The 144,179-nt window shown below is 44.1% G+C and overlaps 1 long non-coding RNA gene across 2 annotated transcripts; it reads right to left on the bottom strand.

The window, feature by feature from the left end:
- Nucleotides 1-50,547: 50,547 nt before the first annotated feature.
- Nucleotides 50,548-102,962, bottom strand: LOC137333376 (uncharacterized). Of its 2 annotated transcripts, none has more exons than XR_010965884.1 (4): nucleotides 102,859-102,962; nucleotides 57,967-58,085; nucleotides 52,145-52,323; nucleotides 50,548-51,063 (listed from the first exon to the last, which is right to left on the bottom strand). It is a non-coding gene; the product is annotated as an uncharacterized lncRNA (long non-coding RNA). The 2 variants fall into 2 exon arrangements; XR_010965883.1 differs by lacking the exon at nucleotides 102,859-102,962 and adding an exon at nucleotides 78,248-78,404.
- Nucleotides 102,963-144,179: the final 41,217 nt, after the last annotated feature.

Genomic DNA, 144,179 nt, shown 5'->3' with positions numbered 1-144,179 from the left:
CGAACGAGATCACCTTCTCCAATGAACTTCATGGTGTATTCCTTGTAGCCTCACATAACAGAATGAATGGAAGGTTTTCGGAGTAGATTTAGTGAGTCCCTGCCCGTTTGCAGGGTATCTGGTCCACTGGATCAGAATACCATAAGCACACTGCCCACAACTTTATGATCCATGCCCACAATGGGCCAGGTAGATCACCACAGGTGAGGGATAGGAAAATCTACCCTTCACTGTCATTTGGAGTTTATTATTCTACACATCAGACTTCCAGATTATACCTGAAACCTGCTCAGGATATCCATTATTCTATATATTAACCATGTAAACCCATGAATTGGATTCTAGCCTGTAACTCATTCCTAGGTATCCAATATCCTGCACACAAACCATTGTAGATATCAGTCCATAACTGGTGCCCATTATTTTATATATAAAAAGCCTCAAACTCTCAATCCGATTACTGCCTATAATTCACTTGAGAATGTTGTCAGGACTGGAGAATTTTAGCTGTGAGGAAAGATTGGATAGGCTGGGGTTGTTTTCATTGGCACAGAGGAGGCTGAGGGGTGATTTAATTGAGGTGTATAAAATTATGAGGGGCCTAGATAAAGTGGATGGGGAGGACCTATTTCCCTTAGCATAGGGGTCGGTGACCAGGAGGCATAGATTTTAAGTAATTGGTAGAATGATTAGAGGGGAGCTGAGGAGAATATTTTTCACCCAGAGGGTGGTGGGGGTCCAGAACTCACCACCTCAAAGGGTGGTAGAGGCAGAAACCCTCAACTCATTTAAAAAGTACTTGGATGTGCACTTGAAGTGCCGTAAACTACAGGGCTATGGAACAAGTGCTGGAAATTGGGATTAAGATGGACAGTTCTTTTTCGGCCGGCATGGACAAGATGGGCCGAATGGCCTCCTTATTATTATAATATTAAAATAAATAACTGCCGGCACCGAGCGCCTGAATCATTGAAAATGCCCGAAACATTCCAAGCCATCTATCTTAATTATTCTTCTGATGAATGATGAGAAGGTTTTGAAAATGAATCTTCAAGTTTTGGATTCAACATCAAATCCTTTCGGTCTCCAAGTCACTATGGAAACAAGGAACAATCTCCTTGAAGGTGTCGACACTATGATCTCCCATTGCTGCGTAGAATTCCCCCTATCACTGCTAAACGATATTTCTGATTTTCCAGAGTAAAATAACAATCTTTTAATTATAGAGAATCTATGTGAAGGGCCAAGGCCCATAGTGCAGGATACCGCCAAGGTTGAAAAGTGTAGAAGGGAAGACGAGGCAAGTCAAAAAGTTGTGATTACTTGGCAACAAAAATGGGTTTTAAGAGCATGAAGGAAATAGGAGGAAGGGAAGATAGAGGAAGTTAAAGCACGTGTTAAATTGGGAGGCAATGTAGTATAATGGGCCGGAAATTGCTTTCAAAATAATGGTGAGCCCGACAGCGCTCACCGTTATTCGTGGCGAAATCGAAGAGCAAGTTCCAGCGACCGCACATATGCGGTGAAACGCAGAAATCCAGAACTTGCTCTTCCTGGGTAACTGGCGATCTGTCAGCTTCACCTTAAAGGGATATCGCTGGCTGCAATCAACAGACCAGCGGCAACTTGCTCTCCTGCCCACCTTGAAACTAACAAATATTGCCACAAGACAGGTACACTTAGTTTTTTTAAGTCTAAACTAAGTTTTAACTGCGTGGTATGTCTTAATGACTGCCAAACAATTTCACTGGCAATAAAAATTAACTTTTAAAAACGTGGAGTCTCAATACTCCTGATTTTAATAGTTTTTGGACATTTGAAAAATAATTTTAAAATGTTTTTTTACTTTTTTCTTCTGTCGCTTTAATCTGAATCTTTTCATCTGATCCTTCCTTTATTTTACTTTCTCTCTGTCATTTTGTAATACCTTATCAGGCACATCAGGGTTTTTAGTTTGCGCGATTTGTGAATGAACTGTTTCGCACATCGTGGCTTGCTTCAAGCTGATTGGCTGAGGGGCCTTCGAGATCCTTTCACCGCTCACACAGCCCAGGAATGAACGCCGATGTTATTTGAACTTGTAGTTCAAGGAAGTTGCCGCCAAGAAGAACGCGGTAACTTAGTGGGTGAATTTAAATCTAATGAGCGGTGAACGCTGCTGGTTCTCAATTTACAGCCCAGTGAGCCATGATAAGGATGCAGAAGGAAGGAGAGAAAGTGGGATGGCATATTTACAGTTTAGGAGGACCAAGAGGTCCTGAAATATGTGTTGTGGCTGATAGTGGATGGAGTGCCATATTGACAACAGGTTCGTACTGAAATGTTGATTTAGTTCCTACTTTGCCAACTCAGTAAATATTTGTGAACATGGCGCTGCGTTTTACTAATGTAATGAGGTGCTAATTGGGTTGCCTGTTTGCTTTCAGGAAGCTTCACTGCACCGTAACAATGCAATGCTGCCTGCCCTGCCAAGAGTGGAAACACTTGAGTGAAGAAGTTTTGTGGGGAGGTTTGGCTTGGTGCATCAGTGGACTCCTATCCGGGTGAAACTGCTGGCATGAATCAATGTAGAAAGTGGGGCACAAGGTGTCTACGTCACTTCACAGCTTCACTCAAAATCTCTGATCAGTCATGAATAATCTCTTGTACACGATCATATACGTACATTTTGCTCCTCCGCTTCACACACACGTACCCTTTTCAGAACATAGAATCATAGAATCGTAGAAGTTTACAACATGGAAACAGGCCCTTCGACCCAACATGTCCATGTCGCCCAGTTTATACCACTAAGCTAGTCCCAATTGCCTGCACTTGGCCCATATCCCTCTATACCCATCTTACCCATGTAACTGTCCAAATGCTTTTTAAAAGACAAAATTGTACCCGCCTCTACTACTGCCTCTGGCAGCTCGTTCCAGACACTCACCACCCTTTGAGTGAAAAAATTGCCCCTCTGGACCCTTTTGTATCTCTCCCCTCTCACCTTAAATCTATGCCCCCTCATTATAGACTTCCCGACGTTTGGGAAAAGATTTTGACTATCTACCTTGTCTATGCCCCTCATTATTTTATAGACTTCTATAAGATCACCCCTTAACCTCCTACTCTCCAGGTAAAAAAGTCTCAGTCTATCCAACCTCTCCCTGTAAGTCAAACCATCAAGTCCCGGTAGCATCCTAGTAAATCTTTTCTGCACTCTTTCTAGTTTAATAATATCCTTTCTATAATAGGGTGACCAGAACTGTACACAGTATTCCAAGTGTGGCCTTACTAATGTCTTGTACAACTTCAACAAGACATCCCAACTCCTGTATTCAATGTTCTGACCAATGAAACCAAGCATGCTGAATGCCTTCTTCACCACCCTATCCACCTGTGACTCCACTTTCAAGGAGCTATGAACCTGTACTCCTAGATCTCTTTGTTCTATAACTCTTCCCAACGACCTACCATTAACGGAGTAGGTCCTGGCCCGATTCGATCTACCAAAATGCATCACCTCACATTTATCTAAATTAAACTCCATCTGCCATTCATCGGCCCACTGGCCCAATTTATCAAGATCCCGTTGCAATCCTAGATAACCTTCTTCACTGTCCACAATGCCACCAATCTTGGTTTCATCTGCAAACTTACTAACCGTGCCTCCTAAATTCTCATCCAAATCATAAATATAAATAACAAATAACAGCGGACCCAGCACCGATCCCTGAGGCACACCGCTGGTCACAGGCCTCCAGTTTGAAAAACAACCCTCTACAACCACCCTCTGTCTTCTGTCGTCAAGCCAATTTTGTATCCAATTGGCTACCTCACCTTGGATCCCGTGAGATTTAACCTTATGTAACAACCTACCACGCGGTACCTTGTCAAAGGCTTTGCTGAAGTCCATGTAGACCACGTCTACTGCACAGCCCTCATCTATCTTCTTGGTTACCCCTTCAAAAAACTCAATCAAATTCGTGAGACATGATTTTCCTCTCACAAAACCATGCTGACTGTTCCTAATTAGTCCCTGCCTCTCCAAATGCCTGTAGATCCTGTCTCTCAGAATGCCCTCTAACAACTTACCCACTACAGATGTCAGGCTCACCGGTCTGTAGTTCCCACGCTTTTCCCTGCCGCCCTTCTTAAACAAAGGCACAACATTTGCTACCCTCCAATCTTCAGGCACCTCACCTGTAGCTGTCGATGATTCAAATATCTCTGCTAGGGGACCCGCAATTTCCTCCCTAACCTCCCATAACGTCCTGGGATACATTTCATCAGGTCCTGGAGATTTATCTACCTTGATGCGCGTTAAGACTTCCAGCACCTCCCTCTCTGTAATATGTACACTCCTCAAGACATCACTATTTATTTCCCCAAGTTCCCTAACATCCATGCCTTTCTCAACCGTAAATACCGATGCGAAATATTCATTTAGGATCTCACCCATCTCTTGTGGTTCCGCACATAGATGACCTTGTTGATCCTTAAGAGGCCCTACTCTCTCCCTAGTTACTCTTTTGCCCTTTATGTATTTGTAGAAGCTCTTTGGATTCTCCTTTGCCTTATCTGCCAAAGCAATCTCATGTCCCCTTTTTGCCCTCCTGATTTCCCTCTTAACTCTACTCCGGCAATCTCTATACTCTTCAAGGGATCCACTTGATCCCAGCTGTCTATGCATGTCATATGCCTCCTTCTTCTTTTTGACTAGGGCCTCAATCTCCCGAGTCATCCAAGGTTCCCTACTTCTACCAGCCTTGCCCTTCACTTTATAAGGAATGTGCTTACCCTGAACCCTGGTTAACACACTTTTGAAAGCCTCCCACTTACCAGACGTCCCTTTACCTGCCAACAGACTCTCCCAATCAACTTCTGAATGTCCCTGTCTAATACCATCAAAATTGGCCTTTCCCCAATTTAGAATTTTAACTTTTGGGCCAGACTTATCATTCTCCATAGCTATCTTAAAACTAATGGAATTATGATCACTGGTCCCAAAGTGATCCCTCACCAACACTTCTGTCACCTGCCCTTCCTTATTTCCCAAGAGGAGGTCAAGTTTTGCCCCCTCTCTAGTCGGGCCATCCACATACTGAATGAGAAACTCCTCCTGAATACACTCAACAAATTTCTCTCCATCCAAGCCCCTAGTGCTATGGCTGTCCCAGTCAATGTTGGGAAAGTTAAAGTCCCCTACTATTACCACCCTATTTTTCTTGCAGCTGTCTGTAATCTCCTTACATATTTGCTCCTCAATTTCCCGTTGACTATTTGGGGGTCTGTAGTACAATCCTATCAAAGTGATCTCTCCCTTCTTATTTTTCAGTTCTACCCATATAGACTCAGTGGGCGAACCCTCGGATATATCCCCTCTCACTACTGCCGTGATGTTCTCCCCAATCAAGAACGCAACTCCCCCTCCTCTCTTACCTCCTGCTCTATCTTTCCTATAGCATCTGTACCCTGGAACATTGAGCTGCCAGTCCTGCCCCTCCCTTAGCCATGTTTCAGTAATAGCTATAACACAAGTCATCAACACAAGTTCATCAGTATGCAAATCTGAGACATGCAAAATCCACTTCTGTCAATCGAATCATAGAATCAAACAGCACAGGAGGAGGCCATTCGGCCCATCGTGCCTGTGCCGGCTCTTTGAAAGAGCTGTCCAATTAGTCCCTGCTCTTTCCCCATAGCGCTGCAAATGTTTCCTGTTCAAGTATTTATCCAATTCCCTTTGAAAGTTACTGTTGAATCTGCTTCCACCACCCTTTCAAGCAGTGCATTCCAGATCATCATAACTCTCTGCGTTAAAAAAAATTCTCCTCATCACCCCTCTGTTTCTTTTGCCGATTATCTTAAAACGGCCCAGAATTTCCGGCAGCAGCGACTTTGACGACAGACGCCATAAGTTAGTCCATGGGGAACCTCGATCTTCCAGTGGCGAATTGATGCCAAATTCGACGGGAAAACTGATTTGAATATGCCACTGCGAGGATCGTGGTGAATCAGAAGCAGCGCAGCCACTGGCCAGTAAAGGGATATGGTTTAACGGAGGAGAACTGATAACTGCCATCTTTATTTTTCTTCTTATGGACTTGATTTTTAAAAAGTCATATATGCAGAATTATACTGAGGCAGAACCAGAATCTACAGGTTTACATTGGAATTTGAATGAATTGATTGACAGGTTCATTCGGTTTTTTAAAAAAGTTACTTTGGGTTGTAATTCTCATTAAGCTGTTTTACAATTATAGAAGGAAATCTTAAAATGTCGGAACATTGAGAGGCGCTAGTGCTACTTTTAATCAATTTGGTTTAATTTCATCGAGTAATTGCGGGTCGCAATTGAGCTGTAAGGTCTATTGAAATCTCAATTTTAAAAAAATAGCCAGCTTATACAGAAAGGCCATTACATGATGTTTTCTAAAGCTGGTTTTAGTTTGGACTCTAAAAGGGGCTGATAAACGTACGCTGGTTGGGAAACTGGCTCTCTGTTGCTTTATGGATGTTTATTTTTACCCAGAACAACACAGTCTCATTGTTTGAGCTTCAGGTATTTTGCTGAAACATCTTTCGTTGCTGTTTCTTTGGCTCAGAGATCGTCGTTAATTGTCCTCTGAAAGGAAATGAATTCTTTCAGGAGCTCAAAATTGTTTTCAGCATCATTTGAAAGTAAAAGTTCAAAAGTCAATATCACGCCACTTCCAGGTCACCAGCGCCAAGTGGCGGTGTCAGGATATCAATGGGGGCGGAGCTATGATAATGACCTTCTCACTGTTTTCGGTGAGATTAACGGCAGATTGGCATGAAAGACCCAGGAAAATATGGAGTGGCGTAATTAATGGCGTAAGTCACTTACTCCATAATTTCCTCTTTCTTTTGCGCAATTCAAGGGTACTTACACTGTCGATGCGCCATTCGTAAATCCCCAGGAAAATAAGGGCCATTGTTTTTGTAAAAACCCCTGACTTTCCTCTGTTTGATCTGGTGCAAGAATATCAGGAAATTGTCATATTATGTTACAAGTGCCAAGATTGAAATATAGTCATTCAATGATGTAATGCTCAGTATATTGGTAATGTTGTTTTAAGAATGTTCGGGGATTGTTGGACGCTATCTGACTGCTGCATAGGTAATCAACGTGCTTTACCTCAATACACAACCTGGGAGAATAAGTTACAACCGCTGCAGAGCCACGAAAACAAAGAGTAAAAAATCCAACCTCCATAATAAGTTGTAGCCTCTTCTGTATTAAGGTGTCTCTGTAAAAGACACACAAGCACACACATACACACGCACACGCACATGCACACACGTACACAGACACACAACGAGTGATACCCAATCAGCATTGAAAAATTGATGTATTTGTGTGCGTGACAGGTCATCTGCATTTTGAAGAGGGAAACAGCCCAAAAGAATCACATGTTATCATCTCCCTCATGACATGTGCAATGCAAAGCAACAACATTTTCATGAGCCAACGACATTTTCTCAGATGAATGCCATCACCAGGAATATCATTATTCTTCACATGTACACAAGCAATTCTTCCAGTGAATCCAATGTTCCTTTAAAAGAACAATGCGTACAGCTGGGGGGGTCAGTGAAGCGCTGTAACAGGCCTAGATTTTGCAGTCACCGATGCTAGCCCATTTGTTTGAAACAGTTTAACACCGATATTAAAATAAAACAGATAAGAAATTCCAAGCCAAAGCATCAAAAAGAAGCGACATGGCTCGAAGAGATTGGAGATGGTGAGATAGTCACGCTGATAATATTCACAAACTGCCAAGCCGCGTTATTTTTCATCTCGCTCGATCTCGACAGCGACTCATTCCTCCCCTCGCCGTTCCCCCCAGCCCAACCCCAACCCCTGGTTGGCCGGTGGAGTTTCTGGCCCTGTTTCTGTTCATACACAAGTCAAATGCACAGAGTAAGTTTAATAGGTCGTCACAGGACTAGAACTTCAAAAGGAGTCGTGTTCAAATCCAGGCCCACATCTCAGTGCTGCACATACACAAAAGATAAAGTCACACTGTTTCAAAGCTTTTGAATGATTAATCAGTCACAGATCATTTTTAAGTTGGTTTCATATTTAAACAGACTTTGGGGTTTCAGTGCCTCTTCTGCCTTTAAATGAAAATTTTGATATGCGCAAGTTATCTTTTCCACCTTACACATTTATAGATAAGAGAGCTGTTAACATGCTGTTGGCCCCTTTAACCTTCTGCTCTTCAGATAGTCGTGGTCGGCAGGCCTCCAGCAGAATCTTCAGTCTCAGTTTGATTGGAAGGAACGTTGAAGTTGGGGGTACAGGAGTGTGGTGGTTCTGTTACTGGGCTAATAATCCAGAGAACGTGAGTTCAAGTCCCAGCAGGGCAGCTTGAGAATTTGAATTTTCAAGAGGATAGAGACAGGCTGATGGCATGGGCAGACACGAAGAACGAGGAGAGACAATATAAACTAGAGGGCACAATTCTAAAATGGGTACAAGGGGTGGCATAGTGGTTATGTTATTGGACGAGTAATCCAGCGGTCTGGACTAATAATCTGGAGTCATGAGTTCAAATCCCGCCATGGCAGCTGGGGAATTTAAATTTAATTAATTAAATAAGATCTGGAATTAAAAAACTAGTATCAGTAATGGTGGCCATAAAACTACTAGATTGTTATAAAAACCCATCTGGTTCACGAATGTCCTTTAGGGAAGGAAACCTGCCGTCCTTACCTGGTCTGGCCTAGATGTGACTCCAGACCCACAGCAATGTGCTTGATTCTTAACTGCCCTCATGAAATGGCCCAGCAAGCCACTCAGCTGTACAATCTCGCCAAAAAAAGTCATAATAAGAATAAAACCGGACAGACCACCCGGCATCTGACCACTTGGCACCGGACACGACAACGGCAAACCAAGCCCAGTCGACCCTGCAAAATCCTCCTCACGAACATCTGGGGACTTGTGCCAAAATTGGGAGAGCTGTCCCACAGACTAGTCAAGCAACAGCCTGACATAGCCACACTCACAGAATCATAACGTCCCAGACTCTTCCATCACCATCCCTGGGTATGTCCTGTCCCACCGGCAGGACAGACCGACCAGAGGTGGCAGTACAGTGATATACAGTCAGGAGGGAGTGGCCCTGGGAGTCCTCAACATTGACTCTGGACCCCATGAAATCTCATGGCATCAGGTCGAAACGTGGGCAAGGAAACCTCCTGCTGATTACCACCTACCATCCTCCCTCAGCTGATGGATCAGTCCTCCTCCACTTGGAGGAAGCACTGAGGGTAGCAAGAGGCACAGAATGTACTCTGGGTGGGGGACTTCAATGTCCATCACCAAGAGTGGCTCGGTAGCACCACTACTGACCGAGCTGGCCGAGTCCGAAAGGACATAGCTGCCAAACTGAGCCTGCGGCAGGTGGTGAGCGAACCAACACGAGGGAAAAACTTACTTGGCCTCGTCCTCACCAATCTACCTGTCGCAAATGCACCTGTCCATGACAGTATTGGTAGGAGTGACCACCGCACAGTCCTCATAGAGACGAAGTCCTGTCCTCGCACTGAGGAAATCATCCAACGTGTTGTGTGGCACTATCACTGTGCCATATGGAATAGATTCAGAACAGATCTAGCAGCTCAAAACTGGGCATCCATGAGGTGCTGTGGGCCATCAGCAGCAGCAGAATTGTATTCCAGCACAATCTGTAACCTCACCGCCTGGCATTTTTTTATTCGTTCATGGGATGTGGGCATCGCTGGCGAGGCCGGCATTTATTGCCCATCCCTAATTGCCCTTGAGAAGGTGGTGGTGAGCCGCCTTCTTGAACCGCTGCAGTCCGATTAGTGACGGTTCTCCCACAGTGCTGTTAGGAAGGGAGTTCCAGGATTTTGTCCCAGCGATGATGAAGGAACGGCGATATATTTCCAAGTCAGGATGGTGTGTGAATTGGAGGGGAACGTGCAGGTGGTGTTGTTCCCATGTACCTGCTGCCCTTGCCCTTCTAGGTGGTAGAGGTCACGGGTTTGGAAGGTGCTGTCGAAGAAGCCTTGGCGAGTTGCTGCAGTGCATCCTGTGGTGGGTACACACTGCAGCCACTGTGCGCCGGTGGTGAAGGGAATGAATGTTTAGGTTGGTGGATGGGGCGCCAATCAAGCGGGCTGCTTTGTCCTTGATGGTGTCGAGCTTCTTGAGTGTTGTTGGAGCTGCACTCATCCAGGCAAGTGGAGAGTATTCCATCACACTCCTGACTTGTGCCTTGTAGATGGTGGAAAGGCTTTGGGGAGTCAGGAGGAGAATCACTTACCTCAGAATACCCAGCCTCTGACCTGCTCTTGTAGCCACAGTATTTATATGGCTGGTCCAGTTAAGTTTCTGGTCAATGGTGACCCCCAGGATGTTGATGGTGGGGGATTCAGTGATGATAATGCCGTTGAATGTCAAGGGGACGTGGTTAGACTCTCTCTCGTTGGAGATGGTCATTGCCTGGCACTTGTCTGGCGTGAATGTTACTTGCCACTTATGAGCCCAAGCCTGGATGTTGTCCGGGTCTTGCTGCATATGGGCTCGGGCTGCTTCATTATTTGACGGGTTGTGAATGGAACTGAACACAGTGCAATCATCAGCGAACAGCCCCATTTCTGACCTTATGATGGAGGGAAGGTCATTGATGAAGCAGCTGAAGATGGTTGGGCCAAGGACACTGCCCTGAGGAACTCCTGCAGCAATGTCCTGGGGCTGAGATGATTGGCCTCCAACAACCACGACCATCTTCCTTTGTGTTAGGTATGGCTCCAGCCACTGGAGAGTTTTCCCCCTGATTCCCATTGACTTCAATTTTACTAGGGCTCCTTGGTGCCACACTCGGTCAAATGCTGCCTTGATGTCAAGGGCAGTCACTATCACCTCACCTCTGGAATTCAGCTCTTTTGTCCATGTTTGGACCAAGGCTGTAATGAGGTCTGGAGCCGAGTGGTCCTGGCGGAACCCAAACTGAGCATCGGTGAGCAGGTCATTGGTGAGTAAGTGCCGCTTGATAGCACTGTCGACGACACCTTCCATCACTTTGCTGATGATTGAGAGTGGACTGATGGGGCGGTATTTGGCCAGACTGGATTTGTCCTGCTTTTTGTGGACAGGACATACCTGGGCAATTTTCCATATTGTTGGGCAGATGCCAGTGTTGTAGCTGTCGTGGAACAACTTGGCTAGAAGCGCAGCTAGTTCTGGAGCACAAGTCATAGAGTTATACAGCACGGATAGAGGCCCTTCGGCCCATCGTGTCCGCGCCGGCAAAGTCTTCAGCACTACAGCCGGGATGTTGTCAGGGCCCATAGCCTTTGCTGTATCCAGTGCACTCAGCCGTTTCTTGATATCACATGGAGTGAATCGAATTGGCTGAAGACTGGCTTCTGTGATGGTGGGGATATCGGGAGGAGGCCGAGTTGGATCATCCACTTGGCGCTTCTGGCTGAAGATGGTTGCAAATGCTTCAGCCTTGTCTTCTGCACTCACGTGCTGGACTCCGCCATCGTTGAGGATGGGGATGTTTAGAGAGCCTCCTCCTCCCGTTAGTTGTTTAATTGTCCACCACTATTCATGATTGGAAATGGCAGGACTGCAGAGCTTTCATCTGTTCCATTGGTTGTGGTTGGCATATTCCTCACTCTGCCGTTACCAACAAGCCAGTGGATCAACCCTGGTTCAATGAGGAGCATGCCAAGAGCAGCACCAGACATACCTAAAAATGAGGTGCCAACCTGGTGAAGCAACAACTCAGGACTACATGCATGCTAAACAACGGAAGCAACATTCTATGGACAGAGCAAAGTGATTCTACAACCAATGGATCAGATTAAAGCTGTGCAGTCCTGCCACATCCAGTCGTGAATGGTGGTGGACAATTAAACAACTAACAGGAGGAGGAGGCTCTCAAAACATCCCCATCCTCAACGATGGCAGAGTCCAGCACGTGAGTGCAAAAGACAAGGATGAAGCATTTGCAACCATTTTCAGTCAGAAGTGCCGAGTGGATGATCCATCTCGGCCTCCTCTCGATATCCTCACCATCACAGAAGCCAGTCTTCTGCCAATTCGATTCGCTCCACGTGATATCAAGAAACGGCTGAGTGCACTGGATACAGCAAAGGCTATGGGCCCCGACAACATCCCAGCTGTAGTGCTGAAGGCTTGTGCTCCAGAACTAGCCGCGCCTCTAGCCAAGCTGTTCCAGTACAGCTACAACACTGGCATCTACCCGACAATGTGGAAAATTGCCCCGGTATGTCCTGTCCACAAAAAGCAGGACAAATCCAATCCGGCCAATTACCGCCCCATCAGTCTACTCTCAATCATCAGCAAAGTGATGGAAGGTGTCGTCGACAGTGCTATCAAGCGGCACTTACTCACCAATAACCTGCTCACCGATGCTCAGTTTGGGTTCCGACAGGACCACTCGGCTCCAGACCTCATTGCAGCCTTGGTCCAAATAAGGACAAAAAAGCTGAATTCCAGAGGTGAGGGGAGAGTGACTGCCCTTGACATCAAGGCAGCATTTGACCGAGTGTGGCACCAAGGAGCCCTTGTAAAATTGAAGTCAATGAGAATCAGGGGGAAAACTCTCCAGTGGCTGGAGTTATACCTAGCACAAAGGAAGATGGTAGTGGTTGTTGGAGGCCAATCATCTCAGCCCCAGGACATTGCTGCAGGAGTTCCTCAGGGCAGTGTCCTAGGCCCAACCATCTTCAGCTGCTTCATCAATGACCTTCCCTCCATCATAAGGTCAGAAATGGGGATGTTCGCTGATGATTGCACAGCATTCAGTTCCATTCGCAACCCCTCAAATAATGAAGCAGTCCGAGCCTGCATGCAGCAAGACCTGGACCACATCCAGGCTTGGGCTCATAAGTGGCAAGTAACATTTGCGCCAGACAAGTGCCAGGCAATGACTATCTCCAACAAGAGAGAGTCTAACCACCTCCCCTTGACATTTAACGGCATCACCATCACCAAATCCCCCATCATCAACATCCTGGGGGTCACCATTGACCAGAAACTTAACTGGACCAGCCATATAAATACTGCGGCCACTAGAGCAGGTCAGAGGCTGGGTATTCTGCGGCGAGTGACTCACCTCCTGATTCCCCAAAGCCTTTCCACCATCTACAAGGCACAAGTCAGGAGTGTGATGGAATACTCTCCACTTGCCTGGATAAGTGCAGCTCCAACAACACTCAAGAAGCTCGACACCATCCAGGACAAAGCAGCCCGCTTGATTGGCACCCCATCCACCACCCTGAACATTCACTCCCTTCACCACCGGCGCACAGTGGCTGCAGTGTGTACCATCCACAGGATGCACTGCAGCAACTTGCCAAGGCTTCTTCGACAGCACCTCCCAAACCCGTGACCTCTACCACCTAGAAGGACAAGAGCAGCAGGCACATGGGAACAACACCACCTGCACGTTCCCCTCCAAGTCACACACCATCCCGACTTGAAATATATCGACGTTCCTTCATCGTCGCTGAGTCAAAATCCTGGAACTCCCTTCCTAACAGCAGTGTGGGAGAACCGTCACCACACGGACTGCAGCGGTTCGAGAAGGTGGCTGACCACCATCTTCTCAAGGGCAATTAGGGATGGGCAATAAATGCTGGCCTCGCCAGCGATGCCCACATCCCATGAACGAATTTTTAAAAAGAACAGAGAGATCTGGGGGTAAATGTGCACAAATCGTTAACGGTGGCTGGGCGAGTTGAGAAAGCGGTTGAAAAAGCATTATGAGATCCTGGGCTTTATAAATAGAGGCATAGAGTACAAAAGTAAGGAAGTCATGATGAACCTTAATAAAACACTGGTTCAGCCACAACTGGAGTATTGTGTCCAGTTCTGGGCACCGCACTTCAGGAAAGATGTGAAGGCCTTAGAAATGGTGCAGAAGAGATTTACTCGAATGATTCCAGGGATGAGGGACTTTAGTTATGTGGATGGACTGGAGAAACTGGGGTTATTCTCTTTGGAACAGAGAAGGTTGCAAGGAGATCTGATAGAGGTATTCAAAATCATGAAGGTTCTCGGCAGAGTAGATGGAGAGAAACTGTTCCCATTGGCGGAAGGGTCAAGAACCAGAGGACATAGACTTAAGGTGATTGGCAAAAGAACCAAAGGAGACATGAGGAAAAACTTTTTTACACAGCGAGTGGTTAGGATCTGGAATGCACTGCCAGAGGGGATGGTGGAGGCAGATTCAATCATGGCCTTCAAAAGGGAACTGAATAAGTACTTGAAAGGCAAAAATTTGCAGGGCTATGGGGATAAGACGGGGGAGTGGGACTAGCTGGATTGCTCTTGCATAGAGCCGACGCGGACTCGATGAGCCGAATGGCCTCCTTCCTTGCTGTAGCCTTTCCATGATTCTATGATTCTATGAAGTAGGCCTGTATATATGAACCAAAGCTTGGGGGTGACTTACTTTCCAACTTTAGCAAGACTGATGAGCGATGCAACGTAAGATTCTTTCCCCCCCCCCTCCCCCGATTTGACCCAACACTATTTGGAGAAATGTAAAGAGGGTGCAGCTAAGAGCAGGCATGTCGGCAGTCTATTTGGTGCTGTATAAAGAGTTTTTCCTCCCATCACCTCTCCCCGCCCCCTTTCCCGGCAGCTCGAACATTTTTTGCTCTGCACTTTTGCTCTGCCTGTCGTAACCTTGTAACTGACTGGGAGGAACTGCAGAAGAGAACCAATTTGAGGCCTTCTGGTCTCCATTTTGCATTCATAGATGCATTTAAGGGGAAGCTACATAAGTACATGAGGGAAAAGGAATAGAAAGATATGTTGATCGGGTGAGATGAAGAGGGGTGGGTGGAGGCTCATGTGGAGCATAAACACCAGCACAGGCCAGTTGGGCCGAATGGCCTGTTTCTGTGCTGTAATTTCTATGTAATTCTATGTAAAGATTGGTGTGGCTTTCCCTCCATTCCCCCATCCTTTATCATCTCCTTCGATGCATGTGTACCATTAGATTCTTGGTGGGCTTGGACGCAGCTCTTCTATGTCCACCTGATTGGAGGTTTATCTACAGGAAATCTTAATCTAAATCATTTTTAATAAACATTTCCTCTCATGATAAAAATGTTAAACTTATAAAAATTATGTCGATTAACTTACAGGCACTGATAGTTCACCTGAGTCCAACCTGCCCCAGATAGATAAGACTGAAAGAAAGAAAGAACTTGCATTGATATAGCGCCTTTCACATCCTCAGAACATTTCAAAATGCTTCACAACCAATTAAGTACTTTTGAAGTGTAATCACTGTTGTTATGTCGGAAAAGCAGGAAACCAATTTGCTCACAGCAAGGTCCCACAAACAGCAATGAAATAAATAACCAGATAATCTATTTTAAGTGTTAGTTAAAGGATAAATGTTGGCGAGGACCCCAGGGAGAACTCCCCTGCTCTTCTTCGAATAGTGCCGTGGGATCTTTAACGTCCACCTGAGAGGGCAGACGGACCCTCAGTTTAACGTCTTATCCAAAAGAGGGCACCTTCGACAGTGCAGCACTCCCTCAGTACTGCACTGAAGTGTCAGCCTGGATTACGTGCTCAAGTCACTGGAGTGGGACTTGAAGCCACAGCCTTATGACTCAGAGGCGAGAGTGCTACCAACTGAGCCACAGCTAACACCATGATATAGAATGAAAGTCTCTTCTGTCTGTGGGCTGTAAGATTCTGCGAGAAATAAATCTGGATAGTTTCTGATGGCAGTCGACCCACAGTGCAAAAACAGCCCTGAATTTGGCAATAATAATCGAAATTTCATTCAGGCGGGCCACAGGATGCCTGGTGTGGAAAAGGGGGGAACAAAATGTAGGAGGTACTTCTTGAGGGTTGAGGCTGAGGCACAAGGTTGGGAGTAGAGGAGAGGCAGCTTTATTCTGAATCCAACCGTGCCACACCTGACCAGGGAGTGCTTGATGCAGAAATTGGGTGCCTGCAGTGAGAAAGCATTCAATTTTCCAGCAGTAACACCCCTCAGCTTGATGAGAAGCGAATTCACAGAAAGATTTTTTTTTGAAAAGAAACACCCATCTCTGCAGTGATGCCAAGGACTCCCGTTACAATCACCCTTCTTCCTGAAGGAAATTGGTAGTACGAGAAGGTTTGAAGGAGGAAACGGAGGAGAAGTGGGGCTGGACCGGTAAGGAAAGTAGGGAGATTGAGAGGGATTTTTTTTTTATTTTTGTTTTAATGCTTTATATATCCTTGCTTCCAGAGAGAAGGAATCGTATTTAAAAGCGGCTGCAGGCACGAGGGTACAATGAGCTGTCAGTCACCGCTCATGCTCGTTTTCAATGAACACAATATATCTGTTTGATCCGGAGGAGTTTTCCAACAGCAGGTTGACCTTGAAGGCAGTGCATTGATTTCTGGTATCACATCATGAGCTGGGAGTGGGTGGGGGGGTCATTAGTGAGTCATCCTGCAGGAGGTGTGATGGGGAGCAGTTCTCGGATATTCCGATACAGTGCCACCTGCCTCCAATGATGGATCATCTTACCGTATCCCATCAATCCTCACCTGGCTGGGAAAAAGAATGTGACACCTGTATGAAATTAATCATCATGTATGACATTAACCCATCAAAGCCTTACAGCGAGGGACTGCTAATAATGCTCACTGAGTTTTACAGTGGCAAGCATCATAGTCTTTAACAGAGCATTCATTCTTTGCCAAGGTGTAGAGCTCCCAATGCCACTTGATAATAGATTTCTGAAGGAATACTGATGTCATGTAGTTCAACCCTTCAAAACGAAGGCATTATTTGGCTCCAAAATAAAAATGGATTTTAAGAAAACCCCACAAGGTTACAACTCCATCGCTTTATATTATTGGGAACACATAATCTGAGCTGCTATATGTTCCTGTAATTCTGCTTGGACACTGCTAGTATCACAAGTGTGCAGAGAATCACTGATGCAGTTGTAAGATATTGTACATTGGGAAATGACAACAAGAGGGCATTCAGAACGCGAAGGGTTACTTCAACTTGATCCATGTTCACAGGACGATTTTCATTGATGTTTTGGAACCATGTGATAATAAGGAAATGTTGCAGGTCACTGTCAGACCAAGTCAAATCAGTTATAGTTTGTTGGGAAGGACTAACAATGAAGTGGATTGGAAGGAATTTTTTTTCTGGGGTGGGTGGGCGGAAGGGTCATTGGGGTGGAAGGGAAAGATGTGCAAAATCTTAAAGAGACAGCGTGGTCATATTACAGTGTTTTACTGGAGATTATTACTTTTCTCAGCAGAGGAGTATATGATGAGATCAGTCGTGTCCTTATGTCACAGTATTGGGCTGCTAACAATTCATCACTTGCGTCAGTTAATGTGCCCTTTTTCTGGGACGGTTTTTGAAGCATACTTTTCTCTAAACAGAGACTGCCTGAAAACTCCCAACAAAGCACAATGCCTATAAAGAGGACGCTGCTTTTGGAGTGGGGAGTTGTTCAGGAAAGTTACGGTTTGGGGACAGACGAAGACATAAAATTGTGCGGGATGTTTACCATATGGGCAAGCTTCGACTCTAACATCAGTTATATCTTCAGCAATGAGAACCTTTCCAAAGCTTTCTATCTTTCCCCCTCTCTTTGGGCTACATTTGTCGGGCCAAACGCGATTGAATGGCAATTGAGTCATGTGTTGCACATCCTCGATGCGTGCACCCTAAGCTAGAGCATGTTGAGATATTTCGTGAGACACATTCGCCGGAAATTTCGTTGGGCCTTTTCCTGCTGCGCCATTATAACCTTGCAGGAAGTTCGGTGGAGGCAGGGTTTCCCCAATGGTGGAGCAGGAGAGGTCCTGAGGAAATTCCCAGCAATTTTCAAACAATGGTATTCCTTTAATTGCCTCCAATTCCCTTGTTGTTACCCCATGCAGGGCAATAGGTTTATTGGCTGGGTAATTACAATTTGGTGGATTCTTGATTCACACCATCCAGTTTGGGTCTCTCAAGGCACAAGAGAGATAAGTCAAGCAGAGCAGAGAAGAGCCATGAGATTGCAATTAAAGGGCAGATTCAGCAATTTTTTTAAATATTTGCTCTTGGGATACGGGTGTCGCCAGCAAGGCCAGCATTTATTGACCATCTCTAGATGCCTTTGAGAAGGTGGTGGTGGGCCTTTTTCTTGAACCGCTGCAGTCCATGCGTTGAAGGTACTGCCACATTGCTGATCGGCAGGGAGCTCCAGGATTTTGACCCAGTGACGATGAAGGAACGGTGATATATGTCCAAATCAGATGGTGTGTGACTTGGCAATGAACTTGGAAGTGAGGGAGTTCCCATGCACCTGCTGCCATTGTCCGTCTAGGCGGTGGAGGTAATGGAAGAAGCCTTGGTGAGTTGCTGCAATGCATCCTGTAGATAGTACACACTGCAGCCACGATGCGCCGGTGGTGGAGGGAGTAAATGTTTAAGGTGGTGATTGGGCTGCTGAACAAGCGGACTGATTTGGCCTGAATGATGTCGAGCTTGTTGAGTGTTGCTGCTGCTGCACCCATCCAGGCCAATGGACAGTATTCCATCACACTCCTGATTTGTGCCTTGTAGCGCTCCCAGTGCAGAACCTCGCTTGGCGGGTGCACGGGTCACAGTATCGACCCTATAATGTTAAGGGCCTTAATCCCCAACCTGTGCTTCTTTTCAGTAAGGCTCTGTGTCAGGAGCCCATAGTGTCAAAGGATTTAGTTATAAGGAGTGAGTGGAAAAAATTGGACTCTTCAGCCTTGAAAGAGGTTTACTGTGAGGGGACCTCACTGAATTTTTCTTTATTTGTTCATGGGATGTGGGCGTCGCTGGCGAGGCCAGCATTTATTGCCCATACCTAATTGCCCTTGAGAAGGTGGTGGTGAGCCGCCGCCTTGAACCGCTGCGGTCCATGTGGTATTAGGAAGGGAGTTCCAGGATTTCGACCCAGCGACGATGAAGGAACGGCGATATATTTCCAAGTCGGGATGGTGTGTGACTTGGAGGTAAACGTGCTTGTGGTGTTGTTCCAATGTACCTGCTGCTCTTGTCCTTCTAGGTGGTAGAGGTCGCGGGTTTGGGAGGTGCTGTCGAAGAAACCTTGGCGAGTTGCTGCAGTGCATCCTGTGGATGGTACACACTGCAGCCACTGTGCGCCGGTGGTGAAGGGAGTGAATGTTCAAGTGGTGGATGGAGTGCCAATCAAGCGGGCTGCTTTGTCCTGGATGGTGTCGAGCTTTTTGAGTGTTGTTGGAGCTGCACTCATCCAGGCAAGTGGAGAGTATTCCATCACACTCCCGACTTGTGCCTTGTAGATGGTGGAAAGGCTTTGGGGAATCAGGAGGTGAGTCACTCGCCTCAGAATACCCAGCCTCTGACCTGCTCTTGTAGCCACAGTATTTATATGGCTGGTCCAGTTGAGTTTCTGGTCAATGGTGACCCCCAGGATGTTGATGGTGGGGGATTCGGCGATGGTAATGCCGTTGAATGTCAAGAGGAGGTGGTTGGACTCTCTCTCGTTGGAGATGGTCATTGCCTGGCACTTGTCTGGCGCAAATGTTACTTGCCACTTATCAGCCCAAGACTGGATATTGTCCAGGACTTGCTGCATGCGGGCTCGGACTGCTTCATTATTTGAGGGGTTGCGAATGGAACTGAACGCTGTGCAATCATCAGCGAACATCCCCATTTCTGACCTTATGATGGAGGGAAGGTCATTGATGAAGCAGCTGAAGATGGTTGGGCCTAGGACACTGCCTTGCAGCAATGCCCTGGGGCTGAGATGATTGGCCTCCAACAACCACTACCATCTTCCTTTGTGCTAGGTATGACTCCAGCTACTGGAGAGTTTTCCCCCTGATTCCCATTGACTTGAATTTTACTAGGGCTCCTTGGTGCCACACTCGGTCAAATGCTGCCTTGATGTCAAGGGCAGTCACTCTCACCTCACCTCTGGAATTCAGCTCCACTTTGTCCATGTTTGGACCAAGGCTGTAATGAGGTCTGGAGCTGAGTGGTCCTGGCGGAACCCAAACTGAGCATCGATGAGCAGGTTATTGGTGAGTAAGTGCCGCTTGATGGCACTGTCGACGACACCTTCCATCACTTTGCTGATGATTGAGAGTAGACTGATGGGGCGGTAATTGGCTGGATTGGTTTTGTCCTGCTTTTTGTGGACAGGACATACCGGGGCAATTTTCCACATTGTTGGGTAGATGCCAGTGTTGTAGCTGTACTGGAACAGCTTGGCTAGAAGCGCAGCTGGTTCTGGAGCATAAGTCTTCAGCACTACAGCCGGAATGTTGTCGGGGCCCATAGCCTTTGCTGTATCCAGTGCACTCAGCCGTTTCTTGATATCACGTGGAGTGAACCGAATTGGCTGAAGACTGGCTTCTGTGATATCGGGAGGAGGCCGAGATGGATCATCCACTCGGCACTTCTGGCTGAAGGTGGTTGCAAACGCTTTAGCCTTGTCTTTTGCACTCACGTGCTGGACTCTGCCATCATTGAGGATGGGGATGTTTAGAGAGCCTCCTCCTCCCGTTAGTTGTTTAATTGTCCACCACCATTCACGACTGGATGTGACAGGACTGCAGAGCTTTGATCTGATCCGTTGGTTGTGGAATTGCTTAGCTCTGTCTTTAGCATGTTGCTTCTGCTGTTTAGCATGCATGTAGTCCTGAGTTGTAGCTTCACCAGGTTGGCACCTCATGTTTAGGTATGCCTGGTGCTGCTCCTGCATGCTCTTCTACACTCCTCATTGAACTAGGGTTGATCCCCTGGCTTGTTGGTAATGGTAGAGTGAGGAATATAGCATAAAGAAAATCTGGAGCCCTATTTTAAGATAACTTTTGATAAGGCTCAAACTGGCAAAAGCAAATTTAGGGCATTCTACCAGGAGATTTTTTTTTCCATACGTGGGATGATCAATACATGGGATGGATTTGCAAAAAAGGTAGTCGTGGCAAAACTTTGGGGTTACTTAAGAGTCAGTTGCATGCTGTGACTGAGGAGGTTGGAGGGGGTCTGTGGGTTATTCTGGATGAGCTTGGACGAGCCAAATGATCACTGTCACCTATACTTATCTTGTGATCTTCTGCAAACATTACGACCACATTGCACAATGAGTCCCTGAGCCTCCCAGCCCCACCCACCGTGACTCGATGGGTAAGTGCACCATATGGCATGATTCTGAGCCGTAAGCCCAGGAAGATGTGAGCTTCAATTCTGGGTTTGTGCTGAGTTAGCTAACCTTTACCAGGAGGTGGTGGTGAGAAGACTACATTTGGCATCTGTGATAATTCCTTAAATTAAGGTGGGTTAAATCAGCTCATTCCTGGAAATTACCCAATTGCTCCTTCTAGAGGTGCATGCTTATGGACATCAGGAGAAGGCAGGATTGGTCCCCACAGTTTCAATACCCAACCAGGGTCGCCATAAATGGCTAATTCAGTGAGATACAAAGGGGTGGCTGCTACTGTCGCACAAACAGGAAAGGGGGAACGGAGAGAAAATAATTCCAGGTGAAATTAAAGGAGTAAAGTTAATAAGTCCAGTAAGGGAGATGCATTTTAAAGGAGCTTTATGCTTCAATTTTGGTTGAACTATTTCATGGGCTAAACTGGATATTTGAAGTGTGTTGACACAGGGAACCTGAAATAGGATTGTGCCAATTAGATACATGAGCCTAGATATTCAAGCGCACTGAGAAGCAGAATTGATGCAATGTTGGAATTCAAGGTGGTACCTTAATCTGCAGGTTTCTACCTCATCCATCTTACAGGAAACCCGGCTGATGCTTTGCCTCCTTAGCCCAACAACACTGAGGCCAATTATAACAGGTCTGCTGCTGCCTAACTGAGATCAATTAATTCCACATAGGCCTGGGGTCTAACCTGGGAGGTTCCTGGTCCGTAGAACTCAGGGTGCATTTATCAGCAGAGCCATTTGGGGAGTCAGAATTACATTTGATAGGGCTTAGGGTGGTGCTGAGGCTTACTCGAGAGGGAGAGGGAGAAGGAGAGGGGAGGAGAGGAGAGGAGAGGGACAGGCATTGAGTCAAGGGTATTTCAGCTCAGCAGAGGTCACAGGGCAGCCTGTTTCATCCTCATTGCTCAGTAACTGCAATTCACTGTGCTATTTTATAATAGTATTTCGTTGCTATATTATTTCTGAGCTTCATAGATCAATTTTTCTGTTGTAGATTGGAGATATTTCAATGGAGCGCCTTCCCATTAATCTACTCACTGGTCAGGATAGCGATTTTTCTTTTAAAAATAGTCCAGCTCCTAAAATAAATCTTGGTATAAATAAATAAAAATAACTCTATCCACGGATATGGCCCAAGCCATTTTATCTGGATTGTATGAAATTCAAGTTCATTCTCGACAGATATATCTTCTTTTTCCAAACTGTGGGTAGGTAGGGTCAGGGAAACCAGATATTAATGTCGTCTGGCTGTGTAATGGATCATTTTGCTACAACGAGCTGCTGATTTTTTTTTTCCTTTTACTCCAGAACATGTTTCTGAACCACAACATCATCCAACAAAGATTGAGAATGAGAAGAATGCACAGTGGGAAAATAAATCAATTTAAAGATTGCGATTCATGCAATCTGATTCTTCCAACCCTGTAAAAAGCTTTTTACTGTCTATTACCGGGTTTCCTTTTTTGGATCGCAACTCTCAAGGTAGAAATGACATATGTATAAAAAGAAAAAACTCCTGACAGCAGTCTGCGACCTCGTGTGTACGTTGCCTGATGCAGTCTGACACTGCTGCCATTCAGCCGAGCTGGCAGTATGATATCAGTCCAAGCTTTCTTTCTTTGAAAAAAAAAATGAAGTGCTCCTGTCAGTCACACGTTGCCCACACGTGCAGTCAGATTCTATATCCTGAGCGAGGGCCAAGCCTGAGGTAACTTGCATGCAGCAGTCTGAGGAAAGCTCCGCAATACTGTTGGACGTCGTACAGAAATTGATTTCTCAGGTGGCGAGTAATGATAATGGCCGAGGTCAGTTCACCTCTCCCCCTCTCTCTCTCTCTCGCGTGCGTGCACACATATGGATATTTTGCAGACAATAAACAGCTGAGAACCACAAGCCTGTGGTTGGGGATGGGAGGAAGCCTTTGCGGGGGGCCGGGGAAGGACATCACCAAATAGCCCACCGATTTTCACTGTGGTGTGCACGTGAGGTACTAGAGGGCCACCAAAGCCGAGGCAACTGTACCCCAGCGTGAGTTACCAGCTTCGGGAGGGGAGGAATAAGCAAAGAAAATTGGAGGGAAGAAATAAAAGAAAGACTTGCATTTATACAGCGCCTTTCATGACCTCAGGATGTCCCAAAGCACTTAACAGCCAATTAAGTATTTTTTAAAGTGTAATGTGGGGAAACACAGCAGCCAAATTGCACGCAGCAAGGTCCCACAAACAGCAATGTGATAATGACCAGATAATCTGTTTTAGTTGTGCTGGTTGAGGGATAAATGTTGGCCAGGACACCAGGGATAACTCTCCTGCTGTTTTTCGAAATAGCGCCATGGAAACTTTTGCGTCCACCTGAAGATCACAAAATTCAGCAAATCATTTGTTTGATTTTATACACTAAAGCCCTAATTAGATAGGTACATTAGGATCAGGAATAGGTCATTCAGCCCCTCGTGAATGCTGCATCATTCAATTAAATCATTAAGGCCTGTTGTTTATGGTTTCCTCATCAATGGGAAAATTGCATAAAACATGACTTATAATATCTGGAAGTCAGATGGATTACAAATCTGAATTTGTATTTGAAACATTACTTTTCAAATACCCAAACCCAAAGTTTTGAGTTTGAAATTGTCAGCACTGTGGATTGAGCTGCTGTCCATCGCAACGTCCACCTCTGCTCACGGGATAATCAAGTATGGTTGGCTGAAGAAGTCCTCTTCGATTTGATCTCGCCCTTCCAGAAAAACCAACCCTATCATCTCCCCATCACAGCATCCAGATATTTCTTAAATCAGTCATGTGTCCTGAGCTCAACTACCAGTCTGGCAACTTGTTGTTCACTTTCTGCATACCTGGCACTTGTGCTAAATTGCCTCCACAGCCCTGAACTGGTGCCATCTTGTGCTCCTGCCTCAGCATATCTGAAAATATTGTTCTAGGTTTACCTTATCTATCTTGAAAGCCTCAGTTCGGTCCCCCACCCCGAGATGTCATCCTTCCGGGACCATAAAGCCGCAGTTTATCTAGGCATTCCTTGTAACTCATCTCTATAAAAGCACAGATCGGCCTTGATGTGCCTTGGGATGTTTTACATGCCTTGGGACATTTTACTACGGTAAAGGCACTGTATAAATGCTAGTTGTTGTTGTTGTTGCCTCTCCTGTACATCACTTGTGAGGTCTGGATAGCTCCTTTATGTCAGGATGACCAGATCCAACCCAATAGTCTAGGTGTGACCTGAGCACCGCACTGTTCAGTTTGAGCATGATTTCTGGGGATTTGGACCCATTGAATTGGCAATGCAACTCAGTATCCTGTTCACTTGTTGTCACTGATCACCATCTCCCACTGTTTGAATATGGAGAGCAATGAGTCTACTCACACCCTTCGCTCTCTTTCAACTTCTCCCTTTGGCAAGTTCTGTCCCACCCGTTTAATGCACAAGCCTCCTATTTTTACTTCTAATGTGCAGTAGCTTACATTTGTCCATATTGAACTTCATTTGCCGCTGACCAGCCCAGGCACGAAGATTTCTTTACTTGGGGGCAAACAGATACCATCCAAAATCTGGATTGACCTGACCTCAGCAAATTTTGTTGGCAAAAATTAAATCTTGAGTAGTCCTATTTGAAGCCTTTGGGCTTTTGAAAATTTACTTAGGAGTTCATTCTGATCATACCAATCATTGTGATACATGTTTCCTTGTGCCCCAGTAACAGTGATTGAGAGGTTTGACTCTAATAACCAAGTCTTTTCACTCTTGAGTATATAGCAGGTGTTTTGCTGGATCCTGTTGGATAAAAATATGTTATATCTTGCTCCAATACGATATAAATATTATCTAACGTCAATATTAGTGCTGGAACTATTCCTCCCTATTCCATTACTAGTGTGAATCTACAGCACTCAGGCAGCTTGTCCCCCTCCCCCACGCTCCAAACATCTCTTGGAGGGCCACCAATTGTGGTGTTTGCTTTCTGTATGGCAGCTGATGGCAAATCTGGAAAAGTAAGTTAAGCCAGTTTATAAAAGTCCTGTCACTCACTCTTAAAATAAATAGTATTTGGGCCAAAGTGGCTCTGTGTACTTCATCTGTTGCCTTTTTCAAAATGACCGCTACTCCTTTATAAAGAGAAGTTGAAAAGGAGCTTGTGCGTGATGGAATGGGGAACATTAAACTGTCCTCCATACTTGCAATTATCCCCATTTTAACAATAGTTTTTTAAAAAATCTATAAAACTTAAGTTTGGGCAGTCTCAATCCAGTTCTCACTGGGCAAGAGGCCGCAACACAAAACTAAGCCTAGTTCAGCAAAAATTCACAGGGTGGGCTATGATGGGAAATGGAGAAACATCATGCTGGTGTTGGAGGGGATGCTCTTCTGAGGTTGGGGCTAAGGAGCATTCTTGGAGCAAAATAAAAGGACCTTTTCTCTGCAGCTAACTAGGCTGTAACTAACCTGGTTCCCTGAAATGCTGGTGCGACAAGCAAAACTTTGCATTTGAAATTTTGCAGTGCTTGTTCATTTTGAAACGTGTCCTGAGTGATTGGGCTGGTTAATTTGTTTCCCATTCACATGGATCTGTATGAGTCATAAGCAAGAACAGCAGAGAAAGGATTAAAAGGAAGGAAATTGATGGAAGGACTGTACCACTTTTTGACTCAGTAGGAGAAGTTATGGGTGACAAGTCCTGAATTTAGACATGATATATAAGGAGCTGCCTTTTATAAAAATAAATACTCTTGTAGAAATGTTTGGTGGAGGAGGAAAGATGAAAGTTGGTTTAGTATTTTAAATTTTGGAGTTTTGATTCTTATCAAAAACAAAACCATCCTGCAGCCAAATGGAACAATTCGTTTCTTTGAAAATTGTCAGCAAGGGGCTGAATCAGTTTCTCTCTTTGGGATGTATTATAATTTATATAAATTGTGTTCAGAGCATCGTATTTTGTACCTCTAACATGAAGGGAGAATGGAGGGAACCCTAAGGCAAACTGTTTAATAGCTGTGATTTTTGGTTTGTTGAGAAATTACCTATTTTCTAACACTCTGGTTTATTTCATAATTGTAGTACGGCTGACTCAAAATCAAATAAAAGCCATAGGTGCAGAGTTTCCTCTTGTGCACTGGGGTGTCAAATGATTGGGTGGAGCGCTTGGGGAGTTCCGGGCACCGATATTGGAGCCTAACCAATATCCCGTCCATTAATCTAAATGGCCAGAAAGTCAGGTGGGTTCCATTATGGGCTCCTGATCCTTCCCTTGCTCTGTGTGCTTCACCATGCCAATTATTTTTTTGTCCATGAGCAAAAGAGGAAAATTTACCCCATTGTTTTTTAAACCACACTCAGCTGACTCTCGAGCTGAACGGGGATAAAGACAGATGGAGATCACAGAACAAAGAAAGAAAGAAACACAATACAGAGTATCCATTCGAAGCAGCCAGATTCAAAGTGGAAAGTCAAAGCTGCATTCCTGAAAATGAAAGTTTTCCATTCCCGAGCAGTAACATCCCTCACCTTAATGAGTGCGAAATTCAACCGGAAAAAAATTACTTCTGAAATTGTGCATGAGATACTAGCATATGAATGCTGAATGTTCTTGCCATGAATTTCTCTCTTCACCATTGACCTTTTAACAGGTTGTTGCTTCCATTAAAATAATGGAGAGAGGAAGTTCAGACAAACATATTAAGTATTCTTGCACTAGTATCCCACTGCATAACTTCAGGATCCTTGGATTCTCTTTCTTTTAACAAAATTATCTCTTCGCCTGTTATATTACAACAACTTGCATTTATATAGCGCCTTTACCATCGTGAAACTTCACAAGCTACTTCACAGGAGCGATTATCAGACAAAATTTGACACAGAGCCACATAAGAGATTTTTTTGCCACATGAAAGCAAAATACTGCGGATGCTGGAAATCTGAAATAAAATAGAAAATGCTGGAAATACTCAGCAAGTCGGGCAGCATCTGTTGGGAAAGAAACCGAGTTAACGTTTCAGGTCGATGACCTTTCCTCGACCTGAAATTGCTTCTTTCTCCACAAATGCTGCCTGACTTGCTGAGTATTTCCAGAATTTTGGGAGCGAATTAAATGAGGAGAGAGAAGTAGAGAGGTGGAGAAGTTTAGGGAGGGAATTCCGGAGCTTAGAGGCACAGCAGCTGACGGCACGGCCGCCAATGGAGGAGCGATGAAAATCGGGGATGCGCAGGAGGCCAGAATTAGAGGAACGCAGAGATCTCAGAGGGTTGTAGGGCTGGAGGAAATGAGTAGCGGGAAGATGCCCAGTTCATTTGACACAAGAAGAGACCCGATAACTCTTCCTCACTCATGAATCAAACAACATGCTTCACTCTTCCCCCACTATGTATCGTCTCGATTTTTGTTCAGGTCCCAAATATTACTTTCTTTCAAGACTCCCCATAGTTATGTTGTTATGTCCTCAATGGCTACCCTCTTCGGTAATTGCAGTAGCTACTTTGGGTTATCCAAGAAAAGACAGCTGTTTGATAACAGAGACAGTATTTTTGTAATTTATTGAGTGGTGCTCAAGACTGTGGCTAACAAAGCTAACTATGATTCACCTCAAGGTTATCCAGTTCCAAGTCAAAAGAAGCTGTTTAAACTCCATATTTCTTATTGGCAAAGCCACATTTGGAATATTGTTTGTAATTTTGGCCACCTTACCTTCAAAAGTACATTATTGTCTTAGAGAGAGATCAGAAAAAAATAACAAGGGACTCAAAATAAGTTATAAGGACAGGCTCACACAATTAATCTTGTTCTCAATGGAGAAATAAAGATTGAGAAGGTATGTGATCCTGGTCTTTAAATGCTGAAAGACATAAATAATATGGACATAACAATTTTTTAAAACTTTGGTCAGAGGACCAGAGGACATGATTGTAAAACTGGCATGTCTCAAGCAAGGTTGAAGATTACAAGAGGTTTTTTTCACAATTAGGGTAGATCCACAATTAGGAATTGATCCTCATCAACAAGAATTATTGCTATGCTCTGTAAAGGAGTTGGAAAGTTATGCTAAACATTAATAAAACACTGGTTAGGCCTCAGCTGAAGTATAGTGTTCAATTCTGGGCACAATACTATAGGAAGGATGTCAAGGCCTTAGAGAGGGTGCAGAAGAGATTTACTAGAATGGTACCAGGAATGAGGGACTTCAGTTATTTGGAGAGATTGGAGAAGCTGAGGTTGTTCTCCTTAGAACAGAGAAGGTTAAGGGGAGATTTGTTAGATGTGTTCAAAATCATGAACAGTTTTGACAGAGTAAATAAGGAGAAACTGTTTCCAGTGGCAGAAGGGTCGGTAACCAAAGGACACAGATTTAAGGTGATCGGCAAAAGAGCCAGAGGCGACATGAGGAAATATTTTTATATGCAGCAAGTTGTTATGATCTGGAATGCACTGTCTGAAAGGGTGGTGGAAGCAGATTCAATAGTAACTTTCAAAGGGGAATTGAATAAATACCTGAGGGAAAAAATTTACAGGGCTATGGAGAAAGAGCAGGGGATTGGGACTAATTGGATAGCTCTTTCAAAGAGCCAACACAGGCATGATGGGCAGAATGGCCTCTTCCTGTGCTGTACCCACTACGATACTATGATGACACTATGATACTTCAAACAGAGGACAGGAGAAACCTCTTCACACAGAGAATTGTGAAGCTGTGGAATTCACTTCCAGGGTTAGTGGCTGAGGCAGAAACTATGTCAACGTCAAGATTAGATTGGACAGGTAGATGAAGGAAAAGGGGTTGAAGGAATATAGGAACAGGGTGGGTAAGTATGATTAGAACTATTTGCTTGCACTGAGGGTAAACACCAACATGGATTGGTTGGACCAAATGGTTTGTTTCTGTGCTGTAACTTTTATGTATTTCTATGGTCTGGTGACAGGAACCAAGTGGATGGGCTGAATGGCCTTGTCTTGTTTAATAAAATTTCTTTGTTCATCTTTTCACCGTAGCATGAGAGGGAGATTCAAGATCCTGCCTGGTAAAGCCATTAAATGGCCTTGTGACAAAATAAAAACTCTTCTTGATGTCTACATTGCTCTGAGAACAACCCACTATGCTTCCAGCAATGTCGCACTTTGTTTTTGCAAGGACAATGGCTGACTATCTTGCTACCCAATAGGATGGCAAACAGTCCACAATTATATACTTATAGATGGTAACCACTTGGCAATTCAAGCAAAGCATGCGGATATTAATCCAAGGTCAAGCATCAGTAAATCAAAGCACTGTTGCACATTCAATAATTTACTCTAATCCTTCCGGTTAATAATGGATGAAGCACTTTTTCTATGCCTCATTCATTACTGATAAAACAGCACCTGATAATATTTATTCCAATGCAAATGAAAATCGGTGCAAGGTCACAGAGTTCAGTTGGCAACCAGTTGGCAGGGTGAGTCAGTAAGGAGCATGTTATGACTCCACTGCTAATCTGCTATATCCTGCAATGCTGTGGAATAACAGGCCTTCTTATTCCCCAGTGATCAAATGTTTATTATTGCTTAATAATCACGACACAGCCATTCTTTCTTAAGTGATCTGTGCACACTGGTGGTCACCATCCACCATGACATCTGCTCAAACAAAGGGAAAAGCATTAAACGTAATGCAACAGGTCCTGTGGTGGTTTACCTGGGAAAGGTACCACCGGGTATGGTACTGAGCCATTCAGGGCAGAGAGGTGTCAGGTTCTATCTCTGGTTTGTGCTGAGGTATCTGACCTGAGGCGGTGTCATGGTGCAATTGCTACATTTGGCTTTAGTGGGCTTGTGCTGAGGAGAGGGGAAAACAGCCATGGTTCCCCCTTCAGTGAATCTTGCTCGAAATGGAAAACTCTTGTCAGGACAGGATCAGACTGCGCTGCCAAATAGACTATTGATGCCCAAACCCAACTTTTCCACTGGGGTGCCATCTTGACTAGAAGTATGCGGGTCAGAAAGGTCACAAACCTGTGTCACAGGTGCTGACCCAATTGTCATTTCTGGGGTCAGCTCCAGGCATTGTAAATGACTCTAATTGGGTGAGACATTTAGGAGGTTAAACTGAGGAGGGAGGTCCTCTTTGGAATCAACCAAAGGAGTGGCCAAAGAAAAACTGCAGCAGGGCAGTGGAAGAAGGTGGCCCAGGCAGCGAGTGCTAATTCAACCACCCCGTGCATAGCTGCTCAGTGCCAGAAAAGGTTTAATGATCTTAGCTGGTCAGGCTAGGTAAGAGGAGCCAGCCAGACCTCACATTGTAGTGGGAGGTTAGCAGGAAGTACTGCAGGCGCACGCAGTGCCCAAAGTCAGTGGTCCTGCCACCATGTACCTGGATTGAACTATCTTCCCCTCAGTTAGTAACTCGTGAAGCAGGCTGAAATTTCCTCACTTTGGACTGGTACTATTATGAAAGTATATGAAAGAAAATGTGAGCAATCTTAGTTATCTGTGTTTGCCCTATCCATTCCACTGTGTCACTCCCACCTAATACAGTGTGAATTTCCTGATACTTAGAATCTTCGGGAGGATGTGTGATTGTGATGAGTTGAAATGGACCATGACACATGGAACATTGGAATGACTACAGTACAAACAGCACGTCCAACGTATTGATAGGATGGTGTGTTGAGCAAGATAACGAGGTGCAAAACTCAAATTAGCAAAAGTCAGAGCCTAAAGAATTAGAAGCATGTTTTCAGCCCAGTTTTATAGCTATAGTCAGGCAGGGTGCCAATGTGATGCCAAGCCTTTGCTTATACATTCCCATGGACTTCAAGGGTTAAGTTACGAGGAGAGATTACACAAATTGGGGTTGTATTCTCTAGAGTTTCGAAGGTTAAGGGGTGATCTGATCGAAGTTTATAAGATATTAAGGGGAACAGATAGGGTGGATAGAGAGAAACTATTTCCGCTGGTTGGGGATTTTAGGAGTAGGGGGCACAGTCTAAAAATTAGAGCCAGACCTTTCAGGAGCGAGATTAGAAAACATTTCTACACACAAAGGGTTGTAGAAGTTTGGAACTCTCTTCCGCAAACGGCAATTGATACTAGCTCAATTGCTAAATTTAAATCTGAGATAGATAGCTTTTTGGCAACCAAAGTTATTAAGGGATATGGGCCAAAGGCAGGTATATGGAGTTAGATCACAGATCAGCCATGATCTTATCAAATGGCGGAGCTGGCACGAGGGGCTGAATGGCCTACTCCTGTTCCTATGTTTCTATGTTCCATGCAGCATATTGTGCCATGGTGTTAAATGGGCATTTTTCCTTTTTTATGTTGGTTCAGGCATTGGCAGCACATCAAAGCTGCCATTTTTTATCCCAGCGCACCTGAGAGAAACGTTAAGTCCATTGCTCATTCTTCGACGGTCCCCTCCCATATTTTGCTAAGTCCTATAATCATCGTACAGTTCCATTCCAATACACTTTTTCTCCCAGCTGGACTGAGGATCCTTTGTTGAAAGATTTTTTTTTGTTTTTTGTTTTATTTCTGAGCAGCGTTTCCTTTTATGTCATAACTTTTTCCTTTCCCCACATGCCACACCATCCCTGGGTGAAACTAACAGGTAAATGATCTGGCATCCATCGTAACTATTTCAGTCCCTGCATTTCCTGACGCTCCTGCATCCCAGATCAGTCTCGCTTTTATCTACCCCCCGAGGCCACTTTTAACTTTAATGCAACGTCAACTGCTGTCTTCCTTCATCTTAAGCAGCCACTCCCCTAGATTCTTTGCCAAAGCAGTTTCTCACAACATTGCACTCCTGACTTAGGTCACTCTTGCAGGAAAGTGCGAAGCACTGACACGCCAATGTGCTTCAAAGTCCTGCAGTTGGTGGCGTAGGAGAGATGGCACAGGCATGTGTTCTGAAGCAAGGTTAGAAAGTTGGGATATCTCTGAACAGAGTATTGATTGAAATAAATTGGAAGCTGCCTCAGCCCAATACCAACCTCCTAAACATAGTAGCTCATGCAAGGCATTTGTTCCAAAGTGTATTCGTCTGTGATGGACTGTGAGGGTGGGTGAGGCCCTCCTTAATTAATTGTAGTTTATTCATTAGACTTGCTCTCCTACTGGGAGTGGTGCCCACTAGAGTGTTCAGTGCTTCTGGCTGCAGATGAACGCATATCTGTTCCAACAGTAATCCTGATCTAATGTTCTAAATCATTTATTTTCCTGCCAGGAAAATATGGTACAAATAGAAGCGGGTGCAAGGCATGGATAAGCTAAAAACCACACACACTAATTAAGTACACTTGTTTTTTTTTTTAAATTGTTCTTTCACGGATTTTCTTAAAAAAACATTTTAATGAACTCCCTGTGTGTGCCTGATGTCATTCTAGCTGTCATGGAAGGTTTCTTACCTCACTTGTGTCAGATCTGGTACTACATCTTGGTTCAATTAGGCATTCGTTCTGCTGTCACTCGCAAAAATATTGCACCTGCCATCCAGTTCAATCTCAAACCAACTTTATCTCTGCTTGCAACTGATGTAAATGTCCTATTGTGGCTGCTAAACACAACTTTATTGAAAAGAAACGTCAACTGCTGTCTCCCTATTCCTCCCCCACCCCCCTACCTCCAGCAGCCGACCCTTCTGGTCACTTGCCAAGCTGTCTCTCCTGATGGTCCAGCTGCTAGCTCTCCTGAAGAGAAAGCTGACCTTGTTGTCTCCCTTTTTCTCTTCCAAATCTAATCTCATTGATCTCGGTAAAGAAGTTCCCTCCTTTGCTTCATGCTGTTGAATCGTTATGACCAGTATCGAGTTTTAACTCCACCATTTATGTTGAATCTTCTGCTCTCTGAACTTTAATACTACTGCTGGTCATGATGTTATTCCGACCATCATCCTCAAGGTTCCTCAAAATGCTGGCCCAATCTGTGATCGCCTGTATGGTTTTCACTATGACAGTTCTTCTGGTGGTCTTATGACCTATGTTGCACACTTCTACAACTCTGCTCTTGAATAGTTTGGTGAAGCAAACTTAGGCATCTTCTTTGACGTTGGTAGGACCATGGTTTCATATATCCATCGATGTAAAAGTGCCAGTCACATTCTGATTTGACTCAAGAACACATTGAACCACAGACAGCTTCCTGGAGGAGGTCTGACAACACTTGGGCCTGGCATTTTGTGGGCTATTATTCTGTTCTGGTATGAAATCAGCTTTAAAAAAAGTTCTGAGATGGTCCATTGGATCTGCTGGGAACTTTATAAACTTTCTGCAGAGTCATTTTTTATATTCCGTGGGAGTGAGCAATGTTAATGTTAAAAACTCTTGGCAGGGGAGCGGAGAATTGCACATACGTGTAAGCGCAAACATGCAGAGCTCTCTCTTGGCAAGGAATATGATTTGACATTCACACGGAGCCCACAGTATAGCTTGGGTGTTGCCAGCTGTGCTTCACAATCTGCACCCATTGGTCTCAGACCAATAATGTAGTATAACTCCAGTCTTGCACTGGCAAGAAATAGCAATCAAACTCTAGAGGTGAGGGACACATGCTCAAACTTAGGAGGGGGAAGGTGCGCAGACAGTTTAGATTTAACTTGCTTTTTTTATTTATTCATTCTTGAGATGAGGACGTCGCTGGCAAGACCGCCATTTATTGCCCATCCCGCGATGCCCTTGTACAACTGAGTGGTTTGTTAGCAAGCCAGGCCACTTCCGAGGGCAGTTAAGGGTCGACCACATTGGTGTGGGACTGAAGTCACTTATAGACCAGAACGGGTAAGGACGACAGGTTTGCTTCCCTAAAAGGCATTTGTGAACCAGTTGGGTTTTTACGACAATCTGACAGCTTCATGGTCACTTTGACTGATCAGCTTTTTTTCTTACTTCCAGATTTTTTTTTTTAGCTGAATTTAAATTCTCAAACTGCCATGGAGGTGGGATTTGAACACGCATTCTCTGGATTATTAGTCCAGTAACATAATTACTTCACCACCATAGTATCCTTTACACAGAGGGTGGTGAACATGCGGAATAGACTGCCCAGGGAGGCAAATAGTGTGGAAACATTTAAGGGAGGTTTGGGTAGGTATTTAAGGGAGTGGGTGATTAAAGGTTATTAATGTTGGGGGCCAGCCAGATGGTGCAGTCTTTTCTTCTCCTACACTTTCCTATGTTCCTGTGTCACAGAATAATGAGGGGGTGAGGCTGCTCGTTTAGATAAAGAGTGAATATATTGGTTTCTGCAGAGCTTGCATCCCCTGGCATTAATGTGTCTACAAAACTATTCACTCAAAATAAAAATTACTGTTATCACACACTGAGTAATAATAATAATTAAGTAAAATGGACTGCACTTGTGCTGCTCTGGGAATTGAGAACTGGCCAGTCAGTCAGGAGAATGATTCTGCAACGTAAGTCCTTCACTCAGCCCTGCTGCCTTCAGTTCCCCGGTACAATACAGCTGGAGGTCACTATTACTATTCCGTCACAGTTTCTGTTACTGATTGAGCTACGTCTTGTTTTACTGATCTGCAGCTTTCAGAAATCACCAATCCCTGATCCCAGGCCACAGCAGAGGACGTCCCATTGTCACTTGCACACTGAGGTGAAGCTTTCCTCAAACGATTGTGACTGTCCTTAATCAAAGTCTGTGTAATCAGAACATTGCAATTAAATATAAGATAATGTATAATAAGGACTTTATAATCCTTGGCTCCTCGCTGATCTATACTGGCTCAGAGGAACAATAGGAACAGGAGTAGACCATTCAGCCCCTTGAGCCTGTTCAATTAGATTATGGCTGATCTGTATCTTAACTCCATCTACCCACCTTGGTTCCATATCCCTTAACACCCTTGCCTAACAAAAATCAATCAATCTCAGTTTTGAAATTTTCCATTGACCCCCAGCCTCAACAGCTTTTTGGGGGCGAGAGTTCCAGATTCCACTACCCTTTGCTCCTGGTCCCCAAAGCATTAAATATAAAATTCTCATCCACTCATTCCTCCATGACCTCCCCCTAGCCTATCTTTATAATCTCTTCCAGCCTGATAGCCCCTCAAGAACGCTCCTCTGATTCCAGCCTTCTATGCATCCCCCACCCCCCACCCCTCACCCCTCCCTTTTCCCATCATTGGTGGCAAAGCCTTCAGCTGTCTTGGTCTTACTCTCTGTAATTCCCTCCCTAAATCCCTCCACCTCTCCATCTTACACCAAGCCGTCTCATTCAGTGTAGGTACCCTATTTTGCGAAATGCCTTGGGACCTTTTTTAACCTTACGTGAGCTATATAAATGCAAGTTGTTGCTGTTCTTTTCCTTTATTTTTGAGATGTGGGCAATACTGACTGGCAGTATTTGTTGCCCATCCCTAGTTGCCCTGAGGGCCTATAAAAGTCAACCGCATAGTATGGGATTTAAGTCACATGTAGGCCAGACCAGGTAGGAATGGCAGGTCCCATTCCCTGAAGGACATTAGTAAACTAGTTGGGTTTTTGCCACAATCTGGTTGCAGTCCTATTTTCACCGTACCAGTAATAATGAGGTCCCCTTCCTCAAGGTAGTGATTCTCACACTAGGGTAATGCCATGCTGGTGCAACTACCCACATGGAGGAAGAGGAAGGACAAGATAGAACTCCAAACCTCAGCCCATTCCAAGGACCCAAAATCCTGGCACAACTTCTCTCACGAGCCACTAAAACCTGTATGCTCCTGAGAACCACATTGTTTGTACATCCTCGCAGGCATACAGCAGACCAGTGGATTTGGAATGCTGAATAGGATTTCAACAGACATCATTTGAGTTCTGTGGTAAGATACCAACTTTGGCCCATGCATCCGTTATATCTCGCTACATACACTGCAAGATTGGTGTACGAGGTTTGTTTTGTTTTTAATCCTTTTTTTTATTATTGCCATTGGATGCTGTGGACAACACTGACAGACAGAACTTACCATGCAGTTGGTTGAAGATGGTATCTACACTGTGGATCCACCAAAAGCGATATAAGCCTAGAAATGATTGCTGATGGTCTTATCTAAGAATGCTTAGTGCATTTATATGACATTCCACTGTCTGCTATTTTAGCAGAGATCTTAAGCGGTTGAAAATAAACATCTGCATTAATATGGCAAGCACAGGAATGTGAAGCAAACACAAAAAGAATTCACCCACTATCATTAACAACAGTAATTTCTCAGTTATACTTACCACAAGTTTATCGTGTGATAATCCACAGTTGATTACCAGAAACTAACACAGTCAGTGTATATTTCATGATGAACCTTTAGTGCGAACACGTTGAAACAGCTGATGGAAAGCACCAATTCACAAACCACAGAAAAATACACATGAAACTGGGTCAACATTTCAGGGTTAAACATAACCCCTAATCTCCTGTCAACATGGTAAGAAGGGAAGAATTGAAATCAAATTGTGACATGCACAAAATTTAGGACTGGTGCTAACTCTGACATCAATAATTAGATGTCAGAACAGGCTGCTATAGAAGTGAATGTAAGGTTTTGGCCTTATAACACTTGTTTATAAGAGTAATGTCGCCATGGTGAAGAATGATATAAAGCAAATTTGTCTTTTATTCCATTTTTGGGCTTTACTCTAAATAATTTTCTTGGGTTCAGTGTTTTAGATCACTGTCCATCGGTGAATCCTCACTCCCTATGATCAGGAGAGTGCCTTTACCAGTGCAATATCTGCAGCATGACCAGGGATCAAACAGACAACCCTTGTCACTGTAAGTTGGCTCCCTGGTTATATCATGTGCCCCTCACATGAATAAAGATTTCACCAGACCGTGGCTAAGACTGTAAACTATTGAACAGAAGCAAAGACACACTGTAGATTTACCATGGTTGTAACAAGTTCCCTGAATATTAACCTTTACACAGCAGTTTGTTGCTGACCAGCCATAGAGTCTCTTACCCGAGCAGCCTCTGATGGCTTGGGTTGGACGATCCAATTTGAAGAAGAGAGTCTGAGGAATACTTTTCCAAAAATGACCGTGGCTAACTAAATTTAAATATGTGTCTTTTAAAATCAAAACGTGCTGCCAATCAAACAGGCAAAACCTACAGGACGCTTGTATTTGAATTGAATAGTTAAGCCCTCCCCTTGAATACTTGGTCAAACGCAATAGCCGAGACCTTGCGCCCAACCCCCTGCTGTTTTTTCAGTGGATCGGGGACGGGAGGGCGGGGGTGCGTAAAAGTGTTCAAGGCTATGCTCTGCCGTATCCCACCTCACCTTCATCCCCCGATGCACGGGTCCAGCAACAGAATAAGCCCACCCGTATTCGGGGACGTGGGGGCACCTGCAAAACGAAAGAAAGAAAGGCTTGCATTTATATAACGCCGTTCACAACCTCAGGACCGCCCCCAAAGCACTTTACAACCAATGAAGTACTTTTCAAGTGTACTCAAAAAAACATGAAAAAGATAGAAATACCTCCTCCACTCAATTTCCCGGAAGTTGCGCAATTTGATCGCAAGATGCAAGGGACGTTTGTTAGGCCCGGGCACCCAGCATTCAAAGGTTGGCAGAGTGGGCCCAAAATGTTTTTTCCCACTGCAGGACCTCTGCAATTGCTGCCAGATTGTGGCATTGCACAGGCCCCAGGTTCTAAAATGTTGTCATTTCACTGGCAGCTCAGATGCTGATGTCACCCCCACGCTGCAGCAAGGATTCCACAGCAAAGCTGTTCCTCCATTTCAGCTGGACTCCCTGACAGAGAGTTGAGAATCTGCCTCCTGTACTTAATTGATCCCCAAGGCTGGAAGTCTGGTTGAGATCAGAGGCGCATCTCCATAGCAGGTGGAAGTCCTGCCATGTTGGAGATGTGTGCCAATCAAAGGGGGCAGGAATGTCAAGGCCAATATCTCCCTAATGCCTCTCCCATTCACTACATCCTTCTCCTTCTTCAAGACGCTCCTGAAAAACCAGCTCTTTGAACAAACTCTTGGCCATCTCTGCTCAAAGCTCCTTCTTTGGTTCACTGACAATTTTGTTTCAATTACACCTGAATGGCTGTTTACACCATTTCTCCAGGGGTTCTATCAATTTCCTGCCAAAGGAGTTTCGGAGAAGCCCATGGAAAGTCAGGTCCCAAGTCTGTCCATGACTTCAATATTGCTCTCATATTTGGTGATGTTCTTCGAGTAACTCTCAAAAAAAATGATCATGTTCTCCCATCTTCTTTCCTATTCCTATTCTAAGGGCTGATTTTGCATTATCACTGCCTATGATTTCTTGATGTGCTGTCCCAGTGGGCGAGGCTCTGACCCGGGAGCACGCATTTGGAAAATTGGTCCCCTATCTCCAAACTCTCTCTCCATCGCAACCTATTTCACCAATTCTGCAATGGTCAGTGGTCCTTTGAACTTTCTCCTCTTGTTCCTCCGAAGCAGAAGAACACATCTTCTATGACTCTTCCTCCTCTCTGAATCCTTACTGTGTGGAAATGAAAACTCATCACAACATCTCCTGCTGTACCATTTCTTTGGAACTCCAAACCATAGACAGACTGGTGAAATGGGCAGACACATGGCAGATGAAATTTAACACAGAGAAGTGTGAAGTAATTCATTTTGGTAGGAAGCATGAGGAGAGACAATATAAAGTAAATGGTACAATTTTAAAGGGGGTGCAGGAACAGAGAGACCTGGGGGTGCACATACACAAATCTTTGAAGATGGCAGGACAAGTTGAGAAGGCTGTTAAAAAGGCATTCAGGATCCTTGGCTTTATAAATAGAGGCATAGGGTACAAAAGGGAGGATGTTATGCTAAACCTTTATAAAACACTGGTTAGGCCCCAGCTGGTGTATTTTACCCAATTCTGGGCACTACACTTTAGGTAGGATGTCAAGGCCTTAGAGAGGGTTCACAGGAGATTTACTGGAATGGTACCAGGGATGAAAGACTTCAGTTATGTGAAGAGACTGGAGAAGCTGGGATTGCTGTCCTTTGAGCAGAGAAGGTTAAGGGGAGATTTGATAGAGGTGTTCAAAATCATGTAGGGTTTTGACAAAGTAAATAAGGAGAAACTGTTTCCAGTGGCAGAAGGGTCGGTAACCAGAGAACACAGATTTAAGGTAATTGGCAAAAGAACCAGAGACGACATGAGGAAAAAAATATTTACGCAGCGAGTTTTTACGATCTGGAATGCACTGCCTAAAAGGGTAATGGAAGTAGATTCAATAATAACTTTAAAAAGGGAATTGGATAAATACTTGAAGTGGAAAAAATTGCAGGGCACTGGACAAAAAGCAAGGGAGCAGGACTAATTGGATACTTTTTCAAAGAGCCGGCACAGGCATGATGGGTTGAATGGCCTCCTTCTGTGCTGTATCATTCTATGTTTCTATGGTTCTTTATCTCACCTGGTCTTCTTTTTCTCCTACAAACTGCAGGCTTGATTTAACTCATCTTCTTTCTGACACTTTTCACCTTAGATGCTGTCTTGGACTACAGTTCTTGGCCCTTCAGTCAATTTAAAGAACAATTACAATATTTCCAAATTCAGACTGTGAGGCTGATCAGTTTTTACTTCACTTAAAACAAGCAATAACATCTTTAAAAAGTAGAAGCAAAATGAAGGGTACAGAAGAAACTTGAGCTGTAGAGAGAAGGTTGAGGGGTGAATTCATCGAGACATATAAAGTATTAAATAGCAGATAAGATGAACCCAAGATTATTATTCAAATCAGACCATTAGAACAAGAGAATATATATTTAAAAATATGAGAAGTAAAAATTGATTTTAGGAAAAATGTCTTCACTCGATTGGTGATGGCCACTTGGATTCATCTGCCAGGTAAGTAGAATTAGAAGGAGATTAGAGGAGTTCAAGACGCAAGTTGGAATCAATGGGAATCAGGGGGAAACTCTCCAGTGGCTGGAGTCATACCTAGCACAAAGGAAGATGGTAGTGGTTGTTGGAGGCCAATCATCTCAGCCTCAGGACGTTGCTGCAGGAGTTCCTCAGGGCAGTGTCCTAGGCCCAACCATCTTCAGCTGCTTCATCAATGATCTTCCCTCCATCATAAGGTCAGAAATGGGGATGTTCGCTGATGATTGCACAGTGTTCAGTTCCATTCGCAACCCCTCAAATAATGAAGCAGTCCGAGCCCGCATGCAGCAAGACCTGGACAACATCCAGGCTTGGGCTCATAAGTGGCAAGTAACATTCGTGCCAGACAAGTGCCAGGCAATGACCATCTCCAACAAGAGAGAGTCTAACCATCTCCCCTTGACATTCAATGGCATTACCAGCGCCGAATCCCCCACCATCAACATCCTGGGGGTCACCATTGACCAGAAACTTAACTGGACCAGCCATATAAATACTGTGGCTACGAGAGCAGGTCAGAGGCTGGGTATTCTGTGGCGAGTGACTCACCTCCTCACTCCCCAAAGCCTTTCCACCATCTACAAGGCACAAGTCAGGAGTGTGATGGAATACTCTCCACTTGCCTGGATGAGTGCAGCTCCAACAACACTCGAGAAGCTCGACACCATCCAAGAAAAAGCAGCCCGCTTGATTGGCACCCCATCCACCACCCTAAACGTTCACTCCCTTCACCACCGGCGCACTGTGGCTGCAGTGTGTACCATCCACAGGATGCACTGCAGCAACTCGCCAAGGCTTCTTCGACAGCACCTCCCAAACCCGCGACCTCTACCACCTAGAAGGACAAGAGCAGCAGGCACATGGGAACAACACCACCTGCGCGTTCCCCTCCAAGTCACACACCATCCCGACTTGGAAATATATCGCCGTTCCTTCATTGTCGCTGGGTCAAAATCCTGGAACTCCCTTCCTAACACCACACGGACTGCAGTGGTTCAAGAAGGCGGCTCACCACCACCTTCTCAAGGGCAGTTAGGGATGGGCAATAAATGCTGGCCTCGCCAGCGACGCCCACATCCCATGAACGAATATTAAAAAAAATTCGGATGTTGAGCCAGGTGATCGGCCAAATGGTCTTTTCTCATTCTTGACTTTTTCTTATGTCGTTAAAGTTATGCCAAAAGTTTGCACAACCTGTGTCGGAATCTGAATACAACATTGATTCACTCACCAATGCTTGTCCTTCTATTTTTTTTCTTTTTTTAAAATTCGTTCATGGGTTGTGGGCGTCACAGGCGAGGGCAGCATTTATTGCCCATCCCTAATTGCCCTTGAGAAGGTGGTGGTGAGCCGCCTTCTTGAACTGTTGCAGTCTGTGTGGTTAAGGTTCTCCCACAGTGCTGTTCGGTAGGGAGTTCCAGGATTTTGACCCAGCGACGATGAAGGAACGGCGATATATATATATCTATTATACTCCTACCAGCTCATAATTCAACATTATATGAATTACATTTTAATATTTACCCACTGCCCATTGCCCACAGTTCAACAAATGGGTATCACATTCAAATTAACGTTAATTTAATTCCTAACTCTCTGAAAATTGTTTTGATGTTAGTACAGTAACCATATACCCTAAAATGTCCAGCTGGCAAACCCGAATCTCTGAAGCTATAAATAGTGTTGTAGCTTAAAGCTGCTCTGTCCATGCTTGGCTTGTAATTAAACTTTCCTCATATGTAGGTGGGAACTAAAGATACCATTCGCTGAAGGAAAAAATATACCGACCAATGTGAGTGTACACTGATTTTGGTCTTCACTGAAAAAACCTAAAGATATAAAGCCAGTATCACCAACAGAGCTAATGTCACCATCCGCTACAAAGATGATGACCTTTGCCCTTAAAATACTGGGGAGAAGAAGGAGAGCCATCGTCAGTGTCTTCACGCTGATCCCACACCAACATGACACAGTGATGTTTTCAAGCTGTACTGCAAGATTTTGTTTGTTTGCCAAATGTTTTTTTTCTGATAAACACAGTGCCCCTTTTCAGATCCCTTTAAATGGTGACTGCTGATGAGAATGTCAAAGGGAACAAGTTGGGAGGAGCTGCTGACCCCCAACAACAGAAAAAAAGACTTGCATTTATAGTGCACCTTTCACAACCTCAGGACATCCCGTAGCACTTTACAGCCAATTAAGTACTTTTTTTGAAGTGTGGTCATTGTTGTAATGTAGGAAACGTGGCAGCCAATTTGTGCACAGCAGAAAAAGAAAGCTTATGACTGTCACAGAAAACTAAATACTGCAGAAAGCCTAGAGGAGTATTGAAAGTACAGAGATGACGTAAAAAAGGAAATAAGGAAAGCAAATCGAGGGCATTAAAAAATATTAGCTAGTAAGATTAAAGAAAACCCAAAGATGTTTTATCAGTACATTAAGAACAAGAGAATAGCTAAGGGAAAGGTGGGACCTATCAGGGATGATAAGGGTAAATTTTGTGTAGAAGCAGAGGATGTGGGTAGGGTTTTAAATGAATATTTTGTCTCCTGATTCTTTTTTTTTTATTCGTTCATAGGATGTGGGCATCGCTGGTAAGGCCAGCATTTATTGCCCATCCCTAATTGCCCTTGAGAAGGTGGTGGTGAGCCGCCGCCTTGAACCGCTGCAGTCCGTGTGGTGAAGGTTCTCCCACAGTGCTGTTAGGGAGTTCCAGGATTTTGACCCAGTGACGATGAAGGAACGGCGATATATTTCCAAGTCGGGATGGTGTGTTACATGGAGGGGAACGTGCAGGTGGTGTTGTTCCCATGTGCCTGCTGCTCTTGTCCTTCTAGGTGGTAGAGGTCGCGGGTTTGGGAGGTGCTCTCGAAGAAGCCTTGGCGAATTGCTGCAGTGCATCCTGTAGATGGTACACACTGCAGCCATGGTGCGCCGGTGGTGAAGGGAGTGAATGTTTAGGGTGGTGGATGGGGTACCAATCAAGCGGGCTGCTTTGTCCTGGATGGTGTTGAGCTTCTTGAGTGTTGTTGAAGCTGCACTCATCCAGGCAAGTGGAGAGTATTCCATCACACTCCTAACTTGTGCCTTGTAGATGCTGGAAAGACTTTGGGGAGTCAGCAGGTGAGCCACTCGCCGCAGAATACCCAGCCTCTGACCTGCTCTTGTAGCCACAGTATTTATATGGCTTGTCCAGTTAAGTTTCTGGTCAATGGTGAACCCCAGGATGTTGATGGTGGGGGTTTTGACGATGGTCATGTCATTGAATGTCAAGGGGAGGTGGTTGGACTCTCTCTTGTTGGAGATGGTCATTGCCTGGCACTTATCTGGCGCAAATGTTACTTGCCACTTATCAGCTCAAGCCTGGATGTTGTCCAGGTCTTGCTGCATGCAGGCTCGGACTGCTTCATTATCTGAGGGGTTCACAAAGGAAAGGGATGATCCGGACGTAGTAGTTAAAGAGGAGAGGTGTGAAATATTGGATAAGGTAAACATAATGAGAGAGGAAGTACTAGAGGGACTGGAATCCTTGAAAGTTGATAAGTCACCAGGGCCGGATGGATTGTTTCCTAGGCTATTCAAGGAAGCCAGGAAGGAAATAGCGGATGCTCTGAGGATCATTTTCCAATCCTCACTAGATACAGGGGAGGTACCAGAGGACTGGAAGACTGCAAACATAGTACCATTGTTTAAAAAGAGTACGAGGGAAAGGCCAAACAATTATAGGCCAGTCAGTCTTACCTCGGTGGTGGGAAAACTATTAGAATCAATACTGAGAAATAGGATAAACTGTCATTTGGAAAGGCATGGTTTAATCAGGGATAGTCAGCATGGATTTGTTCAGGGAAGGTCATGCATTACAAATCTGATTGAATTCTTTGAGGAAGTGACAAGGAGGATTGATGAGGGTAGTGCTGTGGATGTTGTCTACATGGATTTTAGTAAGGCATTTGACAAGGTCCCACATGGCAGACTGCTCAGAAAGGTAAAAGCCCATAGGATACAGAGAAATGTGGTGAATTGGATCCAAAATTGGCTCAGTAACAGGAAACAAAGGGTAAAAGTCAATGGATGTCTTTGCGAATGGAAATCCGTTTCCAGTGGCGTGCCACAGGGTTCAGTGTTGGGTCCCTTGCTGTTTGTGGTATATATTTATGATTTGGACTTGAATGTAGAGGGCATAATTAGCAAATTTGCAGACAACACAAAAATTGGCCGTGTAGTTGATAGTGAAGAGGATAGCTGTAGACTCCAAGAAGATATCAATGGGTTTGTGGAGTGGGCGGAAAAGTGACAAATGGAGTTCAACCCAGAGAAGTGTGAGGTAATGAACTTAGGGAGGGCAAACAGTAAAAAGGAATACGCAGTAAACGGGAATATATTGAGAGGGATAGAGGAAGTGAGAGACCTTGGAGTGCATGAGCACAGGTCCCTGAAGGTGGCAGTACAGGTAGATAAGATTGTGAAGAAGGCATTCGGAATGCTCTCCATTATTAGCCGAGGTACAGAATACAATAGCAGGGGTGTAATGATGGAACTATATGAAACGCTGGTAAGGCCACAGCTGGAGTATTGTGCACAGTTCTGGTCACCACATTACAGGAAGGACGTAATTGCTCTGGAGAGAGTGCAGAGAAGATTTACAAGAATGTTGAAAATTGCAGCTATGTGGAGAGATTGGATAGGCTGGGGTTGTTTTCCTTGAAGCAGAGGAGCCTGAGGGGAGACTTGATTGAGGTGTACAAAATTATGAGGGACCCAGATAGAGTAGACAAGGAGTTCCTGTTTCCCCTAACAGAGACTTCAAGAACTAGAGGACATAGATTTAAGCTGATTGGCGGAAGGATTAGAGGGGATATGAGGAAAAACATTTTTACCCAGAGGGTGGTGGGTGTATGGAATTCACTGCCCGAATTGGTGGTAGAGGCAGGGACCCTCAACTCTTTTAAAAATTACCTGGACCTGCACCTAAAGTGCTGTAAGCCTCAGGGCTATGGACCGGGTGCTGGAAGGTGGGATTTGAATGGGCACCTGGTTGTCCTTCAAGCCGGCGCAGACACGATGGGCCGAACGGCCCCCTTCTGTGCTGTATCTTTTCTATGGTTCTATTCCCCTACAAACGACAATGAGATAATGACCAGATCATCTGTTTTTAGTGATGTTGGTTGAGGGATAAATTTTGCCAGGAAACCAGGAAGAACTCCCCTGCTCTTCGTCAAATAATGCACTGGGAACTTTTACGTACCCTGGAGAGGGCAGACATCAGTTTAACATCTCATCCGAAAGAATGTACCTCTGACAGTGCAGCACTCCCCCAGTACTGCACAGGAGCGTCAGCCCAAATTTTGTGCTGAAGAGATGGAGTGGGACTAGAACCCACGACTTTCTGGGAAATGAATTGACATCAGTAGAGATGCAAGTGATAATCCAGGGACGAGGCAACTTTAGCTGTGTGTGGTATATGTTGATCCGGCATTCTCACACCGATGGGCTCAACACTCACTACCTGAACATAAAAATTTAAACAACAGAAAGTTCTTTTTTTTTTGTCGCTGCTGTTTTTAAAAGAATAAGAAATATTTCCGAACTTGATTATCTTTATCCCTTACCATTAGATGATGAAAGTTCAATTAGCGAATAACCACGGGACACTGTACATTTCAAAAAAAATGGCACAGTGTAATATTTTAAAAAGAAGGTACTTGCTCTTAAAAAGAATGTCAGGAAGGGTTAGAACATAGAAGTAATATTGAGAGGTAAGTCGTTTTGGGATTAAGTGCTCTGTGAGACAGCTGGACTGCCCATCCCCCTTTTAGATGTATTTTACTATCATTAGTTGCTATCTTGAATTGACAGTAGAGTAATTTGAACCCTGATTCCCAAGGGCCTACTCTCTTACTTCCTGCTCTAGGAATAAGCTGTGTATTGATTAGATATCAGGCTGTAATTGGGCCCCAATCTCCTTGCTTGGAGATATATGATGGGGCTGACAGGAAATGGAAGCTGTGTTGCTACATGTAAACAATGTAGTTGCAGCCAACGTATTTTGAGCACTGAATCATTGCTGCATTTCTTAATATTGTTTTACGTTGAAGAAACGAAGAGTCAAAAAAGAAATCTAATTGTTAGATGAAAAGAGCACAGAAGTACGGACTCAAAACGTGGGGTGTTGTGGGCATGACAGCAGAAATCTGATGCCTTCGTAGATACCTTGAGGAAGGGAGCTACATGGCAGGATATCCATTTACAAGGCTGATTAATGCATTTAAAAATTCTTCCATACTGTAAGAATCTTCTTCCAAACCACAGCTGATGCATATCTAATTTCTTCCGTCATTAACACCATCATTAAACAAGTGAAAAAAAATCACAGGCAGAATGATCTTTTAATCTTCAGCCCTTTGTGCCAGGCTTAAAGGTGTTTGAATATTTTTTTTAACAATTACTCTATCTGTCTCACTTTCTGTGAATGAATACTTAATATGAAATACATAGTAAAGACTCACTTAGTCTTTTATTCCCCTTCAGGTTATTGACATCCTGCATCACAGATAGTGTGAGACACAGCCCAGGGTATTAAAAAGACTTGCTGTGACACATAACATTTAATGGCGCCAAATGTCCTTCACTTTACTCTGCTTGTGTAGTGTTCAATGGAGATTTGGGATTCTGTGCAGGCTGCACCTTGAACTAAGCCTTTTGAAGTCACTTGAAGAACAAACGATTGGATTAAGGCTTTCCAAACTCTAATTCAGAGTGATGGGAGGAAAGTCTCCTCTCTCGGATGCCTGTAAGAGTCTGACCATCAGCGCTCAAGGAGTCCGATTATGAAATGAGTTTGGGGCAGTCATAGCTCATTCCCTGACAGCATAAAACTGCCCACAATTCAGTGCAAATTGGGTCAGAAAGACTGTCAAGATTGCTGATGCAGGATGTAATATGGAGCGGACGGGAAGAGTTAGAATAGTGCATTAGGAGCTTTAGTCGTTCCCAGTGTCCTGCTCCCCACCTTGATGATAATTCCCCTTTTCCTGGGCAGAATGAAGACATTCCAAAAGCTCAGCAGGCTCCCACACCAGATGTTAAACCAGTTTGACTTGATCTGGTTTAAACTTAGGATCGCTTTTCTAGGAATATCCCTTCGGTCAGGACATTCTTAGTTCCAAACCAATTATGGTTTGCAGTCTTCAAGTGCTCGCAGTGTCATCATAGCAATAGCAGTCAATCTATGCAAAAGTTAATGCCTCACTAATGTGCCTTACGCCACTGCACAAAAACATTGACTGTTAGCTAATAGGTTAGCAATTCTTACTGATGATCTTAGAGCTGCACTGGTAGAGTACTCAGGGAAGCCCTGCCTCTGGGACACTGGGATGGGGGGAGGGGCACTGTGAGGCCTGATTCTTTCCCGATGTCGTGGCATCAGTCTTACATACAGCAGCTTTAAAGCCAGTACAGGAAGCATTAAAACCAAATGTTTGGCACAGGACCATCCAGTCTTGACGGCTATGAAAGTCAGGACACAGGTGTTAAAAAGCACTGCGGTGCCAAATCGAGTCTTGTAGCTCGCGGTGTATCCTGTCGTAGCCAGTGTGTGTGTGTGAGACAGGAGTGACATCAGAGTAACCAACTGCAGCAGTCTTTCAGACTCACCCAGCACTACTTTTTTTTTCTCTCAAGAGGTAATCTTTAAATAGGATCTGAGAATAGATGTTTTTTGCCACAAAGTAATACATGAACGTATTGTTTCCTACACAATGCTGTTGGCTGTCTCATCGTAAACAGACCTCGGCATTCTGATTTAGGATTTATCCGCCATCAGCGCTCAAGGTGTCAGCTGTGGCCTGGTGGCCTGGTGGTAGCACTCTCGCCTCTGAGTCAGAATGTCATACATTCAAGCCCCAATCCAGAGACTTGAGCATCTAGGCTGCTACTCCAGTGCAGTACTGAGGGAGCGCTGCACTGTCGGAGATGCCGTCTTTCGGATGAGATGTTAAACCGCGGCCCCGTCTGCCCTCTCAGGTGGAGGTAAAAGATCCCATGGCACTTTTCAAAGAAGAGCAGGGAGTTCTCCCCGGTGTCCTGACCAATATTCATCCTTCCACCAACATCACTAAAATAGATTATCGTCATTTATCTCATTGCTGTTTGTGGGATCTTGCTGTGTGCAAGTTGACTGGCGCAAGTCCCTACATTACAACAATGACTATACTTCAACAAAAAGTTATTCGTTGGCTGAGCTGTAAAGCATTTTGGGAGATTGTGAGGGACGCTATATAAATACACAAGTTCTTTCACTCTTTCATGGCTGAATCTTTCAATGAGATCACAGGCTTGAAATCAGTGGCATATAGTTTCCCTACCTGCCTCCTCACTTCCTTTGCTGTTGATACAAGCCGGGACATGGTTCCACAGATGCTGGCAATCCTTCAGTTCTGCATCCAAACGCTTACTCTCCATGTGCAAGCATGATGGTTAATCTTTGCAGGCGACCTGAGTGGAGGACACACACAGCCAAGCCTGATCCCATCCTCACCCAATATCTCCACGTACACACTTTCCCTCATCACTCCCAGCGAACCATTTATTCTCTGTACAGTGCTTAATGTGCAGATTATTAGCTGGAAATTCGCCAAGTGAAAAATACATGTTGTGATCGAGCACCTGTAGTGTCCCAGCACTTAGTTTCTGACCTTCCATCACTGTTATCTTCACCGCCCATTCACTTGCACTGTGCTACCTGCAACAGCAACAGCACCAGCACACCTCGGTGAGCCTAATGCACAGTAGTAAGTGAAGGGGAAATTCTTACTTGTAAACCATATTTGTGTGTATTTTTGAGTCTTAGCACTTGTCAAGGTGAAGGATGTCAGACATGGGGAATAAAACATGTTTCCATTTTTTAAATATATTCTTGTAGAAAGGAACAAATTGCATGGCACTGGGGATAAAGCAATAATTCAACTCTGGGGTTCTGCTGATATTCATAAACCAATCAAGCTTTAGCCTCGTGCTTTACGATATCATCAGCACTGCTCGATTGAATGACATCCTTGTAACTCGCTGCAGCCATCTGCTGTCCTACATCTTCTGTGGTAGACACAAATAGTTTCAACAGTGCCTTATAATCGTTGCTTCATTGTGTGTTGTTGTCAGGTTGGAGAGTTTTGTCAGAATTGGACAATGGGTTGTAAACCTGCCGAGATGGCCACTGTGGAGCAGTCTGAGCTTTGTCAGGATTTTCTGTGTCTCCCTTACTAATTTGACTTTTTTACCCCATCCTCTTCCACAGAAGACAACAGCCTCGATTTACTGGTCAGTGTTATTTTAGCCCCAGTGTTAACCCCATTTCAAATGAACAAGTCAGGGTGTGTTGGGGAACTGGATGGTGTTGTGGGTTAATTGCTGACCTTTCACTGCTTGGACCAAGGTTCAAATCCAACCCAGACTAATGGAACGAAAGGGTCATCTGTCTGTTGCCTGTAAAGGCTCTATGAGTTTGGGCAGTCTCAACCCAGGCCCTGGTGGAAATGAGCAAAACAAAACAGTTTCTAATTTGGGAGTTTCGCTCAGGGTAGCTGATATGGGAAATGAAAAAAAAAAATCTCAGCTGGTGACCAGGAATTAAAATAGGGACCTTCTAGTCTTCATTGGCTCAATATCGCACCAGGCAGTGCCTTTATCCACTAAGTCCTTGGGAGAGCTACTCTCCAACAATTTATATTTCAATAACTTAGCTGTAGTTTATACTTTTTAGATTCCAACACACTACATAGACAGGACACCGCAATGGCCTCAGTGAGTGTCCAAACATATCACTTTGTTATTACTTGTTCTCAGGGTGTGGGCTATCGCTGGCAAAGCTGCATTTCTTACCCGTCCTTAGTTTTCCTGAGATGGTGTCGGTGGGCCTTCTCCTTGATCTGTTGCGTTCCTGGTGGCAATGGTGTTCCCACTGTGGGTGTTAGGTATGGAATCCCAGGATATTGACCCAGTGACAATGAAGGAACAGCAGTATATGTCCCAGTTAGGATGCTGTGTGATAAATGTTCCCAGGACATAGGTGACCCGGCCAATATTTATCCCTCAACCAATATCATTGAAAAAAAAATCAGATGATCTGGTCATTATCTCATTGCTGTTTGTGGGACCTTGCTGTGTGCAAATTGGCTGCTGGGGTTCCTACATCACAACACCTCCCAAGCCCGCGACCTCTACCACCAAGGACAAGGGCAGCAGGCGCACGGGAACAACACCACCTGCACATTCCCCTCAAAGTCACACACCATCCTGACTTGGAAATATATCGCAGTTCCTTCATCGTCGCTGGGTCAAAATCCTGGAACTCCCTACCTAACAGCACTGTGGGAGAACCTTCACCACATGGATTGCAGCGGTTCAAGAAGGCGGCTCACCACCACCTTCTCAAGGGCAATTGGGGATGGGCAATAAATGCTGGCCTTGCGAGCGACGCCCACATCCCATGAATGAATAAAAAAAACAAGTGACTACACTTCAAAATTGGCTGTAAAGCTCTTTGGGACATCCTGAGGTCGTGTAAGGTGCTATATAAATGCAAGTTTTTCTTTTTCTTTCTTTCTCTTTTTCTTTTGTCTTTTTCTTTTGTCTTTTCTTGTCCTTCTCGTGCTTGAGGTCACGGGGCCAGGAGGTGCTGCCGATGTAAGCTTGGTGAGTTGCTGCAGTGCATCCTGTAGATAGTACATACCGCACCCACGGTGCGCCTGTGGTGGAGGGGGTGGGTATTGAATTCAGTGTCTGGGGTGCCGATCAAGTTGGCATGATGTGAGCTGGATGGTAGTTTGCTTCTTGGGTGACATGCAGCACATTCACAAATGCTGGCAAGTATCCTGTAGGCATCAGAGTGAAGGCAACATCCTTTTGCACTTCCTGAGAGAATGTCTCCACAGCACAATAGGACTAGGGGAGGGGAGGGAGGCAGTATCCATAAATTCTGCTACAGTACGATTAGAACAGAGACAAAGAGAAAATAAAAATTACAGGCATTTATTTTTCTGTTGAAATATGCGGGAAACTTTAAAAAAATATTTGTAATACAAATAGAAAACATGACAGGGAATCAATATTTTATGAAAAATAAACCACTCAATCAATTCTTTTTATTTATACACAGTACCGTAGCTACATGATCTGTGTTAGAGGTCATGGGAGTATGGGGACTGGTTTCTTTTTTGGGACCATTTATAGTGTAATACAGGAATAGAATGAATACAAAGGGTCTGAGGAAGAGAGGAAGCATGCTGCTGATAATCTGCTTTATTTAAGGGTGTATTTACACTATGAGGTTAGTGCTGGTGTATCACTCTGCTCGACTGCAGTATCAGGTCTGACCTGACCCTAGACTCAGGCTGTACTTACACTATAACTGTAGCACTGGTGTGAAGAGAGCCCACTTCATACCGACACTGCAGTTATAGCAGTTATAGTGTGAATCCAGCCTAACAAGAGTTACAAGCACGGAAACTGAGTCGGTGTCTTGGATTAAAAACTGCGATTTGTTTCTTGGGCCTAGGTTTGAAGCCTGCCCAAATGGGTGGGAGAATGTGTCCTTTCTCTCGCTCTCTGGGTCCAAAACATAATGTGTTTGTTTGGGACCTAGTTCCTGGTGAGTGTGAGCACGAAATGCCCCTATTTTGACACTAATTTGCACTAAATTGCCAAGCTCACTCAGAGCGTCCATGGGATGGCTGGTGGGGAGTTAACAACAATTCGTACTAGTGCTCTTCTTAGATTGCAGTTAAAATATATTTTGGAGTGGCATTGAAGCTTTCCTTGCACCCAGCCTGCATTGTGTCTTACCCACATAGCAACAATAACTACAGAATATAATTCATTATATGCAAAGTGCTTTGAGATATTTCTGAGTTATGATAGTGTGCTAAATGAATGCAAATTCTTTCCTTCTAACTGTGAATGCCAGAGATGGAAAATAAATAAATATATTACAATTCAAAATTTTTGTATAGGATGTGCATGTTGTCATTATTTTTGCTTGCATATTTTGTGTCAACATTTACCTTCGCAAACAGCTACGGCAACATCTCCCGTTCAACTTTGCTGTCAACTGTCATGATGTACTTGCAAACGCTGACCCCTGTGTGTCTCTGTAGAGTGAGATCCTGAAGTGTCTTCCTCTTTAATTGCCATATTGGGCCAGAAATCGCGCAGAGCGACAAGTGAACACTGACCGCAGCTCCTGCGGATTTAATTAACGAAAATACTTACTGTGGGCTCCGTGGCGTCGAGTTGCTTGAATTTGAACCTTAAAAAAAGGTGCGCTTTCAACCCAGCCTCTGAGCCGCGTGAGTTGGCGCCCGGCTGGAAAAGTCTGTGAGGAGAAGACACGCCCACAAAATCTGTCAGGAAGAGAAGTCCCGCCCACAGATTCAGCCTGCATTGCTCAAGCAGGCAAGCAGACTTCATTCATTTAAAGTTAGTATTCTGTATGTCATTACAAATAAAAATTTTGATTTTTTTTTTCATAAAAAGCCAAAGAAATAATCGAATTAAATTAAAGAGATGGGAAAAGTTAAAAAAAAAGTTTTAATTTTTTAATTTAAAAAAAAAATTAATGACCAAAAACTATTGAACTTAGGAGTAATATAAGACTCCAGATTTTTAAAAGTTCATTTTTAGTTGTTTGGCAGTCATTAACACTGTTAAGACTTAGTTTAGGACTGGTATTTTTAAGCCTACTTGTTTGATGGCTTAATTAGTTACTTTCCAGTTGGGCAGTTAAGCAAGTTGATGGTTTTTCAATGATTTCTCTGATTGCAGCGTGCGATGGCCCTTTAATTCGAAGCTGTCATATCGCCGGCGAATCACTAGGAGCAAGTTCCGGATTTCCACCTTTCACTGCGCGTGTGCGAACGCGGGAACTTGCTCCTTCATTTCGCCACTAAAAATGGAGAGCAATATCGAGCTCCTCTGTTATTTCGGGAGCGATTCCAGGCCCTTTGTGAATATAAAAAAATATATATTCAATAAACTGACCATGGACAATGCCACAGGCGATTTACTGCATACAATATAAAGAAGATTTGTTGGTGGCAATTATTTTCAATCATGTTCAAACATACTGTTCCCATATTGTGCTAGCTAAGTAGCTGTGACAGCTCACCACACGGAATCTCCTCAAAATCTAACACATTGGTTGCCACGTGAGTGGGGCAAAAACAAAACTTGCATTTATATAGTGCCTTTAACAAAGTAAAACATCCCAAGACACTTCACTGCAAAGTAATCAGACAAAATTTGACGCCGAGCCACATAATGAGATATTAGGTGACCAAAAGCTTGGTCAGAGAGGTAGGTTTTAATGAGCGTCTTAAAGGAAGAGAGAGAGGAAGAGATACAGAGAGGTTTAGGGAGGAAATTCCAGAGTTTAGAGCCTAGAAAACTGAAGGCACAGAATTGGATGAGCACAGAGGTCTCGGAGGGCTGTCGGGCTGGGTGAGGTTACAAAGATAGGGAGGTGTAGGGCCATGGAGGGATTTGAAATCAAGGATGAGAATTTTTAAACGAGGCTTTGCCAGTCTGGGAGCCAATGTAGGTCAGTGAGCACAACAACAACCAACATTTATATAGCATTCCTCACGTGCAAGAATTTCTCATAGGATTTTACAAGGGGGAGAGATGGACACTGATCAAGGAGTGAAGGAACTTAAGGGGCAAACTGATGATGCAGTCAATGAGAAAGGTTTAAAGAAGACATTTGAATGTAGGGAAAGGTAGTGAGGCAAAGCAGCTTCAGACAATCTTCTGACATATTTTCAACTGAGATTACCACAAGATAATTACAATGAAGAAGGCAAATCATCCATTTAAAAGATCCTAAAGCCCCACTCCCACCGCCATGCCACCATTGTAGTATTCAATTGTTTCTTGAATGATTTTAGGGTTTTCACCTCAACTCTTCTATCTGCAAGTCTATTCCATACCAATTTATGAAAGAAAGACACATGAGCCTCTAGCCAGGCTGTTCTGGTGCAGCTATGACACTGGCATCTACCTGCAAATGTGAAAAATTGATCTGGTGTGTCGTATCCACAAAAAGCAAGACAAATCTAACCCAGCCAATTAATGTCCTATCAGCCTCCTCCCAATCATCAGCAAAGTGATAGAAGGCGTAATCAATACTGCCATCAAACAACACCTACTCTGCTGGCTGATGCATAGATCAGGTCTGCCGGAACCATTTGACATCAGGCCTTGTCATAGCCTTGATCCATGAATGGACATAGGCTTAATGCCAGCTGAGAGGTGAGAGTAATTGCCCTTGGCCTCATCCCTCCCTATCTCTGTGACCTCCTCCAGCTCTACAACCCTCCGAAATCTCTGCACTCCTCTAATTCTGGCTTATTGCACATACCATTGGTGGCCTTGCCTTCAGCTACGTAGGCCCTAGGCTCTGGAATTCCCTCCCTAAAGCTCTCCGCCTCTCTACCTCTCTCTCCACCTTTAAGATACCTCTTAAAACCTACCTCTTTGACCAAGCTTTTGCTCACCAGTCCCAATATCTCCATACATGGCTCGGTGTCAAATTTTGTTTGATAGTCGTTCCAATGAAGCACCTTGGGACGTTTTACTGCATTAAAGGCGCTATATAAATGCAAGTTGTTGACATCAAGGCAGCATTTGTCCGGGTATGGCACCAAGTGGCCTGAGCAAAGCTCAGGTCAGCGGAGGTCAAGGCCACATTTATTTCCCATCCCTAGTTTCCCGGAGAAGGTGGCGGTGGGCCTTCACCTTGAACTGCTGCAGTCTTTGTGCTGATGCTGCTCTCACAATAGTGTTAGGTATGGAATTCCAGAAGATTGGCCAGCAGAAGAAGAGCAAAGCATTGCGCTCATGCGCATACACATGTTACTGGGCAAACGTCAATGGGCAGTTCCCTTTTGCTTGGTGGTTTATTTTACATAGCCCACCTTACAGATCCTGATTAGCTTCTGCAACAGTCAAAACAGGATAGTGCCACACCCTGTGACATAGTTACATATTCACCTATCCCCACCCTGACACACAGTGGTCACACAATTCATTAAGTACATATTATTGGTGTCAAATTAGGTTCATTGTTTTTTTCCTACCATAGAATCATAGAATGATACAGCACAGAAGGAGGCCATTCATTCCATCGTGCCTGTGCTGGCTCTTTGAAAGAGCTATCCAATTAGTCCCATTCCCCTGCTCTTTCCTCATAGCCCTGCAAATTTTTAAATGCGAAGTGATACATTTTGGTAGGAAGAACGAGGAGAGGCAATATAAACTAGAGGTCACAATTCTAAAAGTGGTACAGGAACAGGGAGATCTGGGGGTATATGTGCACAAATCGTTGAAGGTGGCAGGGCAGGTTGAGAAAGTGGTTAAAAAAGCATACGGGATCCTGGGCTTTATAAATAGAGGCATAGAGTACAAAAGTATGGAAGTTATGATGAACCTTTATAAAACACTGGTTCAGCCACAACTGGAGTATTGTGTCCAGTTGTGGGTGTTGCATTTCAAGAAAGATGTGAAGGCCTTAGAAACGGTGCAGAAGTGATTTACTAGAATGATTCCAGGGATGAGGGACTTTAGTTATGTGGATAGACTGGAGAAGCTGGGGTTGTTCTCCTTGGAACAGAGACGGTTGTGAGGAGATTTGATAGAGGTATTCAAAATCATGAAGGGTCTAGGCAGAGTAGATAGAGAGAAACTGTTCCCATCATCAGAGGACAAAGATTTAAGGTGATTGGCAAAAGAATCAAAGGCGACTTGAGGAAAATCTTTTTTACACAGCGAGTAGTTAGGATCTGGAATGCACTGCCCGAGGGTGTGGTGGAGGCAGATTCAATCATGGCCTTCAAAAGGGAACTGGATAAGTACTTGAAAGGCAAAAATTTGCAGGGCTACGAGGAAAGGGAGCAGAAGTGGGACTATCTGGATTGCTCTTGTATAGAGCCGGCGCAGACTCGATAGGCCGAATGGCCTCCTTCCATGCTGTAACCTCTCTATGATTCTACTTCAAGTATTTATCCAATTCCTTTTTGAAGGTTATTATTGAATCTGCTTCCATCGCCTTTTCAGGCAGTGCATTCCCGATCATAACAACTCGCTGCGTGAAAAAAATTTCCTCACGTCACCTCTGGTTCTTTTGCCAATTACCTTAAATCTGGGTTCCCTGGTTACCGACCCTTCTACCACTGGAAACAATCTCTCTTTATTTACTCTATCATAAACCTTCATGATTTTGAACACCTCTATCATATCTCCCCTTAACCTTCTCTGTTTTAAGGAGAACAACCCCAGCTTCTCCAGTCTCTCCACATAATTGAAGTCTTTCATCCCTGATACCATTCTAGTAAATCTGCTCCGCACCCTCTCTAAGGTCTTGACATTCCTCCGAAAGTGTTTTTCCCAGAATTGGACACAATACTCCAGCTGGGGCCTAACCAGTGATTTATAAAGGTTTGGCATAGCTTCCTTGCTTTTGTACTCTTTATGTTTATAAAGCCATGGATCCCATATGCGTATTTAACAGCCTTCTCAACTTGTCCTACAGCCTTCAAAGACTTGTGTACGCACTCCCCCAGGTCTCTCCATTCCTGCACCCTCTTTAAATTTGTTCCATTTACTTTATATTGCCTCTCCTTATTTTTCCTTCTAAAATGAATCACTTCACACTTCTCTGCATTAAATTTCACCTGCCATGGGTCTGCCCATTTCACCAGTCTGTCTATGTCCTCCTGAAGCATGATACTATCCTCTTCACTGTTTACTACATTTCCCAGTTTTGTGTCATCGGCAAACTTTGAAATAATGCCCTGCATACCCAAGTCCAGGTCATTAATATACATCAATACCAGTAACTATTAGCTGTAACTACGGAAATCAAATCATGGGAATAACTATCACCTCCGAGTCACATGCTATCCTGGCTCGGACATATAGCACGCTCCTTCATCGTCACTGGGACAATATCCTGGAATACCCTACCTAACACTATTGTGGGAAGCACCGCCATCACAAGGACTACAGCAGATCAAGGTGAAAGCCCAACATCTTCTCAGGGCAACATTCACATCCCGAGAAGAAATTTGTGCTTCACAAAAGTGGATTGATATCATATCTCAGATCTATAATGTGATGGCCCTTCTGCACTCACTTTATCTCTGGAACAGCATTATATTGAAAAACAAGAATTCTTGCCTCTACATAGTGGGATATTTTTAACATATTTGAAAGGACTCTGATCTCTGCCTCCCCCAGGGTCCACCCAATCCTACGAATATTTGTCCGTTAAACTGATTCAAAATGATCGCCCTCAGCCGTGGGAAAGTTCTTGGTGGTTTCCTTCCATTCTCAATGGTGTTTGATTTTCTTTGGCTCAGTGTTTCTCCCTGGCCTGGGTCTGACAAGAGTCCTTAAAAATTAGCATAACGGTCTCCTTTATGCGTCGCAGCATTCTTTAAATATCCTCATTCTTAAAATGCCACGTTCTTGCTCGAACCCCCGTGTTTTCTCAATCCTGCATTTGTTTGTTTTTTCAATGATGCATTGTGGTGGCCCACATTGAAATAGGAAACTGTGCTCTGATTCTTTTCCTCTGTTGGAAAGTCTAGTGTTCTCCCTTCCCCCTTCCCCCACCACCACCACCACCCCCAACCCCTCCCCCAAAAGCATGGTTTGCTCTTTCCTGTAATTTTATTCTCATGTGGTGAGATACTGTGGAAAAATGGAAAAAGATAGATTAGTCACATGAAAACGATTTATCATTAAATCTCTGCCAGCTGCAGTGTCATGAATCTAACTGGGATGCTGATGAGAGATAAGCACAAATATCCTGTGGGGTTTTTTTTACCTTTAACGGCCCTGTTTCAGCCAACTTTGGGGTATCCATCCTCCTGTTCTCTGGTTTTCAGGCTTTTGTTTTTCAAAAAACAATAGCTGCCCCGATAGCTCAGTTGTTAAAGGCACCATCTGGAGTATTGTGGAAAGAAAGGTTTGTATTTGATACTGCATTTCATTGTGTTTCTCAGAAATGTCTCAAAGTGCCATATGAGCAATGTATTACTTTGGGATGCAGTGACTGTTGTAATGTAGGTAATCGTTTTATACACAGCAAGATCCCACAAACACCAATGAGTTGAAAGAGCAGTCAATTTGTTTTTGGTGTTGTTGGTTGAAGAAGGAATGTGGCCTCGGACATCAAGAAAGAAAGGAAGAACTTGCATTTATATTGCGCTTTTCACATCCTCAGAATGTCCCAAAGCGTTTACAGCCAATGTGGTACTTTTTGAAGTGTAGTCACTGGTGTAATGTAGGAAAAGTAGCAGCCAATTTGCTCACAGCAAGGTCCCACAAACAGCAATGTGATAATGACCAGATAATCTGTTCTGGTGATGTTGGTTGAGGGAGAATTCACCAGCTTATCTTCAAAATAGTGCCATGGGATCTTTTACATCCACCTGAGAGGGCAGATAGAACCTCGGTTTAACGTCTCATCCGAAAGACAGCACCACCAACAGTACAGCATTCCCTCAGTACTGCACTGAAGCATCAGCCTGGATTATGTACTCAAGCCTCTGGAGTGGGAACATGAACCCACGACCTTCTGGCTCAGAGGTGAGAGTGCTACCCACTGAGCCACGGTGACACTAAGGGAACTATCTGATCTCATTCACACAGTGCCATGGGATTTTAAAGATCCACGTGACCAACAAAACTGGCCTTGGTTTGACGCCTCATCTAAAGAATAGCGCTTCAGATAATGCATAATTCCCTAAGTACTACATTGGAATTCTAGCCTAGGTTATGTGCTCAAATCCTGGAGCAGGGTTTGAACCAGCAACCAGCATCTTAGTGGTTATGGTGTTGGACTAGCAACTCAGAGGTCATGAGTTTCAAGCCCTACCATGGCAAGTTGTGAAATTGAATTCAATAAATCTCTTTATTTATGCCTTGGAACCTGAAAAATAACCATGAAAATCTTCTGGATTGTCAGAGAACCCACTGGTTCATTAATGTCCTTCAGGGAAGGGAACCTGCCGCCTTTATCTGGTCTGGCCTATATGTTACTCGAGTGTCACCATATATGGTTGACTTTTAATGCCCTCTGAAGTGATCTAGCAAACTATTCAGTCATAAAACAACTGCTACAAAACAGAATATGATAATTCCCTACTCCAACACTGTTGTGGGAGCACCATCAACACAAGGACAACAGTGGTTTATGAAGGTTCACCACCACTTTCTAAGGGCAGGTAGGAGGGAATAATAAATGTATCCAGTGTCATCTACATCCCAAGAACAAATATAAAAAACGGTCTGTTGTGGTACATCTCCATGAACTTTGGCCAGTGCACGACAAAAGTCACATATCGCATCCAGTGATAGGGTTACTTACACTGATTACTTAAGATAAATAAACAGAGAGCGCACATTGAAGAACAATGTGATAGACAGATAATTTTGCGATCTTATCCCCAAATTGAGTTACTTAGATCTGATCTGCTGCGGAATCAAATGTTACCCATTACATGATTTGTTAATGCAATAGGCACATTTTCTGTTTGGGAGGCGAGACGAGTTCCAATGTTTCTTGGCAAGAGTGAACCTCCAACATTGTAACTTCTTCTATTGCATTGAGTCCCTCACCGCACGGGACTCTTCCCCTCATTGGGACGGGACTCCAGGTTTGTTTGTTCGTGGGGTTTTCTGTGGGAGAAGGGGGAAGACCAAAGATTCCAAAAAAATGGACCATTCACCCCATATATATCTGACCCAACTAGTGTCAGCCAAGCAGAAATCTGAATTTCTTTCTCCTTTAAGCAGGAGTCCGTTCGCCTGCAAGCAGGAGATTCTTGAAGCATGATGGATGAGGTGCACATGCCTTTAAGCAGGAAGAGTGGGGTTACATTTGCCTTTAAGCCAGAGCGGAATAATCACATTGTATGTTTAAAAAATAAAATTGGCCTGATTGTTTTTTTCAAAATAGGAATTTGTGCCAAATAAACTCTTAAGAAAATACTCCTGCATGCTGCAGCACACAGTCTATTCAAAGAAAAATGCAATCTTGGGAGCTTTACCTTATTCCTGCCACATGATTTATTTAACCTATTTTCATGTCTTACATGCCTGTGTTTGTGGCTAATTGTTCTCCACCCTCACAGCACTATGCAGACAATTCATGGATGCCCACCCCACCTCACCAGTTCCTCTTTGACATTACGAAATGTTGGCATGTGTGTCCTATGTTCAGAACCCCGGGGAGGCCATTTAGCCACATTTGGGCCAGAGTTCCCAGCTGACCCCTGGGTGGGGAGTCTCAGTACTGTTTAACTGACAGCCATGGAGAGAAAGAATCCTTTCCTGCCCCCCTGCCTTTCAGGCTCTAAGGATCTCCAACTGTTTTCTACAAGGCCTGCATTATCAGTCTACTTTTAGCCCCTGAACATCTTTCAAAATGCGAAAGTATTGTGTAGCCTAGAATGTGTGCAGAAACAGTTCTTCATCATAACGTAAAAAAGATCCCACGGGACTATTCGAAGAAGAGCAGGGGGGAGTTCTCCCCAGTGTCCTGGCCAACATATATCTCTCAACCAACACCGGAAACAGATGATCTGGTTGTTTATTTCATTGCTGTTTGTGGGACGGTGGGATGTTGCAGTGTGCAGATTGGCTGCCGTGTTTCCTACATTACAACAGTCACTACACTTCAAAAGTACTTCAATGGCTGTAAAGCACTTTGGGATGTCCTGGGGCTGTGAAAGGTGCTATATAAATGCAAGTCTTTCTTTCTTTCCTTCCATGACTTTCTAATGGTGAATATTTGAAAGTATAGCTGGATAGAGGGCAGTCCAGTGACATGTTAGTGAACCTATGTGCTGTAGAGTGTGCATACCCAGCCATAATTTCCCATATGGCACAGCGCCAAGTGGAAATGAAGAGCTTCTCCACAGAGGTGGAGGGAAAGACTTGGGGCCACTAAGTGGCTGTTTGTAGAGTAGCATGAGCAGTGGCCTGAGCGTTAAATCAGTGTACGGCTCTTATAAAACTATTGTTTTAGGTCTATACCTGGCCTGAAAGTATAACCGAAGTGTAAGCTTGGCCTCAGCAAAATCTACCTCCTCTCTCGTGGTGGCATCATGAAGTTAAGAACATACAGGACCAGAAGAGACATTGGGCTGGTGGCAAGTTTAAAAAGCACCATCTACTACTCCATCCCTCAAACTCATCAATTTCTCTCTCTGCCAAAATTCTATGCAGGTCCCTCATGAATGTGCAGCATTATCCGTCTCCACCATATCCCAGAGTAGTCTGTTCCATTCAGCAAGTGTGAAGCTAAATCTAATCTGCCTATTTACCTTTCCTCTTCTGAGCTTGAATCTGTGTCCCATTCTTGTAGATTTTATTAAGAATAGGGATTCCTCCCATGGTCTCATTCCATCTTGTCTCTATGACCTACTCCAGCTGTATGTCCCAGTCCACTCGTCCAGTCTTCTGATATTGGTTTACTGCCTATCTCCTACTCCACCATCGAAGCTCATTACCACATGGAGTGATTGAGGTAAATGGCATAGATGCATTTAAAGGGAAGCTAGATGATGGAGAAAGGAATAGAAGAATATGTTGATAGGGTGAGATGAAGTAAGGTAGGAGGAGGCTTGTGTGAAACATAAACACTGGCATAGACCTACTGGGCCAAATGGCCTGTTTCTGTGCTGTAAAATTCTAAGTAATTCTATCTAAAGCACACAATCAGGGATCAATTTATTTATATCCTTCAGAATCTTGAATAAAGTCTCCCCGAAATTTTATTTTTCTCCAGTGCAAACATTCTCAGTTTCCACAGCCTCTCCTCATAGCCCAGGTGCCTAACCCAAGGTATCAATTTACTGGTGCTTTGCTCTTGCTTCTCCAATAGCAACATGTCCCCAGTGTCGTACAGTGACCAGAATTCTGCATAGTGTCCTAGCTGGGGCTGGATCAGTGCTATATACAAGTTCATTATCACTTCTGGGACTTATTCTCTATCCATCTGCCTAACCCTAACCCCAACCCTAAGATTTTGTTTGCTGTGCAGATGGTTTCGGCGAGCTATCCATCAGTACCCCTAGATCCCTCTGCTGTGTTATGTCTTGTTAACATATATACCTACTGCTTAATGATCTTCCCTAGTCTTACTGCTTTGCAGTTATCTACAGTAAACAACATCTGCCACATGTCAGTCCAAGTTCCTAATCTATCAAAATCCTTCTTATTTCATTCTTTTGTTCTGTATCATTTGGCAGTTTTCCCCCCTTCCTCAGTTTGATATCATTAGCAAACTTAAGAGGCAAATGGTGCTTCACCATTATTATGGTTTGTGTCCATGGTCAGGAGGATGGTGAAATGCATTCAGACATTTTATGATAGTTTTTCTGTTCACCATGCCACTCATGAGTTCCTGATGCCCGTTGTCTGCCGAGTGAGGGCTCAAACCCACACTTGTCAGTTGTTTAATGATCATTTGATGATTACTGTCTTGGGGGAATGAGACAAACAGGGTCTTTTAAGAGTCAAAGTGGAAGCACGACAACATACCTGACAGTGGAAGATTGAAACCAACTCAACCTTCAGAGGGTTATCTGAGCCAAGCAGGTCCACTGGAGTCCATAGTACTGTTGGTTAACCAGCAGCTTGGTGCATTAATGGGACCTGTCAGTGGGAACTGGGATTCTTCCCACTCGGCTCCAGAGAACCCTGCCTCTTGACCAAGCTTTTGGTCACCAGTCCTAATATCTCCTCAGTGTCAAATTTTGTTTGATAACGCTCCTGTGAAGTGCCTTGGGACATTTTATTACATTAAAGGCACTATATAAATGCTTGTTGTTGTTGTTGTAAACCGACACCATAACAGGAAAGGTAGTCGTGGCTGGCAAAACATTGGAAAGCTACCCAGTGGTTATCTCCAGCAAAATCCAATACTCCTGAGCCTTTAAGTTTTGGTGCTTGCCTAAGTTATCTAGATATAAATAAATGGGAGTAAAGGGGTGTGTGCCTATGGGGAGAGAATGGACACATAGAAACTCTATCTGTGTATCTTGGTCAAAGACCCTTAGACATGGTGATGGGTTTCTGCATGTGCCAGAAAACTGACCAACCAAAGAAGAATTCTGTCTCCTGACTGACTTACAAAAAAATGGTTTTTAGCTTATTGTGAATCAAATTTTACTCACATAGATCCAAGATTGAACATAAATGGAATCTTGTAAAAGCACAGAAAAGCAGGAAAGATCATTCATTTAAACTTTAAATAAGTATAAATCAAGAGCTAAGAAGATAATTATAGAAGCGGAAGACAAGCAGGGCAGAAGCTATTTCTATTTAAGATTGCTTAAAAGTGTATATTTTAGTAATATAACTTAATAGTACATTCGTAAAGCTACTGTTGACATCTGAACAGCACCATTCCTGTGATAGTGGGTGATTTTACAATGTCACAATGCATAAACCAAATCTTTAAATGAAAAATGGTTGGCCCAATATGCATGGGAATCCTTGCACAGCTGGAGATCAAAGGGCAAAGATTTTGTTTCCACCCTGCAGTGAAGCAAAAACTTGCATTTATATAGTTCCTTTCACATCCTTGGGAAGTTCCATAGCACTTCACAGACGATTAATTACCTTTGAAGTGTAGTCACTGTTGTAATGTAGGCAAACATCGCATCCAATTTGTGCACAGCAAGGTCCCACAAACAACACTGAGACAATGACCAAATAATCTGATTTGGTTGCAGGATAAAAATTGGCCAGTACAGTGAGAGAACTCCGCAGCTCTTCTTCAAATAGTGCTATGGGATCTTTTACATCCACCTGAGAGAGTAGTTTAATACCTCACCTGAAGGGCAGCACCTGTGACAGTGCAGCACTCCCTCAGTATTGCACTGAAGTACTACCTCAGATTATATGCTTATGTCTCTGGAGTGGGACTTGAACCCATGACCCTGAGGCAAGAGTGCTACCCCTGAGCCATGGCTGAGATAACTCCAGATAAGAGTCCAACTTGATTCCACATCGCAGAAGCAAGAGACCTACTGGCGGAGGCTATCTCGCACTGCTTGGATTTGACGTCACATGCAACGTAAATCTAGCACAGTGCTAAACTTGGTTTAAAAAATGCCAAGGGGGGGAAGCTGGATGACACATGGGTTAGGCATCTCTGCCTGTACTCTCAAAATAATTTAAATTAACTGTCCGGGAGCAGAACTCTTTGGATGTATGGTAGACTGGAGAGTTCGATTCAGAGTTAGGCCGAATAAACAAGACGCTGCCAGACTGGAGTTGATTCTGCAGTTATCAATCTCGGACTGCCAGCTACCGTATAAAAGCAGCCAAAGGGTTAAAAGGGAAGGAACATCTACGTCATATTATACAAACCGTGCCATTAGCCAAGGCAAGGTGACATCACCACCCTGGCTAATGAAAATGGCTACTGTGACAAGTGAAGCTTTGCGTTTGAAATTTTCCATTGACTGTTGATTTTACAATGTGTTCTGAGTGATTGAGGTGGCTGACTCACTTTAAATCATGTGTCAATGAGTATCTGAAAGAGAACACAGAAACAAGAACTGCAGAGAAAGGGTTAATTGAAAGGCGGAAAATCCTTCAAGGACTGTACTGTAATTCAAGTAAAGAGGGGAGATCTGTATAAAGAGACTTTCCTGGCGGCAGGACACATGAACGGGAACTTGTTAGAACCAATTCATCCTGTTGCAGAAATGTTGTTGGAGAACTTTAATATTTTCCAGAGTTTTAGCTCATTAATATTTTGTATAAAAACACACCTCCTAGGCCAATGGATGAGTCTATTTGTTCCATTTTTGGGGTTATATTTGTTCATTCTCCCTGGAAGGTAATATGATTTGCATTCATTTTGTTCAATCCTATGCCTCTGAACATATAGGAGGCATGAAAAGAATTTAAGGCAATTTATGTATGACCAAGACCTCTGATTTGCTGAGAAAATGTCCATTTTCTATGAGTCCAATTCTTGTAGTATGATTAATTTGATATAATCACTTCATGGCAAATCTAAGTTGTTTTAAATCACACGGAGCTCACTCCTGTGCCAAACTGAGGTAATACATAGAATTGCACAGAATTTACAACACAGAAACAGGCCATTCGGCCCAACTGGTCTATAGCATCATAGAATCATAGAAGTTTACAACATGGAAACAGGCCCTTCGGCCCAACATGTCCATGTCGCCCAGTTTATACCACTAAGCTAGTCCCAGTTGCCTGCACTTGGCCCATATCCCTCTATACCCATCTTACCCATGTAACTGTCCAAATGCTTTTTTTTTTGCCAGTGTTTATGCTCCACATGAGCCTCCTCCCACCCTACTTCATCTAACCCTATCAACATACCCTTCTATTCCTTTCTCTCTCATGTACTTATCTAGCTTCCCCTTAAATGCATCTATGCTATTCGCCTTAACTACTCCATGTGGTAGCAAGTTCCACATTCTAACCAACAGCATGGAGGAAAGAAGGTAACAACTGCTGAAACAGCCCTCAGCCCAGGTCAGGACTGGAACGTCAGAGTGCCTGGACCCCACCTCCCCCTCAGTAACATAACATCCATTCACTGGGTCCACCGTTGTACAATGGGTTTAACGGTATTTTATTGCTTGCCGGAAAAATCTTTTGTATAATATGAAGCTGACTGCTCTTTTATTTGGTCCTGTTTATACCAAAAGCAGGATCTGATCACATTTTCTGCTACTGTGATCATTTTTTATATGTTACAGTCAAATGGGTACTAACCATGGATATCACCAGACCAAAAAAAAAACAGAACTGTTGTGTCATACACTAAAAAATCATACACTGCACAGCAAGGTCTTAAGTTTTGACATAGCAGGGATCTGAATGTGTATTTTAGTCAAGCAGATTCACAATGTAGAGTGCGACCTCCAGTATCCTTTAACAACCACTACCCTCCCCCCTCCCCCTGCTGCAGTGATGCAGGGTTCCGTTGACTGCACACACATTGCCTTGTATGCTCCCTATCATCAGCCTGGCATTTTTATCAATCAAAATGGATTCCACTCCCTCAACGTACGGCTGGTTTGCGGTCGCAGGCGGTAGCGCATCATGCAGGTCTGTGCCTGCTATCCCGGCAGCAGTCATGACTCTTTCATCCTGCGCCAGTCCTCTGTGCCGCCTTTGTTCCAAGCAGACCGCTGAGTTACAGGCTGGTTATTGGGCAACAAGGGCTGTCCCCTCTGGAAGTGGCTCCTGTCGGGTTCTTGGGCTGTAAGGTTTAATGTCAGGCAGGAGATTGGTGCAGGCAAGTGTGCAACGAGGCAACATCTCACTCGAGTCTTTGTCCCAAATAATCTGGCAGGCAGATAATCAGAAGACAAATAAAGGAGGTTCCTTGGAGCCAGGAGACCCACAAGCATTAGCTTTGCAGCAGTATTGTAGTTAACTATGATATGGAGCTGTGGTTGGAGGGGGTATTAAATAGGACAACATTTAAACAACAAATGGACCAACTGACTAACACATGGGAGACAAAGCTGTGAGTGTTTTCTGTCCAGTTTAGGACCACAACTAATGTTAAAGGGCCAGCAAGTTCTTGTAAAAAGTCACTGGCAAGCTTTTTATCATTTTGTTTACAGACAGGTATCACAATGGTGTAAACTGCGCTGAAACTTACACGTCATCATGAAACTGATACATGGCTCTTCTGACTGTCCACAAAGAGAAAAGTATTTGCCAAATGTTTTTCAAGCAGTCCCTTTAATGCCATGTCGCATGGGAATCAAAGCAGTACTGCATTCGTACAATGGTCTATTTTGGTGCTGCATTTGTTTCTGAATTATTGAACTGCTGTTTCTGTGGTTTGTGATGACTGATGTGTTCCACACTGATGAATGTGCAGGTTATATGACAAAGTGTGGAATACGGATGGACATAGGCAGCAGTTCATCAGACAAAACTGAGAGCAAAGTGAAAGTTGCCACCGGTTAGCGAGTCCAAAACTGGACAAGGGTGGGTAAGGGGCGAGGCAAGGGGATGAGATCGCAACGTGAATTCCAAAGTTAACTTTACTCCTAATGAAAATTCTTCAAAATCCTTATTAACCTTAATCACTATTATCTCCACATCTGGACACCCCGCCCAAAAACCAGATGGGTAGCAACCCTAAGCAGAACAGGTTATCAACCTAGTCGGAAAAAAGCAAGGACGTAAAGGACGTTGAATAGTGAAGGAGTTGGGGATTAGGTTTGAGGAAATGGAGAAAGTAAAATAAATAACAAGAGGGAGGAAGAAGTAGAATTGAAATCTGGGACAGAACAAGGATGCTCTGAAAAACACACATCCCATGGACTCTTGCTTTATGACAAGTGGGTGCATTGATTTTCATTTAGATTTTGCATACAGTACACTTTTAAGTACACGTTCCTGCTTTTCATTGAACTGCTTATTCTTTACCATTTTCTTCCACCTTCTCTGCCCCATTTCTCGAAAGTACTCCAGTACCTTGCCCATGCATGAGCCCGTAGTGTCAGCAGACTGTTCGACCATGGAGAGCATCACAAGTCGGCCCCAAGCATGTCCGCTCCAGACGCCAACGTATGCAGGCAGGGGTCCAGCAGGTAACGCTGGATCAAGACCGGGAAACATGGCTGATTTCCCCCCACCCACTTCCCCCTTCCTAGCTCAGAAGCCACTATGGGCAATTGTAGTGTCACAACGTAACTGAGATTATCCAACTCAGCACTGATCAAAGATCGAACCTGTGACCTTCCAGTCGGAATTTACCCAGTGAGCCATTGCAGTGCTTTGTGAAACTGTTTCATTACACTCCCTGAAACCTATCAACAAAATTCTTTGAGTCATCCAATGGCACGACAATTGGATGAACACTCTTTACCCAGAGAGTGGTGAGAATGTGGAACTTGCTACCACATGGAGTGGTTGAGGCGATTAATATAGATGCATTTAAGGGGGAGCTGGATAAGGACATGGGGGAGAAAGGAATAGAAGAATATGTTGCTAGGGTTAGATGAAGTAAGGTGGGAGGAAGCTCGTGTGGAGCATAAGCACTGGCATAGACCTGTTGGGCCGAATGGCCTGTTTTTGTGCTGTAAATTCTATGTAATTCTATGCAAACACCCAGCCCAGACTGACAGACGAACACACCCACTGGGAACCGTAATAACCATTATGAGAACAAGAAGGGGTTGCTACTCTACTGTCGAATAAGGTTAACTGTTAAAAATCTGTGAGTGAGGGTAAAAAGTTTTAAGTTGAAATTTTCACTCCAATGGACAGCTCACTGAGTGGGTATTTGCAATGCAATGAGGTAAGTGGATTGTGCTGCCTTGCACTGAGAGGCTGGCCCACTGTAGGGAGGATTGAGCAAGGGGACATAACAGCAATGCTCAATCCAGCTCAGTCATCTTCTGTAAGTTGATCTCGGGAGTGGGACAGATACTACAATCAGCGACGAATCTGAAAGGTGTTGGGCGTGAAATTGCTCTTCAGCAGTAGAGCAAAATGGGAGATAGCAAATCGACCACCTGATTTCCACCCCACCCAGTTTTCTTTTCAATTGACTTCAATTGGGCAGGGTGTAGCATGAGCTAACGTCCAAAGACCAACTTCACCCCCGTTAACTGATGTACCAGGAGAGATAGTATTTAACTGAGATAATGAAAGGGTGGGTTCACATTAAAAATATCTGGAAGATTGGTTTGTGTTATGCACTAGGCAATGTGTCTACTTATGATGTGTCTTGAATGTTGGTCCTGCTTGCTCTGTGCTGTATACTGAATGCTGTGCACTGTGAGCTGCCTCTTTGCTGGGCGCTGTGCCCAGTTTGCTGGGCGCTGTGCCCTATTTGCTGGGTGCTGTTCCCTGCCTGCTGGATGCTGTGCCCAGTTTGCTGGGTGCTGTGTCTTGTTTGCTGGGTGCTGTGCCCTATTTGCTGGGTGCTGTGCCCAGTTTGCTGGGTGCTGTGCCCAGTTTGCTGGGTGCTGTGTCTTGTTTGCTGGGTGCTGTGCCCTATTTGCTGGGCACTGTGCTCTGTTGGCTGGGCACTGTGTTCTGTTTGCTGGGCGCTGTGCTCTGTTGGCTGGGTGCTGTGCTCTATTTGCTGAGTGCTGTGCCCTGTTTGCTGGGCGCTGTGTCCTGTTTGCTGGGCACAGTGCTCTGTTAGCTGGGCGCTGTGCTCTGTTGGCTGGGCACTGTGCTCTATTTGTTAGGTGCTGTGCTCTGTTTGCTGGGTGCTGTGCTCTGTTTGCTGGGTGCTGTGCTCTGTTTGTTGGGTGCTGTGCTCTGTTTGCTGGGTGCTGTGCTCTGTTTGCTGGGTGCTCTGCTCTGTTTGCTGGGTGCTGTGCCCTATTTGCTGGGCACTGTGCTCTGTTGGCTGGGCACTGTGTTCTGTTTGCTGGGCGCTGTGCTCTGTTGGCTGGGTGCTGTGCTCTATTTGCTGGGTGCTGTGCCCTGTTTGCTGGGCGCTGTGTCCTGTTTGCTGGGCACTGTACTCTGTTTGCTGGGCATTGTGCTCTGTTGGCTGGGCACTGTGCTCTGTTGGCTGGGTGCTGTGCTCTGTTGGCTGGGCACTGTGCTCTATTTGCTAGGTGCTGTGCTCTGTTTGCTGGGTGCTGTGCTCTGTTTGCTGGGTGCTGTGCTCTGTTTGCTGGGCGCTGTGCTCTATTGGCTGGGCGCTGTGCTCTATTGGCTGGGCACTGTGCTCTGTTGGCTGGGCACTGTGCTCTGTTTGCTGGGTGCTGTGCTCTATTGGCTGGGCACTGTGCTCTGTTGGCTGGGCACTGTGCTCTGTTGGCTGGGCACTGTGCTCTGTTGGCTGGGCACTGTGCTCTGTTTGCTGGGCACTGTTCCCTGGAGTGTGCTGTTTGCTGCAGTGAGCACTATAATCTTAGGCAGCTCAGATGTCATTCTGGGATTGAATTCTGCAAGGTGAAAATTTGGCATCTTTATGAAGTGTAAAGCAGACCGAATGTGTAACACTTTCACAGTTCTGTTAAAAAAATATTAAACCCTACTAATCAAACCAAACAGTGTGCCAATTTTGTCAATTTTCAACGTTACTGTATTGTTTGACTTCTGAACTGGAGAGAATATTAATTTACAATTTAAATGACACAGTAGCATACAGTGTACTTATACTGCCAAGGTGTCTGAATAATTCAAGTTCTACTTACAGTAATTCATAGTCTGTGAGACAGCGTAGGTGGAAGCAGGCTATTTTCACTTGTTAAAGGGTCAAGAGTGAGGGGCCATAGGTATGTGATTAAATGTAAACGATTTAGAACAGAGGGCAGCTTGAACTTCTGTACACAGAGATTGCGAGGCTGTGGAATTCATTTCCAAGGTTAGTGGTTGAGGCAGGAATTATGTCACCATTCAAAATTAGATTAGATAGGTGGATAAAGATAAAAGGGTTGAAGGGATATGGGAACATGGCGAGTAAACGTGATAAGAACTATTTGCTCGTGTGTAGGGTAAATGCCAACATGGACTGGTTGGGCCGAATGGCTTGTTCCGTGTTGTAACTTGTTAAAAGGTCAAGAATGTGGTCCAATTTTGTCCAATATGTTGCACAAGCTATTAGGTTGAGTGGTAATTATGCACTTCACGATGTCAATGTTAAAGATGTACTAATGAGTATGGCAGACTTTCCTAACAGAACATAAGAACATGGGAACAGGAGTAGGCCATTTAGCCCCTCGGGCCTGTTCCACCATTCAATGAGATCATGGCTGATCTGTGACCTAACTCCATATACCCGCCTTAGCCCCATATCCCTTAATACCTTTGGCTAACAAAAATCTATCAATCTCAGATTCAAAATTAACATTTGAGCTAGCATCAACTGCTGTTTGCGGAAGTGAGTTCCAAACTTCTACCACCCTTTGTGTGTAGAAGTGTTTCCTAACTTCACTCCTGCAAGTCCTGGATCTAATTTTTAGGCCATGTCCCCAAGTCCTAGACTCCCCAACCAGCGGAAATAGTTTCTCTCTACCTACCCTATCAGTTCTCCTTAATATCTTGAAAACTTTGATCAAATCACCCCTTAATCTTCTAAATTCCAGGGAATACAACCCTACTTTGTGTAATCTCTCCTCGTAATTTAACCCTTGGAGTCCAGGTATCATTCTAGTAAATCTAGGCTGCACTCCCTCCAAGGCCAATATAACCTTCCTAAGATGCAGTGCCCAGAACTGAACACAGTTCTCCAGCTGTGGTCTAACCAGGGCTTTGTATAACTGTAGCATAACTTCTGCCCCCTTGTATTCTAGTCCTCTAGATATAAAAGCCAGCATTCCATTAGCCTTCTTGATTATTTTCTGTATCTGTCCTTGACATTTTAATGATCTATGTACATGGATTCCTAAGTCTCTTTGAACCTCCACTGTTTCGAGCTTTTCACCATTTAGAAATTACACTGATCTTTTTTAGGTCCAAAGTGGATGACCTCACACTTGCTTACATTGAAATCCATTTGCCACAGTTTTGCCCATTCACTTAATCTATTAATATCGCTCTGTAATTTTATGCTTCCATCTAAACTGCTTACAATGCTGCCTATCTTTGTGTCATCGGCAAACCTGGATATGTGGCTCTCTATCCCGTCATCTAAGTCGTTAATAAATACAGTGAATAGTTGTGTGCCCATCAGAGATCCCTGCACAGAGCAGCTGTTTTATCTTGTTTGCAGGTAGTAATTAATTGCAGGGAATGTTAGTAAAATGAAGTGGTTTGGTCCTTCTCTCTTATGACAAGAGCAGGGGGAAATCCATAGCCAGAAATCCTTTCTGGAGGAGATGACTGGACAGAATTGGGTTCCTTACGTTCTTTTTAATCCATGTCTTGTCACGCAGATGTTTACGCCAGAGGAGCACAGTTGACCACAGACTTGTAGTTCTGCCTCCAGCAGCTCCACTCCGACTTTCAGGGAACTGACCGCAGGGTTAAAGACATCGGTTTCATAATATAAATGCAGGGCCCAGTCGTTTCACCCCTGGCCGCAGCTTCTTCTTCCCAGCTGCCTCCTCAGACTTAGCCCGAAGGAGCATTGATCAACCCCAAGCTCAGCTTCTTTCCCATATTCGATCTGTCACCAAGACCGTTTTCTTTCACCTCTGCAACATTACCTGCCTCAGCCCCTCACCTCTCTCCCTCTGCCTCCTCTGTCCTTAACCTCTCTGCCTCCACTGCTGAAACCCTCGTCCACAGTTTTATCACAGACGGACATCTTCAGTGCTCCCCTTCCTGGTCTCCCCACTTCATTAACTACAAGTTATCAAGAATGACACATCCAGTGTCCTCATCTGCAGGGAGGCTCACATCCCCATTACACCTGACCTCGCCAAGTTCAACGGGCATCTTGGAGCATCGAATTGAAGATTCTTGTCCTCGCTTTCAATGGCCTGGCCACACCCCATTGTGATCTCTCTAACCCTATGTTGCTGTGTGAATCCTCCAGGCCTCCAACGCTGACCAACTTCTTATTCCCCGCTCCTTCCACTTCACTGTTGGTTCCTTTCCCATCCCTCTGCAGCTCTGTCCTTCAACATTTCCTTCTTCTCACCTCTGTCACTGCCTTCAAAGACCCTCCTCTTTGACCGTGCTTTCGCACTTCATGACCTCCAGCCCCCTCCCCCGTCCCCTTTCACGTCCACGCACTGTCCACCGCCTGCTGAGGCACTCTGAGGGGTCACTTTGCGGACAATCAGTGCCATAGAAATATAAGCTTACATTTTTACAGCACTGATTATATGCAGAGTCGGTCCTCTAAGTTTCCATATTAGCTAGCAGAGCTCAGCACACCTACAGAGACTGCCTCACAATGCCCAAAACCTGCACAGCAGTGCATAGACGCTGCTCTCCAGTAAAAGGATCTCTTCATCCAATGCAAAAGCATTATAGACTTGCTTAAAGAATCAGATGTTCTGTGATACCAGAGGCTCCAGGTGATGTGGGATCTGCCTCCATTTATATTGTGCGACATATGTTCTGCAGCATCATAGCAGCAAGCTTGGGGGTGCAGTTGGCTGCTAATGTCTGGGGAAGGTCCATCCTGGCCGGTGATGGGGCTGTGGGGCCTACATAGGTAGCTGAACTGTTCAGCCTCCCGACTGCCATAAAAGGTGGCAGCCTCTGCCGCCATGAAGCGTTTATATTTGGAAGAAAGAAAACAAGACTTGCATTTATGTAGCACCTTTTCTGACCTCAGGATGTCCCAAAGTGTTTTACAGCCAATGAAGTACTTTTGAAGTGTAGTTACTGGTGTAATGTAGCAACCAATTTGCACACAGCAAGCTCCCACAAACAGCAATGTGATCATAACTGGATAATCTGTTTTTTTAGTGATTTTGGTTGAGGGATAAATATTGGAGAATTCCCCTGCTCTTCTTCGAAATAGTGCCACAGGATCTTTTATATCCACCTGAGAGGGCAGACAGGGCCTCGGTTTAAGGTCTCATCCGAAAGGCGGCGCCTCTGACAGTGCAGCGCTCCCTCAGTACTGCAGCGGAGTATCGACCTAGATTATGTGCTCTGGTCTCTGGAGCGGGACTCTGAGCCCATGAACGTCTGACTCAGGGACGAGAGTGCTACCCATAGAGCCACGGCTGTCACCTGCTGCAAGGCGAGGGCGCAGCTTCTTCTGGGACCTTTGTGGGTGGATCTCCGCCCCTCCAGAGATAACAGCCTCGCCTCATTGACCTTACAGCACTGCTGCTGAAATCAGAGCCATCACTGGTAGCAGCACTACAAAGATAAGATTAGTTTCATGCAGGTCTCACTTGCCTATGTAACTGAGGCCTGAGTTAGGTGCTCAATTCTCATACCGAGATTTAGATTGATTCTCATCGGAGCATAGGAACAGAAGTAGCCATTCAGCCCCTCGAGCCTGTTCTGCCATTTAATTACATCGTGGCTGATCTGCATCTTAACTCCATCTACCCGCCATAGTTCTGTAACCCTTAGTACCCTTGCCTAACAAAAATCTATTAATCTCAATTTTGAAATTTTCAATTGACCCCCAGCCTCACTAGCTTTTTGGGGGAGAGAGCCCCAGATTTCCACTACCCTTTGTGTGAGGAAGTGCTTCCTGATATCACCCCTGAACAGCCTAGCTCTAATTTTAAGGTTATGCCCCCTTGTTCTGGATTCCCCCAACAGAGGAAATAGTTTCTCTCTATCTGCGCTATCAACTTCCTTTATCATCTTACCCTCCAAGATCTCTGCGCTCCTCTATTTCGTGCCTCCTGCGCATCCCCGATTTTAATCGCTCCACCACTGGCGGCCGTGCCTTCAGCTGCCTAGGCCCTAAGCTCTGGAATTCCCTCCCTAAACCTTTCACCTCTCCACCTCTCTCTCCTCCTTTAAGACGCTCCTTAAAATCTACCTCTCGCCTGTCCTTATATCTCCTTATATGGCTCGGTGTCAAATTTTGTTTGATGATCGCTCCTGTGAAGCACCTTGGGACGTTTTAATATGTTAAAGACACTACACAAACCCAAGTTGTTGTTGTTGTCAATTAAAATTCTCTTCCCACACTCCTCTCTCAGACACGAGCGCCAACATCAACTGGCAGACTCATTTCCCAAGCCGAGTCACCAACTTCCTCTTGGCATGATTTAGGGGTTAGGGTTGGGAGGGGAGGGCAGAAACTTTCTTGAATTGGAGTGAACCCATTTGCTTTACATTTGCATTAGATTAAAAAATGACATCTGAGCATGCTCAAATAATATCGCTACATGAAAAAAAATTGATTTGGTCTTTGCAGCTGACTGTCAATCTTTTGGGCAAGTAATCTTAACATTTTGGTTCTCAACTGTTCCGCTTTCAAATTTGATGTAGCTTTGATATCTTTACATCTGTCTTGGCAACTTCCTGTATCAGACTGTTTCTGTGTGAACTGCAGAGTGACTAATCTCTTAATTGTTGCAAAGAGAGTCCACTGGTTGTCATGACATATTTGTAAGATGATTATCTCTACAATTCAAGCCTTTTCTTACCGAGAGAAACAAATGGTTTCCATGTGAAAGGCAAGACAAGACTCCTTACTTACTTGTAATCCTTTGTCAGACAAGGCGATAATGAGATCAAATCTTCCCTTCTCGTCCGGTTCAATGGAAAGAGCATGTCAGAAATTCTGAAAATACTGCTTCCATCTTTGAAAGCTGCCATGGGTTGGTGTCATCTTGAGAATAGCCGAGTGACCACAATGGGTCTGATTTAATAAGACTTATCTTTGTCAAATCAGAGGTGGGCCTGGCTGATGAATTTAACCGCGGTGCAGGTCTTGTTTGTGGCCTTTTCGGGCAAATACGGTCAAGGACACTGTCATTCATGCCTCTTGCTTTTAATTTGCAGTTATGTTTAAACTATTCAGGCACCTTGCCCAGTCAAGGACATGAGTCGATCTTTTCCTCAGCTTAGCTTCAGGTGACTTGGTGACATTGGACCTGTTCAGCATAGAAACCGGGATTCAAATTTTTATTTTCATCTTGTCTTGTGACTGGTGTGTCAGCCACCAACTCTCCTTCAGCCAAGGCCTTCATCTGGGTTACTTAATTTTTAAAAAAAGTAACTTCCTTGAGGTAAATATGCAATAGTATAAATCGGATGATCGCGAATCAGCAGCCCGTTTTACATCTTTCCCGACTTTTATTTCCATTGACTTTTCCATTTACATTCCCTAATCAGCAACGCAATGGGGTCAATTTTAAATGCCCTCACTTGGCGTTAATAGGGCGATTAGTGGCCTCAAAATGGGGTCAGTGGCGTAACTACCCCGTTAACACCGGCCACGCGGCCCACTCCATTTTAAAAGGGGCCTACTGCCGGGTGTCCAAAGTGCCAGCCTGTTTTAGGCAATAAGCCCCTTTTAATATGGAATTGGGCCCTATGACGTAAATAGGTCCCTGACTGCCATTTTAGGTAGGAACTGGTCAGAGCCTGCTCCAATCAGCTCTATGGGCGATGGAAGAGAAGAGACCCACTAAAGATGTGTTCAATTCTTTTTGTGGGCCCCCCCGGGGCTCACAACAATAATCTGGGCCTCTGCCAACCCGGGGCCCCCACCCTCCACGATCGCGACCCCTCCCTACTGCAACTTATGCCGCTGGCAGCAGCTCCGGCACAATTTTCAGGAATCGAATCTAGCGAACTGCGTCGGAACGCCTGTTTGGCGCCCTGCAACTCACCTGGAAAAGTTAAATAAGGCCTCAAAATGGCATGGGGCCTCGTCAACGCTGGAACGGGCGGCCGTCCAGCTCGCTCCATCAGTTGACCGCCCAAAAGTCAAAATCTACCTCAATAGCTTTGCTTCTGACACCACACGTGTATTTACCTTACCTCAGTTTCCATAAAAAATTATCTTAAAAAAGATGAAAAATAAATCAAGAGAGTCCATGGTACAGCAGGTGTGGCTGTTCCAGGATATCCAAATACCATCTACAGACGTTGATGGAGCAGCTCGTTCCTGGCGGTTCCGAAGACTGGACTTCCCTGAACATTCTCTAATATAGGATACCAGTCCCTCATTTCCACTTCACTGAATTTAACCCCATACAATTTGCATACAACAAGGATAGTTTGCAAGATCTTTTAATACATAAAATTACATAGAATGTACAGCACAGGTCCATGCCGGTGTTTATGGTCCACACGCATCTCTTCCCATCCTTCTTCATCTAATCCCATCGACGTATCCTTCTATTCCTTTCTCCCTCATGTGTTCATCTACCTTCCCCTTAAATGCATCTCTGCTAGTCGCCTCAACACTAAGGGAATCAAGGGATATGGGTATAGGGCAGGAAAAGTGGAGTTGGGGTAGAAGATCAGCCATGATCTTATTGAATGGCGGAGCAGGCTCGAGGGGCCATATGGCCTACTCCTGCTCCTATTTCTTATGTTCTTATGTTCAACCACTCCACGTTGTAGCGAGTTCCACATTCTAATCACTCTCTGGGTAAAGAAGTTTTTCCTGATCGTCTTTGATAAAACATCCAACATCTCAGTGATGGGGCACTACAGCTGTAAGGAAGGATGTGCAAGCAGTGTAGAAGAGATTTGGTGTTTACTGCATTGTCTGCACACACACATGTGTTCTTATGTAACAGAGCAATGCTTCGTAACTTCTGTCAACAGACAGTGCACCTCCCGCACAGACAGGAGCTGAAGGAAACCCAACTGCCTCCTTTTATATCTTTAATAGACGAATTGAATTTTAAATGAAGGTTCAATATGAGTGTAAGCTCTCGGCCCCCCTCGCTGGGTGCGATATGATTAGAATTAGATGTCAATGCAAAGAGAGTCCGAGTAAACAAGTTGTGTGAGACCCAAGACCCAGTACACACAGACAGTTAATATTACCAGTTTTTTTTTTCTTTCAGGTTAATCAACAGTTCCACAAAGTCCGGCCTTGACCGGCTGTGGTTTTCCAGAGTTAATTGTCAATAACAAAATGGGCATGGGATGAGTTTAATGGATTACCAGATGCACGTATTGTTTTTGTTTCTCTCCCTTCTTCAAGGAAAATCACCTGTGGAACAACGTGTTTACCCCAAGTTCCACTGAATGAGCATGTGATGGAAGAAAGAAAGACTTGCATTTATATTGTGCTTTTCACAACCTCAGGATGACACAAAGCACTTCACAGCCAATGAAGTATTATCGAAGTGTAATCACTGTTATAATGTGGGAAGCCTGAGAGGGCAGACGGGACCTTGGTTTAACGTCTCATCTGAAAGTTGGCACCTCCGACAGTGCAGCACTCCCTCAGTACTGCACTGGAGTGTCAGTCTAGATTTTGTGCTCAAGTCTCTGGAGTGGGACTTGAACCCACGACCTTCTGACCTCTGCCCACTGAGCCACGGCTGATACTCGAAGCGACTTGGGGAGCAGCTGGCTTTCTCGTGTGAAAGGAGGCGTTTTGTCATTGTTTAAATGCTTCAATCAAACGAGCTGCGGAGAAAGTGGTCGAAACCGTTCAGCGCCAAGCCAGAAAAAGATAAATAAATAAATAAGCTTCCAGCTCCACTTTATTGATTGACAAGTACGCTGGAATGAGTCACCTTGCTTCGTATTTTTTTTCTACTTACCGCCTTCTTTCCCTCAGTTGGCGCTCTCCCCATTAAACATCGGTCTCCGGTACCCCCAATGGTCCAGTGAGTTTATCTGGTGAGTAGCTGAGCTGCACAGGAAGGCGGTGGGTTTGATTCCTCACCCATGTCGAGTTAACCGATTGCAGTTGGCGGCACTATGGTTGGCTTCAACACCTCGTGGGGGGGGTTAAGGAAAGGCAAAATATTCAGTCAGAGTTCCTGCTCCCGATGTCTACTCAGTAACTACGCACTCCCCCCTCACCATCCTCCGACTTGAAAGTCGTGTGTGTGGATGTCAGGTGAGGGCAGGATGTGATGCCCCCCATGGTCAAAAAGCCTTATCAATGTTCATTATCAAGGCTCAGACATGAATATTGGCCACTTGGACAAGACAGAAAGAACTTGCATTTTTTTAGCGCCTTTCATAACCTCAGGACGTCCCAAAGTGCTTTACAGCCAATGTAGTCACTGTTGTAATGTAGGAAATGCGGCAGCCAATATGCACAGAGCAAGGTCCCACAAACAGCAATGTGATAAAGACCAGATAATCTGTTTTAGTGATGTTGGTTGATGGATAAAGATTGGCCAGGACACCGGGGAGAACTCTCCTGCTCTTCTTTGAAATAATGCCATGGGATCTTTTACGTCCACCTGAGAGGGCAGATGGGACCTCAGTTTAACGTCTTACCCGAAAGACAAGGTACCAGAGGGCAATGTGAATGCCAGAAACTGGGCTTCCCTGAACAGTGCCTAATATAGGATACCAATCCCTCATCTCCACGTCCCTGAATTTAACCCCCATATACTTTGCATATCACAAGGATATTTTTCAAACTCTATTATTGTCTTTAATAAAACATCTAACATCTCAGTGATGGGGCACTGCAGCTGTAAGGAAGGATGTGTAAGCAGTGTAGGTGTTTCTGCATTGTTCATACATAAACGCATGTGTTCTTAAGTAACCGTGCAATGCTTTATAGCTTCTGACAATATACATTGCTTCTAGAACCGAACTCCAGCAAGGGGCCAATGCCTTGAGCGCGGGGAGGGGGCAAACATTACTGTTTGTTTGTATAGATCCTGCTGCCATGATTTCTTTTCTCGCTGCGTTTCATGCACCATCTTAAACCAGATCTCATTTGGGCAGTGCTGAATCGTTGCTTCCAGACTATTTTATTCCTCTGTATCTCCTGGAGACACTGGACGCAGTTTTAAACTTACGGCCAATACCAGGCATGGTGTTGGAGTCGCATCCACTGCACCCACTCGAACCCCTTCAGCGGGAGACCCAAAATCATTTTTAAGGTTCTGGCCCCGTTAGAATACCGTTGGCGGACAGTTCGCTGAACCAGGGGAGGGTGGAAGATTCATCACATGTGAGCTTAGACCGTGATTGTCAACTATGGAGGGCATTATAGATGAGCCCTCACCTCCAACGACCACTGACGCATCCCTTTTCTGCATGCCATATTCCAATGAGCTTACCCTTCCTGTATACCCAGCGCTGGTGGCAGTGTTAACATCTGGATTTATTTGATGTTGAAACAGGAGAGCCATTATAGGCCGACGCAGCCTCAACACCACTCCGGGAAAAGAACATGTCCCTCACCAGTGCACTTAAAAAGTGTAACAGCAGGCACTGACCATAGAGTAGCTGGAGCAAAGATCCTGGTCAGTTTTGGCAGCTAGTAAGGCCTTGCGCACACTGATCCCAAAATAGGCCTTATTATTGTTTAACTAAGAAAAAAGCCATAGAGAGCAGCACAAACAGAAAACCAGGTGGATGCCGTCTGGAGCTCTGCTTGTTTAAAGATCCAAATGGGGACATGGGTTAAACTATCAGAAGCTGAATGTGTACCTTGTCTGATTGTAATGAAGCCAGTATGTTTGGATAAGTATCACCATGTTATTTACCGTGAGGTAAAAGATTTTAGATATGTTTCTAGTCTCATCCCTTTTAATTTTAAGGAAAAGCAAATTATTTTGATTAAAGATTCTTACTTAACTTGGCCTGTAGCGTCCATAACTGTGTTGGAGGCCCCGAAAAGCTATGGGCCAGCGATCCTGACACCTACACCGAGATTGGCCAGCCAGGAACCTCCGCCGCTGATGCCATGAACTTTGCAGGATCAGGGGGAGGTTCCCTAACTTGTCCTGCAAAGGGCAGACACTCACGTCACTAGGGGCCCACCCCATAAAGGAAAGCGGAAAGTCCAGCATAAATGCTCAGTCCGCGGGAGGGGAAATTGAGGTCTTACCAGAAAAGAAATTGTAGCTGATCATTGTGGCCACCTTACAAAGAGAGTAGGGTAGGGGGAGGCAATTGGTGCAAATCTTTGGGACTCCAGGCCAAGATCCCATCCTGTACTCTCAGGGGGTCCCCACGCCTGCTGCTGGGTCTCACCCGATGTATTTGCGCCAACCACAAGCAGGGTCGGTTTGAGGTCCAAGGTCACAGAAACATAAGAAGTCCCTGTCCCAGCCCCCACACCCTTCCCCCCTCCCCCACAATCCCCCCCATCCCCTGTAAGCGGCGGACAGAGGATCTGCCTCCACAAGGCCATCCCGGAAAGCAAATTCGGGACCCGAGCGTATCTGGTCCCAGCCATTCCCGGCGTACTTACGCTGAAGTTACAGCAGGAGTGCTCCAGGATGGCCATGGATTTTGTGGACCTGGAGTTTCAGTCTCAAGTAGGGATCAGTAGCAAATCCAAATGTAACCAAATGTTGAGCTGCCTTCTTTTCTTCAGTTGATAAAAACAAGACAAAACTTGTTCCCCCAGCTTGCTTCACAGCCACTCATCACAGGTCCCAGTTGTCTCCTTATGATTGATTTGAATGGACCACATTAACAGAGAGCTTAAAAATCAGGAGACTAATAAGAGGTAACACATGGTTAAGACTCCTGCAAGAAATCAGACCTTGCCCTCGCTAGTAACTTACAGACAGTAGTCATCGGCTGGGAGTAGATAGTATTGAGTGGTCGAGTGGATTAGAACAGTGATCCTTCACCTCTTTTGGGTTTGCATACAGTTCACACAGATGATATGGAATGCCCTTCTTTCTTCCATTACATTAAGTTTGTCTGGTCTCAACTCACAAATTAGCACTAAATTTGGTCATCTCGCAGAGGAATCGTAAGGATAACTGATGCAGGAACTGGAAATGCTATGCAGAAGCAGTCAGGATACCCCTGTGGGGTTGGAGTTAAGATGGAGTTAAGAAAGCAGAGCAGAGGACGTTTTGCTCTCCATCTGGGTTTGTGCTGTGCCTGAGAGTGTTTGATACTAGCACTGGGTGCGCAAAATAGCACCTTGTTTTATTCTCTAGTTCTGATATCTCTCACTTTAACAAGTATAAAAATACACCAATTAAAAAAAAAACTACTGCTAGTTATTAGGAGGAAGAAATTAGTAAAGACTGAAAGGTTTCTTAAAATCATACTCATACAAAATAGAACTTTTACTAATTAACTGTGGACAACACCAAGCTATGTTGGCTTCGTGACAAAATAATGGAAGATTGGCAAATTAAATTTGATGTAGAAAACGATGAAATAGTACATGCTGGTGCAATAAAGATGTATACAATGCATAGGTCCTGTTTTGTAATGGGCCAGTTACTTGTGAGATTGAGAGAAGCCCAATTCCACAGCGGTACATGAAGAGATACCTCCCCTTTAAATGTGAGGCCACCACTAATATTTCAGGAGAGTTTGGCCCACCCAAACTGATATATTTAACAAGAATAAATGAACAATCACATTAAATTAAATCGCCATAAAATTGAGGATAATAATACAAATGTATTATGCAATGCCTAGTGGCTATGGAAAGCTTCCACTGAGTTCGTAGACACTATGTCAAGTCAGTGCAAGGCTGTTAATAGGGCTAATGAAACGCTGCAATGCTTTTCAAGGGCATTAGATTTCAGTCAAAACAAGTTAGTTTAATCCTCTATAAATCATTGTTAAGGCAGCATTTGGATTGTTGGGCGCAGTTTTTGTTGTCTTATCTTCAAAATGACATTGATATGCTGGAGAGGGTTCAGAGAAGACTTATGAGAATGATTCCAGGAATCAAGCAGGAAGTCTCGAGAATGGACTAATAGAATTGGACTCATTTCCACTGGAGGAAAGATTACTGACAAGAGACATGATGCAATGAGTAAAGGCATGAATAACACAGATGTAAATAGATGTCTCTTTTTTTTAACTAAATTGTGATTGCAGAACCAAAGTTCACAACAGTAAGCTTGATAATCTTTAAGCACCATGAATAATTAGAAGGATTTTGTTTTCCCAGAGCAACAGTTGTGTGGAATAGAGTCCCATCGAAGATCGTTAATGGTGTACCAATTCCTTTAGAAAAGGAGTGAGCCGCGTATCTGGTTATGAAATGGAATGAAGGTTATAGGATAACTAGTCATAGCCAACCAAATGGACAGTGAAGCACTGGGGGACAGTTTCCTCAGATTGTTTAGTGTTAGCAATGTCATAAACATGGGATGATTTCCTACGATAACTATTTCTAGCATATATCACTCTGATCCCGCTGCCTTCCCGTCGTGTCCCGATGTTAACCAACTCTTTTAAGGAGGCGAGCGGGACACCCGCAGGAAGTAAGCAGGGGTCCTTCTTAAAATGTGCAGATTGGGTTCCGATCTGGACCCGACTGCAATATTTGTCAGAGGCGTGAGCATGAGAGCTGTGACAGCTTCCCCATCAGGTCAGACCTGCCAGGAGCTGGATCATGGGTCAGAAGAGGCCCAAGTAGGTAAGATTAAAGATTTGATTTTAAGTTTCCATGTGGGCCAGGTGGAGCAGGAGTGTTGATTGTTGGGTGGATATACTCGGGTCTTGAGGAGAAGTTTCTGGAGGGTTTTCTCAGAAGTTTCGTCTGTGTTAGTTTACCTCCCCGAGGAAATGAAATTGAGCAACTTTTTCTCGTCTTGTACTTTCTTATATTCTGTAATGTGCAGCTGGGCCCTCTCAGGCCCGAGCTCCTCGACATGGCCGACGACATTAATCTCAAGAGCCCTCATCTGAGCCTAGGCTCGCCAACTATGGTTAACTGTATTCGTGGAGAAATCATGATCTGACCTTCCCACCTCCAACCACCTCGGCCCCGCACTCCCGCCATTGGTCGCCCAACATGTCCATCCTCACAGCACACCGCCGTCCCACACCAATTGGAAAGTGAAAAGACTTCATTACCCAACTGGACGATTCTTGACTGTCAGTAAAACAGCATTTTTTCCCATCTCCAATATTTTTAGAACTAATAAGCAGAAGTGTTCAAAACAAAAAGGAAAAAAACATACAATTTTTTTTAATGCCTCTATGACTTTTCTCCTGGTTTGCTCGCAGCTGTGTCCTGGAGATTAATCTTCAATTCCTGGAGACTCCAAGGCAACCCTGGAGGGTTGGCAACTCTATCTGAGTCGCAGAAGGTCTTATGCTTAATGGGGGGGGGCACCTCTTAAGAGCAGTAGAGTATAAGAAATCACTTAAGAATGGCACTATGGGGACAGACCTAGATGATAATTAGTTTGTAGGCATTTGTGTAGGCCAGTAAAATTGTAAACTATATGAGGGGTTTCGATAGATTAAATAGGGAGAAACGGGCAGGAGGGTTGGCAAGATGATTGGCAAAAGAACGAGAGGAGAGATGGGGAACATTTTCTTTACGCAGCAAGTTGTTATGATCTGGAATGCACTGCCTGAAAGGGTGGCGGAAGCAGATTCAATAATAAATTTCAAAAGGGAATTGGATAAATAATTGAAGGGGAAAAAATTGCAGAGCTATGGGGAAAGAGCAGGGGAGTGGGACTAATTGGGTAGCTCTTTCAAAGAGCCAGCACAGACATGATGGGCCGAATGGCCTCCTTCTGTGCTGTATGATTCTATGAACTCTTGGTGTGCAGAGTGTTTCTGCAGTAGTTGGTGACTCTTGCAATGTTAGGTGACATGTATATCTTTGGGCAGAAGGAATTTATTGGAGTATGGCTGGACTGGAAGAAATGTTGGACATTATTGTTAATGCAGAGAGATGCAGGCATTCATCAGCTGAAGCTCATTCAGTGAACAGCTGGTGAAGAGCTCTGGCTGCAGGTTAGTATTGGTGCCCTCACCCTACCTTCATGTCACCTGTGTCCTCTTCATCATCTTCTTGAAGGTCCTCATCCAATAGTAGCTCCATGGGTTGTCCCCAGAGTTATGTAGCATGCAGAAAACCACCACAAAATGGGATACTCTCTCTGAGTTGTATTGGAAGAAGCCACCAGGCCTGTCCAGGCACTGGAAACCTTGCTTGAGCAAGGGTCCGCTCAATGAGGGCTGTGGTAGGCCCATAGATCCAGTTGTAGTGCAGTTCAGCTGGCAAGTGTGAGTTTCTGAGAGGAGGTCATGAGCCAAATGTGCAGGGGCTAGCCCTTGTCCCCAAGCAGCCAGCCTCTCACTTCTCACTTTACAGGGGTAAAGAGTGGGGGGATGGAGCACTAACACAGGATAAAAGCATCATAGCAGCTGCCAGGAAAGTGAGTACAGACCTGCATGATGCACTGCTGGTGATCACATACCAGTTGCGCATTGATGGCACAAAAGACCATGCAATGGGTGGGCTTCCAGCCCTGCAACCCTCCGAGATCTCTGCGCTCCTCCAATTCTGGCCTCTTGCACATCCCGATTTTAATCGCTCCACCATTGGCAGCCATGCCTTCAGCTGCCAATGCCCTAAGCTCTGAAATTCCCTCCCCAAACCTCTCCATCTCTTTACCTCCCTTTCCTCCTTTCAGACGCTCCTCAAAACCTACCTCTTCGTCACTTGTCCTAATATCTCCTTATGTGGCTCGGTGTCAAAATATGTCTGATTATGCTCCTGTGAAGCGCCTTGGGACATTTTATTATGTTAAAGGCGCTATATAAATGCAAGTTGTTGTTTTTGTTGTTCTTGCAGTATTGTGATGAAAGTTGACCCCAATGTGGCGAGAAGTTTTATGCTTGAATCAGAACAATGGGCAATTTAAAAATCTCTGGATCACTGCCCCTTTAAACGCTCAATCAGTCATTCAAACGAATAAAGTCAAAAAGTACTTAATGAACATGTTTTATGCAACACACATTTAGGGTTCCAAAGTATGCTGCTGCCTCTGACAATAGATCGACTTGAATTATTTACAGGGCACAGAAAATGGTTTACTTGAGCCTAGAATTCTATACAATGTTATTGAATGGAAAGTGTTTCTTTTCACGGGAATTCTCTGAACCTTACTTAGATCAAGCAGTTGTTTAACTTGGAGTTAACTAATATTGTGTTTTGACTTCAGGCAGCATTACCTATAGATCTGAGTTTTATTTAGGTGCAATCGGCCCACTCTAGTCTTCAAAATGTTAATCTAAAATGGATTGACCACTCAAGGACCCTATGACTCTTTACCCAAGAATGGGGTGGGAGCATAGAGAACCATCCTACAGATTGTGAATCAGCAAAAGTCTCAGTAATGCAGGAATAATTCCAACTGACAACAGGACCAGGACGTCTTTATGGGTTGGCACAAAACAATCATTGACTTTGTGTTGGCATCTTGGCATCAATGCGACTTTTATTACAGTGAAGTTATCACGTGCATGATGCACAGAGTGATGGGTAAGTGACTGTTGGCCATACAGATTCAATTGGCCTTTTCTCCCTGACATCCTCGGTAAAGGTTTGCGTTTGATTAACCTTCTCCCATTTAACAATCGCTAGAATTCTCTATAACATGTATGCCTCCAAATTGCCCTCAAGCAAACCACTTTGCTTTTCACTTTTATAACTGAAGTGTAAGACAATTTACTATTCATATTGTTTTATTGGTTGAAGTTCTAGGGCAGGGGTAGGGGGGCAGGGGGAAGGAATGACTAGCCCAGTTGTGCAATGCATTGATGAACCAACAGACCACACCCTAGTGTAGAAGGGCATGAGTTAGTACCTGCAGTCACTCCCACAATGGGTTCCACCGTTTATCAGAGCAAGTACCTACTAGAACCACAGTGCTTCCTCAGAGAAATGCAAGAAAACTAAAGAACAGGTCAATCCACACTGATCCAGTACTGTGTACAGTTCTGGTCTCCATATTACAAACAGGATTTAGAAGCACTGGAGAAAGTGCAAAAAAGATTTACAAAGATGATACCAGAACTGAGAGGTTACAATTATCAGGAAAGACTGAACAGGCTGGGGCTCTTTTCTCCAGAAAAGAGTAGGCTGAGAGGTAACCGGATAGAGGTTTTTAAAATCATGAAAGGGTTCGATAGGGTAGGCCTAGAGAAGATGTTTCCATTTGTGGGGAGTCCAAAACTAGGGGCCGTAAGTATAAGGTAGTCACTAATAAATCCAGTAAGGAATTCAGGAGAAACTTCTTTAAGGGAGTAAAGAATGTGGATCTCGCTACCACATGGAGCGGTTGAGGCAAATAGCATAGATGCACTTAAGGGGAAGCTAGATAAGTACATGAGGGAGAAAGGAATAGAAGGATATCCTGATAAGGTTAGATGAAGTAAATAGAGTGGAAGGAGGCTCGTGTGGAGCATAAAAACCAACATAGATCTGCTGGGCCTGTTTCTGTGCTGTAAGTTCTCTGTACTTGATGTAAAATTGGAAGAGGGCTAGTAGCAGACTACTATGTGACATGAAGGGTTTAAGACCTAAAAAAGAAAAAAAAAGCTATAAGTAGTGAGAAATATTATTAAATTGTGGGGGAGAGGAATTATTTATTTAATATTGGCAATCATGATGGGCTATGATGAACCTACTCCTCCCACAATCTATGAGATTTTAACACTTGGCAGTGTCTAATCACTATATCTTGATTTGCGTTGTCTTCTCCCCATCTCTTTTCATCCATGGTGGTCTTAAGTACTACAGGGCTTGGCCCTTCACCTAAGTTTCTCGGTTAAAAAATAACTTTGAGGACCAGGGGTGACTCAATGGAAAATGAAGTCACTGGTTCAGAAAGAGAGAATGCTAAATTTCTTCAAACTTCTACACTTCAGCAGTTCTGCCTACTTCAAGCTTTGGCACTAGAACAACCAGAACTAATATTTGATCATTAAATTCTAAGATGATTCTAGCAAATCACCATACTTAGCCAGGGTCATTGGATTTTATATGAAGCCTTATAGCATTGGATATGTTATATGACATCAAGTCATTGGTGGCAACCATTTTGGTAAACCTTCTCCACTCTGCATGTCCAGCAGCAAACATAGAATGACAAGTTATATAATCCTATTCACTACAATATTCTAATAATTAAGTATATGCAATCCACAAAATAATTTATCTTCTTGACTTATTAGTTAAACTTAAATTTAGTTTAATATCAGTAGTTCTGTTATGTATCAATGCGTTTCAGATTGCATCAGTAGAATCGCAGAAGAGATTTATCTGATTAGATAGAGATTGGAGAATAGTAGAATATGCCAATTTACTGAGTGACTTCATAGATCATAGAATCATACAGCACAGAAGGAGGCCATTCAGCCCATCATGCCTATGCTGGCTCTTTGAAAGAGCTATCCAATTAGTCTCACTCCCTTGCTCTTTCCCCATAGCCCTGCAAATGTTTCCTTTTCAGGTATTTATCCAATTCCCTTTTGAAAGTTACTATTGAATCTGCTTCCACCACCCTTTCAAGCAGTGCATTCCAGATCATAACAACTTGCTGTGTAAAAATAAAATGTGTCCTCATCTCCCCCCATAACCCCCCTAGTACTTTTGCCAATTAACTTAAATCTGTGTCCTCTGGTTACTGACTCTCCTGCCAGTGGAAACAGTTTCTCCCTATGAACCCTATCAAAACCCTTCATAATTTTGAACACCTCTATTAAATCTCCCCTTAACCTCCTCTGCTCTAAGGAGAACAATCCCAGTTTCTCTAGTCTCTCCACATAACTGAAGTCCCTTATCCCGTGCCATTCTAGTAAATCTCCTCTGCACCTTCTCCTAGATCTTGACATCCTTCCTAAAGTGTGGAGCCCAGAATTGGATACAATACTCCAGCTGAGTTTTGATGGCCTTCATAATATTGTAACAATAAGTTTGGATGAAGAAGTCCTATTGGCCCTTTTGACCTCATCCTTCCAGAATACCAGAACTCCCAATTTCCCATTACAGTTTTTTTTCACATCTACTTGAACAGGCAGATGGGATTTGGGTTTTACGTATAACTGACTCAGTGGAAGCACTTTCATCTCTGAGTCAGAAAGAAGTTTGTGAGTTCAAGCCCCACATCAGAGACTTGAACACGTAATCTAGGCTAACTCATGCAGTACAGAGGGAGCGCTGCACTGTCGGAGATGCCGTCTTTCGAACGAAAGGTTAAACCCTCTCGGGTGGACATGCAATGCAACATTACAATATTCTAGCTGTTTGTAAATGTCAGTTAAGTTGAACAAGACTATTAAAAAAATGTCGCCCAGGATTCCTACAGGAAGTGCATTAAAGAATACTTGCCCACTTTTAGAAAATGCACTTATAAATATCACCACAAAATAAGTTTTGTTGCTGCTGTAATGTAAATGCTGTGACCGCCAGAAAATCTTATTTTGCACGTCAATTTCAAATTTCCATCAATTTCTGAAACTAACCACAACTGGTTTTGCAAAACTGAAACAAGTTTTTCCTTAGAATAGAAAAACAACATTTCACCTCCTTTCATTATAAAAATTCAAGATGTTTCAGGAGCTATTAAAGGGACCTTGCCAACTTGTTGCCACTTTGGATTTGAAACCTAAAGGGCAATTAAAAACCTATTTTTAAAAAGGTGCACTTCAGTGGTTTACTCACAAGCCACTTCCTCTGGCCTTTGCTCTCAACCCTGGGCATCTTTGTTGTGGAGAAATCGAGCCTGAAATGCTGCATTTTATTCATCACGATAGCGGTAAGATTTGCCCTCCTTTCAACTCACAGGCTGGCTTCACTGAAAGCATTTCCCTGAGTAGAAATGGGCCCTGTGCAGAGTGTTGTATACCATACCTTGGAATGTAAATTACTGCCGTGATCAAGTAGTTTGCATAAAGTGACCTTTTTTTTTTACACAGCCCACCTGCAATAATGTGAAATTGATAGCGCAGCCAAGAAGACTGCAACTTTTCTTCACCCTTGCAACCAGAAGAAAATCCAATATTCCAATTTCTGCACAGCAGCTCACAGATCAGCACATAAGAACATTAGAAATAGGAGCAGGAGTAGGCCATACGGCCCCTCGAGCCTGCAGATTCAATCAGATCATGGCTGATCCCGGGGATGAGGGGGTGGACATATGAGGAGAGGTTGAGTAGATTGGGACTCTACTCATTGGAGTTCAGAAGAATGAGAGGCGATCTTATTGAAACATATAAGATTGTGAAGGGGCTTGATTGGGTGGATGCGGTGAGGATGTTCCCAAGGATGGGTGAAACGAGAACTAGGGGGCATAATCTTAGAATAAGGGGCTGCTCTTTCAAAACTGAGATGAGGAGAAACTTCTTCACTCAGAGGGTGGTGGGTCTGTGGAATTTGCTGCCCCAGGAAGCTGTGGAAGCTACATCATTAGATAAATTTAAAACAGAAATAGACAGTTTCCTAGAAGTAAAGGGAATTAGGGGTTATGGGGAGCGGGCAGGAAATTGGACATGAAGCTGAGTTCGGATCGGTCAATGCCCTGTGGGTGGCGGAGAGGGCCCAGGGGCTATGTGGCCGGGTCCTGCTCCGACTTCTCGTGTTCTTTAGATTTGTGGTTGGGATCAGATCAGCCATGATCTTATTGAATGGCGGAGCAGGCTCGAGGGGCCGATTGGCCTACTCCTGCTCCAATTTCTTATGTTCTTATGTTCTTATGTTCTCAACTCCACTTTCCCGCCTGATCCCCATATTCCTTGATTCCCCGAGAGTCCGAAAATCGATCCATCTCAGCATCCACAGCCCTCTGGGATAGAGAATTCCAAAGATTCACAACCCTCTGCTCGATTGGTGATTCTGCTCCTGAGTAAACTACAGTGTTGTATTTACTCTGTTTTGTTTCATCAAGGATGTATTATTACCTTAAAGAAGGTTACACTGTCGAAAATACAGCTATAGTATTAGTACTACAGCCAGCAGTTACAAAGGGAAGTGGAAATCTGGAACTCGCACCCACAAAAGGCTGTGGATGCTGGGGGTCAAATGAAATTTTCAAGACTGAGATGTAAAGATTTTTTTGTTAGGTAAAGGTATCAAGGGATATGAAGCAAAGGCAAGTGAATGGAGTTGAGGTAAAAATCAACCATGATCCAATTGAATGGCGCAACAGGCTCGAGGGGCTGAATGGCCTAATCCTGTTCCTATGTAAAGCTCCCTCCACTTCAATCTCGGAGCGACATTTTCTATACCCTACACCAACCATCCTGTGCCTGGGTAGTGCAATATTGAAGGTATATAATGCAATACTACTGAAGTCAATCAGTCAGGTAAACAATCGCTGTTCTCGGTATTATTAGACTACCGGAGAATTTGAAGCTACAATTGTTCTGTTTCCTTGGGCCCTTTTACTTCATTGCCCATGTGCCCTGACTTTGTGATCTGGTGGCACAGGGGCTGTCTTGACGACAGTTTGCTAAAATCATAACTAGGTGACTTTGTGATGAAATGAGGTGCCAGGATGAGTTGACAAACATTTCCTGTTTCTGTTTCTGTTCCTGTGCAACAGTTACTGATGAGGCTTGAAACGGTGATAATATCAATTTGACTTATGATCCCTGAAATTTGTTGCTACGTACCCTGTGCTTTGTGTAGACATCACATTAGGAGCTAACTCATCATTATTTGTTAACAAATTTATATTTTTTTAAAAATAGTAAGAATCTAGTTACATCCATGAAACTACTATGGAACTGAAACGTATGGATCAGGAAGGTTGAAGTCTGATTCCCCAGTCTAAGTTACATTAGCTGATCTCAGCACAAGTGGCAGTAGGAGCACTACAGTTGGCATCAATACCCCTAGGTTCAGAACAGTGGAAAAAAAAGGCAGCCAGGATTCCTGCTCCTTATTGCTATCCAATGACTCCTGCTGCAAAGTGTGCTTGGATGGACATCAGTCGATGGCAGGATTGGGTTCAGACCCCTTTCGAGGTCAAGTAGCCTGCTAACCCTCACTGCCTAGGCTCGCAAACAAAGAGTAGCCACTTAGTAAGGTATTGGGAATGTGACCATTGCTGATTCATTGGCATGAATCAGCACCTTCACGTGAGGAATGGAGGAATCTGATGGGAGGAGAAGAATAGACTGTTTAGATGAGGACAGTTTCCACTTCTCTTGACTAGACTGCTCTGGTCAACAAATTAGATGTCCTCAACATCTTAATGAATAAGTTCTCAATGATTCACTCAAAATACGCGACATAATAAAAGTATGAAACCTTGATGAAATGCAGCCAATCCTCTCCAAGAAAAGTTAATAAAAGCATTTTTTTTTTAAATGTTAATATTTTTTCCTACTGCCTAATGTTGGTAGATTCATCTCTTGTATCAAAGGGATTGTGAAATGGATCATTTCCTGTTTTTAAATGTTCTGAAGCCTGTGAATGAAGGTTGTAGCTAAACACTGCAACATTCTCGTTTACATGGGCATGCTCTTTTTTTTTAATCTCACAAGCTGAAAGGTCTCTGTTAATCGAAAGTGTTCATAGTGTAACTTGAATTAAATTAAGTTGGATTTAAGAGAAATTGGTGTCGATTTTCAACTTGTCGGTCAGGCCTAAAACTGGCGCTGCGGATCGGCTGCCCGTTGTAGAAACTGCCCAATTTTAGTTTCCATGGAAATAAAACTCGGACGGTCCCCGTAACGAGCGCCCGACCTGCAGCGCCAGTTTTACATCCGGGAGTCAAGTTGAAAATCTACTCCATTATGTTTAATACTGTTGTAACATTTTACTGAGAATGGAGCCTGATCATAAGATTGTAACTCAGTGACCCAATATTTGTGTCTTTTGAGACAGCGCATACCCAACTCAATAACTTTCGGCAAAGGTCGGCTTCTCAATAAAGCTGGGATGTCTTTCCCTATTGAGATCTATGCTGAATTTGTTTTAGGGATCTAAGAGAATTATTCAATTTCTCAAGCGATCAGGAGCATCACAAGTTCGCTGATCTTGTTGCAAAGCCAGATTGGCAATCTGGGATAGAAATTTTCACATTGCCTCGCTTGGCTGGAGCCAGGGGCACATATAGCAAAATTGCATGATCCCAGCCCCTGATTTTATGTCCATTAAAATTCATAGACTGAAGACTGTAGGCCGAGAGTGTACAGATTTGCAATATGCGGCTTGCAGGAGAGGCGCAGAAGAATCTTTGCCCCAGCAAAGAGCCTCTATCAAAGCGAGTGCAGGTCAGCACTACAGTGTTGTAGGCATATCTTTGTACAGCGCTGCCTCCAAGAGAGACTCCCCACCAGAAGCGGAGGACCTGTAAATTTACCCTGTTTGCTTCATTCCATTTGGAGGTTTGACAGTAAGTGTAAACTAGATGAGTTAGTGAAATAGTGAGTTCCTCAGTGAAGGCTTGACAAGTCCAAGCACAGCAACAACAACTTGCATTTATATAGCGCCTTTAACGCTATATAACGTCCCAAGGTGCTTCACAGGAGCTTTATCAAACAAAATTTGACACTGAGCTACATAAGGAGATGTTAGAATAGCTGACCAAAAGCTGGATCAAAGCGGTAGGTTTTAAGGAGCATCTTAGAGTGGAGAGAGAGATGTAGAGAGGTGGCGAGGTTTAGGGAGGGAATTCCAGAGCAAAGGGCCTAGGCAGCTGAAGGCACCAACGCCAATGGTGGAGCAATTAAAATTGGGGATGCGCAAGATGCACGAATTGGAGGAATGCAGAGATCTCGGAGGGTTGCAGGGATGGAGAAGGTTACAGAGATAGGGAGGGGCGAGGCCACCAGCGAAAAAAAGTTATCTGTTTTTAATACAATGGGTCATTCTCTGTCTTTCTCTTCCTTTCGGATGTTTCTCTCTCTCTCTCTGTCTTTTGTTCTGGCCTTTTGTATATTCGGTGGTCCTGTAGGTAACATCTCTCTGTCTGAACACTTTGATTGCCTTGACAACGGGCAGTTGGAAATATTATCTGTAATCACCAGGTATTGTTCTCTGACTATAAATGTGGTAACGTTCAAAGAATCCCACACTTCACCTGATGAAGGAGAAAGCCTCCGAAAGCTTGTGATTTTCAAATAAAACAGTTGGACTATAACCTGGTGTTGTAAGATTCCTTACATTTTAGAATTAAGTTTAGGAAGGTTTCACCTAACTTTCTTATGCCTGATGTTGATGTCAGTTAATTGGATAGCTGCATTTCAATGCAACTTTTGGTGCTTGACTTTGGAGTTCTGCAAATATGATGTTCGACATTTCCTTTTACACATCAATATTGGACATAACTTTTCGATAAGATGGTCAATGATGTTGAACTTGCATTTCAAAGCAGACTTGAATATCTTCCACTTAGAATATTTTTGGGGATTATGCAGTTTGAAGATTATCGCCGGGTCTTTGTATTTTCAGATCTAACATGGAGTTAAAATAAAAAGAAAGACTTGCATTTATATAGCGCCTTTCACAACCTCAGGACACCCCAAAGCGCTTTACAGCCAATGAAGTGGTTTTGAAGTATAGTCACTGTTGTAATGTAGGAAACGTGACTGCCAATTTGCACACAGCAAGGTCCCACAAACAGCAATTTAAATAATGACCAGATAATCTGTTTTAGTGGTGTTGAGGGATAAATATTGGCCAGGACACCAGGGAGAACTCCCCTGTTCTTCTTTGAAATAGTGCCATGGGATCTTTTACACCCACCTGAGAGGGCAGATAGGGCCTCGGTTTAATGTGTTATCCGAAAGACTCCCTCAGTACTGCATGTAATGTGAGCTTAGATTTTGTGGTCAAGTTTCTGGAGTGGGACTATGAACCCACACACGTTCTGACTCAGGAGCGAGAGTGCTACCCGCTGAGCCACAGCTGGCACTATAGATATGTTTCTTGATCTGTTCCTTCCCCTCCATCCTCCCTGTCTACCAGACCACGACCACTTTATCAACAATGCTTTGGCACACCTTTAATTAAAGCAGGGCTTTGATCCAGTACCAATGCTTAGCTGCTTGGTTGGCATGTGCAACACACTCTATGACACTGCTTTGTCTAAACCCAGATGAAATCTGTATCTTCTGGTAAAATGCCAGTTTGAAGTATCAACATCCTACTTATCATAGAATCATACTTGAGGCCGCTCTAATTAGCCTTGTTATGGGGCCAAGACTTCTGCTTGGTATCCTTTTCAAAATAACACTGAAAGCTCATTTAGATGGCCAAATGGTGGTCAAAGATGCTTTGTTGATTACTTTTAGGTAATCAGGCAGCTGATCACCACTAAATCTAAGTAGGTATTTCCTTTGGTTTTGGAGTTTAAAAAAATCAACAGTTCATATGTGTCTTAGAGAACAGAAGGCCAAGGTTGTGCTGAGGTTAGTGGCTTCACTTAGCTGAGCAGAGGAGAATTGCATTGAGCAATGTATGTATCACAAGGGTAGATTGTCCTCTCTGGGCAAACAGTGAGCATGGTCTGGGGAAGGCCTCGGCTGAACCTTGCGCCAAAAAATCGAGCGGTAAAGTTAAGCGCAGTTGCGGACCTGAAAACCCGCTCTCTCCTATCTCATTAAAACAGCAACACTGGGCCTGTGCCTACTACAGTGCAGGCTCAGCAACATTTTGTGGGGATGCCCCAGGAAATCCCAGGGCAACGCAATGAGGGCAGAGACCTGAATTGACAAGACTCCACCACTTTTTCCTGTGCTTTGTGCCTGAGGAACAGACACAGGACCGAAAAAAATCTTCTTCTTCAAATGCATTAGAAGCTTTTTTCAAATTCATTCACAATGTCGCTACATGCAAGAACCAAAGCAATCCTACACATCTTACCCCTATGGATGGACTGTCATATTGATAAGAGAAGCCATCTCTTTGCTTCTATAGTAAGAGGCAAAATAAATATTGACATCGTTTTTTTCTTGTGGTTTTTTCTGGTATTGTGATTTTTTTTCCCCCCATTTCCTATAAAGTGATCTTTGTGGCATCTCTGAATAGATTTTTTCCCAAATTTTGGGAAATTTTGTGCTATGGACTCTTGCCAGCTAGGGACTAGGACACTTGGTCCAAATTGTGTGGGGGAGTCCAAAACTAGGGGTCATAAATATAAGACAGTCACTAATAAATCCAATTAGGAATTCAGGAGAAACTTCTTTACCCAGAGAGTGGTTGGAATGTGGAACTCACTACCACAGGGAGTAGTTGAGGTGAATAGCACAGATGCATTTAAGGGGAAGCTTGATAAGCACATGAGGTAGAAAGGAATAGAAGAATGTGCTGATAGGATTAGATGAATTAGGGTGGGAGGAAGCTCATGTGGAGCGTAAATGCCAGCATAGACCGGCTGGGCCGAATGGCCTGATTCTGTCCTGTAAAATACTATGTAATTCTATGTAAATGCATCTCTTATAGGCTATTTACTGCAGCAGAGAAGGGAGCCTTTTGCCCGATCAACCTTGCCTGGATTTGAACCGACATCTCAAGTAAAAGAGCTCTGCGCTATCCCAGTCCTTCAGGGAAGACATAGTTCTTGAGCAAAAATTCTACTGAAGTTAAAATAGATTAAATATAATTTAGTAAGAAAACGTGTCCCAAACATTTGGGGTTTGTAAATGAGAAGTCTGGATACATTCCATTCTTGTCTCACTGGGATATTTCTGCACTTACATAATAGTTGGATGGCCTGGTATTTCTCAGCATGAAGCATCAATCTCCCCATCAAAAGGTCGTGAGTTCAAATCCCAGCCTCGCAAGTTCAAGTCCCAGATCGCAAGACACCTGCCCTCACTGCATGTGGTTCAACATTGCACAGCCGGACTGCTAAATAGCATGTGTTGTAGTTGCCTCTGTATCACTTTGTGCTCCCTAACCAGTCATAGAATCATCCAGCATAGAAGGAATCCCCTCAGCCCATTGTCTCTTTGTGTGAGCTATCCATTTAGTTCCACTCCTCTGCTCTTTCCCCATAGCCCTGCAAATTTTATTTTTCAAGTATTTATCCAATTCGCTTTTGAAAGTTACTATTGAATCTGCTTCCACCACCCATTCTGGCGGTGTGTACTAGATCGTAACAACTTGCTGAGTAAAAAAAAAACACCTCAATTCCCCAAAAGAATGTATGTCAAAGAAATACATGTTTTTTATATCAGTCATGGAGTGGCGTTGATGGTTTGGATGAGCATTACAACCAGTGTCAGAATATGTAGTGGCCTGAACTAAGCTGCTGCAAATTAGTTCAAGAAAAAATTCAAAGTATGTAGGAATTTCCAGTTCCACGAGTGGTGTCTTTTTTGTGGTAGCCTTTGTGTTAAGGTTTAAATATCAGCTTGGCTCAATTGGTAGTACTCTCACCACTCAGTCAGAAAATTGTTTGTTCAAGCTTCACACCATGGGGCCGATTTTCGGATGGCGGAGCGGGTGCGTTGGGGGCGAGGGGGGGGGCTCCTAACATCGTAGAAATCCAGAGCGGGTTCGGAGCCCGGCTCCAACCCGCTGACTTCCGGGTTCCCCAGTGACGCGTCCGGGTGCGCGCGCGCCTCCCGAATGCGGGAGTCCCACCGGCAGTTAAAGCCGGCGGGATGATAATTTACATACTTTTACACTTGGTTAAAGTACTTGAGATACCTGTTTGAGTAAACATTTTGGCAGGGGTGCAATTTTGAAGGATCCTCAGCGTGTTTCCCGTGCTGTGGGAAACACTCCATGTTGCAACAGACGTGTTTCAGCCAAATAGCCAGTGGGAGATGCAAATACTTATTTGGCAGGTGGGAAGAAAACCTAATTTATTGCAGCAGGGCACTTTGTCACTTCAGACAAAGTTTTGGCTGCAAGACCTTTGTGTTTTCACTCAAAATTCTTACTTTCCACCCAAAATTCTGCTGTGCAAACATATTTACCTACTTTGCGGACCCCCTCAAACTTACACTGTCAGGATGGGGGGGTGGGGGTGCTATTGCTGCATTCATGGGCAGAACAGCGGCTCACCTGGCTGCTCATGAGGCCAGGGAGTCACTGATATGTGAACGGTTTTCCTAACATCAGACAGTGTGAAGAGTCCAGTCCTCACACCACCTGGATAGAGCAGTGGCCACACCAGCCGCCCCCCACCCTGCATAAAACAAGCCTGCAACTACAGATACACCCACTGTAGAGTGACCCAGTGGGTGGCATCAAGTGTGGGCGTTCATGGTGAACCTCATGAAAGGGCCTTACTACAGAAGCCAGTCAAGCATGGCCAAGACGTGGCAGTAGATGCGACAGTAATAAAATTTAATGTGCGTTTAACAAAAAGCAAATATAAATAAAAAACATGACCAACCGTCAAACACCCTTGTGCACCCCCTATGTGCTTACAAAACCTTCGCCTTTCACTTCCGACTATTTCTATGTGGTGCTTCCCCTGTGGCTGCAGCAGAAGTAGTGGCAGGTTGCTCTTGTTCATGCCCTGACCAATTAGATGCTTTGGGCCCATGCCCTCTGGGTTTCGGTGCCCGTGAAGGCCTCTTCAAAGACTGCTCCACCTGCACCTGTGCAGGGGCAGACTCGGCCACCTGGAGAGGAGGCAGCATTGCAGGTACTGGTTGAGAGGGGGGCAATGGGTGAGACGTGGGAGCGCTTTGAGTGGCGTCCCCACTTCCATGTTCCCTTTTGCCATCATTCCTCCCCTGGGCCACGCCCACATCACTTCTACCATTCTACTGGACGACAGCTTGGAGGACCTATGTGAAGCCTTGCAAGGCCAGTTGCTATTGTCTCTGCCTGCCTGTTTAAGGCGGCAGAATGTTGTTCACCCTGAGTCCGAATGGCCATTGTCAGGGCCTGAATGGACTCATTTGTGAACCATGCTTGTAGCTTCATGGAGGCGAGCCTTCCCTCCATCGAATACATTCCTGTACTTACCCGCGACACTATCTCAGAGATACCCTCCCTTACCACCATCCCATGCACGCAGGAGTTGGACTCCTCCATCCTCTGTGCGATTGTGGAGAGTGCGCGTGGCACCTGTTCCAGCACCTCGAATATGTGCTGCTGCCCCTCGATCATTCTCCTTTTAAAGGATGGCCCCCAGGATTCAGCTGAGCAGAGCCTGGAGAAGAATGCTCGCACCGACACAAGCTCTCCACAGCTGCCCCTGCCACCAGTGTCTGTTCGTGCTCACGTGTGTGGTAACTCACCATGTGCGACCCCAACTAGCTGTGGAAGGGGACCCACCGAGGTGTGTGTATCTGCGCTGGTGGATGGCTCGCTCAGATGTGACGGTGCCCCCTCAGAGGCCGGCAGATCCTCTGAGGAATTGCCCTCCGCCGTCACAGCGGTCGCTGAAGACCCTGTAAGAGAACAGAAGGCAATATTAAGCAAGGTGACAGATGTTGAGGTACTGAAGATGGCAAGGCAATGTTAACATCAATTTATATTGTGAGTGCTGAATGTTAAAGTTCTGTCACCAGACGTTTGTCAGCTGCCAGTCTCGGCGTCCCCGATGGACAGGCACTCGAGGGTACGGCTCAGCTCCAGAGCCTCCTGCTCCGTGTCTGTGAGCATAACTATCTGTTGCGGCCTCCCTCTGGTCCTCGCCCTCTCCTGTGCATTCTGGGCCCTCTTCTCCTATAAGGGGAGAAAGTAGAGAGGCGTGAGTGAGGGTTGGCGACGTGGCCAACCGATAAATGCATTGGTTTGGGTGAGGCTGACCGTGAAAGAGATGCATCAGAGGGTGAAGATGAGACATAGCCATGACATTGTATGAGGATTGGGTTGAGTGGTAGTGGTGGGGTGAGTACTGGGGAGGTGAGGAAGTGCAGGTAAGTTGAGGGTGAGCTTTGAGTGGGTGTGAGGAGTGATGTGATAGAGTAATGTTGGCAGTGTAGAAGGAGTTGTGGGTTGGGGGCGGTGATGTGGAAGACAGAATGTAGGAGAATGAGTAAGTGTACTCACTTTGGCTGACCCAGTTAGGTCATTGAAGCGCTTCCTGCGCTGGATCCAGGCGCGGGATATGTTGCTGCTGCTGGTGACCTCCTCTGTCTCCTCGAGCCAGGCCTTCTTGCTGGCAGAGGCAGGCCACTTTCTCCCGTCCGCCGGGTAGAACACATCCCTCCTCCTCCTCACCCCATCCAGTTGCACCTGGAGTGAGGCCTCAATAAATCTAGGAGCAGCTTTTCCCTGGGCTGCTCCATTGTTCCATTTGGGTGTTTGCTCCAGGAGCAGCCATTGGAGGACTGCCCCTTTAAGCAGAGCTCCTCCAGCTGACAGCCTGTGATGCAGATGCGCAGTCCGCCCGCTGCGCAGGTTTCGGACGCCAAACCCGGAAGCCACTGTTAAGTGGCTCCAATTTACCTGCGATCGCGTGGAGAACGGACAGATTTTATTGGGCGGGTCACCCATGCCCCCCTTGCTGCCATCCCGCCTCCCCGCTAATATCGGGGCCCAAGATTTAACCATATAGTCTTGGCTCTGTACTTCAATGGAGTACAGAGGCAATACTGCATTGTCAAAGGTGACATCTTATGGTTAAGACATTAATGGATGATGTTTCCACTTGTGTGGGAATACAAAACTAGGAGCCAAAAATATAAAATAGTCACTAATAAATCTAATAAGAAATTTAGGAGAAACTTCTTTACTCATAGAGTGGTTAGAATGTGGAACGTGCTCCCACGTGGAATAGTTAAGGTGATTAGCATAGATGCCTTTAAGAGGAAGTTAGATAAGTACATGAGGAAGAAAGGAATAAAAGGATATGTTGATAGGGTGAGATGGAATAAGATGGGAGGAGGCTCGTGTGGAGCATAAACACCAGCATAGACCTGTTGGGCCGAATGGCCTGTTTCTGTGCTGTAAAATTCAATGTAATTCTATGTAAAAGCTGAGGCCCTGCCTGCCTGTTCAGGTTGAAGTAAAAGATCTTGATGCATTAATCAAAGAAGAGCATGGAGACGCCCTGACCAACATTTTTCTCTTTGGTGTAAAGTTGGCTGTCGCATTTCCCTCCAGAATCTCGGCTGCTTTTCAAGAATGATTCATTCAACTGTGACGCATTATGGAATGCCCTGAGGATGTGAAAGGCGCTATCTCAATGCAAGTTCTTTCTTTCTCCTTTTCCATCGGTTTCAATGGCAGTCTCATAATGCAGTTTCTCACTGTTCTACTGCAGGACCTGGCCTCACACCCCTCACTGACACCCATTGCCTCATTGAGAAGTGCACTAAATAAATTAACTCCAGCTTGTGCTGATGGTTAAGAAAGATCTTGAGTGATATATTGCAGGAAATGACAGTAACCCCAACTTCCTGGTTGGTGCCTTCCTGTAGCAACTCTGCCCTGGTTTCTCCAACGTAAATGAGATCTGTAGTCATTGGGCAAACCCCCAAAAAAAGATCAAATCTGATCCAGTGGTGTGTTCCAAGCATTGAAAGGACAGCATTGCCTTCATAAAGTTATTGGGCAAAATATCTTATCATTGTGTCGAGTGTGCCTTATGTGTGGCCCATCCTGGCTCTTTCATCGGTGCGGTGATGAATGACGTCCTTAAGAGAATTGAACCCATGTTTGGTTTATATGTCTAAACGGGATTAGAAGTGAGAAGAAAGTGGCAGGACAGGGAGTGTAATGGAGCAGGCCATAACGGCAGAAACTATTTTTACATTTCATCAGAAACTTAAACTTTTAAATCCACATATTGACAAAATGTAGTAAATATATTCAAAGTTTTTTTAAGCAGCGAGTTGATATGATCTGGAATGCACTGCCTGAAAGGGCAGTGGAAGCAGATTCAGTAGTAACTTTCGAAAGAGAATTGGGTATATACTTGAAAAGGAAAAATTTGCAGGGCTATGGAGGAGGAGCAGGAGAGTTGGACTAATTGGATAGCCCTTTCAAAGAGCTGGCACAGGCACGATGGGCTGAATGGCCTCCTACTGTGCTGTATGTTTCTGTGATTCTATAATTGTATTAGAGATTATGTTAATTGTGGTAATTAGGTTTTATGTATGATATGCAATCTTAGTTACACTGCAGACATTACTCTACAATCTCATGTGCTGTAACAAGGCATGGAAGAACAATAAAAGGTGATCAAGCCCACTCATTCCAATGGACCATGCAGCATTATTGATTCCATCCAACTCAGCACTGGTAGTATCATAGAATCATACAGCACAGAAGGAGGCCATTTGGACCATTGTGCCTGTGCCGGCTCTTTGAGAAAGCTATCCAATTAATCCCACTCCCCTGCTCTTTCCCCATTGCCCTTCAAACATTTAGAAACTTCCAAGAAGGTGCAGCTGTGGGAAATTTGGATAATAGAACAAAACTCTAAGCTATCAGTCAACAATTGCAAACTACATTAGTGAACTCTCACCATCTCCATAGCTGACATTTCCATGGTTCCAGCAACGTAGGAACAGGAGTAGGCCATTCAGCCCCTCAAGCCTATTCCGCCATTCAATGAGATCATGACTCATCTGTACCCAACTCCATTCACCCACCTTGGCTCCATATCCCTTAATACCCTTGGCTAGCAAAAATCTGTCGATATCAGATTTAAAATTATTAATTGAACTAGCATCTACTGCTTTTTGTAGGAGTGAGTTCCACACTTCTACCACCCTTTGTGTGAAGAAGTGTTTCCTAACTTCTCTCCTGAATGGCCTGGCTCTGATTTTAGGGTTATGTCCCCTTGTCCTAGACTCTCCCACCAGCGGAAAAATTTTTAATCCAACTACCCTATCAATTCCTTTCAAAATCCTAAAAGCCTCAATCAAATCATCCTTAACCTTGTATATTCCAGGGAAAACAAGCCTAGTTTATGTAATCTCTCCTCGTAATTTAACCCTTGGAGCCCTGGTAACACAAAAAGCACAGTGTTCCCCAGAGTACTTGGTCATCCATGCTTAAACTTATCTTAACGACCTTTACAGGCAGAGTACCTTGGTGTCTCTATCATTTTAATACTTTGTGTAGGCATAAGTCAAGGGATGGAGCAGGCAGGCAGGGTTGCCAACTCCGGTTGGAGGCATTCCTGGAGGTTTGATCACATGACATTCTGACCGCGTGATGTTTGATCACGTGACATCTAGGGTTACCAACTCTGGTTGGACATATTCCTGGAAATTTCATCAAATGACTACCCGCCACTGAGCACCCCGCCCAGTCAAACAGCTTTTTCTTCCATCGCCAATGTTTTTATAATTAATTTTAAGAAGTATTCAATGAAAATGGAAAAAAAAACAATTCTTTTAATGCCCCTATTATTTTTCTCCCGATTTGCTCTCAGCCATGTCCAGGAGCTTAAGCATTGATTCCCGGAGACTCCAGGACAATCCTGGAGGGTTGGCAACCCTACAGGCAGGGCCCTTTGAATGTCTGTGCTTTGCTGAATCATTGGGATTGGAAGTGGCCTGTAGTTCAGTTCCTTTTAATTTCAGTTTTTGGAATTCTGCTCCTTGCTTTTTTCTTTCTACAACTTACCGCAGATGGAGAAGATTGGCCTGAGAACGCCTCCCCAGTTATTGAGCTCACTGAGCACTCGGCAGGCTAGCTCCGTGATTCCTGAAAGCTGTCAACTCCACATCTAGACTCTGCTTGGGAAACACAAAATATAAACAAATCTATTAAAGGGACAGAAGAGTGGGCCAAAGCATAAGCCAAATTGTAAAGAGGTTTGAGTTTTTGTGCTGTTTTTGCTTTATCAATTAGGTTCTAAAGCTTTTATAATGGTGAGAAAACCCAATGATACGAAGATAGAACGAGCATCAAATTTGTTATATAAACCACTTCCTTTTCTGTTTAAAAGCCTCGAAAGATGTCAGCCTTGACCCAGTGGTAGCACTCTGACTTCTGAGACAGAAGGTTGAAACAGTGTACAAAGGAATTTCCAAAGAACATGTTAGAAAGTGTTTGTTACGAATATCGTACAGCCCCCAGATCTTCCCCCACCTCTTTTCCTGATCTCGAAACCCCCTCCCTGCGACTTACCTGAGCGCGTAGTCCATTCCTTTCAGTCCCGAGCCGGTGGCCCGAAATTGCTCTGCGCCGGTTTCGGGCTGGCAATTGACTGGGGGCGGGAGGGAATACAGATGAGGCCTGAGAATTAAAATCATCCGGGCCCCTCACACTGCCGAAGTCAGGAATGGAGTTTACCCCGGTCTCACCCCCCTCTTCCCCTGCACGATTCTCGCTCCGAGGTAAAATCGAGGCTTTAATCTAGACCCACCATGAATTGGATTGGCACTGCTCAAACTCTATTTATTATTAATCGTAATTTATATCTCCATTACTTGTACTCTGACCTTATCCTGAAAACTTTAAGTTTCCTCTTAAGTGCTTACAATTCCCATTGCAACTCTGAAATAATATCTGTCACAATTATCTTAACAATGCTTTATTATGAGACAGTTAATCACTGAAAAATGATTGCGAAGCAGTTGTGCAAAAAAAACATTGGGAATTGTTCCCTACAAAAATCCTCAGCTCCAAAGTTTTCTTTGCAGCTTTTAAAAATGTTCTGTGTTTTTGCAAAATAGGAGGAGGGGAAGAATCCTTTCTGTAACTTCCTGGCTGCTCTTTCTCTGGCCTCGCAGTGTTTGCAATGACTGCACCACGGAATTGTAATCATGTTTTATCCTATGGACATGATCGTTAATTTCACTACCCAAAAGATCAATAATTCACATGAGTGGAAATTGAAAATGATAATCACTTAATGCTTGGCAGCCATGCAGAGCAAGTCATTTAACACTTTTCATCCTGACTGGACCCCAGCTGGCCAGATCGTCCCATTCAATCCAATTCCAACGGTTTAAAAAAAATCATACCAAGAGGCGATAAACACCTTTAAAAATGTGTAAACAGTCCCAATATGTCGTATGTCAGAGTAATGCCAAAGGACGGCAGAGGCTTTTACCTCATTTGTTCTTGGCAGGTGGGTGACACTGGCCAGGCAGTAAGTAATGCCCATTCCTGGTTGCCCTGAGAGCATTAAGAGTCAACTACATAGTGTGGCACTGGAGTGCAACATGTAGGCCAGACTGAGTAGGGGTGGCACGTTCCCTTCCCCGATGGAATTGGTAAACAAGTTGGGTCCACCAACGCCACACATTTGAAATTCTCAGCTTTGTGCTCAAATCCCTCCATGGCCTCACCCCTCTCTATCTCTGTAACCTCCTCCAGCCCTACAACCATCCGAGAACTCTGTATTCCTCCAATTCCAGCTTCTTGCGCATCCTCGACTTCTTTCGCCCTGAGATTGGCGGCAGTGCCTTCAGCTGTCTGGACCCTAAACTCTGAATTCCCTCCCTAATCCTCTCCACGCTCCTCAAAATGCTCCTTAAAATCTACCTCTTTGACCAAGCTTTTGGTCACCTGAACTAATAGCTCTTTCTTTGGCTCGGTGCCAATTTTTTTTTGTCTGATTATGCTCCTGTGACGTTTTACTAGGTTAAAGGAGCTATATTAATGCAACTTGTTGTTGGGTCTTTAACGACAATCCAACTTGTTATGGTGGGGTTGTGAACAGGCAACCTTTGGGTGTTAGTCCAGTAGCATAACCATTAGGCTGCTGTACTCCAGTATTTCCCCATGGGGACCAGACCTGCCAACATCATGCTAATGTTAACAGTGAGATTTATGATCAGAATTTGTGTGCTGGATTGTAAACCCATTTAAGCATATGAAGTTGTGCATATTTTCCAGAATTGCATGCATCAAAGCAGATTACACAATGAGTGACGTTTAGCAGTTAACAGGACTGTTTCTTGGTATGTCTCCTATTGCACCAAGGAGATGTAGGAGCCTGTGTTTCACCTCACTTTAAGCTTGTGAGCTGAACTAGGATGTGCTGAGCTGAGGCTGAGTGGATATCTCTAAAGTGCCATGGGCAATTACTGGGGCACAAGTCTTGCCCACCTCTTGTTGGGTAACGGTGCAGTCATTTTCACCCTGACCCAACAGTGGCCTCTGGGCACACGTGGTTAAATCGTGCGAGGTACTGCGCCACCAGGGGCTCGCGCACGCAGCTACAAAGGATCACAAAATCATGCGTGCATTGGCCACGATTTTCTTGTCCATTGAATAGGCAGAAAATGTGTAACACGCACCCACAACTTTGAAATCCCCATCGGCTGCATTCAAGGCCCTGGGGGCCTCGCAAAATTTACCCTATATAGCTCAGACATGTTCAAATGTAAATGTTGAAAACAACCTTCATCAGCCCAGCCTATACTAGCTGGTTCCTGCAATTCTCTCTCTCACTTCTGACAACTGTGCGTGTGTCAGATGCAAAACATGGAATGGTTAAATTTCTTTTTTATTCATTCTTGGGATATGGGCATCACTAGTAAGGCCAGCATTTATTGTACCTCCCTAGTTGCCCTAGGGAAGGCGGTGGTGAGTCACCTTCTTAAACTATTGCAGTCCGTGTGGTGAAGGTACTCCCACAGTGCTGTTAGGTAGAAAGTTCCAGGATTTTGACTCAGTGACGATGAAGGAAGGGTGATATATCTCCAAGTCAGGATGGTGTATGACTTGGAGGGGAACTTGGAGGTGATGGTGTTCCCATGCATCTGCTGCCCCTATCCTTCTAGGTGGTGGAGATCGCGGGCTTGGGAGGTGCTGCTGAAGAAGCTTTGGTAACTTGCTGCAGTGCATCCTGTAGATAGTTCATGCTGCAGCCACGGCACGCCGATGGTGGAAGGGGTGGATATTTAAGCTAACGGATGGGGTGCCGATCAAGCGGACTGCTTTGTCCTGGATCGTGTCGAGTTTCTTCAGCAGCTGCAACCAACCAGGCAAGTGGAGCGTATTCCATAACATTCCTGACTTGTGCCTTGTAGGTGGTGGAGAGGCTACATCAAGAGGCAGACACAAAATATTAAACAGATCAATATGTTACAGCACCACCCCCCACCCACACATGGTGAATTCCAGTCCGTGATTGGGCTGTCAAGGAAAGAGGCCTGAGATGAAGCAAAGTGTTCCCTCCCCTGAGGAAGGTTGAGTCAACCGAGGCTGTTCTTGCACGCACTGCCTAACGACCGACTCGAGAACGACTTTGGCAGAGAGGGTTGGGGGATGGTTTATTGCATACACCCATTTGGTTGAGCATGAGTTGATGACGCAGGAAGAGAAACTAAAAAAATTAAATGTGGAGACAAAAATAGCACAACTTTAAAATAACTAAGCCAAATCAGCATTATTTTCATTTGGACAAAGCAATTTTAAAAAGCAGGAGTGGTAAACATAATTCAACGAACAAAAAGAAATAATGCAAATCTGTTAATGCCACTTTGAGAACAGGAAAATTAATTCGCTTTAAATGTATGTGTATGTTGTGTGAGGAATTTATCTGCGTAGTTTACTTATGAGATAGTGTAAGATATTGGAAGGGAGGGGGTAGCTTTGATGAATGCAGACTGCCATAAGTTTACAGCACATCTTGTTTTATTTTTAGCATGGTGGAAAAAATTGGCGAATAATAAATTGTTTCTTTTTCTTCCCAAAGATGCTTTACCTCCCTTTCTAAATGTTCCCGCTGCTTATGAGGAACAGCTGTTTAGAAGTGTTGCAGTTTTTCAACATTTTTTAATAATGTCTGGGTGGGGAAGGGGAAGAAAAATCATCAGCCGTGTGCATAGCAATACACCAGATGACTGGATAGCAATTATCTGGGTTAAGTAGTTAAATGTTTAAGTCACCATAACCTGTGATGATTGAAGTTTTTTTATAACAAAGAAGTTGTTTTTTTGCAGAATCATATTCTTTTTGCACATTTTTCCCTTAAAGGGGCTGATTCATGCTGGGTTACAGGTTCACAGGTACCAAGGTGGTCTCCACACTCTTACGCAAATGATCATCCTGCGTGTGTGTGAGTCAGCAGGCCATCTCACCGGGGAAGGGAGGAGTGGGGGGTGCAGAGGGGGGTGTCAAAACCCAGTTCGATTCTGTCCTCACCTGACGCCCATGTCCTCGAACTTTCTGGCACAGCTCACTAAATTTTTTAAATATTAATTCTCAGAATGTAGGCGTCGCTGGCAAGGCTGGCATTTATAGTCTATCCCTCATTGCCCTTAGAAGATGGTGGCGATGGGCCTTCTTCTTGAACCGCTCGTAGCAGTTCGATACTTGCTCAGCCACTTCAGAGTCAACCACATTGGTGTGGGATTAGAGTCACATATAGGCCAGACCAGGTAAGGACAATCTTCCCTAAAGGCCATTAACAGCCAGTTGGGTTTTTACGATAATCAAATGATGGGATTTTTACTCATGTTCTCTGGATTACTAGTCCAGTACCGTTACCACAACACTACCACAGCCATATGCATGATTAGAATTAACACAGAATACAGGAATATTGGCTGATTTCCCTCCTTCCATGTCCACTAAGGACATGTTGTCAGTTGGGTTTATTAATGTTGAGGGGGAGCACGGTCACTGAGGGCTGTTCTAACATTGATCGGGTTCTTGCCTTGTTTCTCCTGACAGGTAGCACCTTCACACTATACGTTTATATGTTCAGGCTGGTGCGCTGCTGCTTAAACAGAGGTATTTCATGGGCACCTATAAACTTTACAAGGCTGTAAAGTGCTGCAGTCATCCAGCTAACAGACGGTTTTAATCAGCATTTTTTTGGGGGTCTGTTACCTTGGCAGGCAAAATACCCACCTTTTTAAACATTAATGACCATGTCTATTCCATTTGCAGTTAGCTCCCCATTAACAATATAATGTTAGGTGTCGGCTATGGCTCAGTGGGTAGCACTTTTGCCTCATAATTCAGAAGGTTGTGGGTTCAAGTCGCACTCCAGAGATTTGAGCACAAAATCTAGGCTGACACTTGAGTGTAGTATTGAGGGAGTGCTGCACTGTAGGAGAGTGCCGTTCTTCAGATGAGATGTTAAGCCGAGGCCCCATCTGCCCTCTCAGATACCATGGCACTATTTTGAAGAAGAGCACAAAATTGGCTGCTGCGTTTCCTACATTACAACAGTGACTACACTTCAAAAAGTAGAAACATTGGCTGTAAAGAGCATTGGGGTCTCTTAAGGTCATGAAAGCACTATATAAATGCAAGTTTTTTTTTAAAAATGGCTCAATGGATAAACGCCCCAGCCTGAGTGCTAATCAGCCATAAAAACCATGAAGATCCTGAGTTCAATCCTCGGTCTGCTTTGAGTCAACGGACTTTAGCCAGGGCAGTAGTAGGAGTACTCCACCTCGCCTCAGTTCTCCTGGGCTAAGGAATGCAATAAAACCCACCCAGGGCGCCTACTCCTGACTGCTATCAAGGGACCAGTGCTAGAATGTGGATGACAAGTGAGGACAGGATTACACTCAGCGGCAATGTCCCAGTGGTTAAATGAACACTCCCTTGTAGTGTCACATGACAAGAAAAATAATTTGGTTGAGGAAACCAAGGGTTAACAATGTTGTGAAAAGGTACCACAGCTTCAGGGAGAAAAGGGGACACGTCTTAAAATACTCAAGTTACGCCGCTCCCATCATTTATAATAACCTGTGAGCTGACTTCAAAAAGCAGGGGTGTTACAAAATATGTTATAGTATTTACAGCACAGAAAAAGGCCATTCAACCCAATAGATCTATGCGGTGTTTATGTTCCACACAAGCCTCCTCCCACCTTACCTCATCTCACCCCATCGACATAACCTTCTATTCCTTTCTCCCTCGTGTGTTTATCTAGCTTATCCTTAAATGCATCTATGCTCGTCGCCTTAACTGCTCTTTGTGGTAGCAAGTTCCACATTTTAACCACTCTCTGAGTAAAGAACTTTCTCCTGACTTCCTGATTGGATTTATTGGTGACTGTCTTATATTTATGGCCCCTAGTTTTGGACACCCCCACAAGTAGAAACATCTTATCTACATCTAGCCTATCAAAGCCTTTCATAATTTTAAAGACCCCTATCAGGTCACCTCTCAGTCTACTCTTTTCTAAAGAAAAGAGCCCCAGTCTGTACAGCCTTTTCTGATAGTTATAATCGCTCAGTTCTGGTATCATCCTTCTAAATCTTTTTTGCACCTTCTCCAGTGCCTCTATATTTTTTTGTAATATGGAGAGCAGAACTAAGCACAGTACTGTAGGTGTGGTCTAACCATTGTTCTATATAAGTGAAATTGGGCTTGGATGGTAGTCCGAAGCTGGCAATAGGGTGATTTTTAAATCCCGCCCATTTTGCTTTTCCATTGACTTCAATGGAAGTGAATATCAGGAGAGGTGTTTAACAGGCTGCCGATTCGCTATTGCCTATTTTACACTGCCGCCCCCCCCCCAAACCAAATTCACCCCTGATGTGTTGACGATTTCATTGGACCTACACCAATCAGACAAAGTCCTCCCGCGTTTGCTCACGATATCGTTTAGACCTAGCACCAGAGGAAGCTATCCCCATTGATCTCCAAAAAGGACTGAGTTGTCACAGTTTCAGCGAGGGATAGAAGCGCTGTTTGTCATCTTTCATCTCGTGCAACTAACGATGACTCTTTTGTGACACTGTTACACCGTGAAATAAATTAGGTCCCTGTGATACAAAGACCCTCCCTCCCATCATATCGCAAATAAGCAAACACTCATAGGTCTTTGCACTGTTGTTCAAGAACAACAATACAATTTAAGGTTGGAATAATAAGGAAAATAGCTTTTAAGTGCCTAGTTCCACAGTCCATTTTCCTTATTCCAGGTACTGCAAATACTAATCTATTAATTGTCCATCTATGCAGTAGAGTCTAGCCAGCAGTAATTGTCTCAGCAAAGCAGTCATAAACTGTCACATTGTTGTAAATATAAAATGGCATTTTTCCAATAAATTACTTTCTGTATTACAATGTACTTTAGGTCTATTGTATTAAGCCTGAACAGCTGTAGAAGCATAAAAAAGGTGGACAATTAGTCAGGCTTTTTCCACTGAAGGTTCTGAGACGTGCATTAATGCCTTGCATAGGCACCAGATGCTTGCCAGTGATTTTGCCGAACAATCATAGATCAACCTTTGCTCGACTGCTGCCGGTTCCAGCTCTTCATCATCACAGTTGTTCCAATGTCAACTCAAGCTGAGGTCAGTTCAGCCAAAATCTCCCACAAGAAAATGATAGCTGGGATTGTGCAGCAGACTGTGGGGTAGAAATTCGAACGTGCCCATTTTTTCGGCGCAGAGTGAGCGCGGGGTACATTCCCTACGCCTGAATGGAGAGGCCCGAGACACCCCCGATATTGGGCCTCGGGCCTCATTTCCATCGATCCAGCGAGCTGAGGTACCAAGCGTATTGTAGTTGAAAAAATAACAAAAATGATCGTGTTATCATGTAACTGATATGTTAATAATACAATTTTGTCTGGAATAATTCAGGAAAATTTACCCCATTGTATTTTTCTTCTATGGACATATTTCATGGGACTCTTCTTGAACCTTCTTTCATTTATTGCTTTTTTGGAAACCTGAAATTGAGTTCATTTAGCTAAGAGTTGAACATTCCCAGGTCAGGATGGATGGAGATGGTCATTTCAGGTACTGTATATGTAACTGAGGCGTATGAAGGGGTGGGGGTGTGTGTTTAAGTGTGTCTCGTGATGCACCTGAGGTAACCACAGACTCCTGGAGCACGGATGATTGCCGTCAGTATTTTTAAAGGAACCTCCAGAGATTTTCCTGAAATTGGCCACATTTTTTTCATTTTTTTTTACCTCTCCCAGGAGTTAACTTTACGAATGAGTGGGGAGGGTGGTGCATGAAGTACCTTCTAATGGAAAGGGTGAGCATCAGTGGGCTGGATCATCCTTTTTAACCTTTCTTTTCACATGTTCATGCATAGGTACAACACAGCCAAATGCTTTCAACTCTGTTCCAACCATGCCTTGACCTCATCTAAAGTGCAGGTTGCGTCTCTGGCAGCCATATCTATAGGTTCCCTGAAAGACACTGTTAACTTGTACCAAAATTATGGACAGCCTTATACTGTGGGCCCACAATCACTGGGTTGAGACTATGCCAAACTTATTTTACATTAAACCTTTACAGCTTACAAAGAGTTTCATCCCTTCAGTCAGAGCTCGACTTGAACCCAGGTCCCAGAGGTGAAAGATAGTATTCTAACCCAGAGCACCCCCAATTCCTACGAGACTCATGTTGTGGTCTAAATGAATTATGTTCGTGAAATAATGTGAATATCATACCAGGTGACAATTTGCTCCAACTTTCTCTCACATCTGAGAGAAAGATCATCATAACTCACTTGTTGCTCTGGTGTTGTTGAGTTATGCAGCTAACCTGTATAAAGAGTATGCTAAGCCTTGGTGAATTGCCTTGCAATAAATCTCATTAATGGCCTGTATTTTGACCGGCTAATGCTGACACAGATATGAATGACCACTTTGGCAGTAGACAATCTAAGCCTCCTCCCTAGCCAGTGTTAACAGTAATGTCTTTCATTAAAACATTTTTGTAAGTTTACATTTTCTTAATTTATTGATGTATTTTGGCTGCTATTCCTTTTCTTGGAAACAACATGATTGCTAATGCTTCTGCCTTTGAATTCTCACCTTCATCTGGTATATGGCCTCTCAGACTGGCATTATAACACAGACTTACAGCACAAGTGGTCCTGATCATCTGACAAGGCCTTCTTATGAGATCGGGTGTATTGTTTATCAAGGTCTGTATCTTGTGGATATTTGTTAATGAAACTTTGGGTAAAGTTGCACGAAACAGGGCACACCATTGGTGAGCCAATGTGTCACAAAGTGATCAGATGTCGATTCAAGGCTGCAATGTCCTTGGGTAGTGACGTGCTTCAGTCTTTGGTGGGAGTTGGAAAGCGGAGGCAATATCCCATCTCCGGAGGAAGAAAGAGAAAAACAGAAGGATGAGGCAATGCTCCATAACTCCTAGTGACCTGCTCAAGAGCCCCATTGGTAGATACCTAGGAGAAGGTTACTTTGGCTATCCTTTAAGCCATGGCACGGAAAGGGGCGCAAGAACTAAAGGAGAGAAAAAAATTACTTTAAAATAGGGGAGGAAAAATCACATCAATCAAACCTTGCAAATGATGATAGCTCCAAAAGAAAACATTTTAACATGATTTTTGAATTTGGACCATTGCAACCAAGGAATTTGCCAGCATTTAATGATAGAATACCGGCTGCTTAATACTGAGACTGTTTGTTAATCTTAGGGAATAACCATACAGGCCATTTATCAGTAAATGCCACAAGGAATTTGTAAACAAATCCTAGTGAAATAACCCCACTCATACGCTGTACTTTTCAACTAAACATATGGAACAACAGGCAGCAAAAAGTGTATGCTTTCAGATCTTTAATTGAGCTATCCTCAACCTAGCAAAAGGCTTAAAAAGAAACTAAGTGTATGGAGAACCATATATTGTATGGAGAACCATATATTGGAGACTCCTCCACTTCCCCAGTCAGCTGTTCTGTGTAGTTCTTTTGTTGATCCAGGTGCTTGTGTGTCCTTTTCCTCCTGCCATCTCGCCCAACTGATGCCACTATTTTCTGATTCCTCTGCACTCCTCCAATTCTGGCCTCTTGTGCATTCCCGATTTCCTTCGCCCCACCATTGGTGGTCATGCCTTCAGCTGTCCAGGCCCTGAACTCTGGAATTCCCTCCCTAAATCTCTCTGCCTCTCCACCGCGCTCTCCTCCTTTAAGACACTCCTTAAAACCTACCTCTTTGACCAAGCTTTTGGTCACCAGTCCTAATATTTCCTTATGTAGCTCAGTGTCACATTTTGTTTGATAGCGTTCCTGTGAGGTACCTATGTTAAAGGTGCTATATATATGCAAGTTGTTGTTGTTTTACACACAGATCTCTTTATTTCTAACTCTTCTAAAATCTTTTGCCATCCATTAAAAGAAACAGTGTGTAGGGGGAGCCAAAGCAATGATTTCTGTGCCTTCTGTCTCACTGCTCCCTACAAGTCAATTGCTCTCAACTAGCGTGAAAGTTTTCGAGGATAAGTAAGAAAACGGATATTGGGAGCCCAGATAATTGGTGTCCCACCATAATAAACTGCAAGACCAAAGTGTTTCTTTGCTAATTTTCTGCCTCTTCCTTTCTCTTGCACTGAGGCCTACTGCAGGCTGAGATCAGCTAACTCAACACAGGCCAAGATTTGAAACCTGAGGACCTTCTTGTCTGTGTGGCTCAGTTACATGCTGGGTTTGCTAACTGGACAGAGTTAACACCAAAGTTCAAGTGGTTTGTCAATGATGGTTGACTTACAAGATGTGTCACTTTCTTGAAGCGTATTACATTATATTGTCTTCTGGTAGGGTTTGTGATCATTTTTTTATTCCATGTTCTAAAAATTGTAATTTTCTGCTGGGAGATGGGAACAGATTTAGGCTCATGCAATGGATTATGTGATATGGACCAAAGTACAATTGGACTTTGTGATTTCAATAGCTGTGATATTGAGTTTAGTTCCCTATGCAATCGAAGTTACTGACCTACCGTGAAAAAGAAAAAGAAAAACTTGTATTTCTATCGCGCCTTTCATGGCCTCAGGATGTCCCAAAGCGCTTAACAGCCAATGAAGTACTTTTGAAGTGTAGTCACTGTTGTAATACAGGAAATGTGACAACCAATTTACGCACAGCAAGTTCCCACAAACAGCAATGAGAAAAAGGGTAGTAGGCAGAAGGCTGGAAATTATAGACCAGTTAGCCTAACATCTGTGGTGGGTAAAATTTTGGAATCTATTATTAAGGAGACAGTAGCGGAACATTTGGATAAACATAATTTAATAGGACAAAGTCAGCATGGCTTTACGAAGGGGAAGTCATGTCTGACAAATTTGCTTGAGTTCTTTGAGGACATAACGTACAGGGTGGATAAAGGGGAACCAGTGGACGTAGTGTATTTAGACTTCCAGAAGGCATTCGACAAGGTGCCACATAAAAGAATATTGCTCAAGATAAAGAATCACTGGATTGGGGGTAATATTCTGGCATGGGTGGAGGATTGGTTATCTAACAGGAAGCAGAGAGTTGGGATAAATGGTTCATTCTCGGACTGGCAACCAGTAGCCAGTGGTGTTCCGCAGGGGTCGGTGCTGGGTCCCCAACTCTTTACAATCTATATTAACGATTTGGAGGAGGGGACCGAGTGTAACGTATCAAAGTTTGCAGATGATACAAAGATGGGAGGGAAAGTGGAGAGTGAGGAGGACATAAAAAACCTACAGGGGGATATAGACAGGCTGGGTGAGTGGGCGGAGATTTGGCAGATGCAATACAATATTGGAAAATGTGAGGTTATGCACTTTGGCAGGAAAAATCAGAGAGCAAGTTATTATCTTAATGGCGAGAAACTGGAAAGTACTGCAGTACAAAGGGATCTGGCGGTCCTAGTGCAAGAAGATCAAAAAGTTAGTATGCAAGTGCAGCAGGTGATCAAGAAGGCCAACGGAATGTTGGCTTTTATTGCTAGGGGGATGGAATATAAAAACAGGGAGGTATTGCTGCAGTTATATAAGGTATTGGTGAGACAGCACCTGGAATACTGCATACAGTTTTGGTGTCCATACTTAAGAAAAGACATACTTGCTCTCGAGGCAGTACAAAGAAGGTTCACTCAGTTAATCCCGGGGATGAGGGGGCGGACATATGAGGAGAGATTAAGTAGATTGGGACTCTACTCATTGGAGTTCAGAAGAATGAGAGGCGATCTTATTGAAACATATAAGATTGTGAAGGGGCTTGATCGGGTGGATGCGGTAAGGATGTTCCCAAGGATGGGTGAAACTAGAACTAGGGGGCATAATCTTAGAATAAGGGGCTGCTCTTTCAAAACTGAGATGAGGAGAAACTTCTTCACTCAGAGGGTAGTAGGTCTGTGGAATTTGCTGCCCCAGGAAGCTGTGGAAGCTACATCATTAAATAAATTTAAAACAGAAATCGACAGTTTCCTAGAAGTAAAGAGAATTAGGGGTTATGGGGAGCGGGCAGGAAATTGGACATGAATTTAGATTTGAGATTAGGATCAGATCAGCCATGATCTTATTGAATGGCGGAGCAGGCTCGAGGGGCCGATTGGCCTACTCCTGCTCCTATTTCTTATGTTCTTATGAGATAAATGACCAGATAATCTGTTTTAGTGATATTGGTTGAGGGATAAATATTGGCCAGGGCACCAGGGAGAACTCTCCTGCTCTTCTTCGAAATAGTGCCATGGAATCTTTTATGTTCACCTGAGAGGGCAGACGGGGCCTCGGTTTAACGTCTCATCCGAAACAAGGCACCTCCAGCAGTATTGCACTCCCTCAGTACTGCACAGGAGTGTCAGACCAGATTATGGGCTCAGGTCTCTGGAGTGGGGCTTGAACCCACAATCTTCTGTCTCAGAGGAGAGAGTGGTATCAACTGAGCCAAGGCTAACAACTGACACTGTGTCCATTATAAGGCAGTACCATATGAAGAGGTTCCAAAGATATCATAAACCATAAGAACCAAACTCAAGCATTTCAACATCATCTGAAGTCACCAGATGTGTTACTGTCTGAAATACGTTTCTAAATATATTATAGAACTACCTGCTCCCTAATTGCCCAGGGTATTAATAAGCCACATAGACTACCAAGTCCCAGATATCCTGCAATTAGCCTCAATGCCTCTGGTCTAGGGAGTGGGTAAATGAGCCAGGATTCCCATTCCTTGTTGCTATCCAGTGATCCTTACTGGAAAGTATATGTGTGGACATTGCATGAGAACGGGATCAGACAACTGTGATGCCTCCTGTGACAAAATAATCCACTGAATTCACTGTCTGGGAATACACTGGGTGACCACTTTTGATATAAGCATTGTAAGGTGACCCATGACTATGGAACGGCCCTTCCCCCCAAGATGAGTCAGCAACTTCAGGAAAGGAGAAAGGTTAGGAGATATCTGGAAATACTTTTGATTTTAAGCACAGTAGAGGGGGTGAGATCAAGCAGCAAGTTTCCAGAGAGGAAAACATAAATAAATGGATTAACAGAACAAATAATTGCAGGATTTGATGACATAAATTGACTGGAAAATACTGATCATGTGATCAAGTTGATTTATCAATTTTATCCATTTTTGAATAAAAAATTGGAATTTGTCAACTGACATCAGTTTCATAGAAACAGCTTTATTCTGGGATGGTAGCTGCAATGCAAAGTAAGGATGAGCTCCAACAACAGTTACCATTCTGTCAATTACTGTAGGTGATTTGTCATTGTGCCTTATGTCCTTGCATTAAAGGGGGCTATCATCTTCTAAATTGTCTCAGAAGATGAAAACTCCATGGACGCCAGATCAACTGTATTCAGCATTGTCATTGAGTCTGCCATTGTTTTAATATGAATGAATCTTTGAACTGTTTCAGTGATGTGAAGTTAGATCTTTGGTGCTGTTCAGTAACCTAGCTATTACTAAAATTACAGAGCGCTCAATGAGCACCATCAAGTTGGTCACCCTTGGCTTGGTGCCCTGGAGTGTTCCTTTCGCAAAATTATGCAGTCAATTCTAGAATATTGAAGTCATATCTCATTCAATTTTAACTTGAAAATATTTCACATCGTTCACCTGACGAAGGAGGAAGCCTCCGAAAGCTTGTGAATTTAAAATAAAATTGCTGGACTATAACTTGGTGTTGTAAAATTGTTTACAATTAAACTTGAAAATAAACAGTCTTAGTAAAAATGCAGCAACTGTCCAATCCACAGTCAGTTAACAGCAAGTTAATTTAGGCTGTTCGACGCATTGCAAACGCAACGTAAAGGGCAATCCTAGGATTTGCAGTTTTAAGTTATGCCATGATATGTGTGTGTGTCTATATATATAAAATATATCACCCTTGAAAGGCATTACAACAGGTCACTCTGTAATTGACAGAATTGGTAGAGATACAGATTGAATGGTAATGGTTGTTGGTACTAATTTTGACTTGATATTGCTGCATCTTCTTATTCTGTAATATTTAGGAACAACTTGTATTTACATAGCTCCTTTAACGTAGTAAAACTTCCCAAGGCGCTTCACAGGAGGGTTATCAAACAAAGTCAATAGTTTTTATCTTCTAAAATGGTCATCAGTAAGAAGCTATGGCAAGGATAGATTGTTTATGCCCAATAATCTTTTTTTGATTAATTCATGGGATGTGGGCGTCACTGGCAAGGCCATCATTTATTGCCCATCACTAATTGCCCTTGAGAAGGTGGTGGTGAGCTGCCTTCTTGAAGCAGGATTGTACAACTGAGTGGCTTGCTAGGCCATTTCAGAGGGCAGTCAAGAATCAACCACATTGCTGTGGGTCTGGAGTCACATATAGGCCAGATCAGGTAAGGACAGCAGGTTTCCTTCCCCAAAGGGGATTAGTGAACCAGATGGGTTTTTACAACAATCTGGTAGTTTCATAGTCACCATCACTGATACTAGCTTTTTAATTCCAGATTTTTTTATTTAATTAACTGAACTTACATTCTACCATGGCAGGATTTGAACTCATATCACCAGATTATCAGTCCAGGCCTCTGGATTGATAATCCAGTGACATATCCACTATGCTACTGTACCCGTTGACCTGTGCTGTGAAGCAGTGAGTTGAAGATTCCTGCTCACTATTCTTCACGTTGCACGTTGACTAGTATTGGCAACGGCACCAGGGGGAAACACAGGGTGGCACCAGGAGAAATGGAAAGCAAGTCACACTCCTACACCTACTAATCGTCCAGTTCTAGATTGGCATTGGTAGAGGTCTTGTGGGAAGGAATGGTGAGATGGCCTGGAGAGAGAAGGAGAGGAAATCCTGGAGGAGTGGGGAAGAGGAATTAAGTCAAGCTTGTAAAGTGTACTTATTTTGATTGCACTTAATGATTATAAAAATGGGTACTAATTAGCTAAGTACAGGTAATTTGTAGCAAGAAAGTTTCACAGACGACATTTCTCTTTAGATCCTACCCTTGTTTGCCTTCTGGCTGAGGAATAACAGCATTTGGCACCGAGTGCATTGGAATCAAGCCCACAGCTGCACAAGCTGTGACTGATTGGTCCTTTCCAGCCTGTTGCTGGGGGCAGTGATCCTATCCTGTCACCCCCATCCTCAGGCCCCACCCATCCCACTGATGTGATCCAAAAAAAAACCTCAGATTGTTTCAGGCCTCCTTTCCAACTTTGCGATAATGAAAAGCAACAAGCATTGAGCTTGTGCAAGCAAAACCAAACCAGTCAATGCCAAGAACACAAAAAGCCAGCCGCTATGGAGCATTGGTTTGTGCCACTGTCTGCCCTGGAGCAAACGCAGCCTCTATTGATTCTTATCCTGTCAAACTTGTTGTTCAGTGTTTACATTTTCAGACCCTGGGGAGACATGTGGAGGCCAGTGCATTAACGTTTTGTGATATCTTAATTAAAATCTACATTCTGTTGTGCGCAAAGTCAAGAATCAAGAATAAAGGATATGTTTTGAATAATTGCTACACAGTAAATATTTATGCCAGTCATCTTTGAAATCCAGAGAATGTCAACGTCAGAACTGTGGTAAATCTCCATGGGAATGTAAGATGTCATTGCGGGGGGTGGGGCGCAACAGTTTATAAATCCGCACAAATCAAAATTACTGCATCTTCTTATTTTGTCCCATAGCATCAACCCCTCCGTGAGGCTGCTCAAAGTGCAACCAGTATGGCATGAACCTGTGCCGGTTGGAATATTTCCCACCGCAATCAATAAAATTTAATGCCATTTTATCAGTGAAGTTCCCAAATCATGGAAGGCTTTGGGAATTATATGGTGTTCAGAGAAACTCGGGACTCATTGCCGTACGCTGTCACTTTGCTTTAAATTTTGCTACAATTTTAGCTTGGTTTGCATATTTTGCAACACCGCAAACCTTGTTCTCATACCCCTACGCTCCTCCCCCTCCTCGTTTCGCTACAACATGACTAAATAAGCAACAAATCTGACTGGGCTGATTTGAGGCCCATTCACATTATTACTCAGCAGCGGGTGAACATCATGATTTGACCCACTTCTAACCAATTTATATGCATGAAAGGCTTCCGACGCTCTCAATTTGCCCTGTTTACATTGCGGGGAAAATCCGGAGTACTGGCAGCAGTTCCATGTTATTAGGGAAATGAACATGCAGACCAGCAATTTGAAAATCGCACTGCCTGCTCACGTGGGGAGGCTGACAGCCCAGCCTGCTCATAGACAGAACAGAATGGCAGCCAGCAGCCTCCAGCATTGGCATCGCTGCCCGTTTACAGTTGCTGCTTCGTGGGAGGGAGCAAAACCATCTTGCAAGGTGGTGTTCTATGTATCTAGAGCTACGTCCTCCTCTTGGTTTATATTGCAGCACTGCCATTGAACGTAGGATTGCTTTCAGAGATACATATATAGGGTATAGTTAGAAACTGATGATTTACTTAAAATGAAACTCCACACCTGAACCCAGAGTGGACGTATATTAAATGTAGAAATTAGGTCCTGATGGTCAGACCATCATGGCTCAACACGTCTTCCAACCCCTCCCACCACCCACCCCCCGACACCTCCCACCTACCCCTAGCAGCCACTTAATCTCCTGAAAGAAGCGAACACCAGAGAAAAAAAACAGGGCCAATAAGGGAAAAAAAACTCTGGAAAATTCTTCTCCGCCCCCCCCTCAGGTGATTGAAACCAGTCCAGGAGATCACATGGACCAAGTGTTATCTATAAAGACCTTCTATATGATGCGATCTCTGCCCCAGTCCAGAACAAGTCCAGCTCCCCCCCTGAAGGCAGTCAGTAACCACCACACCAGCCGGCAATGTATTCCAGAGGCTCACAGTACTCTGGGAAAAGAAGACCCGCCCAACATCCAGTCTATTCCTACTCTTCCATCGTATAAATTAAATTTGTGAGCTCTGGTCCTCCCTAATCTGTTAAACCGGAATAATCTATCAATACGGACACTATCCAGCCCTTTAATTATTTTATAGATCTCTAACAGGTCACCTCTAAGTCTATGTTGCTCTAAAGTAAATAGACCAAGGTACTCGAGCCTATCTAAGTAGCTGAGATTCTTTAAGCTCGGAATCATTCTTGTAGCTCTCCTCTGGATCTTTTCCAAGGCCACAATGCACATGTAATTTACTGGCTGGAACCCTTTCACACTTTGGAACCGCAAGCGCCAGTTCCATTTTGTGCGGTTACGCCCCCTTCTGTTCACTCTTCTTCATTGTTGCCATAACCCATTAAAGGTCATTGCAAATCAACCTTGCAATGTACTTTCCCAAAACAAAATGCAAACCAAATGGGAGTAGCAGCTGAAAGTCCTGGAACGTGAAATACATAAACAGACCAAAAATGTTTTGAGAACTGAGACCTTCATCAAATAATCAGTAAAGCTTCAAACTTTAACATCAAACTTTAATAACATCAACTCTCATTGTGGGGTGGGGGGGGCAGACCTGCAAGTAATACATAAACCTGTGTCACAGTCGCAGAAATCTGGAACTCTCTCCCCCTAAAGGCTGCTGCAAGGGCTATTGGAGCTTTCAAGACTGAGATAGGTAGATCTTTGTTAGGTGAGGGTATCAAGGGCTATGGAGCTAAGGCAGGTAAATGGAGTTGAGGTGCAGATCAGCCATGATCTAATTGAATGGTGGCGCAGGCTCGAGGGGCTGAATGGCCTACTCCTGTTCCTAAAGTTCCTATCATCCTAGATGTAGCCTGCAGTAACACCTCAACAATGCTGTAGTTAGCACATCTAATGACCACATGGTCGTCATCCAAATGGCCTTTCATTGGTATCTTGAAATAAATACTGGGCACAAAGTCTGGCTGCATGACTGTCCAGTTGGAATGATCTCAAGCAGGAAGTTGTTGCCTATGAATGACACTTCATAGAACCATAGAAAACATACAGCACAGAAGGGGGCCATTCAGCCCATCGTGTCCGCGCCGGCTCGAAGAACAACCAGGTGCCCATTCTAATCCCACCTTCCAGCACCCGGTCCGTAGCCCTGCAGCTTACAGCACTTTAGGTGCAGTCCAGGTACTTTTTAAAAGAGTTGAGGGTCCCTGCCTCTACCACCAATTCGGGCAGCGAATTCCATACACCCACCACCCTCTGGGTAAAAAAGTTTTTCCTCATGTCCCCTTTAATCCTTCCGCCAATCTGCTTTAATCTGTGTCCTCTAGTTCTTGAACTCTCCGCTAGGGGAAACAGGTACTTCCTGTCGACTCTATCTGGGCCCCTCATAATTTTGTACACCTCAATCAAGTCACCCCTCAGCCTCCTCTGCTTTAAGGAAAACAACCCCAGCCTATCCAATCTCTACTTGTAGCTGTAGTTTTCAAGCCCTAGCAACATTCTTGTAAATCTTCTCTGCACTCTCTCCAGAGCAATTACGTCCTTCCTGTAATGTGGTGACCAGAACTGCGCACAATACTCCAGCTGTGGCCTTACCAGCGTTTTATACAGTTCCATCATTACATCCCTGCTTTTGTATTCTATACCTCAGCTAATAATGGAGAGCATTCCGTATGCCTTCTTCACAACCTTATCTACCTGTACTGCCACCTTCAGGGACCTGTGCACATGCACTCCAACGTCTCTCACTTCCTCTACCCCTCTCAATATGTTCCCATTTACTGCGTATTCCCTTTTATTGTTTGCCCTCCCTAAGTGCATTACCTCACACCTCTCCAGGTTGAACTTCATTTTCCATTTTTCCGCCCACTCCACCAACCCATTGATATCTTCTTGGAGTCTACAGCTATCCTCTTCACTGTGAACTACATGGCCAGTTTTTGTGTTGTCTGCAAATTTGCCAATCATGCCCCCTACATTCAAGTCCAAATCATTAATATGTACCACAAACAGCAAGGGACCCAACACTGAGCCCTGTGACACACCACTGGAAATGGATTTCCATTCGCAAAGACATCCATCGACTTTTACCCTTTGTTTCCTGTTACTGAGCCAATTTTGGATCCAATTCACCACATTTCCCTGTATCCCATGGGCTTTTCCCTTTCTGAGCAGTTTGCCATGTGGGACCTTGTCAAATGCCTTACTAAAATCCATGTAGACAACATCCACTGCACTACCCTCATCAATCCTCCTTGTCACTTCATCAAAGAATTTAATCAGATTTGTAAGGCATGACCTTCCCTGAACAAATCCATGTTGACTATCCCTGATTAAACCATGTCTTTCCAAGTGACAGTTTATTCTATCTCTCAGGATTGATTCTAATCGTTTGCCCACCACTGAGGTAAGACTGACCGGCCTATAATTGTTCGGCCTTTCCCTCGTACCCTTTTTAAACAATGGTACCACGTTTGCAGATTTCCAGTCCTCCGGTACTTCCCCTGTATCTAGTGAGGATTGGAAAATGATCCTCAGAGCATCTGCTATTTCCTCCCTGGCTTTCTTCAATAGCCTAGGAAACAATCCATCCGGCCCTGGTGACTTATCAACTTTCAAGGATTCCAGTACCTCCAGTACTTCCTCTCTCGTAATGTTTACCTAATCCAACATTTCACACCTCTCCTCTTTAACTACAACGTCTGGATCATCCCTTTCCTTTGTGAATATGAAGACAAAATAATCATTTAAACTCTACCCACATCCTCTGCTTCTACACACAACTTACCCTTATTATCCCTGATAGGTCCCACCTTTTCCTTAGCTATCCTCTTGTTCTTAATGTACTGATAAAACATCTTTGGGTTTTCTTTAATCTTACTAGCTAATATTTTTTCAAGCCTTCCTTTGCTTTCCTTATTTCCTTTTTTACATCATCCCTGTACTTTCTATGCTCCACTAGGCTTTCTGCAATATTTAGTTTTCTGTGACAGTCATAAGCTTTCTTTTTCTGCTTTATCTTGCCCTGTATACTTCTAGACAACCAGGGGGCTCTAAATTTGGCAGTGCCACCCTTTTCCTTTGAGGGGACGTGTCTGCATTGTACCGATACAATTTCATCTTTTAGTGCCTCCCATCAGCTTGCCATTGATTTTTCCTCAAGTAGTTGTGTCCAGTCCACTTCTGCCAAATCACCTCTTAGCTCTGTAAAATTTGCCTTCCCCCAATTTAAAACGTTTACTCCTGATTTAACTCTGTCCTTTTCCATAATAATGTGAAAACTAACTGATTTGTGGTCACTATCCCCAATATGGTCACCCACTGTCACTTCACCCGGTCAAAAGATGTAGACTTCCTCTGGGCTCAGACTAAGCAGATCATATCTAGTACTGCGGACAACAACATGCAAACAAAGCATTGAGTCATCGAAAGGTGTGGTGGAATGCTTTGTTGATAGGAACAATCAGGCAAATAAGAGGACAAGGAAGCTTATTGCTTAGCTAAATTCTAATATGGAAAGATCCTATCATCAGTTTGGCAGATATTAAAGCCCAAATTAACTCCAAGCTATATCATTATCATCCAGTGTCCATAGACCAATGGTAATGATTGAATTTTTGTTCAACATTAGGCCTAAATCCATTATTTCTCTACATATGATGATAATAGAGTAAGCTCTTGTATCAGAAACTCCATTGAAGTCGAAAAAATCGATGAGTTAACTTCCTTTTCAATTATTCCCTTCATCTGGAATTGCTCCTTACCATTTCCTTCCTCCCCTTCCCAGGGTGAGATCAAGAATTAGCCACGTAAAGAATCATTACTGCTTTATAATATATCATGTCATTCCACCAACAGGCCTCCTATCCAGCAGGTCCCATTTAAGATCAAATCCAAGATCACAAGGAATCTCTATTCAGGACAATGCAAATTATTATGTCCAAGGTCACCAATATAAATCAAAATCCTGTTTCCAATTACATTTTGGACAACCTTTCCAATCCTGGATTACCTTAAAATCCATTTTCTATCTTTCTCTGCAATAGCTTCTAAATGGCTACACATGCTTTTGTCACCTTACTATTTGGGACAATCAAGATAAAGTTTGTTAAATGGGGGCAAATCTTTGTCTTCACCCCATGGAGTGTAATCTGGCGGAGCAGATTGCCTGCCCATTATACAACCCATTTGATTTTCGTTCGATTACAATGGAATCAAAATCAGACAAGTTCCATAACGGGCAGGCAATTCACTCCTGTGCAGTGGAAATAAAAATGTACCCATGGTCTTTACAGCCACTAGATGCTGCAGTATTGTTTTTTTTTAATTAGTTCATGGGATGTGGGCGTCGCTGGCGAGGCCAGCATTTATTGCCCATCCCTAATTGCCCTTGAGAAGGTGGTGGTGAGCCGACTTCTTGAACCGCTGCAGTCCGTGTGGTAAAGATTCTCCCACAGTGTTGTTAGGAAGGGAGTTCCAGGATTTTGACCCAGCGACGCTGAAGGAACGTCGATATATTTCCAAGTCGGGATGGTGTGTGACTTGGAGGGGAACCTGCGGGTGGTGTTGTTCCCATGTACCTGCTGCTCTTGTCCTTCGAGGTGGTAGAGGTCGTGGGTTTGGGAGGTGCTGTCGAAGAAGCCTTGGCGAGTTGCTGCAGTGCATCCTGTGGATGGTACACACTGCAGCCACAGTGTGCCGGTGGTGAAGGGAGTGAATATTTAAGGTGGTGGATGAGGTGCCAATCAAGCGGGCTGCTTTGTCCTGGATGGTGTCGAGCTTCTTGAATGTTGTTGGAGCTGCACTCATCCCGGCAAGTGGAGAGTATTCCATCACACTCCTGACTTGTGCCTTGTAGATGGTGGAAAGGCTTTGGGGAGTCAGGAGGTGAGTCACTCGCCACAGAATACCCAGCCTCTGACCTGCTCCTGTAGCCACAGTATTTATATGGCTGGTCCAATTAAGTTTCTGGTCAATGGTGACTCCCAGGATGTTGATGGTGGGGGATTCGGCAATGGTAATGCCATTGAATGTCAAGGGGAGGTGGTTAGACTCTATAGTATAATTATAAAACAATTACCCATATCTTGTGGGGGAATAAAAGTACAGTATTAATTATGTTCCATATTCATTCATTCTCTTAAAATCAAATTACGCCCAAGATCAATTTTTTTTCTGTAAACTTGTTATTGATCCTGAGAGGCTTTCCGCCAATAAAGATGTGTTCTCATTTCCTCCACGAGAGCAAGGTGCTTGAGAAAGGATTATTATTAAACATGAAATTGGCAAAAGGATATTCTATTTAAAAAAAACTCTCGCGTTCTTCCTGAGCAAAGTCGGGCTCAATGGTCCACAAGAGCTCCTTGTTTAAAGCTGCAGTGCTACCTACCCCTGATCTTCCAATCCCCGACAAGGCTTTCCTGTTTTAAACTCAGATGCCACAAGGCCGTGCAAAATCTGCATTGGCCTTCTCCAGTAACTCAATACACCTTGCAACTTGTGAATGTAAACTTGCTAGATTTCCAAGCAGCTTGAAAACCATGTGTAAGTCAATGTAAGAGCAGTGAAGTGCTAATAAATCCATCGCCCACTAGGCCCTCTTATTGACATAGTGGCAGCTCACTGCCCTTGCATCTACTCCTGGCTTTTCCCAAGGAGAACTATTAAAAGTGCATCTATAAAGAAGTGTTACATCTTGAATTTGGTAAGTCAATTATCAAGCTGTAATGGTGATTTCAAGCTTTCTTGAAATATCTCCGCTCTAATTAAAATTGTTGACAAGCTTAGGTTATTTACAATTCAATTGGGTGCAGCTACAACAACACTCGAGAAGCTCATCGATGCTCAGTTTGAGATTCACCAGGACTGCTCGGCTCCAGACCTCATTACAGCCTTGGTCCAAACATGGGCACAAAAGCTGAATTCCAGAGGTGAGGTGAGAATGCCTTTGACATCAAAGCAGCATTTGACCGAGAGTGGCACAAGGAGCACTAGTAAAACTAAAGTCAATGGAGATCAGGGGGAAAAACCCTCCACTGGTTGGAGTCATACTTGGCACAAAGGAATATGGTTGTAGTTGTTGGAGAGCAATCATCTCAGCCTCAGGACATCGCTGCAGGAGTTTCTCAGAGCAGCGTCCTAGGCCCAACTATCTTCAGCTGCTTCATCAATGACCTTCACTCCATCACAAGGTTAGAAGTTCACTGATGATTGCACATTGCTCAGCTCCATTTACAATTCCTCAGATAATGAAGTCCATGCCCGCGTGCAACAAGACCTGGACAACATCCAGGCTTGGGCTGATAAGTGGCAAGTAACATTCATGCTATGTAAGTGCCAGGCAATGACCATCTCCATCAAGGGAGAGCCTAACCACAGCCCCTTGACATTCAATGGCATTACCATCGCTGAATTACCCACTATCAACATCCTGGGATCAGCATTGACCAGAAAGTCAACTGAACCAGCCACATAAATGCCATGGCTACTACAGCAGGTCAGTCTGGGTATTCTGTGGTGAGTGGCTCACCTCCTGACTCCCCAAAGCACAAGATATACAAGACATAAGTCAGGAGTGCGATGGAATACACTCCACTTGCCTGTTTGGATGCAGCTGCAACAGCACTCAAGAATCTCAACACCATCCAGGACAAAGCCATCTACTTGATTGGCACCACATCCATTAGCTTAAACGACCACTCCCTCTATCATCGGTGTACCATGGTTGCAGAGTGTACTATCTACAGGATGGACTGTGAAAAGTCATCATGGCTTCTTTGAGAGCACCTTCCAAATCCATAACCACCACCACCTAGAAGGACAATGGCAGCAGGTGCATGGGAACACCATCACCTCCAAGTTTCCCTCCAAGTCACACACGATCCTGACTTGGACATATATCGCCATTCTTTCATTGCCGCTGCGTCAAAATCCTGAAACTCCCTACCTAACAGCACTGTGGGAGCACCTTCACCACACGGACTGCAGCGGTTCATGAAGAAGGCTCGCCACCACCTTCTCAAGGCCAACTAGGGATAGGCAATAAATTTCTGCTTTGCCAGTGACACCCACATCCTGAGAATGAAAATTTTAAAAAATTAATCTTACTTGTGTTTGTGTTGAGATGAGCAAAGGTGTTGGCATCAGAACATAAAAGGAGCTAAGCTGAGTAATTAGATAGAAATATTATGAAAGAGACTTACATGAAATGCAATAGGGTAATCTTATCCCAGTTCCTAGTGGGCATGGTCCCGTAGCACAAAACTGTTCCTAATGTCACATTAAGTGACATTAAACTAGAATATAACTCACAGAGGCCATAGTACTGGAAATGGAAAAAAAAATCTTAGTGATTGCATTGGGCATTCTCTTTGAAGTTGGTGTTAACTCGCATTGATTGGATAGAGTGGAGGGAGCTTTACTCTGCAGTTGATTCTGGAATACCTGACCTGGAAATGCTTGATGCTGACATTGCTGGACTAAAATGGAAAAAACAAATCTATTCCCTTTACCATTCTAAGGTTCTTTGTCTTAATGGGGCCAAAAAAAACACAATTCGCTAAACAAATTTGTAAATCCTTGCATCAAATCTTTCTGCCTTCTGCAGGAAGTGATACAAAGGAACTTCCTAAATGCAGCATTGAAGATGAAGTAGAACATCACTGAAAGGAAACAATGGGATTCAGGTAAACACCATTGATAGTGAACTCACGGGCTTACATATGTAAGAATAGTTAAGTCCATCCTAAGTTACCCGTTCTCTTAATGCCACATGTATATGTCATACAATAATAATAAAGTATACAATTTAACATTAAAGGTACAGATACTGGCCCTGACCCCTTACATGACCACAGGTTATCTAATATTATCAGAAGTACTCTTGGGTTACGAAATTAATAACTGCAAGATACTCAATACATTTCAAAAACATAAATTTAGCATAAGGACAAAATAGTTTCACTCCAATATCATACCCACATGAATTTTGCTCACTTTTGAATACCAAGCCAACCTTTGCTGAGATGAACTAGTTATGATGTGGAGATGCCGGTGATGGACTGGGGTTGACAATTGTAAACAATTTTACAACACCAAGTTATAGTCCAGCAATTTTATTTTAAATTCCACAAGCTTTCGGAGGCTTCCTCCTTCCTCAGGTGAATGTTGTTGTCGTTTCCACATCGTTCACCTGAGGAAGGAGGAAGCCTCCGAAAGCTTGTGAATTTAAAATAAAATTGCTGGACTATAACTTGGTGTTGTAAAATTGTTTACAATGAACTAGTTAAGTATGGCAGGAAGTAATCTTTTCGATTCATCCATTGTGATCATTGTTTGAATACACAAACCAGTTAAAATTTGACCCTGAAATTCTCTCAGTCTCCCGCTGTAACCCCAGCAGAAGATCAGCGGAACCCTCAGCCATTTACACCATTTTTCTGGGGGGGGGGGGGTCTGCTGGTCTCCTGCTGGAGTTACTGTGGGAGACCAGCAGAATTCCAGGACCATAAATTTCTAAACGATTGACAGCCAATTTTCGGAATGTGTGCTCACAGCAGGGAGCCTTGCCCACCAGGAGAACATATCTAGTAACTGCTGCCGTGCTCCCTGTGATTTACTGTCCATTCATTTTGACGGTTGGAAAATTGGGGGAAATTCTGTGTCAGGAGAGTACATTCAGAAAATCAGCCGTCTAAAGTGCACAGACTGTAAAAACTAACTTTTGTCTTCCGTTTAGTACTATTTGACTTAGTGTAAACTGTTGGACATGTGCAGTAGGCAGATGGTACAATCACACAATTCACTCATATCTGTATCATATGCATTAATGTAAGTATAAATATCAGCTTGTGTACATTTGCAGAACATACCAGCACATCCAGTACCGTATAAGTCCATTCACCACCAGTCTGCATCTCGATCTGTAAACTGAGGGACTCACAATATGCAGAGAGGGAACATGATCCAGGTTTATAAATGCTTACGGCACGGATAATTTAAGCTAGCGTGAAAGATGTATACAAAACTGAATACATCTGTGTACGTTTAAAGAGCATCTGCCGTCATTAGTGCTCCATTTTAATAAATTTAAGTTGTAAAACCTACTGATTAATTTTAATTCCCTTTTTGTTTTCTTTTCTCTGTTTGCAGTGAATACTGACGGCAACACAAGAGGAACTGAAAAGTCACTGCACCCAACAGGGTGAGGTATGTGCACTAAAAGCAGTAGAAATGTATGCCAGAATTGTGCTGTGTAGCTTATATCCTTCCAATGTCTAGTGGAAAGTACACTATTAGGCAGTGAAGTGAGTTTTAGTGAGTTACCAAGACACCACACCATCCTCTGCTTTAAAAATGGTTATGAATTTAACAGAAAAGTAATCGATCATAAATTAAAATATTTATTAAGGAGGAGACCTGACAAAAATAAATAATATATCATTCTCATACACTTTTTGTTCAATAATATATGCAACTGCTGTGATATGATGTTTGATCATTTTGAAAGGCTGTTCTTAAAAAATAATTTACTTAAAAGGAGAGTTACAAATATGAAATACAAAGCAATGGCATTCTGAAACTACTATTTCAGTCATCTCACTGACACAAGCAAGCTTCTAAATGCATGCAGTAACATGATGGTGATTAATTTTGGTAGGAAGAATGAGGAGAGGCAATATAATCTAAATGGTACACTTTTAAAGGGGGTGCAGGAACAGAGAGACCTGGAGGTGTACGTACACAAATCTTTGAAAGTGGCAGGACAAGTTGAGACGGCTGTTAAAAAGGCATACGGGAACTTTGGCTTTATTAATAGAGGCATAGAGTACAAAAGCAAGGAAGTTATGCTAAACCTTTATAAAACACTGGTTAGGCCCAACCTGGAGTATTGTGGCCAATTCTGGGAACCACACCTGAGGAAGGATGTCAAGGCCTTAGAGAGGGTGCAGAGGAGATTTACTAGAATGGTTCCAGGGATGAAAGACTAGTTTCGTGGAGAGACTAAAGAAACTGGGGTTGTTCTCCTTAGAGCAGAGAAGGTTAAAGGGAGATTTGATAGAGGTGATTTGATAGAGGTGTTCAAAAGCATGAAGGGTTTTGATAGAGTAAATAAGGAGAAACTGTTTCCAGTGACAGAAAGGTCGGTAACCAAAGCACACAGATTTAAAGTAATTGGTAAAAGAACCAGAGGTAACATGAGGAAAAAAAAATACGCAGCAAGTTGTTATGATCTGGAATGCACTGCCTGAAAGGATGGTGGAAGCAGATTCAATAATAACTTTCAAAAGGGAATTTGATAAATAGTTGAAGGGGAAAATTTTGCAGAGCTATGGGGAAAGAGCCGGGGGTTGGGACTAATCGAATAGCTCTTTCAAAGACCTGGCACAGGCACGATGGACCGAATGGCCTCCTTCTGTGCTGTATCATTCTATGATTCTATGGTGACCTAGAGGTACAAGCATGGCAAATTTACCAGGACAGTCCAGAAAGTGGAATGGTCACCTCACTCCACCATTTATTTTAATGTTATGTTGAGGAAAGTGGAGTTGAGGTAGAAGATCAGCCATGATTTTATTGAATGGCGGAGCAGGCTCGAGGGGCTGTATGGCCTACTCCTGCTCCTATTTCTTATGTTCTTACGTTGAGACAGTAACTGTGGTTCTGGCCTCAAGGAAATGGGAGCTGGATAAATGTTCTAATTAAATGGTGAACAATGTATTTATTACATTTTACACAGTTCAAACAAAAAGGTCAGCGTGTGATTTTGCTGCTGGACATATATTTACACCAAATAGGTATTAAATTAATTGGAAATCTGTGAAGATCCATCAAAGCAAGAATCCTCCACAAATTGACACATCTGCCACCATGACATTCAAAAGCTATCCTAACAACCCAATCAGGCTGGACTTCAGGAGATGCTAAGGAAGTCAGACTGGTGGTATCCCTTAACTGTATTAAGAAGGGTTGTTGATGGTAGACTAATGTGGGCATTAGATTGGCAATAGAACCAATTGTCTAAGTCAGTTTGCGTTCTATGATACAGGGATGTCAATTCCCTATAAAGAAGCACAACATCAAAAAACATTTAGTGCCCTGTAGACTGTCTGTCTCCTGTTATCCCGAGATGTGGAGAGTGGGAGGGTTCAGAGAGCAACTCCTAACCTTGTGGCTGATGTAGTTACTGTCACGTCTTGCAGGTGATAGAATGGATGACCTTGCCCTACTATTAGATGGCTAGACAGAGGATCCCACAGCTCAGTTAATGTCCTCAGGACTTGCTCTTTTCCTAGTAATGTTTTGTTGATCTGATGCTGGACATCAAATCCTCCCACCTCTTTCTCCAGCTTTTAATCTTCAGCTTCATCCTTCTATATGAGAACCCAACCAAGTCTTCAGATGTATATAAATCATTTACGTAAAGTATTATTATTCGTTCATGAGATGTGGGCGTCGCTGGCGAGGCCAGCATTTATTGCCCATCCCTAATTGCCCTTGAGAAGGTGGTGGTGAGCCACCTTCTTGAACCGCTGCAGTCCGTTTGGTGAAGGTTCTCCCACAGTGCTGTTAGGAAGAGAGTTCCAGGATTTTAACCCAGCGACGATGAAGGAACGTCGATATATTTCCAAGTCGCAATGGTGTGTGACTTGGAGGGGAACGTGCAGGTGGTGTTGTTCCCATGTACCTGCTGCTCTTGTCCATCTGGGTGATAGAGGTCGCGGGTTTGGGAGGTGCTATCGAAGAAGCCTTGGCGAGTTGCTGCAGTGCATCCTGTGGATGGTACACACTGCATCCACTGTGTGCCGGTGGTGAAGGGAGTGAATGTTTAGGGTGGTGGATGGGGTGCCAATCAAGCAGGATGCTTTGTCCTGGATGGTGTCGAGCTTCTTGAGTGTTGTTGGAGCTGCACTCATCCAGGCAAGTGGAGAGTATTCCATCACACTCCTGACTTGTGCCTTGTAGATGGTGGAAAGGTTTTGGGGAATCAGGAGATGAGTCACTCGCCGCAGAACACCCAGCCTCTGACCTGCCCTTGTAGCCACAGTATTTATGTGGCTGGTCCAGTTAAGTTTTTGGTCAATGTGACCCCCAGGATGTTGATGGTGGGTGATTTGGCGATGGTAATGCCGTTGAATATCAAGGGGAGGTGGTTAGACTCTCTCTCGTTGGAGATGGTCATTGCCTGGCACTTGTCTGACGCGAATGTTACTTGCCACTTATCAGCCCAAGCCTTAATGTTGTCCAGGTCTTGCTGCATGCGGGCTCAGACTGCTTCATTATTTGAGGGGTTGCGAATGGAACTGAACATTGTGCAATCATCAGCGAACATCCCCATTTCTGACCTTATGATGGAGGGAAGGTCATTGATGAAGCAGCTGAAGATGGTTGGGCCTAGGACACTGCCCTGAGGAACTCCTGCTGCAATGCCCTGGGGCTGAGATAATTGGCCTCCAACAACCACTTTCATCTTCCTTTGTGCTAGGTATGACTCCAGCCACAGGAGAGTTTTCCCCCCGATTCCCATTGACTTCAATTTTACTGGGGCTCCTTGGTGCCACACTCAGTCAAATGCTGCCTTGATGTCAAGGGCAGTCACTCTCACCTCACCTCTGGAATTCAGCTCTTTTGTCCATGTTTGGACCAAGGCTGCAATGAGGTCTGGAGCCGAGTGGTTCTGGCGGAACCTTCCATCACTTTGCTGATGATTGAGAGTAGACTGATGGGGCGGTAATTGGCCGGATTGGATTTGTCCTGCTTTTTGTGGACAGGACATACCTGGGCAATTTTCCACATTGTCGGGTAGATGCCAGTGTTGTAGCTGTACTGGAACAGCTTGGCTGGAGGCGCAGCTAGTTCTGGAGCACAAGTCTTCAGCACTACAGCCGGGATGTTGTCGGGGCCCACAGCCTTTGCTGTATCCAGTGCACTCAGCCGTTTCTTGATATCACATGGAGTGAATCGATATTGGCTGAAGACTGGCTTCTGTGATGGTTTGGATATTGCGAGGAGGCCGAGATGGATCATCCACTCGGCACTTCAGGCTGAAGATGGTTGCAAATGCTTCAGCCTTGTCTTTTGCACTCACCTGCTGGACTCCACCATCATTAAGGATGGGGATGTTTGCAGAGCCTCCTCCTCCCGTTAGTTGTTTAATTGTCCACCACCATTCATGACTGGATGTGGCAGGACTGCAGAACTTTGTTCTGATCCATTGGTTGTGGAATCGCTTAGCTCTGTCTATAGCATGTTGCTTCCGCTGTTGAGCATGCATGTAGTCCTGAGTTGTAGCTTCACCAGGTTGGCACCTCATTTTTAGGTACGCCTGGTGCTGCTCCTGGCATGCTCTTCTACACTCCTCATTGAACCAGGGTTGATCCCCAGGCTTGTTGGTAATGGTAGAGTGAGGAATATGCTAGGCCATGAGGTTACAGATTGTGCTGGAATACAATTCTGCTGCTGCTGATGGCCCACAGCGCCTCATGGATGCCCAGTTTTGAGCTGCTAGATCTGTTCTGAATCTATCCCATTTAGCACGGTGGTAGTGCCACTCAACACTTTGGATGGTGTCCTCAGTGCGAAGACGGGACTTCGTCTTCACAAGGGCTGTGAGGTGGTCACTCCTACCAATACTGTCATGGACAGATGCATTTGCAACAAGTAGATTGGTGAGGACAAGGTCAAGTAAGTTTTCCCCTCGTGTTGGTTTGCTGACCACCTGTCGCATGCCCAGTCTGGCAGCTATGTTCTTCAGGACTCGGCCAGCTCGGTCAGTAGTGGTGCTACCGAGCCACTCTTGGTGATGGACATTGAAGTCCCCCACCCAGAGTACATTCTGTGCCCTTGCTACCCTCAGTGCTTTTTCCAAGTGGTGTTCTCCATGGAGGAGGACTGATTCATCAGCAGGGGTTTCCTTGCCCATGTGTGACCTGATGCCATGAGATTTCATGGGGTCCAGAGTCAATGTTGAGGGCTCCCAGGGCCACTCCCTCCTGACTGTATATCACTGTACCGCCACTGCTGGTCGGTCTGTCCTGCCAGTGGGACAGGACATACCCAGGGATGGTGATGGAAGAGTCTGGGACATTGGCTGAAAGGTATGATTCTGTGAGTATGGCTATGTCAGGCTGTTGCTTGACTAGTCTGTGGGACAGCTCTCCCAATTTTGGCACAAGTCCCCAGATGTTAGTGAGGAGGACTTTGCAGTGTCGACTGGGCTTGGTTTGCCTTAGTTGTGTCCGGTGCCTCGTGGTCCATCCGGTTTTATTCTTATTATGACTTTTTTTAGCGAGATTTTACAACTGAGTTGCTTGCTAGGCCATTTCAGGGGGCAGTTAAGAATCAACCACATTGCTGTGGGTCTGGAGTCACATATAGGCCAGACTGGGTAAGGATATTAGTGAACCAGTTGGGTTTTTATGACAATCCGGTAGTTTCATGGCCACTATTACTGATACTAGTTTTTTAATTCCAGATTTTATTTTTATTTAATTGAATTTAATTCATTGAGTTTAAATTCCCCAGCAGCCGTGGCGGGATTTGAACTCATGATTCCAGATTATTAGTCTAGGCTTCTGGGATTACTAATCCAGTAGCATAGCCACTGTGCTACCGTACCCCAATAAATAAATAAATGCATTCATACAGGATCTCGGATTCTGCTTCATTTGAGGGGGGCATTTTGTAACAAGGCATGAAATTATTTTTTAATTTATAAATAAAGCTTTTTAGCTTAGAGGAGCATGAACATTATAGGAGTGTTAGCATATGAATGTGTTAATCTGTTCATACAAAATCCTTTGTCTGTTATTTTAATAGCGATGTTAACCCATTTATTTTAAATGGGTCACTACCTTCATTAAATAACAAATAGAAGAATTTAATCCTGGAACTCCCTTCCTAACAGCACTGTGGGAGAACCGTCACCACACGGACTGCAGCGGTTCAAGAAGGCAGCTCACCACCACCTTCTCGAGGGCAACTAGGGATGGGCAATAAATGCCGGCCTTGCCAGCGACGCCCACATCCCGTGAACGAATAAAAAAAAAAAGATAATATTGCAAAGTGCAGGTTCATCCCACGTGCACATTTACCAAATGGTTTCATCTATCAGTCGTGGCTCAATGGTAGCACTCTTGGCTCAGAGTCAGAAGGTTATAGGTTCATAGTTCTACTCCAGAGACTTAAGCACATAATTTAGGCTGGCACTTCAGTAACAGTACTGAGGGAGTGCTACACTGTTGGAGGTGCTGTCTTTCAGATCAGGCATTAAACCCCATCTGCCCTCTCAGGTGAATGCAAATGTCCCATGGCACTATTTTGAAGAAAGAGCAGGTTAGTTCTCCCCGGTGTCTTGGACAATATTTATCCCTCAATCAACACCTAAAAACAAATTATCTGGTCATTATCACATTGCTGTTTGTGGGAACTTGCTGTGCTCAAATTGGCTGCCACATTTCCTACATTTGGAACATAGGAACAGGAGTAGGCCATTCAGCCCCTCGTGCCTGCTCCGCCATTTGATAAGATCATGGCTGAACTGTGATCTAACTCCAGAGACCTGCCATTGGCCCATATCCCTTAATACCTTTAGATGGCAAAAAGCTATCTATCTCAGATTTAAAATTAGCAATTGAGCGAGCATCAATTGCCGTTTGTGGAAGAGTGTTCCAAACTTCTACCACCCTTTGTGTGTAGAAGTGTTTTCTAATCTCACTCCTGAAAGGTCTGGCTCTAATTTTTAGACGGTGCCCCTTCATCCTCGAATCCCCAACCAGCGGAAATAGTTTCTCTCTATCCACCCTATCCATTCCCCTTAATATCTTATAAACTTCGATCAGATCACCCCTTAACCTTCTAAACTCCAGAGAACACAACCCCAATTTATGTAATCTCTCCTCGTAACTTAACCCTCGAAGTCCAGGTATCATTCTAGTAAACCAACGCTGCACTCCCTCCAAGGCCAATATGTCCTTCCGAAGGTGCGGTGCCCAGAAATGCTCACAGTACTCCAGGTGCGGTCTCACCAGGGTTTTGAGCAGCTGTAACATAACTACAGCCCCCTTGTACTCTAGTCCTCTAGATATAAAGGCCAGCTTTCCATTAGCCTTATTAATTATTTTCTGCACCTGTTCATGACACTTCAGTGATCTATGTACTTGAACCCCTAAGTCCCTTTGGATATCCACTGTTTTTAACTTTTTACCATTCAGAAAGTACCCTGTTCCATCCTTTTTTGATCCAAAGTGGATGACCTCACATTTGTCTACATTGAATTCCATTTGCCACAATTTTGCCCATTCATCTAATCTATCAATATCGCTTTGTAATTTTATGTTTCCATCTACACTGTTTACAATGCCACCAATCTTTGTGTCATCGGCAAACTTAGATATGAGACTTTCTATGCCTTCATCTAATTCATTAATAAATATTGTGAATAATTGAGGCCCCAAGACAGATCCCTGCGGGACTCCACTAGTCACATCCTGCCAACGTGAGTACCTACCCATTATCCCAACTCTCTGTCGCCTTTCGCTCAGCCAACTTCCGGACCAAGTCCGTACTTTTCCCTTGATTCCATGGGCTTCCAACGTGGCTAACAGTCTCTTGTGTGGGACTTTATCAAATGCCTTCTGGAAGTCCTTTTAAATAACATCCATTGACATTCCCCTGTCCACTACTTTAGTCACCTCTTTAAAAAATTCAATCAGGTTTGTCAGGCACGACCTACCTTTCACAAATCCATGCTGGCTCTCTCTGATTAACTGAAAATTTTCAAGGTGTTCAGTCACCCTATCCTTAATTATAGACTCCAGCATTTTCCCCACAACAGAGGTTAGGCTAACTGGTCTATAATTCCCCGGTTTCCCTCTCTCTCCTTTCTTAAAAAACGGAGTGACATGTGCAATTTTCCAATCTAGAGGGACAGTTCCTGAATCTAGAGAACTTTGAAAGATTATAGTTAAGATTGAAGTGTAGTTACAACCGTGAAAGGCACTATATAAATGCAAGTCTTTCTTTCCTGAGTCAGGAGTCCTTAATTACATGCCACCTTCCTCCTTTTATTTTTTCATGGGATGTGGGCGTCGCTGGCGAGGCTGGCATTTATTGCCCATCCCTAATTGCCCTCGAGAAGGTGGTGGTGAGCCGCCTTCTTGAACCGCTGCAGTCCATGTGGTGAAGGTTCTCCCACAGTGCTGTTAGGTAGGGAGTTCCAGGATTTTGACCCAATGACAATGAAGGAATGGCGATATATTTCCAATTGTAAACAATTTCACAACACCAAGTTATAGTCCAACAAATTTATTTTAAATTCCACAAGCTTTCGGAGGCTTCCTCCTTCCTCAGGTGAATGTGGAAAATATGCCTTCATCTAAGTCATTAATAAATATTGTGAATAATTGAGGCCCCAAGACAGATCCCTGCGGGACTCCACTAGTCACATCCTGCCAATGTGAGTACCTACCCATTATCCCAACTCTCTGTTCACCTGAGGAAGGAGGAAGCCTCCGAAAGCTTGTGGAATTTAAAATAAATTTGTTGGACTATAACTTGTTGTTGTGAAATTGTTTACAATTGTCAACCCCAGTCCATCACCGGCATCTCCGCATCATGGACATATTTCCAAGTCGGGATGGTGTGTGACTTGGAGGAGAACGTGCAGGTGTTGTTGTTCTCATGTGCCTGTTGCCCTTGTTCTTCTAGGTGGTAGAGGTCGCGGGTTTGGGAGGTGATGTTGAAGAAGCCTTGGCAGGTTGCTGCAGTGCATCCTGCAGATGGTACACACTGCAGCCATGGTGACAACTGAGTGGCTTGCTAGGCCATTTCAGAGGGCAGTTAAGAATCAACCACATTGCTGTGGGTCTAGAGTCACATATAGGCCAGACTGGATAAGGATTGCAGGTTTCCTTTTTATGACAATCCGGTAGTTTCATGGCCACCATTACTGATACTGGTTTTTTATTAGTCCAGATTTTATTTAATTGAATTTAAATTCCCCAGCTGCAGTGGTAGGATTTGAACTTATGACTCTGGATTATTAGTCCAGGCCTCTGGATTTCTAGTCCAGTAACATAGAATCATAAAAAATAGGAGCAAGAGTAGGCCATTCGGCCCTTCAGGCCTGCTCCGCCATTCAAAATGATCATGGCTGATCGTCTAACTCAGTACCCTGTTCCTGCTTTTTCCCCATATCCCTTGATCCCTTTAGCATTTTTTTTTTTTTTTTATTCGTTCACGGGATGTGGGCGTCGCTGGCAAGGCCGGCATTTATTGCCCATCCCTAATTGCCCTTGAGAAGGTGGTGGTGAGCCGCCTTCTTGAACCGCTGCAGTCTGTGTGGTGAAGGTTCTCCCACTGTGCTGTTAGGGAGGGAGTTCCAGGATTTTGACCCAGCGACAATGAAGGAACGGCGATATATTTCCAAGTCGGGATGGTGTGTGACTTGGAGGGGAACGTGCAGGTGGTGTTGTTCCCATGCGCCTGCTGCCCTTGTCCTTCTAGGTGGTAGAGGTCGCGGGTTTGGGAGGTGCTGTCGAAGAAGCCTTGGCGAGTTGCTGCAGTGCATCCTGTGGATGGTGCACACTGCAGCCACAGTGCGCCGGTGGTGAAGGGAGTGAATGTTTAGGGTGGTGGATGGGGTGCCAATCAAGCGGGCTGCTTTATCTTGGATGGTGTCGAGCTTCTTGAGTGTTGTTGGAGCTGCACTCATCCAGGCAAGTGGAGAGTATTCCATCACACTCCTGACTTGTGCCTTGTAGATGGTGGAAAGGCTTTGGGGAGTCAGGAGGTGAGTCACTCGCCGCAGAATACCCAGCCTCTGACCTGCTCTCGTAGCCACAGTATTTATATGGCTGGTCCAGTTAAGTTTCTGGTCAATGGTGACCCCCAGGATGTTGATGGTGGGGGATTCGGCGATGGTAATGCCGTTGAATGTCAAGGGGAGGTGGTTAGACTCTCTCTTGTTGGAGATGGTCATTGCCTGGCACTTATCTGGCGCGAATGTTACTTGCCACTTATCAGCCCAAGCCTGGATGTTGTCCAGGTCTTGCTGCATGCGGGCTCGGACTGCTTCATTATCTGAGGGGTTGCGAATGGAACTGAACACTGTGCAGTCATCAGCGAACATCCCCATTTCTGACCTTATGATGGAGGGAAGGTCATTGATGAAGCAGCTGAAGATGGTTGGGCCTAGGACACTGCCCTGAGGAATACATAACCACTATGCTACCGTACCCAATACCTTCTTCCTTATCATGTTTTAATCCTTTCCCAAAAGTGTCTCAGATTGGGCCATGTTATTAATTATGTATGTATTTCAATTTTCTACGCTTTTACCTTCCCTCCTAATTTGGTGTTCCTATATAGCTTATGTCTTTTTTCATTATAATTCTTCCATTAACTCCCCAAATTGTGTTTTTTTGGCTTATTGGAGTTAATTTGGCCACTTTCTCCTCTTGACCACTAGTAGGATCTATGCCAAACTTAACTTGGGTCAGATGGCTGACCTCTAGGTGTTAAACTGCTGGATTTGTATAATTCCAGTGAAGATTCCATCTGACCCAAACTCTGCCCTTTCAGCACATTGCATAGAAACTATTGAACAGGCTGTCTAGGGAGATGGTGGAAGCAGATAGTGTTGATTCATTCAAATGCAAATTAGATAGATTTCTTTCAGAATATAATATTTTGGGATACAGTGTAGGGGTAATTTGTGACATGACATGTGGTAAGTTCCCACAGCTCTCCACCACTGGGGGTTTTCCTCGCCTCACATCTGGGCATGTTGTAGACAAATTGTCACAGATTGATTGGTATGATTAGTCAACATCTGCATTATCGTTGTATCATGATGGTACAACCCTGCAGGGCTGACGTTCCATCTACCAGGATGGTAGAAGGCGAACTAGATAGACCTTGGTCTTTTTTCATCTAGCGTTTTCCATGTTCCTAACACACCATCAATGGTAAATTACCATGCAAAACTTGGAGGTCGGCTGGAATTGCTCAGCTAGTTATTCATCCTACTTGCATAATACTACCAACCATACCTCTGTGTTGAAAGGACAGAGTTTGGTCAGCACTTGGGGTGGGAGCATGCTGCGGTTTTCTGTAGAACTGGCAAACCTGATGCTTCTGCCAGCTTGGGATCCCTGTGCTGCACTGATGTTTTTCTCTGCGGCATTCTTTAACATCAGTGGGACAGTTGAGAGGTCCACACATGGACTCAACAGCCATGCACAGGACAATTTAAGTCAAAATCATTGAGCTGGCCTCCTTCAACAGTGCACATTGTCACGTCCACAGGCTCAGTAACTTCTCAAAAGATAGCTAAGATAATATAAAGACAGAGGAAATGACATGACATTTACAATCTGATTTCTTTACTTTACTCCTTAAATGGGTTTTGCTGGTTGGATTTGTAGACAAGTGATTTTATTTTTTTTTAAACTATTCAGATCTTCTGGACTGTTTGATATAGCAGATCTGCTATCAGAAGTAATCCTGACTGAACTATATGGCACATAGATTATGCCAGGGTGGGAGAGGGGGAGGCAATTGGAGAAAATAGCACTATCCCACGTGCCGCTTTTAAGATCTTTCTGATCAGTGGCAGAGATAGCGCGGCAACTATGGTAACCATGGCCCCCATACTATCTTTCCACCCCTTACCAATCCTCCCAACCAGATAGTCAGCAAACAGAAGGAGTAAACGTTGAAAAATTAAGAAATAATAATTAAAGATGGAGGCAGGTCAGTGTTCAATTCCTTCTTTTCCCGACAGGGTGGACCACAACCCTGCAGGGCTGACGTTCCAGTGTAAGTGACAAGATGCATCAGCCTGGTACCTCCAGCACTGACCCCGCACAACCACCCCCCCCCTTAATTTAAATACCCTAAGCAGGCACCAGCACCACTAAAAGAAGAGGCCTGATCACATACAGATACAATTTTAACATCACCTCCTTAAGACGTATAAATCATACCCCTAGCTATCCTTCCCATTTTATTTGCTTTCTTCATCACCTGCGAACACTGAACTGACAGTTTTAATGACCTATCCACCAAATATCTTTCCTGCACTGTTATCTCAAGCACGTTACCATTTAATATATAATCCACATTGTTGCCTCTTCTACCTAATCCAATAACTTTCCACACGTCCGTGTTGACCTCTATCTGCTACCTCTCTACTTGTTGACCCAGTCTGTCCAGGTCCCTTTGGATTATTGCATCGTTGACATGCACCCAATTTTATGCCATTTGCAAACTTAGACACTTTGGACAATATTCCTTCCTCGTGGTGATTTATAAAAATGATAAACAACAGTGACCCCCCCATACTGACCCCTGTGGGATTCCACTAGCAACCTATTTTTAATCTGACACCTCCCCTCCACCACTACTCTTTGTTGTCAACCATTCAGCCCTGAATCAATCCGTCCTAATAATTTACCAACTATTCCATGGGCATGCACCTTGTGAGTCAGTCGGTACAGTTTTGATCAGTTTATTTTGATCACTTGTTTCTGGAAGAATCAAACGTAACTTCCATCGAGATGGTTGCAAGAACAAGATTTGCAAAGCAGTGATCTTCATGATTGTAATCATTCCTAGGCATTGGAGAACATCAATTTCTTCAGGAAGTCTTGATTTACTACCTCAGGTTCTCACCAGCTGCTTCTGTACTCAAATAACCAAACTGTGAAAGGACTTTTATGCTTCCCATTCCATAGCTGCATTCCTGGGGTTTAGTTTTCCATCGTTTGCTGGTGGCTGATGCGTTGACGTGTCTGCTGATGGCTTGGGTTTGTTTAGAGGCTTGTGACAGGTTGCGACTTTGTTAATGGAGCTGGTTCCATGTGTAATAATAACCTTACAACAGAGTTGCTTTTACCAGCCGTGATTCTGTAATGAGCCAGGGTTCTTGGTACATTGGAGTTTAACCCATTCAAATTATGAGCTAGATTCCTCAGCAGCACTGCGAACAATTGCACATGTACAATCTCTTACCTATGCAGTTGCTTGAACGTTGCAAAGTGCGTCTTTGAGTTCTGTTGCAGACCTTTCCCCAGTGGTGGGGGAAAGTCCACACAGGCCAGCAAGCTGAGACTTTCAGCCTGCCCTTGGCCTGCAAAAATGGAAGCAGGATCCAACAATACCAATATTTATCTTCATACCTCTGCTGAGGCTGGTGGTAAAGAAGGCTTTAAACTAAATAGAGTGGGGGAGGGCTCAGGTGGGGCGAAGTTTAGATTGATAAAGAGAAAAGACAAGGAAGTAGTACAGGAAAATGATGGAGGTAATGATAAACAGAGTGTGTCAGGAAGGGACAGAGCGTACAAACATAAGAGTGCACTAGCAAATGGGGCCATGGTAGGAAAGAATGGTAAAAAGACAAAATTAAAGGTTCTTTATCTGAAAGCGCACAGCTTTCGTAATAAGATAGATGAATTGACAGCACAAATAGAAACAAAAGGATATGATCTTGTGGACATTACAGAGACGTGGTTGCAAGGTGACCAAGGTTGGAGCCTAAATATTCAGGGTTATTTAACATTTTGGAAGGATAGGAAAAAAGGTAAAGGCAGTGGGGTAGCTCTGTTACTAAAGAATTAAATTGGTATAATTGTGAGAAATGATCTTGGCTCTGGAGATCAAGATGTTGAATCAATTTGGGTGGAGGTAAGAAAGAGCAAGGGAAAGAAATCACTGGTGAGAGCAGTATATAGGCCCCCTAACAGTAGCTACCCTGTAGGGCAAAATATAAATCAGGATATAAGGGGGGCTTGTAAAAAAGGTAATGCAATAATCATGGGTAATTTTAACTTTCACATAGATTGGACAAATCAAATTGGCAAAAATAGCCCTGAGGAGGAGCTCATAGCGTGTATTAGGGATGGTTTCTTAGACCAATACGTCGGGGAACCAACCAGGGAACAGGCCATTTTGGATCTGGTAATGGGTAACGAAACAGGATTAATTAATGATCTCAAAGTAAAGGATCCCTTGGGAAGCAGTGATCATAACATGATAGGATTTCACATCCAGTTTGAGAGCGCGGATCTTGGGTCTGAAACTACTGTATTAAACTTAAATAAGGGCAATTATAAAGGAATGAGGACGGAATTGGCTAAAGTGGACTGGGTAATCAGATTAGATGGTATGATGGTGGATAAGCAGTGGCAAACATTTAAAAAGATATTTTATGACTCGCAACAAAAATATATCCCTATGAGAAGGAAAGACTCCACAAAAAGGGTGAAGCAACCATGGCTAACTAAGGAAGTCAAGGATGGTATCAGGTTAAAAGAAAAAGCATACAACATGGCAAAGATTACTGGTAAGCCCGAAGATTGGGAAAACTTTAAAAACCAGCAAAGGATGACTAAAATAATAATAAAGAGGGAGAAAATAAATTATGAGGGTAAACTAGCAAGAAATATAAAAACTGACAGTAAAAGTTTCGACAAGTATATAAAAAGGAAAAGGGTAGCTAAAGTAAACATTGGTCCCTTAGAGGATGAGACTGAGGAAATAATAATGGAATACAAGGAAGTGGCAGAGGAATTGAACAGATATTTTGTATCTGTCTTCACAGTAGAAGACACTAATAACATACCAATAATAGTAGAAAATCAAGGGGCAAAGGGGAGGGAGGAACTAAAAACAATCACTATCACTAGAGAAAAAGTACTAGGTAAACTAATGGGTCTAAAGACTGACAAGTCCCCTGGACCTGATGGCTTGCATCCGAGGGTCTGAAAGGAAGTGGCTACGGAGATAATGGATGCATTGGTTGTAATCTTCCCGAATTCACTAGATTCTGGAAAGGTCCCAGCGGATTGGAAAACCGCAAACGTAACACCCCTATTCAAGAAGGGAGTGAGACAAGTAATTATAGACAAGTAATTATAGACCAGTTAGCCTAAC

This window comes from Heptranchias perlo, chromosome 16 (genome assembly GCF_035084215.1).
Source record: "Heptranchias perlo isolate sHepPer1 chromosome 16, sHepPer1.hap1, whole genome shotgun sequence".
Taxonomy (NCBI): Eukaryota; Metazoa; Chordata; class Chondrichthyes; order Hexanchiformes; family Hexanchidae; genus Heptranchias; species Heptranchias perlo.
The sequence above is the reverse complement of the archived record's forward strand: the minus strand, read 5'-3'. Positions and strand labels throughout refer to the sequence as shown.